Source organism: Leuciscus leuciscus (assembly GCF_965113295.1).
Source record: "Leuciscus leuciscus genome assembly, chromosome: 17".
Classification (NCBI taxonomy): domain Eukaryota; kingdom Metazoa; phylum Chordata; class Actinopteri; order Cypriniformes; family Leuciscidae; genus Leuciscus; species Leuciscus leuciscus.
In genome coordinates, this window is record NC_138741.1 from 1,380,001 (window position 1) to 1,505,000 (window position 125,000).

General features: G+C 38.8%; 7 protein-coding genes across 8 annotated transcripts in view; 3 read left to right on the forward strand and 4 right to left on the reverse strand.

The window, feature by feature from the left end:
- Window positions 1-8,018: 8,018 nt before the first annotated feature.
- acp7 (acid phosphatase 7, tartrate resistant (putative)) lies at window positions 8,019-22,734 on the reverse strand. Its single transcript, XM_082142462.1, has 14 exons — window positions 22,589-22,734; window positions 21,884-21,991; window positions 21,426-21,626; window positions 19,698-19,880; window positions 19,572-19,597; window positions 17,247-17,344; window positions 16,676-16,738; window positions 16,378-16,492; window positions 12,914-13,027; window positions 12,201-12,267; window positions 11,608-11,675; window positions 10,964-11,035; window positions 9,857-9,994; window positions 8,019-8,981 (listed from the first exon to the last, which is right to left on the reverse strand). The coding sequence occupies exons 2-14, from the start codon at window positions 21,981-21,983 to the stop codon at window positions 8,916-8,918; spliced, it is 1,311 nt and encodes a 436-aa protein (XP_081998588.1). The 5' UTR covers window positions 21,984-21,991; window positions 22,589-22,734; the 3' UTR covers window positions 8,019-8,915.
- Window positions 13,034-16,141, forward strand: LOC309478957 (uncharacterized protein; the record flags this gene model as incomplete). The annotated part of the gene is made up of 9 exons (XM_082142803.1): window positions 13,034-13,753; window positions 14,353-14,407; window positions 14,450-14,690; window positions 14,753-14,895; window positions 14,970-15,109; window positions 15,141-15,171; window positions 15,204-15,653; window positions 15,728-15,916; window positions 16,078-16,141. The coding sequence occupies exons 1-9, from the start codon at window positions 13,717-13,719 to the stop codon at window positions 16,139-16,141; spliced, it is 1,350 nt and encodes a 449-aa protein (XP_081998929.1). The 5' UTR covers window positions 13,034-13,716.
- A 670-nt stretch (window positions 22,735-23,404) lies between the features above and the next one.
- On the reverse strand, window positions 23,405-30,312 carry emc7a (ER membrane protein complex subunit 7a). Of its 2 annotated transcripts, XM_082142672.1 has the most exons (5): window positions 29,863-30,312; window positions 29,666-29,802; window positions 27,203-27,322; window positions 24,094-24,313; window positions 23,405-23,951 (listed from the first exon to the last, which is right to left on the reverse strand). In XM_082142672.1, exons 1-5 carry the CDS (start codon window positions 29,992-29,994, stop codon window positions 23,724-23,726), a joined length of 837 nt encoding a protein of 278 aa, XP_081998798.1. In that variant the 5' UTR covers window positions 29,995-30,312; the 3' UTR covers window positions 23,405-23,723. The 2 variants fall into 2 exon arrangements, with proteins under 2 accessions (XP_081998798.1, XP_081998797.1); XM_082142671.1 differs by having other exon boundaries at window positions 29,666-30,309.
- A 5,376-nt stretch (window positions 30,313-35,688) lies between these two features.
- LOC309478595 (uncharacterized protein) lies at window positions 35,689-42,185 on the forward strand. Its single transcript, XM_082142204.1, has 6 exons — window positions 35,689-35,819; window positions 35,920-35,990; window positions 36,078-36,615; window positions 38,089-38,235; window positions 38,320-38,373; window positions 40,747-42,185. The coding sequence occupies exons 3-6, from the start codon at window positions 36,180-36,182 to the stop codon at window positions 40,998-41,000; spliced, it is 891 nt and encodes a 296-aa protein (XP_081998330.1). The 5' UTR covers window positions 35,689-35,819; window positions 35,920-35,990; window positions 36,078-36,179; the 3' UTR covers window positions 41,001-42,185.
- A 1,457-nt stretch (window positions 42,186-43,642) lies between these two features.
- On the forward strand, window positions 43,643-46,533 carry LOC309479058 (fibrinogen-like protein 1-like protein). The gene is made up of 2 exons (XM_082142902.1): window positions 43,643-43,855; window positions 45,243-46,533. The coding sequence occupies exons 1-2, from the start codon at window positions 43,675-43,677 to the stop codon at window positions 45,935-45,937; spliced, it is 876 nt and encodes a 291-aa protein (XP_081999028.1). The 5' UTR covers window positions 43,643-43,674; the 3' UTR covers window positions 45,938-46,533.
- Window positions 46,534-52,875: 6,342 nt separating this feature from the next.
- Window positions 52,876-73,921, reverse strand: chrm5a (cholinergic receptor, muscarinic 5a). Its single transcript, XM_082142670.1, has 3 exons — window positions 73,688-73,921; window positions 54,670-55,608; window positions 52,876-53,431 (listed from the first exon to the last, which is right to left on the reverse strand). Exons 2-3 carry the CDS (start codon window positions 55,579-55,581, stop codon window positions 52,928-52,930), a joined length of 1,416 nt encoding a protein of 471 aa, XP_081998796.1. The 5' UTR covers window positions 55,582-55,608; window positions 73,688-73,921; the 3' UTR covers window positions 52,876-52,927.
- Window positions 73,922-119,361: 45,440 nt separating this feature from the next.
- LOC309478893 (ryanodine receptor 3) overlaps window positions 119,362-125,000 on the reverse strand; it is a 191,636-nt gene continuing 185,997 nt past the window's right edge. Inside the window, 3 exon segments of the mRNA XM_082142677.1 lie at window positions 119,362-120,013; window positions 124,024-124,075; window positions 124,675-124,775. Of these exon segments, the coding sequence (XP_081998803.1) occupies window positions 119,918-120,013; window positions 124,024-124,075; window positions 124,675-124,775 (249 nt within the window). The 3' untranslated portion in view covers window positions 119,362-119,917.

The window sequence follows — 125,000 nt, forward strand, 5'->3', positions numbered from 1 at the left end:
TTCCTCGGCTGGATCGTGTCGAGACTTTGAAGCTGCACTGAAACTCACATCTGGACCTTCGACCCGTTGGACTCCATTGAAGACACTATATGGAGGAACATCCTGGAGTGTTTTCCTCAAAAACCTTCATTTCTTTTCCACTGAAGAAAGAAACACATGATCATCTTGGATGACGAGGAGGAGAGTGAACTATCAGGAGATTTTAATTCTGAAGTGAACGACTCCTTTAACTGTCAGTGTCAATAAGTAAGTGTACATTTGTAATCTCATATGAGTGTCTCCGCTTGAGTTTCAGAAGAGATCTGCAATCACATCAAACTCTAACAATGAACCGAATGATCTGAGCTGCTCCACATTCAAGGATAGATCTGGACATATCCACTCATTCTGAAGTCTGAAATCACAGCGCATTCATCTAATGTGTGGTTAAAGACTCACAGTCATGAGAACAGAATGTAAACACAGAGTGAATCCACCGACCGCAGACTCGCTGTAACACTAACCCATGTGATTAAACACAGAGCTACTGGAGTGCCTCAGGGCTCAGTGCTGGGACCGCTTCTCTTCTCCATCTACATGCCTTCACTAGGACTTGTCATTCAGAGACATGGCTTACACACAACTCTACCTCTCACTCCTGCTCGCATCTCAGCCTGACACGCATTTCTTGCTGGATGAAGAAGCATCATCTTCAACTCAACCCTGTGAGGACAGAACTAACACACTCACTCTCACTCTCTCTCTCTCTCACTCTCTCTCACTCTCTCTCTCTCTCTCCCTCTCACACACACAGGTATAAACTCCTGCCAAACGTTTAAAAGTCTCCAGGTGAATTCCATCTGAATGACAGAAGAATTCAATCTCATAATGGAATAAATGTTCACAGACTCCAGTGATTGTGCAACACTCTTCAGTCTCGGCTCTTTCACACACACATCGCAAAAAAAGAACTTGTTTCTTGAAAGAAATAAACACATAACTACATATATAACAAATAAATATATAATTTAATATTTAAATAAAATAAACTTATTTTCTTTATCTAATTTGCCAAGTTTGTTTAAGTTTAACCTAATATTCTAAAACAAGTCAAACTAAAAAGTGTACAAATATAGACACAATTTTAAAAATGTCAAAAACACAAAACTAAATTACTAAAACATGACCAGAAATTTAAATAACAGAAAATGTAAGCAATTCAAAATATGAACTATAATAGTGTGTGAAATAACCGTGAAGCTGCAGAATCCAGAACACGAGCTTCACATGTACATAACGCTGCATCATTTACAAGAGTCAGAATTAAATATGTTAATGTTTTACTGCATTTTTTATAGAATTAATTGTAATGATTACTTTAAATTGAAAGTCATTATATATATATAAACACTGGAAAGTCTCAGTGTTTCCAAAAATGTGGTTCATTATTTATCAATGAGTTTCTGAGTTCAGCATCATTTCTGCAGCAATTCAACATTATAGAACATGTACAAATTATAACACACACACACACACACACACACACTCACACACTCTCTCTCTCTCTCTCTCACACACACAAACTAACGCTCACACACACACAGAAACACTCACAGACACAAACTCTCTCTCTCTCGCGCTCTCTCTCTCTCTCTCTCACACACACACACACACACACACAGCTACAAACACTCACACACACACACAAACACACAAACTCTCTCTCTCTCACACACACACACACACACACAATAATGCTTTTACTGGTCTTTATATTCCAGATCTGTTTGTGATATTTTCCACTCAGCGCTACTGGGGTAAACTAGTCTAGAAGTGTTTACTAATAAATCAATTACATAATCATGATATTGATGTCATGTCTGCATAATTCTCTGCATGTGTGTGTTTTTCACAGCTAATTAAAGCCATGTATTATTTGGGTTATGTCTTGCTGTGCGATCATCATCACCACCACCACCATCATCATCATCATCATCATCATCATCATCATATTCATCTTCATCTTCATCATCATAAGCGGTTAGTACAGACTCAGCCAACAAAAATATGTTCTAAGGCCGTTCCACCATGTGGGATTGCGGGACAAACCTCAGCCTGATCCGGGAACAGCGAACAGGATTCTTGTCATTCCGAGTTGGTGAGACTCCAACAAGTTCAGAGTTGAGATTCCCCATGTGATCGATCGCTCTTGATTGTGTTGGTTCTCCTCCATCACTGAGTCAGGAGGCCGGAAGTGTGTGTGTGTGTGTGTGTGTGTGTGTGTGTGTGTGTGTGACCATATAAGGACACTTCCGGAAACTTCCGAGTCCTCAATCCTGCTATTCACTTCATGCACTGCAGATAATGAGACGAAATCCACTGTGATCAGCTCAGAGGCGTCAGACATTAGAGAAGCCTTTATAGACACACAGTGAACATTTCTAAAATTATCATTAGTTTTTTTTTAATGAGACTAAATTAAACAAACTACCTTGAAACCAATCAGATCAACGTGTGATCGTCAAACAGAGGATCTCTGAGCTGAGTGAGTGAGGGGAGGCGGGGCTCATTTGCATATTGATAGAGCCGCGCATACTAAATGAGGCGAGGGTGTCGAGTTACAGTCAAGATATTTTAAGACACAAAGACATTTTTTCAAGGAAAAAACGTTTAAATATATAATTTTGGTGATCAAAGATGAGTTTTAAGTGATAAAATTAATGATTACAGGGAGACTTTAATACATTATTTTTCTTTTATGCCAGTCTATGAAATGAATGAATAGCCTTAATAGAGACACCGTAAATATTTGTTTAAATTCTCTCTTGTTAATATTACTATGAAACTAAATTAATTTTAGTGCATGAGTCACGCTGGAGAAATAAACACTGTTCGCATCCACTTCCCCCTGAGGTCGTGATATTGAGGAAAGGCCACATAAAACATGCATGAACACATCTGGAGGAGCGTCGATAAGCAAACGCTTGTGCAACAGCACATCTGTCACCATGGAAACCGCACAACAACACATCTGTCACCATGGAAACCGCACAACATCAGCACAACAAGCGCGAGCTCGTCTCCTCAGATCTCATCGTTTCATGTGTTTTCTATCTCTATCTGAGCGACAGTGGCTGTTGCGCTGCTTCTCAGTGTTTTACTCTTACTCCAAATATCTAGTAAAATGCCAAATGATATTATGTCTTGTTTTCTGGGAATATAAATCAAATTAGTTTTTGCTTAAAACAAGCACAATAATCTGCCAATGGGGTCAGAAAAATAATGTTGTTTCTGTTTGAATTAAGATCATTTAGCTTTTTTAAAGCAAAAACTAATTTGATTTAAATATTCCCAGAAAACAGGACATAATATCCTATGGTATTTTACTCATCTAGTAAATGCATCTTGATTTGAGAATTTTTAGATATTTGGATTGGATGGAAACAAGACAAAAGTGCAGTGTGTGTGTGTGTGTGTGTGTGTGTGTGTGGCAGGTTCACTGATCCAGAGACAGAAACACTGGGAGTGAATCATGTGACTCACGACATCATCAGCAGCTGCTTCTTCTCAATCTCCCAGAATTCCTGCATTCTGACGCCACAGTTTCCGACTCTTCCTTTATTGGGCTCGACAGCGAGAGGAAGAGCTTTGAGTCGCCGCTCGAACACAGTGCATTATTCACACCATGATTTCTACACACACATGCATGCAATCACACAAACTAACACTGGAAATCTGCCGCTCAGGCCATTCGTTCAAGCTTACGCACAAATACATTTCTGTCCCCTGTGGTGAAGATCCAGCGTTTAATGTTGTTTATGTGTGTATGTGGTGTTATTAATACGCTTTAAGACAAACCATGTGTAAATTCATAAGTCGACAGCATTGCTGAGTATTTCCTCCTTAAAACTGCAGTGAACCAAAGACAGTCTCAAACACACGCTTTGAAATCGCTGGTGTTTCTGACGTCACAAACTACCTTGTAACCAATCAGATCAACGTGTGATCGGGGCTCATTTGAATATTCATATAACCACGCATACTAAATGAGGCAAGGGTGTCGAGTTACATTCAAGATATTTTAAGGCATGAAGACGTTTTTTTTCAAGGAAAAAACATTTAAATATGTTATTTTGGTGATTAAAGAGTTTTAAGAGATATAGTTATTGACTACAGGGAGACTTTAAGACATTATATTTCTTTGATGCCAGTCTATGGCATGAATGAATTCCACTGTAAAAAAAAAAAAAAAATCTTTCTACTCCAATTATTCATATACAAACACACATACAGTATATATATATACACATAAATTTGGACTAGTTGTTAATTATAACTTTTAATACAGTAATGTAGCGACTGACAGTGTTTCCTGAGACATTGTTTCCTTGAGAAACACTGATCTGTGTCCAAATGAATCGATATTGAGTCGAAATTGATTGAAAAGCTTGTGAATCAGAATGAAAATGATTGGTGTCCCTCCTCAAAGAGAAAGAAGAGCCTGAGACAGAAGATGAAGATGAGGAGGAGTGTGTGTGTGTGTGTGTGTGTGTGTGTTGAACAGAGCCGGATCTGACGGGTGTTCGGCTCTGATCTCTCTCGGCCTCAGAGGAAGTGCTGTATCTCAGAACCGTGTTGTTTCTGTGTGGAGAACGTCAGATGTTCTGGAGAGAGTTCGTTTCATCCCAATCTGTGTGTGACTCACAGGAACCCAGCTGATAAACGCCAGACCAACCTCTGCACACACTCACACACATCAGATGAAACTGACAGCTTTTGTTACTTTAAATAAAACAAACATTAATTGAAATCAAATTAAATATAAAAAAAATGAAAACTTGTTTCATTTCAGTGTTTCTTTTTTTTTGTTCAGTTTAACTCGAAGTATAGCTACTAATAACTGAATAATAAGAAATGATTTAATGAAAAAAAATTTGACAGACAAAAAAATATATTAATAATAAAATAATGAGGACAAAACATAAAACTAAAACTTTAACTAAAATGAAAATTCAAATGTAAAATAATATTAATAAAAACTGTAATAGTATATCAAAGAAAATATGTAAAAACATTTAAAAATAATAATAAAATCAACAAAATTGCTAAAGATTGAACTAAGACTGAAAAAAAACAAACAAAAAAAAAACTATAATGGTATATCAATGCTAATACAACACTGTAGTCCGTCCACATCTGAAACCATCAGACTCACAATATCATTACTGTAATCAATCAATCAATAAATAAATGTCAGTCAATCAATCAAATCAAATCAAATCAATCAACTTATTTCCAGTCTAAGGCTGGGGAGAAGTTCCTCAGCACAGGGTTCTCTGAGTGCATCATTCTCCTCTGCTCGTCTCAGGACTCAGTTTCAGCTGAGGGTAATTAACCTGAGTGAGAGAGAGAGAGTGAGCGAGAGACACACACACACACACACACACACACGTTTCCCACAACAGATGATATTAGAACACCCTGGGGCGTAACAAAGAGTTTCAGTCTCGTTCTCCAGCACTAATATCTAAACATTCTTAAATCAAGACACATTTACTGGAGAAGAAGCAGAATGACTGAAGATATTAAGTCTTGCTATATGAAAAAATTATCAAAATGAAATGAGTTTTGTGTGTGTGTGTGTGTGTGTGTGTGTGTGTGTGTGTGTGTGTGTGTGTGTGTGTGTGTGTGTGTGTGTGTGTGTGTGTGTGTGTGTGTCAGGAACGGCTCAGATGTGAAAACACAGGAGGAGGAGGAACTGGAACATCTAGAGAAGAAAACTTCTGTTTCGTCTAATGAAGGAGAAAAACAACCATCAGAAGTGTGTGTCTGTCCCTCGGGAATGTTGTGAAACACACACACACACACACGCACACACACTTCACGTCTCGCTATAATCGTTTCATTGAGGACACACACTTTATCTGCTGCTCCTCGTCCAGAACATTAAGAAATATTTCACCAACCATCAACATTTGGTCAATATTTACTCTCTCTGTTAGTTTAGACGTTCCTGCTGTTCAAGTTCACTGTCAGGAGCACCTCTGGTATCATCACACATAATCATCATGAGTTAGGTATCATTCAAAATCGTAAAGTCCCCCTGTGGTGTAAATCCAGCTTTTAATGTAGTTTATGTGTCTATGTGGTGTTTTTAATCTGCTTTAAGACAAAGCATGTGTAAGTTCATAAGTCGACAGCATTGCTGAGTATTTCCTCCTTAAAACTGCAGTGAACCAAAGACAGTCTCAAACACACACTTTGAAATCGCTGGTGTTTCTGACGTCACAAACTACCTTGTAACCAATCAGATCAACGTGTGATCGTCAACCAGTGGATCTCTGAGCTGAGTGAGTGAGTGGAGGCGGGGCTCATTTGCATATTCATAGAACAACGCATACTAAATGAGGCAAGGGTGTCGAGTTACAGTCAAGATAATTTAAGGCATGAAGAATTGTTTTTCAAGGAAAAAATAGTTAGATGTCATTTTTGGTGATCAGAGATGAGTTTTAAAGGGTTAAATTTATTAACTACAAAACTCAAAATTCATCCTGTCAAATGTTTTGACATTTTGTTTTCATGGTTTAAATCCCTTTAATGGCTCAGTTTTTGTGATATCAACTTGGTTAGGCGTACAGCTTTGTAAAATATTTTGTAAATAAAAATGTTTAGTTAAGAACATTTGCTTTACCGTGAACTTAAACATCTATAACATTTTACAGCCTAATTTTTTAAGCTGATTTCATCCGTATGTTTATTTTTTAATATGACTCTTCAGTGAATTGCTAGACTTTTAGAAGTTAGACACTTAGTGCACTTAAACTCCGCCCCTTTCCCACTGCAATCAGACCCGCCTCCATGTATGAGTGCCACGCCCACATCTCACCGTCCAATCAACAATAATATAGAGCCAAGCCCCGGCCCACATTACTGAGTTTGCTGGACTGTTGCTGTAGACTCCAGTAAACACAGATGCTGCACACATCAGCCCTAGAAGAACGAGATTATAGTTTTTAAACTGAATTACCCTCATCCTTCGAAAATATTTGTGAAATATTTGTAAAAATTGAATGAATGAATGAGGCATTTTGATTGAGTGTTCATCAGGGGGTCCAAGACCGCAGGACTGTTGTCGCACTTGAACCACTTGTTTTGTGATTGAAATTTAAAAAAGTAACAAATCCTTCCCTCTCGGGTCCATTTGAACCACTTAGGAATGAATGGAATGTGAGGAATGCTTCAGTACACATAGAAAAAACGAAAAATGCTAAAACCTTACCAAAAAATTATTTTGTAATGTCTACATGTGTTTCTGAATGCACACTGAAGCGAACTGGCTTTAGGACCCAGAGGAACAGCTCATTTACTCCATATAGAGATATAAGGCCATCTAGAGTCATGAAATATCATCTTATATTATTATTTTTCCACAAGACGTCGGTAAAGACACACAATGTAAGATATTTAGAGCTGAATTAAAAGAGTTATGCATGAAATTGTGAGTTATTTTGAATATAAGTTGAAGGAATGTGAAGAATGTGCTTATTATTTATTGATCAAATCTAGTAATTTAAAGGTAAATAAAATTAAAAATTAAAAAAATCAAAAAAAAAATTGCATTTAAAAATAGAAAAAATATTATCAAAATGAAATAAGCTACAAAAAAATAAAATAATGTAAAAGTATTTAAAAGTATAATTTTAGGGCTTCGCGAGGGAAGGATTTGTTCCAGAACGCGAGGGAAGGATGAAGGTTAAAATAGACTTTTATACTTTATACACGTGGCAGCTCAAGCTTACCGTTTTCCAGACACTTCAGAAATAACACGAACTCTCTGCCATGTGGAACAGAGTAATGGGAAATTAACTCTATAATGTGAGTCAGTCCTGAGCGAAAACTCGCTTTCTCCTGCCGATCCGCTCGACCACAAATATGTCCATCATCACTAATCTTCATCCTGAAGAACTGAAACCAGAACCTGATGCGTTCCTCACACACACACACACACTCTCTCACACACACTCACACACACACACCAGTTGCTGACACAAGATGAATTTATTAAAGCTGATCGTGAAGTTCAAAGTGTAATCACTCGATTCCAAACCACAGTGAGTCACAAACATTCGCTCACATCATTCAGTTTAAATGAGATGACTATTAATAATAAAAACACTAATGCAATAGTATTAGTATTTCTCAATCATATTCTACAATTGCACTGCGTTGCAGTTTTTCTACAGTATGTAAACATGCACTAGATTCAGTGCAACTGTAGGAGCTAACATGAGATATTACATTAGTATCTTCTTATCATTAATCTCATGCAAAACACAGAGTAATTAAAACGCGGCACTCAAGTAAAAAAGATATGAATAAAAAAATATGCATCTGAAAATCGTGTTCTGTGTGAACGTCCCCTTAAAAGCAGCATAACGTCTGCATTAAGATCTCATGGTTATAGAAAATGAAGTAATTACACACAGTTTATCTCCTTACTAAAGTATAATCATTTACAAGCTAGATCAAGGAGGACATTTAAATGATCATCAGTCCATCCGGTTCCAGACTCTTCACCACATGTGGACGAGCGTGATCAATCACGCGTGATCTGTGTGTCCTCCTGTGAAGAGAACGAGTTTCCCTGGAGATTCAGGGATTATCCTGTGGGATTCATCGGTCTGAAGAGTCGTCTCCTCTTCAAACTCCAAACATGTGTGTGTGTTCCTGCCAGAGCTTTAGGAGGAGATCCACGTCTGAGCTTCTGTTCCTCCAGTGTGTGATTACAGCTAAAGTGCTTCTGATTGGGTTTCAGTGTTTCCTGAGAGAGTGTGTGTGTGTATGTGTATGTGTGTGTGTATGCGAGTGTGTGTGTGTGTGTGTGTGTGTGTGTGTGTGTGTGTGTAAAAGTGTGTGTTTGATGTGGATCAGGATCTTCAGAGCCAGGCGTCCGGTCCATGTTTCTCCTTCACCAGCGTGATCTGATCGATCACTTTACCGTACTGTAGACAGAGACAGAGAGAGTGAGTGTGTGTGTGTGTGTGTGTGTGAGTGTGAGTGTGAGTGTGTGTGTGTGTGTGTGTGTGTGTGTGAGTGTGAGTGTGTGTGTGTGTGTGTGTGTGTGTGTGTGTGTGTGTGTGAGTGTGTTTGATTTATATTACATTGTGGGAACCAAATGTCCCCACAAGGATAGTAAAACCTGAGATCACCTCCATTGTGGGGACCAGCCAGCGGTCCCCATGAGGGGAATGGGTAAATAAACATACTAAATTATATTTTTTTGAAAATGTAAAAATGCAGAAAGTGTTCTGTGATGGGCAGGTTTAGGGGTAGGGTTAGTGTAAGGGGACAGAATATACAGTTTGTACTGTATAAAAACCATTAAGTCTATGGAGAGTCCCCACAAAGATAGTGAACCAGACATGTGTGTGTGTGTGTGTGTACTGCAGACAGAGACAGTGTGTGTGTGTGTGTGTGTGTGTGTGTGTGTGTGTGTGTGTGTGTGTGTGTGTGTGTGTGTGTGTGTGTGTGAGTGTGTGTGTGTGTTTAATGCAGACAGAGACACACTGTAGATCTCACACATATGGACATTAAAGTCACCATGAAATCAAAATGTGTGTGTTCTGACTGATTTGTGTGCACATCATTATTGTGTTAATAATCTTGAATCAGAATAACATCTCTTCTCTGATGATGTGGGCGGGGCTATAACCTGTCACTCACAGGAGATCAGTCGATAGCAAACCACAACCATCCAATCATCCAATCAATTCCGCACAGACACAATCAAGCCCCGCCCACATCTGTTCTCTCAGATATACGACACAATAGAGGAGAAGAGAGCAGCAAGGCTTTCCGCGAGTGGAGTGTGTGTCACCTGGTCGTCGGACACCTGCTCCAGGTACAGGTGTGTGTTGTTGATCAGATGCATGCGTGTGTATCCGTAATCAGAGCTTCTGAACGCGCTCCAGTCTCGAGGCTTCGGGATGAAGCCGTCGTGCTTTTCTCGACATCCCTGACCAGACAAAATCAGTGTCAATATCCCACAATGCAATGCACTCAACATGACCTTCCATTTGCAGTGATGAATGAGCTGGAAGTGATTATATTAATACAAAATGTAATTTAAGGCACGACACTACAGGCAAACACTGGTGCAAAAGCAGTTTGGCTTTACATAACTAGACTAGCAGAAAGCAAGTGTTTATTGCACATGATCCATCAGTGTCTGTAGATGTCAGTCTCTTTAAAACGGTGAGTTTGAGTCATGTGATAAAGTAATAAATGCAGGGTTTGTACAGATACTGAGAAATGATCATGCTTTCCAAGCACTTCAATCAGAGATCTCACTTATTAAACAATGTCTTTATTATCTTTCAAATTTAGAAAAAATTTGATAAAAAAAAAAAAAAAAAAAAAAAATGGTACAAATAAAGTGCAGCACAAGCAATAACTGTGGAACTTTAACCAGTGAAAGGATATTATGATAAAGATGTCGCTTTCCTTATTCAAACTGATTTATTTCCATGAATATATGATTGACTTGAATGAAAGCTGTATCATATACTTGGAGATTTATGAGTAATATCACGTTGGTAGTCGTGTGAAATGGCTCTATATCAGATGAGCTGCAGTGTTCATTTTGCATGAAAATTTTTTTTTTATCGATAAAATTAAACTCTAATTTCACATTCATTGTCTTTCAATAATTCAAGCACTTTTCAGAAATATGACATTTCAAAAAGTCAAATTCAACACTTCAAGCCTGAGCGAACCCTGTAAATGTTTATTGTTTATATAATGTATAGTTTAGGTCATGTGATAAAGTAACTAATAAATGTTTACTGTTGCACATCATGAGCTGCGATCTCTGATAGACAGCACACAGTGTTTACTGTAGTTTACTGTAGAACACCGTCAGCTAGATCTCCATCATGAAGGCATGAGTGTAAGTGATGTTGTGTTTCACACTGATGATACTCACGGCTGATCCGGTGATTATATGCACGGGTGCTTTAGGATTCACATACGGCTCTTCAGAGCTCCCGTTAAACACCTGTGAGACACAGAGACACGTCATCTTCATTTTCATAATCATCTCCACACATAATGTCCTCATAATCTCCACTGCAGCATCAGTGAAAGTCTGAAACGCTTCCATCGAAGATTCAGTCTCTCTAAGCTCCGCCTCTCTGAGAGCTGCTCTGCTCTGATTGGTCAGAAAGCAAACGCTCATTATCATATCTGAATCTCAGCTCTTGATCACAGTGATACGAACAGTAACGATGGCGTGGGTTTCACAAACCAAACTCTTCCAGTCTCAGATACACTACAGTGTTTGAGGGCGGGGCCAAGAGACGCTGTTCAGCCAATCAAGACCAGAGGCAGGCATTATGCAAATGAGTTACAAACCTACAGCAGGAAGTGAGACTGAACTACTGACGACTCGTTTCAGTTCAGAATCACTTCTTTCTTTTAGGAGACAACATCTCCATTTATCTTTGAAACTTTGCAGAGCTTTTACACTCACGAACAGCTTTATTACATAATACCCCATAAATCATATCCCACAAAGCATTAATAGAGGCACTTTAACTGATCAGTGTAGTGATGTCAGCACATGATTACCTTGTATCCGTACACAGGCCAGAGTCTCTCATACGTGTGTTCATGAGCCCAGAGCTCCAGATCCACTCCTGCACACACACACACACACACACACACACACACACACACACACACACACACACACACACACACACACACCTCATCATTAAAGATTCATTATACAGATCCACATGTGCAGGCATCCTGAAGGCAAGAAACTACAGGTGAATATGAGTGAAAACTATATCTAATAGAGAGCATTATACTTCCCCAGTTTTCAGAAATGCTGTTTAAATATGTAAATGATGCATTATCTAATTAAATATGCACTCATTTGCATACATTTTCAGAAATATGAACATTGGATAAAAAACAAAATACATTTTCACCATGTTTTTAGGAGTAAAATGTTACGATATATGAACAAACCCTTCAGGATACAGATGTGAATAAAAGTGTAAAGTGTGTGAAGCTGCTAAAGTGGAGATTTCTGACTCAAACTCTGCAAATGCTAATATATAAATATTAAAATAAACACTTGTTTTCTTTACGCTAGTCTAAAAGAAGACGAATGTTATGGAAGTAAAATTGACCAATATCTCTAAAGCTCGTACCGTACTGATAGAATAAATCCTCCAGTCCAGGAGCAACAGGTTTGGTGTCGTTGCGTCCGAGGCGGACCTGAGATGGAGATAGATCATGAACAAACACACAAACACACCATTAATCTGAGGCGGATCCATCTTTACACCAAACGTCTCATGCACAATGAACACAGAAACACTGTCTGACTAGATTCCTTCAGGTTTATATTACAGACAGATAAATAACTCTACTGAGGAAGAACTAGTTTAGGAGCTTCATCACATTAAATCATGAGTTATTTCCAGATCCTTCAGCAAACCTTTTTAAAAATGTTTGTTTGTTACTATGCAAACATTTCTGAAATGTGATTGTTTACATCTGTGTAATGTTACTGTTTATGGTCTACAAAAAATATTTATGAATCTTTATAAACTCTAGATCATCTGAATCCTCAAGCATCATTATTACACTGAAAATTATTTAAGCAGGATTTACTTTAAAACTTCTAGTAAATTTCATAAATAATTACAAAGAAATGGCAAGTAACACCCTGAGCCTACGTTCTTTTCACAACCTGTTGTAGGAGACTCCCAAACTAAACTAGGAGCCTTTAAAATAGCATAATCGGGGCACTTTAATAGACTCGAGAGGAGAGCGTATGTGAGGTTAAACACGTGGACTGATGAGAATGAACTGAAGACATTAGAGCGCTGTTGAATGTCAGATCAGGTCAGACACATACGTAGCTCTGGAAGCGTGTGCAGTCGTCCCCATCATCATCAGAACAATACATGGGTCTGTGTCCCATCGTGATGATCCACGGTCTCTGTGCTCGATTCTCTGGACGGGACGCCTCCTGAACCCACCACAAACACACAACACATGTGGTAAAACAGAGCACAACGACAGCGAGACACACAAACACACAACACTATACAAACACACAACACATGTGGTAAAACAGAGCACAACGACAGCGAGACACACACAAACACACAACACATGTGGTAAAACAGAGCACAACGACAGCGAGACACACACAAACACACAACACATGTGGTAAAACAGAGCACAACGACAGCGAGACACACACAAACACACAACACTATACAAACACACAACACTATTATAACACAAGTGGTTAAAGGTGGGGAAAGTCGTTTTTGAAATATGCTGTTGGCCAATGCTGATGTTTGAAATCAACCCAAACAAACACACCCCTTCTTCATTGCTCCGCCTCCAAAACTCACAATCCAATCCTAACCGCCGAGTCGGTCTCGAACCCTGATTCCCCTGCAAGCGGGTCGAGTGCGCTAACACTGACGCTAAACACCGCATTCACTAGCAGTCGTTACGCACGCAATCCAAGAGAGGGTGTTTGTTTATCGTAGCAGAAGCGCAAAAGAATAATGCTTCACGAAAAATACAGCGCAGATGATGAACGAATGACAAGGAAACACAAAAAATGTACGTAGAGTACACAATAGTAATTACAAACATTAGTTGGTTGTAAGTTGCCAACAGCACATCAGCTCCAGACACACAATGACACTCAAACCCAGTGTTACCCAGTGTTCCTCACGTGTTACCCAGTGTTCCTCACGTGTTACCCAGTGCTACCCACGTGTTCCCCAGTGTACCTCAGTGTTACTCACGTGTTCCCCAGTGTTTCTCAGTGTTACCCAGTGTTCCTCAGTGTTACTCCCCCAACCCAGTGTTCCTCAGTGTTACTCCCCCAACCCAGTGTTCCTCAGTATTACCCCCCAGTGTTACCCAGTGCTACTCAGTGTACCTCAGTGTTACTCACGTGTTCCCCAGTGTTTCTCAGTGTTACCCAGTGTTCCTCCCCCAACCCAGTGTTCCTCAGTGTTCCTCCCCCAACCCAGTGTTCCTCAGTATTACCCCCCAGTGTTACCCAGTGCTACTCAGTGTTACCCAGTGTTCCTCACGTGTTCCCCAGTGTTCCTCAGTATTATCCCCCAGTGTTACCCAATGTTACTCAGTGTTACTCCCCCCCCCCCAGTGTTTCTCAGTGTTACCCAGTACTACTCAGTGTTACCCACTGTTACTCCGTATTACCCCCCCCCAGTGCTACTCAGTGTTACTCAGTATTACCCAGTGTTACTCACGTGTCCCTCAGTGTTCCTCAGTGTTACTCAGTGTTACTCACGTGTTCCTCAGTGTTACTCATTGTTACCCAGTGTTCCTCAGTGTTACTCATTGTTACCCAGTGTTCCTCAGTGTTACTCACGTGTTCCTCACGTGTTACCCAGTGTTACTCACGTGTTACCCAGTGTTCCTCAGTGTTACTCACGTGTTCCCCAGTGTACCTCAGTGTTCCTCACGTGTTACCCAGTGTTACTCACGTGTTACCCAGTGCTACCCAGTGTTCCTCAGTGTTACTCACGTGTTCCCCAGTGTACCTCAGTGTTACTCACGTGTTCCCCAGTGTTTCTCAGTGTTACCCAGTGTTCCTCAGTGTTACCCAATGTTCCCCAGTGTTACCCAGTGTTCCTCACGTGTTACCCGGTGTTACCCAGTGTTCCTCGGTGTTCCTCACGTGTTACCCAGTGCTACTCAGTGTTACCCAATGTTCCCCAGTGTTACCCAGTGCTCCTCAGTGTTACCTAATGTTTCTCAGTGTTACCCAATGTTTCTCAGTATTACCCCCCAGTGTTACCCAGTGCTACTCAGTGTTACCCAATGTTCCCCAGTGTTCCTCACGTGTTACCCAGTGCTCCTCAGTGTTACCTAATGTTTCTCAGTGTTACCCAATGTTTCTCAGTATTACCCCCCAGTGTTACCCAGTGCTACTCAGTGTTCATCAGTGTTACCCAGTGTTCATCAGTGTTGCTCAGTGTTACTCAGTGTTCATCAGTGTTCATCAGTGTTGCTCAGTGTTACCCAGTGCTACTCAGTGTTCATCAGTGTTACTCACGTGTTCCTCAGTGTTACTCATTGTTACCCAGTGTTCCTCAGTGTTACTCACGTGTTCCTCACGTGTTACCCAGTGTTACTCACGTGTTACCCAGTGTTCCTCAGTGTTACTCACGTGTTCCCCAGTGTACCTCAGTGTTCCTCACGTGTTACCCAGTGTTACTCACGTGTTACCCAGTGTTACCCAGTGTTACTCAGTGTTCCTCAGTGTTACTCACGTGTTCCCCAGTGTACCTCAGTGTTACTCACGTGTTCCCCAGTGTTACTCAGTGTTACCCAGTGTTTCTCAGTGTTACCCAGTGTTCCTCAGTGTTACCCAATGTTCCCCAGTGTTACCCAGTGTTCCTCACGTGTTACCCGGTGTTACCCAGTGTTCCTCGGTGTTCCTCACGTGTTACCCAGTGCTACTCAGTGTTACCCAATGTTCCCCAGTGCTCCTCAGTGTTACCTAATGTTTCTCAGTGTTACCCAATGTTTCTCAGTATTACCCCCCAGTGTTACCCAGTGCTACTCAGTGTTACCCAATGTTCCCCAGTGTTCCTCACGTGTTACCCAGTGCTCCTCAGTGTTACCTAATGTTTCTCAGTGTTACCCAATGTTTCTCAGTATTACCCCCCAGTGTTACCCAGTGCTACTCAGTGTTCATCAGTGTTACCCAGTGTTCATCAGTGTTGCTCAGTGTTACTCAGTGTTACCCAGTGTTACTCAGTGTTCATCAGTGTTCATCAGTGTTGCTCAGTGTTACCCAGTGCTACTCAGTGTTCATCAGTGTTACTCACGTGTGGACTAGAATCAAAGCAACATCCGCGTGTGTTTTCAGGCGTTCCCGCTTCGCTCTCTCCAGCGCTGGAAAGCGTTTCTAATATTAACACGGGTCCTAAAGCTCTTGCCCAGACATAACCCTTTATTTTCCAGTAATTTCTTCTGAGCTTTTCTCTTTTGTATTGTGTCTCATCTGTATTTCTGCAGTCTTTCTTCAGTTCATATCTCCCTCTTGCTCGTTCTCTCTCCTGCACCGTCATACGCCCCCTGATGCTGATCGGCTACACGTTTGTTGTAACGTGTAACTTCCAAACAGCATATTTCAAAAACTACTGATCCCACCTTTAAACAGAACACAACTTTTCAGGTTTAATTTGTTCAAGTTAGTTAACCACATGCATTGCTCATTTTTAGTTAATACATTGACTAATGGGACCTTATTGTAAAGATTATGACAATAATCATCCACAAAACAATCCATCTCAGCAGCATCTGCTGTGTTTGTACCTCGAGATCCTTCCGTAGCCAGTCGTACTGTCTGAAGAGCAGATCAAGGCCGTATTCCAGATAGAAATACACTTCCGTGGAAAAGGAGATGATGTGAGCAGGACCGACGTTCCAGCTACACACACACACACACACACACACACACACACACACACACACACACACACACACACACACACACTTATAAACATGCTTCATTGTTCAGAAAATGATTAACAAACTAGCAGAGCTGGACTCTCTCTGTGTTTAAAGCAAAACTTCAGGAGTTTTTCCAGCTTTCTCTCATGATAAATCGTACCTGTACCACAGATTCTCCGTGTGTCCCGGCATACTGAAACGCTTCCGGTAGTGGGAGAAATTACTGGAAGAAGAATAAACACAGACGGACTGAAAACCAAAGCGACTCACTCATCATGTGAAACAAACACCAGTGAGAAACACACCAACACTCTCAAGTTTCAACCGGCTCATAAACATGAGATACGGGTGTGTGTTTAAACACGGACAAATTCAGGGTCAGTGAACGGAGAGGGTGGGGTCAAACGTTAAGGGGTCAGGGGTCATTTTCTTGTTATGTACATTCTGCAATAAACATAACTCCACAGGCCTGTGCTTCCCTCCAGTGGTCAGAGGTCAAACTGCACACAAGACTTCACTAAACACATGCGTCTGGTGAATCATTTACACTCCCGGTCAAATGTTTGGAATAATGAAGATTTTTTGCACTGTTAGGACACTTTCACTCTAGAAATCTGGCTAATTTCTGCCCTCAATATGAGTTTGTAACCTGGTTAAAGTCCCGTAATGCCTCCTGAAAGACACTGAGGTTGAGATCAGGTTTAAGATAAGAACAGGTTAAACACACTCACAATGCGGACTCGTGGTTTCCTGGACAGGTCATGTACGGTGTGTAAGCAGCGATGGACTGGATCTGCTTCATGAACTCATCACCGATCCTACCGTTGTCCTGAGAACACACACACACACACACACACACACAATACTGTCAACAGAGCTGGAATTGTACTTAACCTGTAAGCTTCCTTATCTTACAGGTAAGAGACCTTATTCAGAGCAGCGCCACGACAGGTATGAAAGCGAGGCTGTGAGGAACAGACTTATTGTGTTTTCAATGGCATCCGCTGTAAAAAACTGAATAATGCTTCTAGATCACTTAAAATGTTCATATTTATATATAATAATAATTAATTAAATATAATTTGTATTTAATACATTTTTCATATTTGTATAATTTCAATTTACAGCTCGTGTTGTCTGGAGTTTTTTGCCTCCTGAAAGATATTTTTGTAGTGTTTCGTCAGCAGAACAATCCAAAAACACATGAAATAACAGAACAACCCTCTGAAGAGATGTACGTCTATCCCTCACAGCCTCGCTTTCATTCCCGTTAGAAATCAGAGATGGAGCTGCTGGGAATAAGGTTTACAGTAATAATATTAGTCTTACACTTGGTCAACAATCAAAAGGGTGAACCGTGAAAGATGATAAAACAGACACTTTTTAACCGACAGAATTGAAACCTTTTAACCGATAAAAAATTGACACTTTTCAACCGATAAAATGTACACTTTTCAACCGATAAAATTGACACTTTTTAACCGATAAAATTGACACTTTTCAACCGATAAAATTGCCACTTTTCAACTGATAAAATTGACACTTTTTAACCGATAAAAATTGACACTTTTCAACCGATAAAAATTGACACTTTTCAACCGATAAAAATTGACACTTTTCAACCGATAAAATTGCCACTTTTCAACCGATAAAAATTGACACTTTTCAACCGATAAAATTGACACTTTTTAACCGATAAAAATTGCTACTTTTCAACCGATAAAAATTGACACTTTTCAACCGATAAAATTGACACTTTTCAACTGATAAAATTGACACTTTTCAACCGATAAAAATTGCTACTTTTCAACCGATAAAAATTGACACTTTTCAACTGATAAAATTGACACTTTTCAACCGATAAAAATTGACACTTTTCAACCGATAAAAATTGACACTTTTCAACCGATAAAATTGCCACTTTTCAACCGATAAAAATTGACACTTTTCAACCGATAAAATTGACACTTTTTAACCAATAAAAATTGACACTTTTCAACCGATAAAAATTGACACTTTTCAACCGATAAAATTGACACTTTTTAACCGATAAAATTGACACTTTTTAACCGATAAAATTGACACTTTTTAACCGATAAAATGGACACTTTTCAACCGATAAAAATTTACACTTTTTAACCGATAAAATTGACACTTTTCAACTGATAAAATGACACTTTTTAACCGATAAATTTGACACTTTTTAACCGATAAAATTGACACTTTTCAAACGATAAAATAGACATGTTTTAACAGATAAAATTGACACTTTTTAACATAAAATAAATACATCGAATGCAACATGTTGGATACCAAATGCATCGATGTCAATGTAATGTAAATGAAACTGATCCATCATTGAGTTGATCTGGAAGCCTTGGTCATGACAGAATCAAATCAGATCCATCTATTTTCCAGACAGCCAGCGTGACACTTCCATAACCATAACTGAACACCTTCAACAAGCAGAAGCGCTTGTTTTTCTGGTTCATCTCAGATTACGATGTTATGAGAAACATTAGACAGTCGTTTCAAAATGATGCTGATCATCATTAACACAGTTTTAAAGGGATCGTTGACTCAGAAATGATCATTGTCATCATTTACTCGTCCTCGTGTTGTTCAAACCTGTATGACTTTCTTTCTTTTGTGCAGCATAAAAGAAGATATTTTGAGAAATGCCTCAGTATTTTTTGTCCATGCAATAAAATGTCAATGGGGTCCAATTTTCCCTTGATAAAAAAAGATATGTCTATTTTAATGACATGAATGCGAGTAAAAGATGAAAGAACGATAGTGTTCAGCTGAACTGTGCCTTTAATCGTCAGTGTCAAAGAGAGAAAGTAAATGATCATGGACACTAAACTATGACCTTTTGGTAAAAACATTTTTTATATATAAAACGGCTTTAAAATGTACATACGGAAAGAATTCAGACTTTATTTATGCGGTTAGCTTGTTGATGATCATCGTGACACTTGATGCATGTGAACAGACGTCATGTTAACAGCCCTTGATGTGTGTGTGTGTGTGTGTGTGTGTGTGTGTGTTCTTACCTCATCCATGTCATACGCAAAGTCCCCTGAGAAAACAATCACATGCTGTAATGCACTTTCACCACATGCCAAAAAATCTGTGAAAAAGCTAGCATCCACAGTCTGACAGTAAAGCGCTGGTCTCACCGATGTGCAGAATGACGTCGTACATCCCCATCTGTGTGTCCTTCTGCAGTCGACTCAGAGACTGAGGGTTTTCATTACCCATGTCTCCGAACACAGCGAATCTGGGGCTGAAACTCACGCTTTCATTCAGAGCGGTGAAGGAGAATACATCACTCCAGCCAGAGTCACTGCCACAGTGATACACTGAAACACACACACACACACACACACACACACACACACACACACACACACACACACACACACACACACACACTCAGAGCGGTGAAGGAGAATACATCACTCCAGCCAGAGTCACTGCCACAGTGATACACTGAAACACACACACACACACACACACACACACACACACACACACACACACACACACACAGAGCGGTGAAGGAGAATACATCACTCCAGCCAGAGTCACTGCCACAGTGATACACTGAAACACACACACACACACACACACACACACACACACACACACACACACACACACACACACACACACACACACACACACAGCGGTGAAGGAGAATACATCACTCCAGCCAGAGTCACTGCCACAGTGATACACTGAAACACACACACACACACACACACACACACACACACACACACACACACACACACACACACACACACACACACACACACACGGTCCCTCGTGCGAAGATGATCATGTTTTAGGGGTCCATGGAAATGTTTAGAGAAAAACAGTGCAAAAATATAATATGAAAAATGAAAAAAAAATTGATTAAAAAATGATAAAAACTTGATTGATATATTAATAAATAATGCACCGCTATAACGAGTAGAAAAAGTGTTATAATTAACTTAATAAAACTGTTTTCCATAACTTTTAGAAATATTTATAATTTATTCCAATTTATTATTATAAATTATAATTTATACATTTTATTCTGTAAGTCTTTGTACATAAAATTAAATAGAAAAACAGTGCAACATTTGAAAAAATACTAATAAAAATATAACTTATTCAAAATTTTTATTAAATTCAATTAAAATTTGATAAATAAATGTTTTATTAAAATGAGTAAATAAATGAAAATAAATAATGTATCTACCAATACACTGCCATAAGGAGTGGAAAAAGTGTAATAATTAACTTAATAGAATTCGTTTTCATAATTGTTAGACATTTATAATAAAACATTTTACAATATAAAAGTCTTTTTACAAGAAATTAAATAGATGGCTTTTAAATATTAGGATGGAAATGTTTAAAGAAAATCTGCAAAATATTTTTTAAATAATAATATTAATATAATATAAAAATAAATGAAAATGAGATTAAAAATGTATAAATAAAAATGTTATTAAAACAAGAAAATAAATGAGAATAAATAAATAAATAAATAATGTATCTAACAGTACACTGCTTTAATGAGAAGAAAAAGTGTAATAATTAACTTAATAGAATTTTTTTGCAAATAATATTTAGACATATTTATAACATGAGGGTGTCCTTCGTCGTGGGAAGATCATCATATATTAGAGCTCCGTGGAAATGTTTAGAGAAAAACAGTGTAAAAATAAAACATTTAATTAAAATGTTTTTAAAAAATTAGATTACAACAACTAAATAAATTCAATTAAAATTAAATAATTTTGAATAAAATAAATAAATAATGCATCAAACAATGCAGTGCTATAATGAGTATAATTATTAGTTGATATGATTCAGACACATGTATAATATTAACTGTCAGGTGTGTTTACCGTACGCGGTGCCGGGCCTCAGGTCTCTCAGTGTGACCCGGTGGATGAACACACTTCTGCGCTCTAGTCCTTCATTGATGAAGACGCTGGAGTTTCCCTTCGCTGAGTGACTGAAGAGTTTCCCCCCCCACACCCCGAACTCCACAACACTCTCCGTCTCATTGGCTGTGGACCATGTGACCAGCATAGAGCCCGAGACACCTGCGTACACACACATCATCATCGGGTCACATGACACTCACACCTGCATTACTGTAATGCGGAGGAATTATCCTCTTTGACTGACAGCTGTCAATCACTGCCCTAAAGGTAAAAGCATAATGCTAATATACTTTTAATATATTTAAAGATAGTACAATTTTTTGTTAGCATATTTGCAATGTACTATTGGAAAAGGGACTATATATCAAATACAGTAAGGTACAGTTTTCCTTCACTAGGGCCGGGTGAGCGCTCACCTGGATATGAGATGTGCACCTGCTCAGGTTGAGTTCCTACGGGCGGCACGGCAGCGACGGAGCCACAGAAACACAGAAGAAGAAGACGTGACATCATCATGAGCTGACCTGAGGGTCACATGATCAGACATCAGATTGTGCAAGAGTTCACTGTACAAAAACACTGGAAATACACAGATCAAATGTGCAAGAGATGACAGAAATAATGATTTTTTTTCAAAGCTATTTAAATGTTAGGACAAAACATTCTTAAAATAATGTTTATGGAAAGTTCTTATAACAACACTAACATGTGATATACATTCTCGTAATGTTGAAAAGAAACATATTTTTCTCAGCTAGATCAAAACTTCCTTCATTTCTGAATAACTTTGCAAGTTATAAATTGCTCTGAATGTTTTAATGCAGAGATTAATTGATGGAGGACAGTATAAATCCACCACTGACAAAACTGAGTTAATTCAGCAGGACATCATTTATCAAACATTTAACAAACTGTATATTACAGATAAACTTCAACAACCAATAAATACGATATGAATAAAACCTTCATTAACAAACACTAAAATAATTTTAAAAAATACACATCTAATCAACCACTAAGATACCATATAAATAAACCTTTAATTAATAAACACTCTCAGCTAAATTAATAAGCATTTTTTAAGGGCAAAAACATGTAAAGTTAAGCTAACAAACACGAACCTGCTGATTTAATGTTGATTGGTGTGTTTGTTTCCTCAAACTGCTTCAGCTCAGCTGATGGTCACATGATCAGTGTTTTTTCCGTCAGATCACGTGACGCTCCGTTCCCACGTGTGTGCGGCGACGTGCGCGCTCACGTCGTCGTGTCGTTTTTATAAAAGGACTTGAGAAATAACCAACACTGATTAAATTGTCTGAAGAACAACAACAAAAAGCTTTAAAAAAGAGACATCTGTTTGTACGTCTCAAAACGTGTCGATACTTTCAGTTTATATTGCTTTGAGTGTGCGTTATATTGCATTGCATTGATTATATTATATTGCATTGATTACCTTCTCTTTTTCTTTCTCGTTTTTTCCTTCTTATACTGTCTATGGTTATTTCTCGTTTTTCAGCGCGTGTAACAGCGACACCTGGCGGCGGATATCAGCATTACAGCGAGCGAGGAGAACTAGATAAAACTTATTAACTAAAGAAATGTTTTTTTATTTGTATCAATTAGATTATTTTTTTAAATATTATAAAAAAATATGTATTTCTGATATTTCTTGGTTTTCCAATTCCATGCATATATATATATATATATATACACACTCCCTCACTCACACACACACACACACACACACACACACGCACTCACACACACACACACACACACACACACACACGCACTCATACACACACACTCACACACGCACACACTCACACACACACACACACACACGCACTCACACACACACACACACACACACACTAGGGACCATCATAAAACTACACAACATAATTTGTGAAGAAAGGAAACAAAGAAACAAGAAATACTTGTATTTATTTATTTAAAGTTTTATGCATTTTTCTTTAAACATGTACAGTATAATACTTTATAATAATAACTACTGCAAATAAATTGAACACTTTACAATAAGGCCTCATTTGTTAACATGAGTTAATGGAACTAACATGAACAAACAATCAGCAACATCTTTACACACTATATCACCTTTGTTAATGTTAGTTAATAAACAGATGATTTGACTGACAGAAATATAGTGTTCTGAAATACTGAAGTCGTCGCTTCACCAAACGCCGCAGAGAAACAGAGAATCCTGTAGAGTTTGTTAATGAGTAATTAACCCTTTTATTCACTGTATGTCACGGCCGTATTCATCTTTGATCTCCGCCTCGGAGCCCCGCCCCTTACATTCGAAGCCCCACCCCTTGCACCTTGAGCCCCGCCCACATGGGCCCTGGCTACACCCCCTGCTCTCCCGTGGCTTTTAGGCGGAGAGAAGAACCTGGTCACGATCTCCGAGACGTCAGGAAGATCCTGGTTTGAGTTCAGCATGTTCATGGACTGCTCCATCTCCTTCAGAAGAAGAAGAACATCAGTAATGATCAAACATGTATAAATGCCTCATTCTTCATTAGATCGTTCATACTGTTAAAGCGCTGTATCAATGAAGGAGACTTGACTTGACTTGCTTTATAAATAAAGTGTGATTGATTACCCGCTTCATCTCTGGATCACTGGAGTTCATGACTTTAGGAAGGAGAACAACGATGAGGAGAGGAAGAACCATCATCAGAACCATCGGGTTCATGAGGAAATCGGACCAGATCCAGGTTTCCCGCGGGATGAAGTACGAATGCCGGCCGACGCACCTCATCTGGAGAGGGTACGGGAGCCGGATCACCTCTGCTGTCCTGATGTAGTCGACCACACGAGCCCTGTGAGCCGGAACACATTACATCATCTGAGTCCATGTTATGAGTATTAAAATACTCATCAGATTACAGTTACTTTTTTATTGATTACATTATTACACACTAGTCATGCAGTAAATTATTGCTCTTTTATGATGGATAGATGCACTTTTATGATGGATAGATGCACTTTTATGATGGATAGATGCACTTTTATGATGGATAGATGCACTTTTATGATGGATAGATGCACTTTTATGATGGATAGATGCACTTTTATGATGGATAGATGCACTTTTATGATGGATAGATGTACTTTTATGATGGATAGATGCACTTTTATGATGGATAGATGCACTTTTATGATGGATAGATGCACTTTTATGATGGATAGATGCACTTTTATGATGGATAGATGCACTTTTATGATGGATAGATGCACTTTTATGATGGATAGATGCACTTTTATGATGGATAGATGTACTTTTATGATGGATAGACGCACTTTTATGATTGATAGACGCACTTTTATGATTGACGGATGCACTTTTATGATGGATAGATGTACTTTTATGATGGATAGACGCACTTTTATGATTGATAGACGCACTTTTATGATTGATAGACGCACTTTTATGATGGACAGATGCACTTTTATGATGGATAGATGTACTTTTATGATGGATAGATGCACTTTTATGATGGATAGATGCACTTTTATGATGGATGGATGCACTTTTATGATGGATAGATGCACTTTTATGATGGATGGATGCACTTTTATGATGGATAGATGCACTTTTATGATGGATGGATGCACTTTTATGATGGATAGATGCACTTTTATGATGGATGGATTCACTTTTATGATGGATAGATGTACTTTTATGATGGATAGATGCACTTTTATGATGGATAGATGCACTTTTATGATGGATGGATGCACTTTTATGATGGATAGATGCACTTTTATGATGGATAGATGCACTTTTATGATGGATGGATGCACTTTTATGATGGATGGATGCACTTTTATGATGGACGGACGGATGCACTTTTATGATGGATAGATGCACTTTTATGATGGATAGATGTACTTTTATGATGGATAGATGTACTTTCATGATGGACGGATGCACTTTTATGATGGATGGATGCACTTTTATGATGGATAGATGCACTTTTATGATGGATAGATGCACTTTTATGATGGATGGATGCACTTTTATGATGGATGGATGCACTTTTATGATGGACGGATGGATGCACTTTTATGATGGATAGATGCACTTTTATGATGGATGGATGCACTTTTATGATGGATAGATGCACTTTTATGATGGACGGACGATGCACTTTTATGATGGATGGATGCACTTTTATGATGGATAGATGCACTTTTATGATGGATAGATGCACTTTTATGATGGATAGATGCACTTTTATGATGGACGGACGGATGCACTTTTATGATGGATAGATGCACTTTTATGATGGATGGATGCACTTTTATGATGGATAGATACACTTTTATGATGGACGGACGGATGCACTTTTATGATGGATAGATGTACTTTCATGATGGACGGATGCACTTTTATGATGGATAGATGCACTTTTATGATTGACGGATGCACTTTTATGATGGATAGATGTACTTTTATGATGGACGGACGGATGCACTTTTATGATGGATAGATGTACTTTCATGATGGACGGATGCACTTTTATGATGGACGGATGCACTTTTATGATGGATGGATGCACTTTTATGATGGATAGATGCACTTTTATGATGGACGGACGGATGCACTTTATGATGGATGGATGCACTTTTATGATGGATGGATGCACTTTTATGATGAATGGATGCACTTTTATGATGGATAGATGCACTTTTATGATGGATAGATGCACTTTTATGATGGATAGATGCACTTTATGATGGATGGATGCACTTTTATGATGGACGGATGCACTTTTATGATGGACGGATGCACTTTTATGATGGACGGATGCACTTTTATGATGGACGGATGCACTTTTATGATGGATGGATGCACTTTTATGATGGATAGATGCACTTTTATGATGGATAGATGCACTTTATGATGGATGGATGCACTTTTATGATGGACGGATGCACTTTTATGATGATAGATGCACTTTTATGATGGACAGATGCACTTTTATGATGGATGGATGCACTTTTATGATGGACGGATGCACTTTTATGATGGATGGATGCACTTTTATGATGGACGGATGCACTTTTATCATGGATAGATGCACTTTTATGATGGACAGATGCACTTTTATGATGGACAGATGCACTTTTATGATGGATGGATGCACTTTTATGATGGACGGATGCACTTTTATCATGGATAGATGCACTTTTATGATGGACAGATGCACTTTTATGATGGATGGATGCACTTTTATGATGGATGGATGCACTTTTATCATGGATAGATGCACTTTTATGATGGATAGATGCACCTTTATGATGGACAGATGCACTTTTATGATGGATAGATGCACTTTTATGATGGATAGATGCACTTTTATCATGGATGGATGCACTTTTATGATGGATAGATGCACTTTTATGATGGATAGATGCACTTTTATGATGGATGGATGCACTTTTATGATGGATAGATGCACTTTTATGATGGATAGATGCACTTTTATGAGCTTCAAATTGTTGGTTGCAATTCTCTGCCATTATAAGCTTGGAAGAGCCAGGATATTTTTGAATATAACTCAGATTGTATTCGTCTGAAAGAAGAAAGTCATAAACACCTAGGATGGCTTGAGGGAGAGTAAATCATGGGCTAATTTTCATTTTAAAGTGAACTACTCCTTTAATAACAAAGAATGGAATGTATCGTCTTTCTCTTTACACACCTCATCTTCCCAGTAGCCGTGATGTCGACTCGGACAGGCTGGAATCTGTAGGTTGGAGAGGAGATTTCCAGAACATACGATCCTGACGGAACATCACTGACTGAGAAACCTCCATCTTCTCTGCAGAAATGAGCAGGACACAAATACAACGTTGTGCCGATGTTCCCATTCAATTCTAAAACCGTTATTTATGAATGTTCTTTAACATCGCACAATTCTGACTTTATTTCTCAGACTTGCGAGATATAAAGTCGAAATTATGACTTTTTTCTTTTATATCTCCCAATTGCGTGTTATAAAGTCAGAATTTCGAGATATAAACGCAATTCTGAGGGGGAAAAAATCTGAATTTTGAGTTTATTTCTCGCAATTCTGACTTTATAATAGAAAAAAAGTCAGAATTGTGAGATAAAAAGTCACAATTACCTTATTATTTTTCATTCTGTGGCGGAAACAAGCTTCCATCCAATACTGACATTATAACTGTCGTCTTTTAAAATGTTTTATTATGTGGTGGAAACTTGAGTTATGTAATCAGATTACTTTTTTAAGTAACTAGTGAAGTAGCGCATTACTTTTTCAATTTACAACAAAATATCTAAGTTACTTTTTCAAATAAGTAACGCTAGTTACTTTTTCACATTTGACTGACAGCTCTCCTGTCCCCATGTTTAGAGAAATAAAGTGAGGAGGTGTTGTGTGTGTGTGTGGGTGTGTGTGTGTGTGTGTGTGTGTGCTGTGTAAACATGATGGATATTTTAGATCTAGACTAAATGTGAACATGCATTAACTCGTCTCACTTGCATGAAAACATTCAGTGTTCTTCAAAATGATTAAAAACAGTAAAATGCAATCTCAGAATTTTACACAAGACTTTTATAATTAACTATATTAAATTACACAAATATACTTTATGTATTTAATCTCGCTTTATCAACCAATGTCTTTGCTGCTGACCTTTAATGATCTAATTCAACCATACGAATAAGCAGATATGACTTTAGATCAGATTTAGAAATAAGAGTGTTGAACAACTTCTCTAGTCTTCAATTGTTCTTTAATCCAGAACAGCAGCTGAAATGTTTGTTCGAGCAGCGCCCTCTACTGTACACTACTGTACTCTACATCTACTGTACTCTACTGTACTCTACCTCTACTGTACACTACTGTACTCTACTGTACTCCACTGTAATCTACTGCACTCTACCTCTACTGTACTCTACCTCTACTGTACTCTACTGTACTCTACCTCTACTGTACTCCACTGTACTCTACCTCTACTGTACACTTCTGTACTCTACTGTACTCCACTGTAATCTACTGCACTCTACCTCTACTGTACTCTACCTCTACTGTACTCTACCTCTACTGTACTCCACTGTACTCTACCTCTACTGTACACTTCTGTACTCCACTGTACTCCACTGTAATCTACCTCTACTGTACACTTCTGTACTCTACTGTACTCCACTGTAATCTACTGCACTCTACCTCTACTGTACTCTACCTCTACTGTACTCTACCTCTACTCTACCTCTACTGTACTCTACCTCTACTCTACTGTACTCCACTGTACTCTACCTCTACTGTACTCCACTGTACTCCACTGTACTCTACCTCTACTGTACTCCACTGTACTCTACCTCTACTGTACTCTACTGTAATCTACCTCTACTGTACACTACTGTACTCTACCTCTACTCTACCTCTACTGTACTCCACTGTACTCTACCTCTACTGTACTCCACTGTACTCCACTGTAATCTACCTCTACTGTACACTACTGTACTCTACTGTACTCCACTGTAATCTACTGCACTCTACCTCTACTCTACCTCTACTGTACTCTACCTCTACTGTACTCCACTGTAATCTACCTCTACTGTACACTACTGTACTCTACTGTACTCCACTGTAATCTACTGCACTCTACCTCTACTGTACTCTACCTCTACTGTACTCTACTGTACTCTACCTCTACTCTACCTCTACTGTACTCTACTGTACTCTACCTCTACTCTACCTCTACTGTACTCCACTGTAATCTACCTCTACTGTACACTTCTGTACTCCACTGTACTCTACCTCTACTGTACTCTACCTCTACTGTACAGAAGTAAACCTGCATTTCCTTCAGTCTGAGGATTATTCATTTCACTTTTGGTGTGAAAGGGCCTTAACATTTGCCAAAAATATAACTTTTTTTTTGTTATTAAAAAACAAACAAGCCCAGCCCAGCAGAAAATTTGAGAAAAAGGTAACGCAAAAGTAATGTAACATTAGTTTTAAAAGTAACTTTCCCCAACAATGGTCTCAGGTGTGGGTGTGTGTGTGTGTGTGTGTGTGTGTGTGTGTGTGTGTGTGTGTGTGTGTGTGTGTGTGTGTGTGTGTGTGTGTGTGTGTGTGTGTGTGTGTGTGTGTGTGTGTGTGTGTGTGTGTGTGTGTGTTCATGTCGTCACGCACTTGATGAATCCCACGTGTGTGTCTCCGTCCAGCAGAACCCGAGCATTAGAGATCCAGTCCTGAGTTCTGACTCCCGGAACCAGAGCTCGACCCGACACCTGAACCCTCACATCTTCTCCAGGACTCCTGAACTTCTCCTGATCTTCTCCAGGACTCCTGAACTTCTCCTGATCTTCTCCAGGACTCCTGAACTTCACCTGATCTTCCTCAGGTGTCCTCAACTCTTCATCCTCCTGTAGTTTAATGTGTTCATGTCCGAGACTCGCGTGCAACCCGAACAGCAGGAGCGCAACGCCCGCGCACGCACGAGATCCCACGCGCGTCTCCATCGGATCGACGCGCGTTTTCCGCTTTTCGTCAGCTGTTGTGTCCTGTCGGGTTCAGATAAAGCAGCACGTGACGGTCTACATTACTGTCTGCTGTCAGCCAGAGTCTGAGGCGCTGCGTGATGATGTCACCGACTTTATCCAACAACTATTTTATTTATATCTCACAGATTATATTAGTAGTTCAACAGAAAATGTGTTTCGAAAGTGTTGCGTCTCATTTCATAAGCTGTAACTTACCCAACACCGTGTGTGTGTGTGTGTGTGTGAGAGAGAGTGTGTTTGTGTTTGTCAAAGAGCCCAGTGTGACATTTATGGACAGAGACTGAATCTATATTTAGCAGATGTGTGTGTGTGTGTGTGTGTGTGTGTGTGTGTGTGTGTGTGTGTGTGTGTGTGTGTGTGTGTTGGGATATGTGGTTTACACGGACAACACGCCGGACATTTCACCTGGGCTCCCCGGACCTAAGGGTAATACGGGGACTATGCCAAGGTCCTCATAAATCAAAGAGTGTAACTGCATTTGTTAGTGTCTGAACAACATAAATTCTCTTTTTCTTTGAAAGTCCTTATTTACCACTTGACCTGATTTTGAGTGTATCCCAGTGTATAGAACAGCGACCCCACAGCTGGGTTTTATATTGCAGTTTCATACACATTTCTGATACACACGGTGCATTTTGGCGGGCCGTCTTGTGATTGGCTGGTTTGCGCACGTGGGCGGTAACAAACAGAAGTCGACGGGAAGCTCCGCCCACAGCACATGGCCCAGCTGTCGCTAATTAAATACCTAATGGACCACACCTCGGAAGTGTCAGCTCGACGTCGTTGGGTTTACTGGATTAAATACATACAGGTAATAATTATATTTATACATATAGTTGCATTTTTGCATGAAGTGTTTCCTATTTGCAAGAAATTGTAACTTGTAACTTACAATTACTGTAAAATGCTATATATTTACCACAATATTAGCTGAGCTAGCTTGAGTGGCTATCAACATGTCCTGCTCATTACGCCTCGGGCTAAAGAGGTGGAGGACAGCAGGTAGAGATGAGGACAGAAGTAACATTGCGAGCAGGTCAAATTTGGTAGTTTTGTTTTTAAAATGAAAGCTAGCTAGGTTAAGTTGAGCTGTGGCTACCGCATGGCTTAATGAGCAGGGCGAAGCTAGTTAAAGCCTTAACTTTTACTACAGACATTGTGTTTGTTTTATAGAATTAAATATTTTCTTAGTAGCCCAACATTATTTTGTTTAAATATGAAGTTGCAGTGACACAGGAAGGCTGTGATATCATTAATATGAGTACTTTCAGGCCATTAAATAAATGTAATGTGTTTATGATGTTCTGTTAGTGTACTAAACCTGTAAGATAAATTAATTGGTACCATAGTAACCAACCACAATGATCAATATACAAAACATGCTGTGTGTAGAGTGTTATTTAAAAAAAAAAAAGTTACAAACAGTGTTTTTATATTCTTGACTTTATTTAACTAACTTTGTGAAATTGTTAGTTCTCATATAAGAAATGCTTTAACCATAGAACATTTCACATACCAAAACACTGTACATTTTCCATCAAGCTTCAGGTGGAACATGATTTTTATAGCTTTTGTTAGCACCACCTAACCAGCACACCATAGATGATACTGACCATTACAGAATGTAAGAACAAAAACAATGAAGTCATCAAATGCTGTGTTCATCAGAGTGTAGTTTTCATAATCCACGGTCTACAATATATATATATATATATTTTTTTTTTTTATACAGGGCCTTGATGATGAAATGTCTCCAAAGATGTGTTGTACCACAAATCCCCCATCCACAACTGATGATACTGAAGAGGTATGTCCTCACAAAAGATAGATTTTTATTAATGTCTTGCACTTGATTGTTAATATCAGAAAAGTTGTCAGTGAGTTTTAAAGCAAGGTTTTCCTCTGTCTTTCTGTCAACACTAGAATGGTTTCTTTTTTTATTCAGATGTCAAATGTCCTCTCTAGTGTCACGCTCCCAGGACTTTCTCTTTATTGTCCTTTGTCTCTGTTTGATCTTCTACAGCTGACCACTGAGAGCAAGTGCACCCATACAGCCGTCAGCCACCCGAATCAGACTAGTCCAGAGCTCGGCCCACTCACCACGGTTGGAGAGGTAAATTAAATTTGATGTACAACTTATTTGTGGCAAAATGTTAAATATGCCAACCTATTTCAATATATGTGTGTGTGTGTGTGTGTGTAGTCACCTGAGTAGAACATGCTTTATGTGGACAGTCGCCTGAGTAGAACATGCTTTATGTGGACAATGGAATGGAAGGACAGTCAGTATAATATCTGAGTGTATGTGTGTGTGTGTGTGTGTGTAGTCACCTGAGTAGAACATGCTTTATGTGGACAGGCGCCTGAGTAGAACATGCTTTATGTGGACAATGGAATGGAAGGACAGTCAGTATAATATCTGAGTGTATGTGTGTGTGTGTGTAGTCGCCTGAGTAGAACATGCTTTATGTGGACAATGGAATGGAAGGACATTGTCTAAACATGCTTTTTCAAGCTTCAGTCAGTATAATATCTGAGTGTATGTGTATCAAACACTGAACCCCACCCAAACATGACTTGGGAGGTCCATACAGTTTAGAGGGTCCCGTCCCCAGAGGCATCACTTTGGTTTTTAAGAACACTTGGACTGCCTGCATTGGATCTGTATGTTGGTTTAATGTGAATGCTAAGTTGTTTGGTTACATGTAATGGAAAGGCACCCATTCAACAGCACTGACGAAAATTCATGACAAGATGTCATTTAAAAGAATCATAGCAAATCTAAGAACTATAAAAGGACTAACACCTCACTCCATGTAAAAGCTTAGTCAATTATTCTAGAAGTGCAATCATTCTACGAAGTTGGCTGACAATAGATAAACAACAAAGTAATCAAATGCTGTATTCATCAGTGTAGTTTTCATAGTCTACAGACTGTAGTCATGTGGCCTGTTCAGTGACTAAAGAACCGTTTCAGAGACTACATGTTTTCCACAAAACACTCACTGAAATACAGCCATGATATCTTTTCACTGAATGCTACACAGGGAACATCTTGTCTTCAAGATATTTATTATAATTGATCTTTTTTTGTTGTTTATTCTTTTTTACAGGGCCTTGATGATGAAATGTCTCCAAAGATGTGTTGTACCACAAATCCCCCATCCACAACTGATGATACTGAAGAGGTATGTCCTCACAAAAGATAGATTTTTATTAATGTCTTGCACTTGATTGTTAATATCAAAGAAGTTGTCAGTGAGTTTTAAAGCAAGGTTTTCCTGTGTCTTTCTGTCAACACTAGAATGGTTTATTTTTTTTTATTCAGATGTCAAATGTCCTCTCTAGTGTCACGTTCCCAGGACTTTCTCTTTATTGTCCTTTGTCTCTGTTTGATCTTCTACAGCTGACCACTGAGAGCAAGTGCATCCATACAGCCGTCAGCCACCCGAATCAGACTAGTCCAGAGCTCAGCCCACTCACCAAGGTTGGAGAGGTAAATTAAATCTCATGTACAACTTATTTGTGGCAAAATGTTAAATCTGCCAACCTATTTCAATATATATGTGTATGTGTGTGTGTGTGTGTGTGTAGTCACCTGAGTAGAACATGCTTTATGTGGACAATGGAATGGAAGGACATTGTCTAAACATGCTTTTTCAAGCTTCAGTCAGTATAATATCTGAGTGTGTGTATCTAACACTGAACCCCACCCAAACATGACTTGGGAGGTCCATACAGTTTAGAGGGTCCCGCCCCTAGAGGCATCACTTTGGTTTTTAAGACTGCCTGCATTGGATCTGTATGTTGGTTTAATGTGAATGCTAAGTTGTTTGGTTACATGTAATGGATAGGCACCCTATTAGTTATACTGGGCTACATGAAGTCAGCTCCAGGCACTGAGGCTAACCACAAATTCTCCATCTACAATTTAAAAATATGAAGAAGGTATATCTTCATATAGGATATGCTTTAAATAAGCTGCATTCAAACATTCAAAGGAAAAAACTAAAACTCAGATAATATCTACAAGGGCTAATTTCTGTACAAACCTTCAATTTCAATCTCATCCAGTGACTTCCCCTGCATGCTGGAAAGGTTTCCTTTCTCCATTGACAAAAGGAGTTTGGAAGTCTTAGCCAGTTGTGTTGTGGGAACTGGTAATCTGTAGAAGTCGCGGTGAACACAAATGTGTTCATCAGTGTAGTTTTCATAGTCCACGGTCTACAATATTTTTTGTTTGTTTTTTCCTTTTTACAGGGCCTTGATGATGAAATGTCTCCAAAGATGTGTTGTACCACAAATCCCCCTTCCACAACTGATGATACTGAAGAGGTATGTCCTCACAAAAGATAGATTTTTATTAATATCTTGCACTTGATTGTTAATATCAGAAAAGTTGTCAGTGAGTTTTAAAGCAAGGTTTTCCTCTGTCTTTCTGTCAACACTAGAATGGTTTCTTTTTTTATTCAGATGTCAAATGTCCTCTCTAGTGTCACGCTCCCAGGACTTTCTCTTTATTGTCCTTTGTCTCTGTTTGATCTTCTACAGCTGACCACTGAGAGCAAGTGCACCCATACAGCCGTCAGCCACCCGAATCAGACTAGTCCAGAGCTCGGCCCACTCACCAAGGTTGGAGAGGTAAATTAAATTTGATGTACAACTTATTTGTGGCAAAATGTTAAATCTGTCAACCTATTTCAATATATGTGTGTGTGTGTGTGTGTAGTCACCTGAGTAGAACATGCTTTATGTGGACAGTCGCCTGAGTAGAACATGCTTTATGTGGACAATGGAATGGAAGGACAGTCAGTATAATATCTGAGTGTATGTGTGTGTGTGTGTGTGTGTAGTCACCTGAGTAGAACATGCTTTATGTGGACAGTCGCCTGAGTAGAACATGCTTTATGTGGACAATGGAATGGAAGGACAGTCAGTATAATATCTGAGTGTGTGTGTGTAGTCACCTGAGTAGAACATGCTTTATGTGGACAGTCGCCTGAGTAGAACATGCTTTATGTGGACAATGGAATGGAAGGACAGTCAGTATAATATCTGAGTGTATGTGTGTGTGTGTGTGTAGTCACCTGAGTAGAACATGCTTTATGTGGACAATGGAATGGAAGGACAGTCAGTATAATATCTGAGTGTATGTGTATCTAACACTGAACCCCACCCAAATATGACTTGGGAGGTCCATACAGTTTAGAGGGTCCCGTCCCCAGAGGCGTCACTTTGGTTTTTAAGAACACTTGGACTGCCTGCATTGGATCTGTATGTTGGTTAAATGTGAATTCTAAGATGTTTGGTTACATGTAATGGATAGGCACCCTATTAGTTATACTGGGCTACAAGAAGTCAGCTCCTGGCACTGAGGCTAACTACATATTCCCCATCTACAATTTAAAAATATGAAGAAGGTATATCTTCATATAGGATATGCTTTAAATAAGCTGCATATAAATAAGATACGCTATAAATAACAAAATGCAATAAAAGGGTAATCATATGTATGAGGTAAATTAAATGTCACATTGGTATTGGATTTAAAATGATTGGATATCGACATGTAAATATGAAATATCTTTCTGTCCAAACTATGTGGCGTAAATATAAAATATCTTTGTCCAAACTATGTGGCATAAATAAATACTACAATTAAATTTTTCGCCAACAGTGTCAAAAACACCGCCTTGTGTGCGCAACAGTATCCTCCTTGGACAAGTGTGTTCGTTGTGTGGGACCCGTATCTTCCTTCAAGTGGCTTGGCTATCGATGCACAGGTTAGATATTTAGTGAATTAGTATAGAGTGTAATGTGTTGTGCTCTAACCACTTAAATAGACCTGCAGTGTTAACATTATTTTACTCAAATGTGTTCCAGTTTGTTCAGGGGTCTGGCATAAATCCTGCCTCAAGCAAATTAAAAGAGATGACTTTAACAGCACAGCACAGGTGAGTATCTACTAAGTGAGTGTTGAACTTGAACTGGCTATAAGATTCAATCACCATGTCAAATAATTTGCTTTCTCACCAATTCAGGCGCAGCAGTCTCCTAAGGCTTCTGAGGATGAACTGCTGTCAGATCAGGACAAAATTCCACATCCAGAATTGGACCAAATATCATCTGATGATGCTGAGGACATGTCTGACAAGGAATACATACCTGATTCAGAGTCAGAATATGCTTTGTCACTACTTGCCAGTAGAAGAACTGAATGTGGCATTTGTGCCATAAATGTCTTCCTGTTTGCAAGACCAACGTCAATGAGCCACTACAGAGGACATGATTGTTTGCATGTTCATGCAAGCCAGTGTGGAGCAAAGCACCCTGAGTACCTTAGGTCAACGCAACTCAGGAAACATGTTGCCACACTCTCACAAGTCCTTAATTTAAAACACAATGAACTTGATCAGGTTGCAGATTTCCTGGGTCACGACATCCGTGTTCACCGCGACTTCTACAGATTACCAGTTCCCACAACACAACTGGCTAAGATTTCCAAACTCCTTTTGTCAATGGAGAAAGGAAACCTTTCCAGCATGCAGGGGAAGTCACTGGATGAGATTGAAATTGAAGGTTTGTACAGAAATTAGCCCTTGTAGATATTATCTGAGTTTTTGTTTTTTCCTTTGAATGTTAATTTATAATCATCTAGACTTGGCGTAGTCAGCATCCCTTTCCAAGAAAAAAAAAATCACCTTTCATGTCCAAGTATGAGTCGAGGACTACTATTCAGAAATATAAACTTAAGTCTACAGTATGGCTGGACAGTAATTCAAAATTATGTTTGTGTAGGTGCAGTCGAATTACTTTAAATATGAACCTAATATCAGATTGTGTAATCATTTATCTTATGTGCTCATGGACCACATTAAACATAAACGCAGGTATAATAGCTCAAAACTACTCAAGTAAAAATAGTTACTTTGCAAAAAGTGGCAAGTACAAAACCAAGTACTATCTTTTCCTTATTTGATGTGGCTATTTCAACCACAGATTTTTATGTCCAGCTATTTATGAGAGTTTTACCAGAGCTGTAAACTATTTGAGTAAATGTAATTAGTAACAGTACAACTACAAAGTAGCCAAAAAGTTATGCAATTACAAATTACATTTTGCATGGCACCTAACTTTTTCTGCAGCAGTTTGTTTTTGCTATAAAGAAGTGATATTTCCATCTAAGTGGCATTGACTGAACTATATCTTGTGCGTTTTGCCCTTACTCACCCAAACTTGTCAACAAGTCTACTTTACATGAATGCGAGTGCATTAGTAGGTGCTAAATCGCAGACATTTGATTTAGATGAAGTCAGGACTGCAGCCAGTGATGAGTCCAAAACCAGCACATCCAGTGCAAGTAGACTTTGACTATTTAATTTGACTTAACATAATTTTTTTTTATCCACCATATTGACAAGGCCTTTTTGAAGGATATTGGTTTACGTGTGGCCTTTTTGTGCACTTGAGCTTAACTGAGACTTGAGAGTTTGTAGACGTTTAAATAGATAGTTCACCCAAAAATGAAAATTGTCATAATTTACTCACCCTCAGGTTGTTCCAAACTTGTCTTTGTTCTGCTGTACTAGTCAATGGCTGGCAAGATCTGCTTGGTTAAAAATATATAAAATATCTATCTATGTGTACAGCAGAACAAAGAAATACAGGTTTGGAACAACTTGAGGTTGACTACATGAAGACAGAATTTTCATTTTTGGGTGAACAATCCCTTTAAGAGGCTGTTGTGTCGACCCTGATTTATTAGACTATTGAGGTGTTCAGTTTTATTTAGATTTTAGAAAATAAACATGACTTCTCATTTTACAAATCAATTGTTTCTTATTTTCACCTGCCTGTCTCAGGTGTCAAGGACTAGTGCATCTTTGAGCCTAGATTTAGTAGAAGTAAAATACTAAAGTATTGTTAATCACTTTTACTCGTATTGGTAACTTGTAATAGAGTAATTTATGCTGCAAGGTATCTGTCTTTTTACTCAAGTATGGTTTTCAAGTACTCTTTACACCTCTGAGTTTTACTAATGCCATTTTCCAGATGAGATTGCGTTAAGTGATGCTGAAGACAGTGGGAGCGAATCTGATGACAGCAACACAGATCTCACCGCATCAGAGCTTGGAACTGTGGAGCCTATGGTTTCTGACTCTACAACCACAGAGCAAGACCATGACATGGGAGACTTTGGTATGTTAACTCAATTCATAGTCACTGCTGATAAAATGTATATTTTCCTGTGACAAAAGTAACTTGTTAAATTGTTTTCAACAGGATCAGTGTCATTTGTGTCGTCCACAGTAAGTGAGAGTGTACCTCCCTCTGAAGGTAAGATTCAGATTCAAGACGTTTATTGTCTATGCACAGAAGAAACACAGTGGTTTATACCCTACAATGAGATTCTTATTTTGCCCAACTCCCTTAAAGGGATACTTCACCATTTTTTCATATTAAACTGTTATTCCCTTAACTAAGATGAGTTGATGCATACCTCTCTCATCTCAGTGCGTGCACTCAATCGCTCTGGCGCGCGGCGACAGTTTGATAGCACTTAGCTTAGCCCAGATCATTCATTAGGGACCAAACAGAAATGAAGCTAGAAGCGACCAAACACCTCCACGTTTTCCCTATTTAAATACAGTTACACGACCAAGTATGGTGACACAAAATAAAACGTGGCGCTTTTCTAAGCGGGTAAAAAGGATAACTGTAGTGTATGGCGGAATAGCACTGGGAGCACTTCGACTAGGTGTAAAAAGCAGAGCCGGACAGTAACGGAGTACATTTACTTGAGTACAGTACTTAAGTACAATTTTGAGGGATCTGTACTTTACTCGAGTATCATTTTTGGGGAGTACTCATGACTTTACTCAAGTACATTTGAGAGGCAAATATTGTACTCTTTACTCCACTACATTTCTATCCATAACCGTGAGTACCCGTTACTTCTAAAAAAGAAAAAGAAAAATCTCGGAAACCCTCAATTTGTTGTTTCCCTCTCAAACGTGATTGGATTGTGCAGGCGCCACTGATTGGGACAGCCTATCAGCAATCACCTTCAGCTTTCCGCCAAAGGTCAACTCCATGGTCAGATTTAGATAAGAGACGAAACCATGGATGAAACAATGGATGAAGACGCAGCAGGTCCGTCCCGGGAATGTGCCAACCCGTGGCCCCACCTCGCCAGACTATTTCAATTTTCTGAACAAGTTAATGATAGTTTTCGCTTCAAGTGTTTGCTGTGTTTACCAATGTAAGCACTGTGGCAGTAGTAATGCAATATTTAGAAAATGTACTCTTGTACTCTTGATACTCAAGTACTTTTAAAAACAAGTACTTCAGTACTTTTACTTAAGTAGACATCTGACTGTAGTACTTTTACTTGTACTTGAGTAAAATTTAGCAAGGTGTATCTGTACTTTTACTCAAGTAATGAAGCTGTGTACTCTGTCTGCCTCTGGTAAAAAGTCACGTTGGTTCTAATGACAGAAGTGAGAGGGAGAGGATTTTTCAAGCGTGACTTTTTACTGCGCCAAGTCGAAGTGCTCTTGAGTCCCAAGTGCTATTCCGCCATACATTATAGTTATCCTTTTTACCCGCTTAGAAAAGTGCCATGTTTTATTTTGTCACCATACTTGGTCATGTAACTACTTGTGTAACTGTATTTAAATAGGGAAAACGTGGAGGTGTTTGGTCGCTTCTAGCTTCATTTCTGTTTGGTCCCTAATGAATGAACTGGGCTAAGCTAAGTGCTATAAGTGTCGCCGCGCGCCAGAGCGATTAAGTGCACGTACTGAGACGAGAGAGGTATGCATCAACTCGTCTTAGTTAAGGGAATAACATAGTTTAATATGAAAAAACGGTGAAGTATCCCTTTAACATTATTATGCACGTCTTTGTGATGTATTCAACTATCAAAATGCAAGAGTAATCTTAAAGAAAGAGATATAAATGAATAGCCCTAAATTTAACTCTACTGCATTTGTACAAAACATCTTGTCTGCAAGGGAGCATATACACTTACTTTATTATCAGGAAATGTATACTGAATTTGAGGTAAAAGTAAAGTTACCTCCTCCTCTTCACATGTTCTCTTGATTGCCCATGAGTATGTTCTATTAATTCTCTTTTTAGCAAGTTGGTTAAAAGACTAAAAATGAATTGGTCTTGATGACTGAGTCACAACATGCCACAAAATCTGGAAGATTAAGAGGTTAAAAGTAGTATTAAGCTGATTGTTACGTACAGTTTCAATATCAAGACTAAACTTTCAGACCAAGTTCCAACACTATTTAGTTAACCTTATGAAATCAGATTTAAACTGAGAATCAGACCTTAAACCCCATAGTCTTGGTTTCAATTAAAATACGGTGTGTTAAAGTACAATGCCAAAATTACTTAAGACACGTTACTAATTATAGTATTACTTACTGCAATTAATTCAAATAGCAAAAGGTTTGGCCACATAAATAGATGAACAGCAGACATTCTAATAATACTCCATATTGTCCGCACTCTAATGTGGGCTAGTAAAGTTGGTGAAATCACATCGAGTGAGACACCAACTGATACCCAAAGTGAATTAAGAAAAGTAAACTGCAATTTCTTGTCAACTGTGGCATTAACTGACCTCATGTTTTGATGGCTTAAACTGGACAACACATTTAGTGATCTATTCATTTTTGTTTGCCTATCTTCCAGGGAAGTATGCTGATGAGGAACATGGATCCAGAAGAGTGGCAAAGAAAGTGTGGTCTAAGGCTGAGGTCGCTGCAGTAATGCGACACTTCAAAGGTCATATAAGCAGGGGAAAACTGGCCACCAAAACTGAATGCAGTCACTGCAAACTGGTGGAAGACCCCGTGTTGGCACAAAGAACAGTGCAAAATATAAGGGACTTTGTTCGAAATAGAGGAATAGCTGCAAAGAGGCAGTCAGAAAAAGAAAAGATTTAAATACACTAACAATTGTGGTGGTGTTTCTATGTTTGTGTTAAAGGAACACGCCGACCTTTTGGGACTTTAGCTTATTCGCCGTATCCCCCAGAGTTAGACAAGTCCACACACACCCTTCTCATCTCTGTGCATGCCGTAACTCTGTCTGACGCACCCACCGCTAGCCTAGCTTAGCACAAACACTGGAGGTAAACGGCTCCAGCTAGCATACTGCTCCCAATAAGTGACAGAATAACGCCAACATTCTCCTATTTACATTTTGTGATGTGTATAGTCACAGTGTGTATGAATAACAAGGTCACATGATACACAGCCATCTTCTAACCGTATACATACTGGGAACTATATTCTCATAGAATTAACTATATAGAAGACGAAGCACTGCTGGCTGGAGTGATTAGCACAACCCTCTGAGCGAACTCTCTGCTCCTCACCACGGGCTTCTCAGGTCCTGCGAGCAAATCCTTCCGCAGTAGCAGTGCTTCGCCTTCTGAGAATATAGTTCCCAGTATGTATACGGTTAGAAGATGGCTGTGTCTCATGTGACCTTGTTATTTGTACACGCTGTGACTATACACATCACAACATGTAAATAGGAGAATGTTGGCGTTATTGTGTCACTTATTGGGAGCAGTATGCTAGCTGTAGCCGTTTACCTCCAGTCTTTGTGCTAAGCTAGGCTAGCGGTGGGAGCGTCAGACAGAGTTACGGCACGCACGGAGATGAGAAGGGGGTGTGTGGACTCATCTAACTCTGGGGGATACGACGAATAAGCTAAAGTCCCAAAAGTCCAAAGTTCCTTTAATGTTTTAAATAGAGGCCGTCACAAAAGCAAACTGTAAAACAGCTTTTATTTTATTTTATATATTTTTTTATTTTTTGTTATGAGCAACCATGGGTCTTTTGAAGTTGGGTAAGAATGACTTATTTTACCTTTTTTGCTCCATTCTCATTGTCATGGCACTGGTGTTGTGTGACAATCTATTGTTTAGCTCTTACAGGCTGTTATCTGGCTGTTAGTCAGTGTCACCAACTAACAATGGTGATGTTAGAGTTGTGCAATAAAATAATAATTCAAGTCCCATTAATGCTTGGTGGTGTCAGGTTAATGTGTATTTATGTTAATGTGTATTTATGTTAATGAGCAAGTGACGTCATTGTCCCTTTAAAGTCCCAATAATGTTTGTTTTGGTCCTTATAAGTCACATATTCTTCAAAAAGAGAACTGTCTCTATAAACCACAATAGTTTTAGGGTGGTGTGTATCACGCTCTGAAGGGTGTATCTGAAGTCTAAAGTGTCCTGAATTTTTTCCAAATTTTTTTGAGTGTTTTAATCTAACTCTCATAGCTCTAGGACCTCAGGAAAGGGTAGTCCATCTAAACCACCACCGGGCCTGTTTGGAGAAAAAGTCTGGCTAATCCACATAAACCAGTGTGTGTGTGTGTGTGTGTGTGTGTGTGTGTGTGTGTGTGTGTGTGTGTGTGTGTGTGTGTGTTATTCTCCTAGTAGAGCAAACAAACACACACACACACACACACACACACACACACACACACACACACACACACACACACACACACACACACACACACACACACACACACACACACACACACACTCTCACTCTCTCTCTCTCTCTCTCTCTCTCTCTCTCTCTCTCTCTCTCTCTCTCTCTCTCTCTCTCTCTCTCACACACACACACACACACACACACACACACACACACACACACACACACACACACAGGCCGGAAGTGACCTGACACAGAGCACTAAACACAAAGTTCATCAAAACACTGATCTCATGCGGTCTGTGTGATGAGTGATGATCCACTGCTGTAAATCTGCAAATCTCCAGAAAATAAAACCGAATTTCAACAACTATCACACTGTTTAATATTGTCACAATATTTTCCGCAATTTATTTTTCAAATATCTCATTATTGTTGCTGTAATACAGTACTGACAAATATTTTTTTTTTGGTCCAAAATCAGCATAAATTAACCATGATGTATAAAATACTTTTTTTTTTTAAAAAGTCACATTCCAGTAATGCAATTTGAGGTGAAACACAATCTGGTCATATTCATGAAAACAGGATTTTCTTTTTTTTTTTCTTTTTTTTTTTTGTCAGTATATTTTTTGTATACTACTGTAGTAGTTATTAATATTTTCAAATCACTTTTATTTTAATATTTTCAGTTTTCAATTTTAGTTTAAGATTTATGTGCTTTTTCATAATTTTTTTATATTATATTATATTATATAATATATATATTTAATAATAGAAATGTTAATTTCTAAATAACAGTATAGAAAAAGAGCAGTATTTATTAATATTATCAATTCACTTTTATGTATATTTATGTATATTTTTAGTTTAAGATTTATGGGCTTTTTTAAATTCTTTTTTACAAATATTTATATTTTATTTATATATTTTACTTTATTATTTGTAATTTTAGAGATGTTAGTACTTCAACATAAACGTGTTCATTTGACCTGTTTCCTGGTGTTTGTCAGCTCCACATGTGAGTGCCGGAGGTCTGGGTTCGGCTGGTAATCGGGTCATTGCAACACAGAGTCAAAGGCTGAACTGAATCAGATAAAGTGAAACTGGCGTACAGTGAAGAGTCCAGATAAAGCCTTCAGTGCTGAAGTCCAGAGCTGATATGAGCGGCTCGTTCTCTCGGGATTCTCCCAGTCGCACGGATCGAGGAGCGAGGATGAGGATGCTGTGGGTTTGTCTGGTTCTGGTTCTGCTGGTCTGTGATCCGTCTGAAGCGTCTCCTGAGAACATGCATATGCTGGAGCCCGAAGAGCACAAACTCATCCTGAACCTCGGACACAAAGGTCAGATCACAGTTAACACTCAAATATCTCTTTAGTCCTGCATCTTTATGAAGTCACAGTCATTATATAAGAAGATCAAGTAAATCAAACACAAAAACGTGTTTATTGAGGCACTCATTTGTCAGATATATAGAAATACTAGTTTGTTTGAGTGAATTTAGGGCAGTTTTCGTAACTTTACTCCACTAACACAGTGTGAGCCATTAGAGCAGAGGTCAAAGTTCAAGTAGGACTCAGGGTGTGTTCATATAATTACATCAGGTTAGAGATAATGGCTTCTGATTAATGAAATGATGAAAGATTATCAAGTCAAGCATGAGTTTTCTTAGAAATTGTAACTTATTACAGTTTCTTTTAATTATTACAACATGTCTTTATCTTAAACATATTTATTAGTAGGCCTAATAACATTTCTTTTTTATGTCTTTTAAATGTTAAGTACTTCAACTTCAACGTATTTATAAATATGTTTAATAAGAAGAAATGTTGTAATAAATATAAGAAAATGTGTTTAAGTAAAAATTTCTAAAACAACAATAAAAAAAAATATATATCATCTTTAATTTATTTTTATATTCTTTTAAATATTTTATTATGTTTTATTTTAGACGTAGGGCTTCAACTTAAACATTTATTACAGCTTCTTATATTTATTACAACATTTCTTCTTATTTATTTTTTAATTTCCATTTGGATTTAATGTATTTAAAAACATTTTAATTTTAATTTAATTTTTTAGAAGAGTTAGTACTTCAACTTAAACGTATTTATTTCAGTTATTTGCCAAGGCAACATGTTTATTTTTCTCTCTCTTTTTTAATATTTCATTTTAGCTTTCATTATTTTTATATATATAAATATATAAATATATAAATATATATATATATATATTATTATTATTATTATTATTTTATTATTAAATTTTGTTTACTTTATAAATGTTAGTACTTCAACTTAAACATTTATTTCAGTAAGGTGCCAAGGCAAGATTTTGATTTAATAGTTAGATTTTATTCCAGTTTTATTTCCAAAAACGATTTGTAATGCTTCCAGCTTTAGTAAACAATAAGAACAGCGTCACTGATGAACCGCTGACAGTCAGAGCGGAGGATGAATAAAGAGTCTGATGGTGTCGCTTGTTCTCTCAGAGATTAAATAATTATACACAGTAAACACAGTACACATACATATATATTATGTAAACACAAACTTTTATTTTGGATGCGATTAATTGCGATTAATCGTTGCCCAGCACTACTTTATGTAAATATTACAGTTTATACTTTTATTTTGTATGCGATTAATCGTTGCCCAGCACAAATTTTTGTATTTTAGTATGATATATATATAGCTATATAAAGCTTTAATTTATTTATTGTTCTCTCAGAGATTCCACGGGACTGTTATGAGCTGTGGCAGAGCGCAGGCGGGCAGGTTCGGGACGGGCTGTACCTGATCCGGCCCGGAGACTCGCCGATCGCGGTGTTCTGTGCCATGAGCGAGGGCGGGTGGACGGTGGTCCAGCACATCACGGTCAACAGCAGCGTGGACTTCGACAGAACCTGGGCCGAGTACAAGCAAGGCTTCGGGTCGCTCACCGGGAACCACTGGCTGGGCAACGAGCACCTGCACCGGCTCACCGGCGGACCCGTGCGCTACAAGCTCGCTGTCAAGCTCGTGGACCAGGACGCGATGACCAAGACCGGCGAGTACGACCCGGTTCTGGTGGAGGACGAGGACGCCCAGTACCGTCTGCGTTTGGGTCCGTTTCAGGGTACGGCGGCGGACGCGCTCACGCTCGACACCGAGAACTATCTTCACGATAACCAGCGCTTCACCACCCGAGACCGGGACAACGACAACTACTTCCAGAACTGCGCTAAGCTGGAGTTCCAGGGCGTCGCGGGCGGAGGGTGGTGGTACGACGCGTGCGCCGGCGCAAACCTCAACCGCAGGAACGTCATCTACTGGCAGAAGGACTGTAATAAAGAGCACCTGTGCAAATACGCCTGGATGATGGTGAGACCTTCAGATCAGGTCAAGGTCGTTCGCACCGGAGACTGTGCCAGAGACGAGCTCTGAGCATCTAAACATCCTTCAAACAACATGAATCGGGTACACTTTATCTTAAGGTGTCATTGTTACAATGTAATTATACATTTAAGAACTGAGTAATAATAATTTAACAACATGTACTTACTATAGGGTTAGGGTAGGATTAGGGTTTGGTTGAGGGTTAGTTGCATGTAATTATGCATAATTTACTGTTATTACTATGGTAAGTACATGTAACATGTAACAAGGACATTGTAAAATAAAGTGGTACCGATGAATTTACTGGAGATGTATTTAATGAACTTTAATTAAAGTCCCCCTGTGGTGTAAATCCAGCTTTTAATGTTGTTTATATGTCTATGTGGTGTTTTTAATGTGCTTTAAACGTGACATATTATGCCCCTTTTCACAAGATGTAATATAAATCTATGGTGTCCCCAGAATGTGTTCAGATCAAAATCCCCCACAGATCATTTATTATATCTTGTCAAATTTTTCCTTTTAACAAGATGTATTTACTGTAAAACCGGAACTCTGTTCTGTTAATTTCCTATTATCACTGTAAAGCTGCTTTGAAACAATCAGTATTGTTTAAAGAACTATATAAATAAAGGTGACTTGACGCTTTGAAATCGCTGGTGTTTCTGACGTCACAAACTACCTTGTAACCAATCAGATCAACGTGTGATCGTCAACCAGTGGATCTCTGAGCTGAGTGAGTGAGTGGAGGCGGGGCTCATTTACTGATCAAAGATGATTTTTTGTTTTGTTTTAAGGGATTAAATTATTGACTACAGGGAGACTTTAAAAAAAAAATTTGCTTGCAAATATGAAAAGAATCAGAAGGAAAAACAAGATTATTTTTCTGACCTCAATGGCAAACATCTTTTTTCTTGTTTTAATCATAAACTTCACAAAATTCTGTTATATTTCTCAGTTAAATTCTGAAAAAAAAATTCTTCTTGTCCTTTTGCTTCTAAAGGAGAGATAACTGTGTTGGAAAACAAGACAAACAAAAACCCTGATCCAGATGTGAATTATTAACCCATTCAACACATAATGATCAATTATCTATTTCTTTTTTATAAACATAAAATTAAATAAACATTTAAACGTCAGATTTATTTGTACTGAAGTGCAAAAAGTCTCATAAAACTGATCACACACACGATTACAGGGAATTAACAGACCGAAGACGCTCTGCAGATTATAGTGTTTCTGTCTGGTTTTCCAGCACAAATATATAAACATTCTTAAATCAAGATTTATTTACTGGAGAAGCAAAATGACTGAAGATATTAAGTCTTGTTTCTGAAAAATGTATCAAAATGAAGTGTTTGTGCTTAAAACAAGAACAAATATCTGTCAGAAAACAGATGGAGTCAGAAAAATACATTTAATTCAAAGGGAAAACAAGATTATTTCTTGTTTTAAACACAAACTCACTTCATTTTCATCAACTTCTCTTCTGATCTTCAGTCATTTTGCTCCTCCAGTAAATTAATCTTGATTTAAGAATGTTTAGATATTAGAGCTGGAAAACGAGACCGAAACACTGATGCTTTTTTGCAGTGCGGTTTCAATCCTCCAAGCAATAAAGCCGATGAAAATAGAAAGTTCTGACATGTTTGTTCACCTTCATTGAGTTGTTTACGGCACGTTTAAAAACCAGCTTCATCAACACGACAGCGGGAAACATCCAGATCCGTTGGGATGAAATCACACCAGGAGAAATGAAGCTGTTTCTGAGTTTCCTTCTGTCACTCTAATAATGGTACAGTAAGGCATGTAAAGAGGGTACAATCGACATCAAGCCTGTGAAATGTACAACATTAGCCCTTATTAAGACTGTGACAGAAACAAAACATGAATGAAATCATCACTGAGCAAAAGCATGATGGTGTGTTTGTTCTGCACTCGTGAAACTCAATCTCTTTCATCATATTCTTACAACTGGATCTCCATCATCCCTCATATTTGTGGATCAATGTTGTGAAGGCATCACAACATCCGAAGATTACACACATCTGCTTTACAGATGAACTCAAGAGTTAGGACAGAGTTAAAGGAAAAGTTCACACATATGAAAATATTAAAGGGGGAATTCGACTGGAAAGATGGGCTTTTAATGAAACTTGTCTGTAAAAAAACGAGTTGCATTTTCCCAAAAACTTAATGCACTTTTGATTTTGGGAGCATAGAATTGCAGACTTTATTAATTAATTAATCCTTTCTGCTGAGAAATATACTGAGAGATCAGGTTCAGGTGAGATAATTTACATCACATCGTTCATTTACAGACACTATAACGACACAAAGCTGGTTGAAAATCTGCGAACTTTCCCTTTAACTCAATTATTCCCTTTGCAAACATGGTGCAGATTTACAGGAGACTCACATGGGCCAGTTTTATGGTACATTTAGGACTTTGGGGGGGGGGGGGGGGGGGGGGGTGCAGTTCATATTTGGGGTAAACTAAACTACCGGTCAAAAGTTTTGCTAATCTTTCTGAAAGAGTCTCTTCTGCTCATCAAAGCTGCGTTTGTTTGATAAAAAAATACAGTAAAAACAGTGAAATATTATTAGAATGTAAAACAATGTAAAATGATTTCTGAAGGATCATGTGACACTGAAGACTGAAGCTTAAATTCACAGGAATAAATTACACTTTACTATATATTCACACAGAAAACAGCTGTTCCCTTTCAGTCGGTCGTGGCCTACGTTACGTCAGAACGTCTGACGAATGGGGTCTCGCCTGGGAGCCCAATCACCTTCGAGATGTAAAAAAACGAGCCAATGGTGTCCAAGTTCCTTGGTCTGCTGGATGCCCCACTGTGTGGGAATATGAGAAGCAGCTCGTGCATTCTCGCATTCATGCTTTCGCTTCGTAGCCGAGTGTTATTGTGCTCTACGATCACTTTCGTTTTGAAAATCTTCGAGTCAAGTCTCTTCAGTGTTGGTGTGACGGTGTGTTCAGCGGAGATCGCTAAAGAGCTTTTGATCTCCTCTGTGCGCTTCAGCACTGCTACTGAAAAGAGCTTATTTCTCTAAAAGAGCTGCACGGGTGCGTCTTATTAAAGATTCACTTCGCCCGTGTGTTTCTGTGTGCGGTCGTTCCTGCCTCCGACTGACAGTCACGAGGGCTGTCTCACGTGTCTGGGCTTTCAGCGTTCCTGGATGAGTCATGTACCCACTGCGGGAGGATGACCATTGGTCAGTTCTTTTGACTCATGCTAGCAAACAGGACTTCCAACATGTTACTCAAACTAGCAGTGAATAGCTACATGCTAATAACGACTAACTAAGTGTTAAAACATGTTAATAACATGGTAAACCATGATAAACTATAGTAAATCATGTTATAATCATAGTAAATCATACTAGAACATGGTAAATCATGGAAAAATCACGCTAGAAACATGGTAAATCAAGGTAAATCATGCTAGCAATGTGGTAAATCATGCTAGCAATGTGGTAAATCATGCTAGCAATGTGGTAAATCATGCTAGCAATGTGGTCAATCAAGGGGCAGCAGTGGCTCAGTGGTTCATGTAGGTTGTCTACAAACCGAAAGGTTGTTCCACCTGACAAAGTGTCGAGGTGTCTATGAGCAAGACACCTAACCCCAGCTGCTCCCGACGAGCTGGATGGCGCCTTGCATGGCTGACACCGCCGTCGGTGTGTGAATGGGTGAATGTGAGGCTATGTAAAGCGCTTTGGTGGCCATAGGTCTGTGAAAGCGCTATATAAATGCAGTCCATTTACCATTTTACCATAGCAAATCATACTAGAATGTTTTAAATCGTGGTAAACCATCGAAGCTGCGACCCTCAGACGAGGAAGCGTCCCCTCTGCCATACACCAATCTAGTTCCTCTTCCCGTGAGGCTGATGTCAGGGTGCTGGTGTGGGCTTCCCCGACGAGCCAACCTCCTCGGGCCACACGCCCCTCTGTGGCGTCGCAAACAGTGGTGCTCCCAGATGAGATTGCTGGTTCCTCTCTGCAGCGACCCAGCGTTTCATTCAGGGCACCGGCGGATGATCAGATGTCGATCACCACATCACAAGATGGGCTTGAGTCCTCTGGTAAATTGCCTCCCTCTGGGACTAGTGTTGTCAAAAGTACCGACTTGAAATTGTAATAATGTGCCGCTTTGAGTGCTGTTGAGCGGAATCGTAAACACCTCTGATTGGCCATTTTGTTCACTTTTCATCGGATATGTCTGTGATTGGCTACAATGATCAATGCACGGGAGCGTTTGAGAGCACATGGAAGTGTTTGAAAGTTTTTTTTTTAAACTTTGTACCGAGGTCGGTACTTTTGACAACACTATCTGGGACGACAGCTTTGCCCGAATCTGATCCAGAGCTGACGGCCATGCTTGCCCGGGCAGCCGAGAGCATCGGCCTTGAGTGGAACCCTCCACTGTGCCCCGAGTGCTCAAGGCTGGATGATTGGATCTTGGGTTTTTGGGTCTCAGTTCCATTCTGAGAATGGAACAGTCACTTCTGACTGACCGTAACCGTTCTGGGCCTATCTCCGCCTTCACTGCCCTCGACGGCGGGGCGGCCAAGGGCTATGCTGGGATTACCCCAGTGGATTTCTCTGTTGCGATGCAAGTGTGTCCTCAGAGTGCCTCCACCTGGCATGGCGACCCCAAGCACCCGTCCAAGGCCTGTAAGTTCTCTTCCACTCTCATAACTAAGGCTTACAGAGCTGCGGGCCATGGCCATTCTGCAGGTCCACCAGAACAAGGCGCTCAAACAGATGCATGAGGGCAGTGCTGACCCAGGACTAATGCAGGAGGTGCGCACTGCACGATCCCAGGTGATGTCCACCTTGGTGGTCCAGGAACACCACCTATGCCGTAACCTGGCAGATATAAGGGAGTCTGAGCGAACCCGCTTCCTCAACTCCTCTATCTCCCAGGCTGGCCTCTTCGGCAGTGCGGTCGAGGACTTTGCCCAGTAGTCTGAGGTGTTCAAACATATTCTGCCCCGGTGGGAAACCCTGAGACGGGCAACCCGGAATTAGAGTGTGTAGTTCCTCAGGAGATGGTAGCAGGACCACTCCTTCACCCGGAGGAGGGCCAGAGGAGAATCTTTTGTCTGGCCTCACGGCTGGCGGTACCCAATTTGTCAAAGAAAGAACTAACACAAACTCTACCTCCGGGTCCCAAGAGGGCAGAGATGACATTGGGTGACCCAATGCCTCGCCTCGCCACTCTCGTTCCCCTCTTCCCGTCTTCACCCAAGCTCTTCGGTTGTGCTGGCCTCACGACAGGGAGCTGTGGCTTGTGCCAGGCACTGGAAGACCGCCATTTTGGCGTTTTGGATAGGACCCCATTTGTCAGACGTCCTGACGTAACATAGAACGTGATTGACTAAAAAGACGTTACGTCCCCTAGCCACAACCGCTTTACCGCTGAACAGCCGGGACACACCTCTCGGCTCCTCATATGAGTGCTCCTTATATACCCACACAGCAGGGCGGAGCTCGCGATGCAAATTTCCGCAGACCAAGGTACTTTGCATACCATTGGCTCGTTTTTTGCAACTCGAAGGTGATTGGGCTCTTGGGCGAGACCCTATTCGTCAGACATTTTGACGTAAAGTCTCCATTCCCTCCTTCAGGGAACAAGGGTTACATATGTAACCGAGATGTTTTACATTGGAATAATTTCACAATTTTTATACCAATAACAATAATTCTTTATATTTGAAAGCCGATAACCAATATATTGGTGAATAAATCTAAATTTTTATGTTTGTAACCATGATTACAAAAACAAAAGTCCCACCATAATGTTCTCATTATAATTTGATATAGCCTATATGACAGACTTGTGCTGCACATGTTGCACTTTAACTGGATTTTCCTTTTTGAAGTGATTCCAATCATATTTCAAGCAATTCAAAAGCATCATGTTGAACAGTGCGCATCTGAAGTGTCTCAGCTGAAGGAAATAATACATTATTTATCAGCTTTAATATATCAGCCAAATTTTCTTATCAGGCCAATAATGCTAACATTGAAAATGAACATATATCAGCTGATACCGATATGGTCGCCAATATATCATGTTCCCTAATCATTTTTACTGTATTTTTCAACAAATAAATGCAGCCTTGGTGAGCAGAAGAGACTCTTTCAGAAACATTTCAAATCAAAACTTTTCAGTTGACGGTAAAACTGGTTTCTGTCTTGTGATAGTAATGTAAAGTCAGTTGTCTGATGAATCTGGGGCGTCTCAGGTGAGTCTGCTGAAGGTCTCAGGCGAGTCTGCCGAAGGTCTCAGGCGATTCTCAGGCGAGTCTCGGGCGAGTCTCAGACAAGTCTCAGACGACTCTCAGGTGAGTCTCAGGCGAGTCTGCTGAAGGTCTCAGGCGAGTCTCAGGCGACTCTCAGGCGAGTCTGCCGAAGGTCTCGGGTTATTCTCAGGAGGGTCTCAGGCGGGTCTCAGGCGAGTCTCAGGCGGGTCTGCTAAAGGTCTCAGGCGAGTCTCAGACGACTCTCAGTCTGCTGAAGGTCTCAGATGAGTCTGCCGAAAGTCTCAGGTGAGTCCAAGGAGAGTCTGCTGAAGGTCTCAGGCGACTCTTAGGCGAGTCTCAGGCGAGTCTCAGACGACTCTCAGGCGAGTCTGCCGAAGGTCTCAGGAGAGTCTCAGGCGGGTCTCAGGCGACTCTCAGGCGAGTCTGCCGAAGGTCTCAGGAGAGTCTCAGGCGGGTCTCAGCCGGCTCTCAGGCGAGTCTGCCGAAGGTATCAGGCGAGTCTCAGGCGGGTTTCAGTCGGCTCTCAGGCGACTCTCAGGCGAGTCTACTGAAGGTATCAGGCGAGTCTCAGGCGGGTTTCAGTCGGCTCTGAGTCGGCTCTCAGGCGAATCTCAGGCGAGTCTGCCGAAAGTATCAGGCGGATCTCAGGCGGATCTCAGGCGGGTCTCAGGCGGGTCTCAGGCGACTCTCAGGCGAGTCTGCCGAAGGTATCAGGTGTATCTCAGGTGGTCCTCAGCGGGTCTCAGGCGAGTCTGCCGCCTGCCGTCGGGTTCTGCCCGCACCAGTACAGCTTCTCCTCCTCACGCTTCTTCCTCCACTGGCACAGAAGCAACATGCGGAAGGTCTTTTGGAAGGTTTTGTTGCAGAGCGCGTAACACATGGGGTTGACGGTGCTGTTGACGTAACACAGCCAGTATCCCAGATGCCAGAGCGAGAGCGGGATGCAGTCGGAGCAGAAGGTGGACACCAGCACCATGATGTTATACGGCGTCCAGGTGAGGATGAAGGCCAGCAAGATGGCACTCAGAGTCTGCGCCGCCTTCTTCTCTTTGATCAGCACCATCCTCTTCCTCTTGGTGATCTGGCTTTTTAGTGTGCAGTCGATGGGTTTGGAGGAAGACGAGGAGGACGGTGCGTTCACGGATTCGGCGGATGAGAAAGACGAGGGTTTTGCATCTCCGTTGGTGTTCTTTAGTGGAACGGTTGGTTTGAACTTGTACGAGACGCACTTCTTGCTCCGCGTACCCTAGTGAAAAAAAAGTGTGTATTTGAGAAATATATTCCCTTTTTCAATAGTACATTGCAAATATACTAACAAAAATTATTACTATCTTTAAATATATTAAAAGTATATTAGCATCATGCTTTACCTATTTTCACAATGCAACTTTTAACACACTTTAAAATAATTGTTCTTTAGTATATTTTGTATTTATGTGTGTATTTATTTGCACTTTATTAAAAATAAATTTTAGGTATATTTTTAACTGTATGCTGAAAATGTTATAGAATACAATAGTATATTGTACAAAGTATAGCTAAGTATTATTTGTTTATTAATGTGCATTTGTAATTGAAGACAAAGTGTGCAATTTGTAGTATTTGGATTAAGCCAAAGGTATTATTGAGCATATACTTTTTACTCAAATATAATACACTTATGATATATTGCTTGTATGTTTCGAAGACACTCACAATGTACTTGTAACGCAAATAAAGTACACTTTAATATCACTAATCAAGCATGTAATTAGTCCCGACAAAGGCATATACTTAAAGTATACTTGAAGTTGTTCCAATTTAGCACACAAAAGTATACTAACTACACTTAAAAGTTATGCTTTACTACAATTTAATTACAACTAAAATATACATAGTACAAAATTAATTGATCCAAAATAGCACACTTCAAGTTAAAGGTGCAGTGTGTAAGTTTTAGCACATCTAGTGGTGATGTTGTGAACTGCACCCAACAGAAGTTACGGTGGCCGACAGGAAGTGATGTCGTCGTCAGACAGCAGAGAGTAGCCAGTTCAGCAATGAGGTTTCCTTACAAAGATGAATTAAGAAATTAGGTTTACTTAATTATTCAGCAAAACGATATGTTATTGTGAATATTATTGTTACGTGTTCATCATTGTGTCAGTGTTTTATTCGCTGACTTTAGCTGAAGCTTCTTTACACGAAGAACAACATAGTGACAAAATGCGTTTGTCCGCTCAGGGCCACCGTAGACACATATGGATGTAAGCGGACCCGCGGTGTGTGTAGAGAGAAACGCCTCATTCTAAGCTAATAAACACATAACGCTTCATTATGTAAGCTCTTTATACACCACTGAACACATAGTTATGTATATGATATTGCATTTCTGTCATCAGATCCTCCTAAATATCACACACTGCACCTTTAACTAATCATTAACACACTTGAAGTGTACTGAATTAGTCTAGCTGCAAGTATACTTAGCATATATTTCTTCACCAGGGTAGGACTTGTTCTGAAGTAGTTCTGCTCGTCGGCTTTGCGTTTGGACGCCTGGAAGACGGCGGGAGACGTCGATCGCTCCTCGTCCTCGGAGGAAGCGTAGCTGTTGAACTCGGCCGGTTTAGGAGTCGAGTTCTGTATGCTTTCGCTCCTGTGCTTGCAGCCGAAACACGAGCGAACGGTTTGAGTCTCGCCACTGGAGTTCGGCGAAGAGTTTACGCCTTGAAGCTCGGCGAGATCTTTAGTGCGTCTCTCGGTCTCCTTATATATGCGACAGTAAAGGATAGTCATGACGGATACAGGGAAATAAAAAGCGGCTATCGCCGTCCCGAAAGTAATCACAGGCTCGGAGAAGAACTGGATCTGACACTGTCGTTCAGAAACCGTCCGTTTTCCCACAAAATACTGCCAGCAGAGGATCGGTGGCGCCCAGAGAACGAAAGACACGAGCCAAGCTAATCCGATCATGATGGCCGCTCGCTTCGGCGTGCGTTTGGCTCGATACGTCAGCGGTCTGGTTATAGAGAAGTAGCGATCGAAGCTAATAACCAGTAGGTTCATCACAGAGGCGTTACTAGCCACATAATCCAACGCTAGCCATAAATCACAGGCTAGGCTTCCGAGAGCCCAGTAGCCCATGAGGATATATGAGGTGTACAGGTTCATGGAGAACACGCCGATGATGAGGTCCGCGAAGGCTAGGCTAAGCAGGTAATAGTTGTTGACCGTCTTCAACTGGCTGTTCACCTTGAAGGACAGCATCACCAGAACGTTCCCGATGATGGTCACGAGGCTCACCACGGCGGACACGCTAGCGATCGTCACCACTTCCCATAGACTGTGTGTGGACGGGACATCTGAGGCGTTAGCGCTGATGTTCATGATGATCGCAGCGGCGCGGTTCTCCATTCACACGTGGTTCGGCACGTCCATCTCCTGCACAAACACAAACAAACAGTGACTTCAGATGAGAAACTCGCTCTTTTATTAGCTCTGGACCCAGACAGCAACATAGTGTCGGCCCACATCCGGCCCACATCCGACCCACATCCGGTACGCGTTGAATCCACATGTTCCAGATGTGGGCCGGATCTGAGCCGACACTATGTTGCTGTCTGGGGATGTTTAATACAAGGCTATTATCGTTAATTAAAACTACTGAAAACATTTTTGTTAAGTGAAATACAGCTGAAATAAAATAAAATATCAGATAAAACAACTTAATCTAAACAAAAATTACAAAAATTTGTAGTAATTTTGTCGTACTAAAATGTCTAACTGGACATAAATAAAAACTGAAACTGAAATAAAAATAAAATAAACCCAAATAGTCCTTTTGTTCATTGAAATGCAGCTGAAATAAAATATAAATATTGGATGAAAAACAAAGTAAATTTGGAATGTTGCATGGCAATACATTTAAATATGTTCAAGTTGAAGCACTAAAATATCAACAAATAAAAATAAAAAAACAAATAAAAATAAAAAATAAATAAATGGAATGTACATTTAGTCCAGGGTTATTATCATTATCAAAACAATACATTTTTGTTAAGTGAGATACAGCTACAATAAAATATAAATATTATATATAAAAACGAAATAAAATGAAATAAAAAATAGTGCATTAAAATGTAAAAAAAAATTAAATAAAAAAAAGGAAATAAAAAAAAACTGAAACAAAAAAAAAATAAAAAAAATAAACCTAAATAGTGTGTGCATTTAATCCATGGTTATTATCATCAACTAATGCTAAAAACTTAAAATAATTGTGTTAATTGAACTAAAGCTGATACAAAACAAAACAAAATATTAGATAAAAAACTTAAAGTTAACATTAATTAGAAATGTTGCACTAAAATGTCTAACTGGAAATAAATTAAAAACTAAAACTGAAAATGGAATAAAAATAAAATAAACCTAAATAGTCTGTGCCTTTAATCCAGGGTTATTATCCTTAACCAAAACTATAAAAACATTTCTGTTAATGGAAATAAAGCTGAAATAAAATAAAATACTAGATGAAAAAAACTGTAAAGCACTAAAATGTCAAACTGTAAATAAATAAAAATACAAATAAATAAATAAATAAAAGTCAAAATCCCATAAAAATACAAAGAATTAAGTTGAAAGTAAAATGAAAACTGAATTTATAAAAATAAATGCTAATTCAAAATATGAATAAAACTATAATAGTATATAAATAATACTAAAATAACTCCTATCATGTAATTTTTAGATAATTGTCAGGAACGATATATGAGTATGATATCAAGAGATTGTGTTTGTTAGAAACCTTCATGTCCATCAAAGTCACTGAATTCTCTAAAGTGCTCGAATCAACCGAAATGTTTTTAAAGAAGTTTATTACAGTTTTTTAAGATTCATTAATTTAGTTCATTATAGAATATCATCATGATCATCCAATATAATAGATGATCCGTATAAAAGATTAAACGTCGAGCTAATATACTTACTGCCATTTAGAGTCATTATATCATTCCATTGAAATCCCATTTGAAACAAGCATACCTAATGTCTGATGGTTCATTGATCATCACTGATGGTGTGTGTGTGTGTGTGTGTGTGTGTGTGTGTGTGTGTGAAGCGCCTCTAGAGGGTAGAAGTGAGATGTACAGAACACAGAGATCTGAAGCCTGAAGTGACTGAAGACACATCTCGATTTAAGAATGTTTAGATATTTGTGCTGGAAAACAAGACAGAAACACTGAGAAGAACATCATTTCTGCAGTAAATACAGCATCTAGCAGCCGTAACCAAACCATCATAACCAGCAAACCTCCATCTGAACCACTGCAGGAAATCAGGGGGTTTTATGGCACCACATTATATTTACGCATTAGTTATAATCCATTTATTCACGTTTTGAGCATAGACCTCAAAATTAAATTCCAACTTAAACTGTGGTAAATCTTGAACGCTTTAGAGTGACAGACTGAAGTTTGATCTCTTTTAAAACACGACACTTGCTGAAGTGAAAAAAAGTTTTTAAAAAGTGAACTTAAAAAAAGTTACAGAATTTGACGTGTATTGTTATGAAAAATGCACAAAAATACTATTTGAAAATTTTATATGAAATCTATATTTTCAAAAACAAGTTTTTCTCTAAAACTGCAAGAAAATCAAAGCCATAAATCTAAACATGTGAAAGTGCAACAAGTGAACAAAATGTGAGGCTGATATCTCAGTAAATGGTCTTTCAGTGAGAGTGTGTTCGGCTGCAGTACCAAACGCTTCCACTAGAGGAACTTCGTCTCACATTAATTTACAATGCGTCATTTTTGACCGCGAGGAGCTCAAGTGGGACTATTGTTTACAGGACCATTAAACCTGTTCAGATCATGTCCATGATTTTGTTTGTGTGTGTGTTCACATAGCAAGTGCAAAACCTTTAACAAGTTTCGTACCATTCCGATGAAGAATGAAAAAATGTACGTTACATTTTTCGGTCAAAAATGACTGAAGAGCAATAAAGTGACTCAGAAATCCTCAGTCAAACATCATCTGTACTGTACATGTACAGCAGGAACACATGCTCAGATGAAGCGCGCACACGTGAACAGGCACACGGATGATGTTTCAGTGGCTTTTTGTTTCCAGGGAAACAGCGGAGTGATTTCTTTTGAATGATAAAGCCAACATCATCCGAGGCCGAGGGAGACGCTGAAGACAAACCAAACAAACACTTGAGGACCTTCTGGATGAGTTTAACGTGACGCACACTGATCCTCAAACACATGAGACATGGAAAAATCCAAATCCACAGGAATAATCATCATTTGCTTTGAACTGATGTGATACACTAATACAAAACACTGTTACAATGTAGCTGGTGATGCACTAAAGCTCTTCCTCAGTGTTTCTGTCTCGTTTTCCAGTACAAACATCTAAAAAAATTTTTAATCAAGGTACATTTACCGGAGAAGGAAGATCTCAGCTATCAATGTACATTTAGCTAACTTTAAATTATAAAAACGTTATTTCTGAATGTGTTCTGAACGTCCAAAACATTTAGTTTTTTAATGTTTTAAAAACGTTTTTTTCTTGGGTATGCGGACGCTAGGGGGAACATTACATTGTATCATTCTTCAAACATTATGAGAACGTTACTTTTGAATGTTCTCTGAACGTTCTGAAACAAGTTGTTACATTTAAAAAAGTGTCCAACTAAAACGTTTCAGAAAAAAACCCACTTTCAATGAACGATGTATAAACTATGTTTTTGTGCTAACATTATTAAAGAGATAACTTTGAATGAGCGTTCTATTAATGTTACTGGAAGAACGTTTGATCATAACTTTGAGAGAATCTTGACAGAACGTTCCCTGTTAGATGATGACATAAGATATTAAGATATAAAAATTCTGAGTTTAAAGGGGCTTTATGCAAGAAATCTCCTGTATTAATCACTTTTTTACTGTCATTGTGTGAACAGCTTGTAACGAGACTGATGTTTGTGTGAAGAACTCGTTCTGGTTTTACAGTAATAAATCAAAAGCATGTGACGTTACGCTCCCGAGAGCCTCTTCCATTCAATCGCACATGAAACTAATGCTTATTCAATGTTCAGGATTATGCAGAAAGAGCCGTTCTGCACTGTAACGTCAGTCATGCAAAGAAAAGAGATTAATTCAAGCTATAGTCTCACATAGTCAGATCTATATAGTCTCTAATATACTTTATAATCAGACTATGTCGACATGATGGCGTTGAATCTCAAACATCCACATCTCTACGATCAGATGCTTTCTCAACTGATGCGTTCTCATTTCTGTTGTGTGTTTATTGTGTTATTGAGAGGAAAGTGCAGCACATAAAACATGTTCATCAAATCTCGGACCGATATTCAGAGTATACTTGGAGATGTTTGACAGCAAGTGTTTTCAACAGGATAATGGCTCAGCGCTCTCACGGCCGATGACTCTCGACTCTGTCATTATGTTATTGACATCATCCTCACTGGAAATAAGCACTGAATCACTGTATTACTCAGTCCTGAAAAAGCAAACTGATAAAAAAGAAGAATGATGCTAGTCAATGCCATTGATTTTATACAGCCTCTAAAAATCAGCAAAACGCCAGCAGATCCAAAACCACACGATGAAGGAAAGATCCTGCAGCCTGATTTGTTTTTTAGTTTTTTTTCTTGGAGCCGCTTTGAATCTAAGTGATAAAAGCAGAGAGATCTGGTATGCGGATATTGTTCTGTTTCTCTGGTGTGAAGGCGTAATGTGGTGGGCAGATTTCTGAGGAAGCAGATGAATAAGTGATGACTGTATATTGACGGATGATCTGATCTTACTGTCGCTCACAAACACTGACATTCTCTTCATCCCTGATGAGCTGAAAAGTACAAGTTTGATATTGAGCATTAAACTCACAGGTGGATTAGACAAAAGCTTTAACTAATAGATATTGAGTACATTCAGAACATTTAAATTTTTTACATTTTCAGAAATGTTCAGTTTAAATATTCAAGTGAGTCATTGTTTAATTAAATATGAACTGATGCATTTTCAGATTGATTCTTATAAATCAATAATCATATCAGGTGATTCACCCAAGATAAATCATTATGCAGCTCAGAGATTGTCTTTAAATAAACTAGATCACAAATTGCAATGTCCAGTTTAAAACTATTTAAGAACAGTGTCAGAACTGAAAACGTCCTCCCAAAACCAACTAACTAAACTTAGTACTCCTTGTTAACAAGAACTAACTATGTACGAAAGAAAAAAAAAAGAAATGGTGACTTTTCACGGAATAAAAAAGGTAATTGCAACTTTTAATCTTCCAATTAGGACTTTTTTCCAACTAAATTGCAAGTTTAAATAAATTGCGAGTTTATAATATAGATATAATCTCACAATTTTGTTTTCTGAATTTATATAAATTTATATTATTTGCGAGTTTATATCTGGCATTTCGGACTTTTTTTCCTCTGAATTTTGATACAAACTTGCAAACTGCAGGAAAAAGAATCAGAATTGAGATTAAAATAAACGTGCAATGACTTTTATTTTGTGTTGGAGACAAGCTTCCACGTAAACACTGCTGTGAACCATGACCACTGACTGTGATGAAAGTGCAGCGTTTGAGTCGGATCTGCTAATGACCTCTGAGACTCTCCGTCCTCACAGTGTTTTCCCGTCTCACGTCACATTCCAGCGAGCCTCAGCTGTGTGTGTGTGTGTGAGAGAGAGTGTGTGTGTGTGTGTGTGGTGATCTGACCCGTGTCTAATGTCCCTGCAGTTCTGCTGCGACTGACAAACTTCCTCCAGTGGCGAGTGTGTGTTGGAGTCTCAGGTGAAGCTGCAGACGCATCAAACTGCAGAAAATCCTGCAACCCATTTATCATTCAGTTCATTTATGTGCAACACACTGAAATACTGCAGTATTTTCTGTTGTTTTCTCGTTGTGACGGGAGGAGCGAACGACAGACGGTGTGGCATCAGGCATTATTTAACCCAAAATAAAACATTTAAATGCCCAAAAGGGAATGAAGTGTCGAAGGGGGAAAAGTGTCCAAATTAACAGGGGATCTGGTGTCCTCGTTGTGCCGGGGAATCGTGAAGTGTTCAGTCAGGATGGGTCCAGGTCCGGAGACTTCATTTATACAGCGCTTTAACAATAAAGATGTTTCACAGCAGCTTTACAGTGATAATAGGAGATTACAATAACAGAGATTGTTTGGCTTTACAGCAGATCTAGAATAAAGTTATTGTCCAGATAAAGTTGGCTTTGATTGATTCACTTCCATTGCAAAGATCATTAGTTATTAACTATTAATTCGCCTACACGACGGCGTTTTAACCGAAAACAGAAAACTTTTAATGTGTTCCTGACGCTCATTTGCACGACAACAATGTTTGGTGACTCGAGAACGCAAACTTTGAAACAGGTTCCAAGGTGCACGTTTTTAAACGTTATCATCTTTGTGTAAACTTAAAAAACGTTCATCTGTGAAAACGGTGACGGCGTGCACATGCATATCACGTATTTAGTCTATAGACATGCTCAGTCCATATGGCAGTGTGGGAATCTCTCCATGCTCCCCTTCCTGCGCCCTCGAGGAAAAGAGACCGGTCTGTTGAGGCTCCATTAGATTCAGATGTGCCAGTCCTGGGTGTTACCGCTCCTCCTCTCTCTCACACACACACTCCTGTCGGGTACCTGGTGAAGGGTGGTGCTTTAAAGTTCACCCATCAATGAGTAACATAAGGTTCATTCTCGTGTTACTCAGCACGTTTGAGTTTCTCAAGAACCAATGAGGTTCATTCCCGTGTTACGCAGCACGTTTGAGCTTCAGCAAGAGCCAATGAGGTTCATTCTCGTGTTACGCAGCACGTTTGAGTTTCTCAAGAACCAATGAGGTTCATTCTCGTGTTATGCAGCACGTTTGAGCTTCAGCTAGAACCAATGAGGTTCATTCCCGTGTTACGCAGCACGTTTGAGCTTCAGCAAGAGCCAATGAGGTTCATTCTCGTATTAGGCAGCACGTTTGAGCTTCTCAAGAACCAATGAGGTTCATTCTCGTATTACGCAGCACGTTTGAGCTTCTCAAGAACCAATGAGGTTCATTCTCGTGTTACGCAGCACGTTTGAGCTTCAGCTAGAACCAATGAGGTTCATTCCCGTGTTACGCAGCACGTTTGAGCTTCAGCAAGAGCCAATGAGGTTCATTCTCGTATTACGCAGCACGTTTGAGCTTCTCAAGAACCAATGAGGTTCATTCTCGTGTTACGCAGCACGTTTGAGCTTCTCAAGAACCAATGAGGTTCATTCTCGTGTTACGCAGCACGTTTGAGCTTCAGCAAGAACCAATGAGGTTCATTCTCGTGTTACGCAGCACGCTTGAGCTTCTCAAGAACCAATGAGGTTCATTCTCGTGTTACGCAGCACGTTTGAGTTTCTCAAGAACCAATGAGGTTCATTCTCGTGTTACGCAGCACGTTTGAGCTTCAGCTAGAACCAATGAGGTTCATTCCCGTGTTACGCAGCACGTTTGAGCTTCAGCAAGAGCCAATGAGGTTCATTCTCGTGTTACGCAGCACGTTTGAGCTTCAGCAAGAACCAATGAGGTTCATTCTCGTGTTACGCAGCACGCTTGAGCTTCAGCAAGAACCAATGAGGTTCATTCTCGTGTTACGCAGCACGCTTGAGCTTCAGCAAGAACCAATGAGGTTCATTCTCGTGTTACGCAGCACGTTTGAGTTTCTCAAGAACCAATGAGGTTCATTCTCGTGTTACGCAGCACGTTTGAGCTTCAGCTAGAACCAATGAGGTTCATTCCCGTGTTACGCAGCACGTTTGAGCTTCAGCAAGAGCCAATGAGGTTCATTCTCGTGTTACGCAGCACGTTTGAGCTTCAGCAAGAACCAATGAGGTTCATTCTCGTGTTACACAGCACGCTTGAGCTTCAGCAAGAACCAATGAGGTTCATTCTCGTGTTACGCAGCACGCTTGAGCTTCAGCAAGAACCAATGAGGTTCATTCTCGTGTTACGCAGCACGTTTGAGCTTCTGCAAGAACCAATGAGGTTCATTCTCGTGTTACGCAGCACGTTTGAGTTTCTCAAGAACCAATGAGGTTCATTCCCGTGTTACGCAGCACGTTTGAGCTTCAGCAAGAACCAATGAGGTTCATTCTCGTGTTACGCAGCACGTTTGAGCTTCAGCAAGAACCAATGAGGTTCATTCTCGTGTTAGGCAGCACGCTTGAGCTTCTCAAGAACCAATGAGGTTCATTCTCGTGTTACGCAGCACGTTTGAGCTTCAGCAAGAACCAATGAGGTTCATTCTCGTGTTACGCAGCACGTTTGAGCTTCAGCAAGAACCAATGAGGTTCATTCTCGTGTTACGCAGCACGTTTGAGTTTCTCAAAAACCAATGAGGTTCATTCCCGTGTTACGCAGCACGTTCGAGCTTCAGCAAGAACCAATGAGATTCATTCTCGTGTTACGCGGCACGTTTGAGCTTGTCAAGATCCAATGAGGTTCATTCTCGTGTTACGCAGCACGTTTAAGCTTCAGCAAGAACCAATGAGATTCATTCTCGTGTTACGCGGCACGTTTGAGCTTGTCAAGATCCAATGAGGTTCATTCTCATGTTACGCAGCACGTTTGAGATTCAGCAAGAACCAGTGAGGTTCATTATCGTGTTATGCAGCACGTTTGAGCTTCAGCAAGAACCAATGAGATTCATTCTCATGTTACGAAGCACGTTTGAGCTTGTCAAGATCCAATGAGGTTCATTCTCGTGTTACGCAGCGCGTTTGAGCTTCAGCAAGAACCAGTGAGGTTCATTCTGGTGTTACACAGTACGTTTGAGCGTCAGCAAGAACCAGTGAGGTTCATTCTTGTGTTACGCAGCACGTTTGAGCTTCAGCGAGAACCAATGAGGTTCATTCTCGTGTTACGCAGCAGTACGTTTGAGCGTCAGCAAGAACCAATGAGGTTCATTCTCGTGTTACGCAGCACGTTTGAGCTTCAGCAAGAACCAATGAGGTTCATTCTCGTGTTACGCAGCACGTTTGAGCGTCAGCAAGAACCAATGAGGTTCATTGTCATGTTACGCAGTACGTTTGAGCGTCAGCAAGAACCAATGAGGTTCATTCTCGTGTTACGCAGTACGTTTGAGCGTCAGCAAGAACCAATGAGGTTCATTCTCGTGTTACGCAGTACGTTTGAGCTTCAGCAAGAACCAGTGAGGTTCATTCTCGTGTTACGCAGCACGTTTGAGCTTCAGCAAGAACCAATGAGGTTCATTCTCGTGTTACGCAGTACGTTTGAGCGTCAGCAAGAACCAATGAGGTTCATTGTCATGTTACGCAGTACGTTTGAGCGTCAGCAAGAACCAATGAGGTTCATTCTCATGTTACGCAGTACGTTTGAGCGTCAGCAAGAACCAATGAGGTTCATTCTCGTGTTACGCAGTACGTTTGAGCTTCAGCAAGAACCAGTGAGGTTCATTCTGGTGTTACGCAGTACGTTTGAGCTTCAGCAAGAACCAGTGAGCTTCATTCTGGTGTTACGCAGTACGTTTGAGCTTCAGCAAGAACCAGTGAGGTTCATTCTCGTGTTACGCAGTACGTTTGAGCTTCAGCAAGAACCAGTGAGGTTCATTCTTGTGTTACGCAGTACGTTTGAGCTTCAGCAAGAACCAGTGAGGTTCATTCTCGTGTTACGCAGTACGTTTGAGCTTCAGCAAGAACCAGTGAGGTTCATTCTTGTGTTACGCAGTACGTTTGAGCGTCAGCAAGAACCAATGAGGTTAATTCTCGTGTTACGCAGCACGTTTGAGCTTCTGCAAGAACCAATGAGATTCATTATCGTGTTATGCAGCACGTTTGAGCTTGTCAAGATCCAATGAGGTTCATTCTCGTGTTACGCAGCACGTTTGAGCTTCAGCAAGAACCAGTGAGGTTCATTATCGTGTTATGCAGCACGTTTGAGCTTCAGCAAGAACCAATGAGATTCATTCTCATGTTACGAAGCACATTTGAGCTTGTCAAGATCCACTGAGGTTCATTCTCGTGTTACGCAGCACATTTGAGCTTCAGCAAGAACCAGTGAGGTTCATTAACGTGTTATGCAGCACGTTTGAGCTTCAGCAAGAACCAATGAGATTCATTCTCGTGTTACGCAGCACATTTGAGCTTCAGCAAGAACCAATGAGGTTCATTCTCGTGTTACGCAGTACGTTTGAGCTTCAGCAAGAACCAGTGAGGTTCATTCTCGTGTTACGCAGCACGTTTGAGCGTCAGCAAGAACCAATGAGGTTCATTCTCGTGTTACGCAGCACATTTGAGCTTCAGCAAGAACCAGTGAGGTTCATTCTCGTGTTACGCAGCACGTTTGAGCGTCAGCAAGAACCAATGAGGTTCATTCTCATGTTACGCAGTACGTTTGAGCGTCAGCAAGATCCAATGAGGTTCATTCTCGTGTTACGCAGCACATTTGAGCTTCAGCAAGAACCAGTGAGGTTCATTCTCGTGTTACGCAGCACGTTTGAGCGTCAGCAAGAACCAATGAGGTTCATTCTCATGTTACGCAGTACGTTTGAGCGTCAGCAAGAACCAATGAGGTTCATTCTCGTGTTACGCAGTACGTTTGAGCTTCAGCAAGAACCAGTGAGGTTCATTCTCGTGTTACGCAGTACGTTTGAGCTTCAGCAAGAACCAATGAGGTTCATTCTCGTGTTACGCAGCACGTTTGAGCTTCGGCAAGAACCAATGAGGTTCATTCTCGTGTTACGCAGCGCGTTTGAGCTTCAGCAAGAACCAGTGAGGTTCATTCTGGTGTTACACAGTACGTTTGAGCGTCAGCAAGAACCAGTGAGGTTCATTCTTGTGTTACGCAGCACGTTTGAGCTTCAGCGAGAACCAATGAGGTTCATTCTCGTGTTACGCAGCAGTACGTTTGAGCGTCAGCAAGAACCAATGAGGTTCATTCTCGTGTTACGCAGCACGTTTGAGCTTCAGCAAGAACCAATGAGGTTCATTCTCGTGTTACGCAGCACGTTTGAGCGTCAGCAAGAACCAATGAGGTTCATTGTCATGTTACGCAGTACGTTTGAGCGTCAGCAAGAACCAATGAGGTTCATTCTCGTGTTACGCAGTACGTTTGAGCGTCAGCAAGAACCAATGAGGTTCATTCTCGTGTTACGCAGTACGTTTGAGCTTCAGCAAGAACCAGTGAGGTTCATTCTGGTGTTACGCAGTACGTTTGAGCTTCAGCAAGAACCAGTGAGGTTCATTCTCGTGTTACGCAGTACGTTTGAGCTTCAGCAAGAACCAGTGAGGTTCATTCTTGTGTTACGCAGTACGTTTGAGCGTCAGCAAGAACCAATGAGATTCATTATCGTGTTATGCAGCACGTTTGAGCTTCAGCAAGAACCAATGAGATTCATTGTCGTGTTACGCAGCACGTTTGAGCTTGTCAAGATCCAATGAGGTTCATTCTCGTGTTACGCAGCACGTTTGAGCTTCAGCAAGAACCAGTGAGGTTCATTATCGTGTTATGCAGCACGTTTGAGCTTCAGCAAGAACCAATGAGATTCATTCTCATGTTACGAAGCACGTTTGAGCTTGTCAAGATGCAATGAGGTTCATTCTCGTGTTACGCAGCACATTTGAGCTTCAGCAAGAACCAGTGAGGTTCATTAACGTGTTATGCAGCACGTTTGAGCTTCAGCAAGAACCAATGAGATTCATTCTCGTGTTACGCAGCACATTTGAGCTTCAGCAAGAACCAGTGAGGTTCATTCTCGTGTTACGCAGTACGTTTGAGCTTCAGCAAGAACCAATGAGGTTCATTCTCGTGTTACGCAGTACGTTTGAGCTTCAGCAAGAACCAATGAGGTTCATTCTCGTGTTACGCAGCACGTTTGAGCTTCGGCAAGAACCAATGAGGTTCATTCTCGTGTTACGCAGCGCGTTTGAGCTTCAGCAAGAACCAGTGAGGTTCATTCTGGTGTTACACAGTACGTTTGAGCGTCAGCAAGAACCAGTGAGGTTCATTCTTGTGTTACGCAGCACGTTTGAGCTTCAGCGAGAACCAATGAGGTTCATTCTCGTGTTACGCAGCACGTTTGAGCTTCGGCAAGAACCAATGAGGTTCATTCTCGTGTTACGCAGCGCGTTTGAGCTTCGGCAAGAACCAATGAGGTTCATTCTCGTGTTACGCAGCGCGTTTGAGCTTCAGCAAGAACCAGTGAGGTTCATTCTGGTGTTACACAGTACGTTTGAGCGTCAGCAAGAACCAGTGAGGTTCATTCTTGTGTTACGCAGCACGTTTGAGCGTCAGCAAGAACCAATGAGGTTCATTGTCATGTTACGCAGTACGTTTGAGCGTCAGCAAGAACCAATGAGGTTCATTCTCGTGTTACGCAGTACGTTTGAGCTTCAGCAAGAACCAGTGAGGTTCATTCTGGTGTTACGCAGTACGTTTGAGCTTCAGCAAGAACCAGTGAGGTTCATTCTCGTGTTACGCAGTACGTTTGAGCTTCAGCAAGAACCAGTGAGGTTCATTCTCGTGTTACGCAGTACGTTTGAGCGTCAGCAAGAACCAATGAGGTTCATTCTCGTGTTACGCAGTACGTTTGAGCTTCAGCAAGAACCAGTGAGGTTCATTCTGGTGTTACGCAGTACGTTTGAGCTTCAGCAAGAACCAGTGAGGTTCATTCTCGTGTTACGCAGTACGTTTGAGCTTCAGCAAGAACCAGTGAGGTTCATTCTCGTGTTACGCAGTACGTTTGAGCGTCAGCAAGAACCAATGAGGTTAATTCTCGTGTTACGCAGCACGTTTGAGCTTCGGCAAGAACCAATGAGGTTCATTCTCGTGTTACGCAGTACGTTTGAGCGTCAGCAAGAACCAGTGAGGTTCATTCTTGTGTTACGCAGCACGTTTGAGCTTCAGCGAGAACCAATGAGGTTCATTCTCGTGTTACGCAGTACGTTTGAGCGTCAGCAAGAACCAATGAGGTTCGTTCTCGTGTTACGCAGCACGTTTGAGCTTCAGCAAGAACCAATGAGGTTCATTCTCGTGTTATGCAGCACGTTTGAGCTAGTGCAAGAACCAGTGAGGTTCATTCTGGTGTTACGCAGTACGTTTGAGCGTCAGCAAGAACCAATGAGGTTCATTCTCGTGTTACGCAGTACGTTTGAGCGTAAGCAAGAACCAATGAGGTTCATTCTCGTGTTACGCAGCACGTTTGAGCTTCAGCAAGAACCAATGAGATTCATTCTCGTGTTACGCAGCACATTTGAGCTTGTGCAAGAACCAGAGAGGTTCATTCTGGTGTTACGCAGCACGTTTGAGCATCTCAAGAACCAATGAGGTTCATTCTCGTGTTACGCAGCACGTTTGAGCTTCAGCAAGAACCAATGAGGTTCATTCTGGTGTTACGCAGTACGTTTGAGCGTCAGCAAGAACCAATGAGGTTCATTCTCGTGTTACGCAGTACGTTTGAGCGTCAGCAAGAACCAATGAGGTTCATTCTCGTGTTACGCAGTACGTTTGAGCTTCAGCAAGAACCAGTGAGGTTCATTCTGGTGTTACGCAGTACGTTTGAGCTTCAGCAAGAACCAATGAGGTTAATTCTCGTGTTACGCAGCACGTTTGAGCTTCGGCAAGAACCAATGAGGTTCATTCTCGTGTTACGCAGTACGTTTGAGCGTCAGCAAGAACCAGTGAGGTTCATTCTTGTGTTACGCAGCACGTTTGAGCTTCAGCGAGAACCAATGAGGTTCATTCTCGTGTTACGCAGTACGTTTGAGCGTCAGCAAGAACCAATGAGGTTCGTTCTCGTGTTACGCAGCACGTTTGAGCTTCAGCAAGAACCAATGAGGTTCATTCTCGTGTTATGCAGCACGTTTGAGCTAGTGCAAGAACCAGTGAGGTTCATTCTGGTGTTACGCAGTACGTTTGAGCGTCAGCAAGAACCAATGAGGTTCATTCTCGTGTTACGCAGTACGTTTGAGCGTCAGCAAGAACCAATGAGGTTCATTCTCGTGTTACGCAGCACGTTTGAGCTTCAGCAAGAACCAATGAGATTCATTCTCGTGTTACGCAGCACATTTGAGCTTGTGCAAGAACCAGAGAGGTTCATTCTGGTGTTACGCAGCACGTTTGAGCTTCTCAAGAAACAATGAGGTTCATTCTCGTGTTACGCAGCACGTTTGAGCATCTCAAGAACCAATGAGGTTCATTCTCGTGTTACGCAGCACGTTTGAGCTTCAGCAAGAACCAGTGAGGTTCATTCTGGTGTTACGCAGCACGTTTGAGCGTCAGCAAGAACAAATGAGGTTCATTCTCGTGTTACGCAGCACGTTTGAGCTTCAGCAAGAATCAGTGAGGTTCATTCTGGTGTTACGCAGTACGTTTGAGCGGCAGCAAGAACCAATGAGGTTCATTCTGGTGTTACGCAGTACGTTTGAGCTTTTGCAAGAACCAGTGAGGTTCATTCTCGTGTTACGCAGTACGTTTGAGCGTCAGCAAGAACCAATGTGGTTCATTCTCGTGTTACGCAGCACGTTTGATCTTCAGCAAGAACCAATGAGGTTCATTCTGGTGTTACGCAGCACGTTTGAGCGTCAGCAAGAACCAGTGAGGTTCATTCTCGTGTTACGCAGCACGTTTGAGCTTCTCAAGAACCAATGAAGTTCATTCTCGTGTTACGCAGTACGTTTGAGCTTCAGCAAAGAACCAATGAGGTTCATTCTCGTGTTACGCAGCACGTTTGAGCTTCAGCAAGAACCAATGAGGTTCATTCTCGTGTTACGCAGCACGTTTGAGCTTCAGCAAGAACCAATGATGTTCATTCTCGTGTTACGCAGCACGTTTGAGCGTCAGCAAGAACCAGTGAGGTTCATTCTCGTGTTACGCAGCACGTTTGAGCTTCTCAAGAACCAGTGAGGTTCATTCTTGTGTTACGCAGTACGTTTGAGCTTCAGCAAGAACCAGTGAGGTTCATTCTGGTGTTACGCAGTACGTTTGAGCGTCAGCAAGAACCAATGAGGTTCATTCTCGTGTTACGCAGCACGTTTGAGCATCAGCAAGAACCAGTGAGGTTCATTCTGGTGTTACGCAGTACGTTTGAGTATCAGCAAGAACCAATGAGGTTCATTCTCGTGTTACGCAGCACGTTTGAGCTTCAGCAAGAACCAGTGAGGTTCATTCTGGTGTTACGCAGTACGTTTGAGCGTCAGCAAGAACCAATGAGGTTCATTCTCGTGTTACGCAGTACGTTTGAGCGTCAGCAAGAACCAATGAGGTTCATTCTCGTGTTACGCAGTACGTTTGAGCTTCAGCAAGAACCAGTGAGGTTCATTCTGGTGTTACGCAGTACGTTTGAGCTTCAGCAAGAACCAGTGAGGTTCATTCTCGTGTTACGCAGTACGTTTGAGCTTCAGCAAGAACCAGTGAGGTTCATTCTCGTGTTACGCAGTACGTTTGAGCTTCAGCAAGAACCAGTGAGGTTCATTCTCGTGTTACGCAGTGCGTTTGAGCGTCAGCAAGAACCAATGAGGTTAATTCTCGTGTTACGCAGCACGTTTGAGCTTCGGCAAGAACCAATGAGGTTCATTCTCGTGTTACGCAGCACGTTTGAGCTTCAGCAAGAACCAGTGAGGTTCATTCTTGTGTTACGCAGCACGTTTGAGCTTCAGCGAGAACCAATGAGGTTCATTCTCGTGTTACGCAGTACATTTGAGCGTCAGCAAGAACCAGTGAGGTTCATTCTTGTGTTACGCAGCACGTTTGAGCTTCAGCGAGAACCAATGAGGTTCATTCTCGTGTTACGCAGTACATTTGAGCGTCAGCAAGAACCAATGAGGTTCATTCTCGTGTTAAGCAGCACGTTTGAGCTTCAGCAAGAACCAATGAGGTTCATTCTCGTGTTACGCAGCACGTTTGAGCGTCAGCAAGAACCAATGAGGTTCATTCTCGTGTTACGCAGTACGTTTGAGCGTCAGCAAGAACCAATGAGGTTCATTCTCGTGTTATGCAGCACGTTTGAGCGTCAGCAAGAACCAATGAGGTTCATTCTCGTGTTACGCAGTACGTTTGAGCGTCAGCAAGAACCAATGAGGTTCATTCTGGTGTTACGCAGTACGTTTGAGCATCAGCAAGAACCAATGAGGTTCAATCTCGTGTTACGCAGCATGTTTGAGCGTCAGCAAGAACCAATGAGGTTCATTCTGGTGTTACGCAGTACGTTTGAGCTTCAGCAAGAACCAGTGAGGTTCATTCTGGTGTTACGCAGTACGTTTGAGCGTCAGCGAGAACCAATGAGGTTCATTCTCGTGTTACGCAACACGTTTGAGCTTCAGCAAGAACCAGTGAGGTTCATTCTCGTGTTACGCAGCACGTTTGAGCGTCAGCAAGAACCAATGAGGTTCATTCTCATGTTACGCAGCATGTTTGAGCGTCAGCATGAACCAATGAGGTTCATTCTCGTGTTACGCAGCACGTTTGAGCTTCAGCAAGAACCACTGAGGTTCATTCTCGTGTTACGCAGTACGTTTGAGCTTCAGCAAGAACCAATGAGGTTCATTCTCGTGTTACGCAGTACGTTTGAGTGTCAGCGAGAACCAATGAGGTTCATTCTGCTGTTACGCAGCACGTTTGAGCGTCAGCAAGAACCAATGAGGTTCATTCTCGTGTTACGCAGCACGTTTGAGCGTCAGTGAGAACCAATGAGGTTCATTCTGGTGTTACGCAGCACGTTTGAGCGTCAGCAAGGACCAATGAGGTTCATTCTCGTGTTACGCAGCACGTTTGAGCATCAGTGAGAACCAATGAGGTTCATTCTGGTGTTACGCAGCACGTTTGAGCGTCAGCAAGGACCAATGAGGTTCATTCTGGTGTTATGCAGTACGTTTGAGTGTCAGCAAGAACCACTGAGGTTCATTCTCGTGTTACGCAGTATGTTTGAGCGTCAGCGAGAACCAATGGGGTTCATTCTCGTGTTACGCAGCACGTTTGCGTAGAACCTCATTAATCGAATTAATGAACTTTTTGAAGCGTCAAAGTGATAGTTGCGTAGCTGTCAATGAAGGGACAGAAATCTCTCAGATTTCATCAAAAAGATCTTAAATTGTGTTCTGAAGATGAACGAAAGTCTTACGGGTTTGGAACGACATAAGGGTGAGTAATTAATGACAGAATTTTCTTTTTTGGGTGAGCAATCCCTTTAATGTATGGGGTGGCGCTGATAATAAGGGTGAGGCAGCCAAACATTCCTGCAAAATGACATATAAAGTCTTGTTGTCGGAGGAATTTATCAAAATGAAGTGAGTTTCTGCTTTAAATTAAGTTTATTTTTCTGACACCATTGGCAGATACTTGTTCTTGTTTTAAGCAAAAACTCACTTCATTTTGATCAATTTCTCTTCTTTTCTCAAGTCACGTTGCTTCTCCAGTAAATGTATCTTGATTTAAGAATGTTTCGATATTTGTGCTGGAAAACAAGACCGGAATACTGAGGAATAACATCCTTTTTTTTTTTTTGTGCATTAGTCAATATGTCTGATTTGACTGTGTTTTGCAGCGTCTCGGGTCAGAATGCTTGCATTTCCCCAGCGTTTTGGCTCATTTTAGTTCTCTGCAGGACTCGTTAAAATCATGGCTGACCGCCTCTAATCTGTGTCGTGTTCATGTGTGATTAGGTCTGATGAGAGACGGATAGAAACAGTGACCTCTATCAGATGTCAGCACTGCTTCTGCTCTACACGATGAATGTTAAAGCATTTGTAGTGTGAATGAAATTCAGGATCACAATCCTGTTCAACAGACCCAGACTGACGCCTGCTTCACTTATGCTTTATGGTGATTCTGTGTGAACAAACACACTTATGAAGTCACTGAAGTTCTCAAAACGCCATCCAATGCTTCGGTCTCTCTTTTATAAAATATCTGAAATCGTACTCTTTGGCATTTTAGTACATTAGTACATGGATGTTTTTATGTTTTGTCTTGTTGTTCTTTTGCTTTTTATCGCAATGTACAGCACTTTGGAACTACTGTGGTAGCCTGTAAGGTTCTATGTACATAAATAAATAAACGAACGAACAAACGAAATATCTAAAATCACACAGTTACAACAGGACTCGATGTATAATGAATATCTGAATGGTTCAGCTGCGTTTACAGTGAACAGGGAACGTTCTGGCAAGATTCTCTCAACGTTATAAAAAAAATTCTTCTAGTAACTTTAATAGAATTCTTTCCATGTTTTCTGGTTTTTAATAATGTTCTTAAAACATTATCACAAAAACATTGTGTATACATTTTAGTCCAGATAACTTTGAACAAATGTTCTATAAACGTTACTGGTAGAAATTTGAGAGAACCTTGCCAGAACGTTCCAATAACGCTTGCAATAATGATGGAGTCCAGATTAGCGTTTCTGCACAGATATTCACTAGAGGGAAAAGTGTGACAACTAGCCCCAGTACGTTCCACATGATTGACAGAGACTGAAGCTGTACTTACAGAAACCACACGTCCCAGCAGCGGCTTCATGAAGACACAGGGACTGAAGTCCTGCGGTAAACATGGTAAACGACTCCAGTTTTACTCCTCCAGCGCTTATAAATCCACTGTGAGCGAAATGTTCCATCTAAACATGCAGTGAATCCTGCACACATGTCACAAACACAGTGAGACCGAGTTACTCCAGCGCTTCACATGCACACAGAAGTGATGAAGAGAGAGAATGAAGATGAAGAATCCTGAGAGCAGCAGCAGAAGTGATGAGAGAGAGACAGAGAGAGAGAGAGAGAGAGAGCTGTGACTCCTCACTGACCGACACACACGCAGCTGACGCTCACACTGAGAGAGAGAGAGAGAGAGAGAGAGAGAGACGGAGAGAGAGAGAGCGAGAGAGAGAGAGAGAGAGAGAGAGAGAGAGAGAGAGAGAGAGAGAGAGAGAGAGAGAGAGTAACCACAGATGACTGAACGCTGATAAAGTCACGTGAAGACTGGAGAAAGTCAAGAAGCAAGAAAAGAGAAGCTGTGAGAGAAACAGGAGCAGCGAGAGGGCGAGCGGTCGCTCATAACTAGCTGGTTAATTGCCCTATGGCAAGCCGTCTTAGCTTAAAATGTTCCCAGCGTTACTTATCATAGTTGCATTTTTACTAGAAAGAAGTACAATTAGAGAGCTCTACAATTGAAATTTTACTAGAAAAAAACATAACGGGTATGTATAATTGCAGAGCTCTCTAATTGGGATTCTTACTAGTAAAATTTAATTTGGAGAGCTCACTAATTGGGATTCTTACTAGAAAAAATTTATTTGGAGAGCTCTCTAATTGGGATTCTTACTAGAAAAATTTTATTTGGACAGCTCTCTAATTGGGATTCTTACTAGTAAAATTTAATTTGGAGAGCTCACTAATTGGGATTCTTACTAGAAACATTTTATTTGGAGAGCTCTCTAATTGGGATTCTTACTAGAACATTTTTATTTGGACAGCTCTCTAATTGGGATTCTTCCTAGTAAAATTTCCTTTGGACAGCTCTCTAATTGGGATTCTTCCTAGTAAAATTTCCTTTGGACAGCTCTCTAATTGGGATTCTTCCTAGTAAAATTTCCTCTGGAGAGCTCTCTAATTGGGATTCTTCCTAGTAAATTTCATTTGGAGAGCTCTCTGATTGGGATTCTTCCTAGTAAAATTTCATTTGGAGAGTAAAATTTCATTTGGAGAGTAAAATTTCATTTGGAGAGTAAAATTTCATTTGGAGAGCTCTCTAATTGGGATTCTTCCTAGTAAAATTTCCTTTGGAGAGCTCTCTAATTGGGATTCTTACTAGTAAATTTCATTTGGAGAGCTCTCTAATTGGGATTCTTCCTAGTAAAATTTCATTTGGAGAGTAAAATTTCATTTGGAGAGCTCTCTAATTGGGATTCTTCCTAGTAAAATTTCCTTTGGAGAGCTCTCTAATTGGGATTCTTAATAGTAAAATTTCATTTGGAAACCTCTCTAATTGGGATTCTTCCTAGTAAAATTTCCTTTGGAGAGCTCTCTAATTGGATTCTTACTAGTAAAATTTCATTTGGAGAGCTCTCAAATTGGGATTCTTCCTAGTAAAATTTCATTTGGAAACCTCTCTAATTGGATTCTTACTAGTAAAATTTCATTTGGAGAGCTCTCTAATTGGGATTCTTCCTAGTAAAATTTCATTTGGAAACCTCTCTAATTGGGATTCTTCCTAGTAAAATTTCCTTTGGAGAGCTCTCTAATTGGGATTCTTACTAGTAAATTTCATTTGGAGAGCTCTCTAATTGGGATTCTTCCTAGTAAAATTTCATTTGGAGAGTAAAATTTCATTTGGAGAGCTCTCTAATTGGGATTCTTACTAGTAAAATTTCATTTGGAGAGCTCTCTAATTGGGATTCTTCCTAGTAAAATTTCATTTGGAGAGTAAAATTTCATTTGGAGAGCTCTCTAATTGGATTCTTCCTAGTAAAATTTCATTTGGAGAGTAAAATTTCATTTGGAGAGTAAATTTTCATTTGGAGAGCTCTCTAATTGGGATTCTTACTAGTAAAATTTCATTCCGAGAGTAAAATTTCATTTGGAGAGTAAATTTTCATTTGGAGAGCTCTCTAATTGGGATTCTTCCTAGTAAAATTTCATTTGGAGAGTAAAATTTCATTTGGAGAGCTCTCTAATTGGGATTCTTACTAGTAAAATTTAATTTGGACAGCTCTCTAATTGGGATTCTTCCTAGTAAAATTTCATTTGGAGAGTAAAATTTCATTTGGAGAGTAAAATTTCATTTGGAGAGTAAAATTTCATTTGGAGAGTAAAATTTCATTTGGAGAGCTCTCTAATTGGATTCTTCCTAGTAACATTTCATTTGGAGAGCTCTCTAATTGGATTCTTACTAGTAAAATTTCATTTGGAGAGTAAAATTTCATTTGGAGAGCTCTCTAATTGGATTCTTACTAGTAAAATTTCATTTGGAGAGTAAAATTTCATTTGGAGAGTAAATTTTCATTTGGAGAGTAAATTTTCATTTGGAGAGTAAATTTTCATTTGGAGAGCTCTTTAATTGGGATTCTTCTTAGTAAAATTTAATTTGGAGAGTAAAATTTCATTTGGACAGCTCTCTAATTGGGATTCTTCCTAGTAAAATTTCATTTGGAGGGTAAAATTTCATTTGGAGAGTAAAATTTCATTTGGAGAGCTCTCTACTTGGGATTCTTACTAGTAAAATTTCATTTGGAGAGCTCTCTACTTGGGATTCTTACTAGTAAAATTTCATTTGGAGAGCTCTCTACTTGGGATTCTTACTAGTAAAATTTCATTTGGAGAGCTTTCCAATTGGATTCTTACTAGTAAAATTTCATTTGGAGAGCTCTCTAATTGGGATTCTTACTAGTAAAATTTCCTTTGGACAGCTCTCTAATTGGGATTCTTCCTAGTAAAATTTCCTTTGGACAGCTCTCTAATTGGGATTCTTCCTAGTAAAATTTCCTTTGGAGAGTAAAATTTCATTTGGAGAGCTCTCTAATTGGGATTCTTACTAGTAAAATTTAATTTGGACAGCTCTCTAATTGGGATTCTTCCTAGTAAAATTTCATTTGGAGAGTAAAATTTCATTTGGAGAGTAAAATTTCATTTGGAGAGCTCTCTAATTGTATTCTTCCTAGTAAAATTTCATTTGGAGAGCTCTCTAATTGGATTCTTACTAGTCAAATTTCATTTGGAGAGTAAAATTTCATTTGGAGAGTAAATTTTCATTTGGAGAGCTCTCAAATTGGTATTCTTCCTAGTAAAATGTAATTTGGAGAGTAACATTTTATTTGGACAGCTCTCTAATTGGGATTCTTCCTAGTAAAATTTCATTTGGAGAGTAAAATTTCATTTGGAGAGCTCTCTAATTGGATTCTTCCTAGTAAAATTTTATTTGGAGAGCTCTCTAATTGGATTCTTACTAGTCAAATTTAATTTGGAGAGTAAAATTTCATTTGGAGAGTAAATTTTCATTTGGAGAGCTCTCTAATTGGGATTCTTCCTAGTAAAATGTAATTTGGAGAGTAAAATTTTATTTGGACAGCTCTCTAATTGGGATTCTTCCTAGTAAAATTTCATTTGGAGAGTAAAATTTCATTTGGAGAGTAAAATTTCATTTGGAGAGCTCTCTACTTGGGATTCTTACTAGTAAAATTTCATTTGGAGAGCTTTCTAATTGGATTCTTACTAGTAAAATTTTATTTGGAAACCTCTCTAATTGGGATTCTTACTAGTAAAATTTCATTTGGAGAGCTTTCTAATTGGATTCTTACTAGTAAAATTTCCTTTGGAGAGCTCTCTAATTTTAATTCTTACTAGTAAAAATGCAATTACGACAAGTAACACTGGTAACACTTTAAGGTAAATCGGCTTGCCATACTGTGTTGAGCTTGAGCTTTTGTCCTGAGCTGCAGACGTGTGCTGAGATAAAGACCGCTTGTGTTTGAGCTTCATCACTGCCGTGTCATCGGCTCATTCTCTTCCTCACGCTGTGTGTGTGCAGATAAGAGACAAACAGATTCACTCATAAACACACAACGCAACAATACAAGAACTAATACAAGGAATGATTCACTTCTGTGCTCATTTACTCCCTCATGGCAGGAGAGATTCAGCATCTGTTACCACTCACACTAACTCTCAGATTCAGCTTTATATCTATGATGGGCATAGAAAACTAAAAATATACAAAAAAATATGTAATGTTTTTTTCATGCTTTTTCCTTATTTTATTGTTATTATTATTATTTTGTTCTATACTGTACAATTTTTTTTTTCTACTTTTGTACAATTTAATGTGAGTTGTTGTTGGCATTAGTAAAGGCATTATACTTTAAGTTACAATTCAGATTTTTTTTATTCTATTCAATATTATGCAAACATTATTTTGTTGAGTTCTGTTGACATAATAATATTGATTATTGCATCAACTTAATATTGTGTGTAATTTAAACTGTTCACTGATTTTTTATTAATTTTAATGAAATTATCTTGATATCTTTGAAAATTGGGCCATGGATTTCTAGTTCCCAGCATGCTTTGCACAGGACTGGATCAGGAGAATAAATTTGAATATGAAATTAAGTGTTCATATTTTATTTGTGTTTTAGTGAAGGGAAAGACCTTCTGGGGACTCCTGAGACTTATATTACATCTTGTAAAAAGGGCCATAATAGGTCTATAATATTTCTAATATTAAAAGGGACCTATTATAACCCTTTTTACAAGATGTAATATCAGGAGTCCCCAGAATGTGTCTGTGAAGTTTCAGCTCCAAATCCCCCACAGAACAATTATCATACCATGTTGCAAATGCATATTTTTGAGTGGAGGGAAAAACATTGATAAGCTATTCATAAGATCAATTGGTTCAACGGCCACAACTCAGTAGTTGGAACAACTTAATTTTTTATAATTAAGACAAATTTTGCTACAAATTAAGCTCATTTAACTCACTATAGTTTGTTGGTTGAACACAATTTCACTACCAGTTGCCATACTTTTTATTTATTAATTTTTTTTAGCCAAAACATTTGTTTATGGGCAATTATTTCAGTTGATCATTTTTACATTGGTATTATTTGACTCATTTTGTAGATTAACTCATGAGACATTAGAACCACTAAACTTCGTCATTATAATTTTCACACTCATTTCCGTACTTGAATAGTAATTAGAGATCTCATTGCACACAACTGGCACTGGCAAGTCCTGACAAGATCGTTAATACTCACACACACACACACACACGCACACACACACACGCACACACACACACACACACACACACACACACACACACACACACACACACACACACACACACACACACACACACACACACACACACACACACACTCAATCCTGCAGCCAAATTATTCCTATATTCATGAGTGACAACAGAACCAAACTCTCAGCATTTTCTCCATGTCTTTCTGGGTAATGTTTTCACATCATGTCTCAGTCAGTTGCTGATGCTGCTGGATGTCCGGTTTCAGATGATCCAGTGTTTGACTGAAGCGTCAGATGATCCTGTGCTGAAGTGTGTTTGACTGAAGCGTCAGCAGAGCGGCTGAAATGCGTCCCATCTGCCCTTCTAACAGACGGCCAGCGGATTGAGTTCCTGATCGCTGAGATAACGCATGCCCTGGATTTCCAGGTGTCACAATACCACTAAAAAACCAAGACCAAGAACCAAAAACCAAGGATCAAATATCATGAGTAGTTGTAAGACGCTGGACTGAGTGTCTGGACGTCTGAATGAGCTTCAACCTCAGCAGGACACACACTAATGATTAAATATTCATCACACTGCTTGAATAAACCTCAGCGTGTTTGAAACAAAAATGTTCTAAGAACGTTTTTATCATAAATGATGACAGAATGTTAATGTTGCAGTGAACGATTCCTTTAAAAGGATAGTTCACCCAAAAATGAGTTATATAAAAAAATGTCCTGGCTCTTCTCAGCTTTATAATGGCAATGAATGGAGGACGAGATTTTGAAGACCCAAAAAATAGCGTCCATCCATCATAAAAGTAATCCATACGACTCTTGGGGTTAATAAAGGCGTTCTGAAGCCATGCGTTTGTGTAAGAAAAATATCCATTTTAAAACTTTATAATGGAAAAATAACTAGCTTCCGGCCAATTGAACATACGGATTCGACTTAAGTCTAAGCGCAACTTATGCGAGTAATGTGACGAACTGCTGATATTTACGCTACGCATGACGCACATCGCACACACACACACACACACACACACACACACACACACACACTACGCTACTTCTGACGTCATGAGTTGCATAAGTTCATAAGTAGAGACTGAGTATGTTCGTTTGGCCGGAAGATTGTTATTTTACTTAGTAACGTGTTGAATATGGATATTTTTCTTACACAAACCTATGGCTTCACTTTAGAAGGACTTTATTAACCCCCCAGAGCAGTATGGAGCACTTTTATGATGGACAGATGCACTTTTATGATGGATAGATGCACTTTTATGATGGATAGATGCACTTGTATGATGGATAGATGCACTTCTTTGATGGAAAGATGCACTTTTATGATGGATAGATGCACTTTTATGATGGATAGATGCACTTCTTTGATGGAAAGATGCACTTTTATGATGATAGATGCACTTTTATGATGATAGATGCACTTTTATGATGGACAGATGCACTTTTATGATGGATAGATGCACTTTTATGATGATAGATGCACTTTTATCATGTATAGATGCACTTTTATGATGGACAGATGCACTTTTATGATGGATAGATGCACTTTTATGATGGACAGATGCACTTTTCTGATGGATAGATGCACTTCTTTGATGGAAAGATGCACTTTTATGATGGATAGATGCACTTTTATGATGGATAGATGCACTTTTATGATGGACAGATGCACTTTTATGATGATAGATGCACTTTTATGATGGACAGATGCACTTTTATGATGATAGATGCACTTTTATGATGGATAGATGCACTTTTATGATGGATAGATGCACTTTTATGATGGACAGATGCACTTTTATGATGATAGATGCACTTTTATGATGGACAGATGCACTTTTATGATGGACAGATGCACTTTTATGATGGACAGATGCACTTTTATGATGGACAGATGCACTTTTATGATGGACAGATGCACTTTTATGATGATCGATGCACTTTTATGATGATAGATGCATTTTTATGATGATAGATGCATTTTTATGATGATATATGCACTTTTATGATGACAGATGCACTTTTATGATGATCGATGCACTTTTATGATGATAGATGCATTTTTATGATGGACAGATGTACTTTTATGATGGATAGATGTACTTTTATGATGGATAGATGCACTTTTATGATGATAGATGCACTTTTATGATGGATAGATGCACTTTTATGATGATAGATGCACTTTTATGATGGACAGATGCACTTTTATGATGGATAGATGCACTTTTATGATGATAGATGCACTTTTATGATGGACAGATGCACTTTTATGATGATAGATGCACTTTTATGATGGACAGATGCACTTTTATGATGGACAGATGCACTTTTATGATGGATAGATGCACTTTTATGATGGATAGATGCACTTCTTTGATGGAAAGATGCACTTTTATGATGATAGATGCACTTTTATGATGGACAGATGCACTTTTATGATGATCGATGCACTTTTATGATGATAGATGCATTTTTATGATGATATATGCATTTTTATGATGATAGATGCACTTTTATGATGGACAGATGTACTTTTATGATGATAGATGCACTTTTATGATGGACAGATGTACTTTTATGATGATAGATGCACTTTTATGATGATAGATGCACTTTTATGATGATAGAGATGCACTTTTATGATGGACAGATGCACTTTTATAATGATAAATGCATTTTTATGATGATATATGCACTTTTATGATGGATAGATGCACTTTTATGATGATAGATGCACTTTTATGATGATAGAGATGCACTTTTATGATGGACAGATGCACTTTTCTGATGGATAGATGCACTTCTTTGATGGAAAGATGCACTTTTATGATGGATAGATGCACTTTTATGATGGATAGATGCACTTTTATGATGGACAGATGCACTTTTATGATGATAGATGCACTTTTATGATGGACAGATGCACTTTTATGATGATAGATGCACTTTTATGATGGATAGATGCACTTTTATGATGGACAGATGCACTTTTATGATGATAGATGCACTTTTATGATGGACAGATGCACTTTTATGATGGACAGATGCACTTTTATGATGGATAGATGCACTTTTATGATGATAGATGCACTTTTATGATGGACAGATGCACTTTTATGATGATAGATGCACTTTTATGATGGACAGATGCACTTTTATGATGATCGATGCACTTTTATGATGATAGATGCATTTTTATGATGATAGATGCATTTTTATGATGATAGATGCACTTTTATGATGATAGATGCACTTTTGTGATGGACAGATGCACTTTTATGATGATAGATGCATTTTTATGATGATATATGCACTTTTATGATGGACAGATGTACTTTTATGATAGATAGATAGATGCACTTTTATGATGATAGATGCACTTTTATGATGGATAGATGCACTTTTATGATGGATAGATGCACTTTTATGATGGACAGATGCACTTTTATGATGGATAGATGCACTTTTATGATGGATAGATGCACTTTTATGATGGACAGATGCACTTTTATGATGATAGATGCACTTTTATGATGGACAGATGCACTTTTATGATGGACAGATGCACTTTTATGATGGATAGATGCACTTTTATGATGGATAGATGCACTTTTATGATGGATAGATGCACTTTTATGATGATAGATGCACTTTTATGATGGATAGATGCACTTTTATGATGGACAGATGCACTTTTATGATGGACAGATGCACTTTTATGATGGACAGATGCACTTTTATGATGATAGATGCACTTTTATGATGGACAGATGCACTTTTATGATGGACAGATGCACTTTTATGATGATCGATGCACTTTTATGATGATAGATGCATTTTTATGATGATAGATGCATTTTTATGATGATATATGCACTTTTATGATGATAGATGCACTTTTGTGATGGACAGATGCACTTTTATGATGATAGATGCATTTTTATGATGATATATGCACTTTTATGATGATAGATGCACTTTTATGATGATAGATGCACTTTTATGATGGACAGATGCACTTTTATGATGATAGATGCACTTTTATGATGATAGATGCACTTTTATGATGGACAGATGCACTTTTATGATGATAGATGCACTTTTATGATAGATAGATGCACTTTTATGATGATAGATGCACTTTTATGATGGACAGATGCACTTTTATGATGATAGATGCACTTTTATGATGGACAGATGCACTTTTATGATGGACAGATGCACTTTTATGATGGATAGATGCACTTTTATGATGGATAGATGCACTTCTTTGATGGAAAGATGCACTTTTATGATGGATAGATGCACTTTTATGATGATAGATGCACTTTTATGATGGATAGATGCACTTTTATGATGATAGATGCACTTTTATGATGGACAGATGCACTTTTATGATGGATAGATGCACTTTTATGATGGATAGATGCACTTTTATGATGGACAGATGCACTTTTATGATGATAGATGCACTTTTATGATGATAGATGCACTTTTATGATGGATAGATGCACTTTTATGATGGACAGATGCACTTTTATGATGATAGATGCACTTTTATGATGGACAGATGCACTTTTATGATGGACAGATGCACTTTTATGATGGATAGATGCACTTTTATGATGATAGATGCACTTTTATGATGGATAGATGCACTTTTATGATGGACAGATGCACTTTTATGATGATAGATGCACTTTTATGATGGACAGATGCACTTTTATGATGGACAGATGCACTTTTATGATGGATAGATGCACTTTTATGATGATAGATGCACTTTTATGATGGACAGATGCACTTTTATGATGATAGATGCACTTTTATGATGGACAGATGCACTTTTATGATGATCGATGCACTTTTATGATGATAGATGCATTTTTATGATGATAGATGCATTTTTATGATGATATATGCATTTTTATGATGATAGATGCACTTTTGTGATGGACAGATGCACTTTTATGATGATAGATGCATTTTTATGATGATAGATGCACTTTTATGATGGACAGATGTACTTTTATGATGGATAGATGCACTTTTATGATGATATATGCACTTTTATGATGGACAGATGTACTTTTATGATAGATAGATGCACTTTTATGATGATAGATGCACTTTTATGATGGATAGATGCACTTTTATGATGATAGATGCACTTTTATGATGGACAGATGCACTTTTATGATGGACAGATGCACTTTTATGATGGATAGATGCACTTTTATGATGGACAGATGCACTTTTCTGATGGATAGATGCACTTCTTTGATGGAAAGATGCACTTTTATGATGGATAGATGCACTTTTATGATGATAGATGCACTTTTATGATGGATAGATGCACTTTTATGATGATAGATGCACTTTTATGATGGACAGATGCACTTTATGATGGATAGATGCACTTTTATGATGATAGATGCACTTTTATGATGATAGATGCATTTTTATGATGATATATGCACTTTTATGATGGACAGATGTACTTTTATGATGGATAGATGCACTTTTATGATGGACAGATGCACTTTTATGATGATCGATGCACTTTTATGATGATAGATGCATTTTTATGATGATATATGCACTTTTATGATGGACAGATGTACTTTTATGATGGATAGATGCACTTTTATGATGATAGATGCACTTCTATGATGGACAGATGCACTTTTATGATGGACAGATGTACTTTTATGATGGATAGATGCACTTCTTTGATGGATAGATGCACTTTTATGATGGATAGATGCACTTTTATGATGGATAGATGCACTTCTTTGATGGATAGATGCACTTCTTTGAGGGAAAGATGCACTTTTATGGACTTCAAAACATCGATTTCGAAACAGCCATTCACTGCCATTATAAAGCTTGGAAGAGCCAGGACATTTTTTAATATAACTCCGATTGTATTCGTATGAAAGAAGAATGTCAAATACACCTAGGATGAATTGAGGGTAAGTAAATCATGGGCTAATTTTATTTTTGTGTGAACTATCCCTGTAATAAAGCACATTTTCATGGTAATCTTTGGTTTATATGAGGCACCTGAGCGCAGCTTTACTGCTCACGTCTCCTGTCAGTGTGTGATTTAATATGAGTGAATCATCAGGGGGTTTTAAGTGTCAGATCAGGTCGAATGAGCCGTCTAGTGTCTGCGGCGTGATTCTGTCCGTATCTTGTATCTAGACGTTCGGTTCTCGACCTCATTCTGTCTCTGATTCCTCTCAATCCATGGCCTTCGGCTTATAGTTTAATCTGCTTTGGTTCTGAACACACGGACACACAGATGCTCTGGAAACAAGCACTGTCCGTCATTCTGATGAAGTCATTAGACTGACAGCTTCGACGCTTTATTAGGGTTCAATGTGCTGTGAATGATATCTGAAAATAAGCCAACACATCACACAGGTCAGCGTTTATCAGATCAAACCGAATCAAAGCAAAGCGTGTTATTGATCAGTCATATCACCTCAGGATGGAGATGATAAAAGCATAATAATACAGCAGGAACATGATCAATCTCCTGCTCATCATCATCTGTTTCTCTCTCTCTCTCTCTCTCTGACCTTTTTCTCTTTCCCCCCGTAACACAGTCTTTTTTCGGATTATCGATCACTTTTGCTCAGCCACTGTTTTTGTCTTTGTGGAGGCTGAATCAGAGCTTTGAGTCTCATATCCTCATAATTCATTTTTTATAAGCCAGGTTATAGCAGTGAACTTACATTTTTACTTTTATATTTAATCATTTTGCAGATGCTTTTGTCCAGACCGACTTACAAATGAAGAGAACAAAAGAAGCAGTTCAACCAACAAAAGAGCAGCAATATGTGAGTGATGTGAGACGAGTCTCAGTCAGTCTCACAGTACACAGGTTTTTAAATGAATAGAATAGAACAGAACAGAATAGAGAACAGAACAGAACAGAATAGAATAGAATAGAATAGAACAGAACAGAACAGAACAGAATAGAGAACAGAACAGAACAGAATAGAATATAACAGAACAGAATAGAGACCAGAATAGAATAGAACAGAATAGAGAACAGAACAGAACAGAATAGAATATAACAGAACAGAATAGAGACCAGAATAGAATAGAACAGAACAGAATAGAACAGAATATAGAACAGAATAGAACAGAACAGAATAGAGACCAGAATAGAATAGAACAGAACAGAATAGAACAGAATAGAGAACAGAACAGAATAGAACAGAACAGAATAGAATAGAGAACAGAATAGAATAGAATAGAACAGAACAGAATAGAGACCAGAACAGAATAGAATAGAATAGAATAGAACAGAATAGAACAGAATAGAATAGAGAACAGAACAGAATAGAATAGAACAGAACAGAATAGAGACCAGAATAGAATAGAACAGAACAGAACAGAATATAACAGAATAGAGACCAGAACAGAATAGAACAGAACAGAACAGAATATAGAACAGAACAGAACGGAATAGAACAGAACAGAACAGAATAGAACAGAATAGAATAGAACAGAATAGAACAGAATAGAGAACAGAACAGAATAGAACAGAACAGAACAGAATAGCAAACAGAACAGAATAGAACAGAATAGAGAACAGAACAGAACAGAACAGAATAGAACAGAATAGAATAGAATAGAACAGAACAGAACAGAATCGAGACCAGAACAGAATAGAACAGAACAGAATAGAGAACAGAACAGAATAGATTAGAATAGAACAGAATAGAATAGAACAGAACAGAACAGAATAGAACATAGAACAGAATAGAATAGAGAACAGAACAGAACAGAACAGAAAAAGAATAGAACAGAACAGAATAGAGAACAGAGCAGAATAGAATAGAACACAACAGAACAGAATAGAGACCAGAATAGAACAGAACAGAACAGAATAGAACAGAATAGAGAACAGAATAGAACAGAACAGAATAGAACAGAATAGAACATAATAGAATAGAGAACAGAACAGAATAGAACAGAACAGAATAGAGACCAGAATATAATAGAACAGAACAGAACAGAACAGAAGAGAACAGAACAGAATAGAGAACAGAACAGAATAGAACAGAACAGAATAGAACAGAATAGAATAGAGAACAGAACAGAACAGAACAGAACAGAATAGAGACCAGAATAGAATAGAACAGAATAGAACAGAATAGAATAGAGAACAGAATAGAACAGAACAGAACAGAATAAAGACCAGAACAGAATAGAACAGAACAGAACAGAATAGAACAGAATAGAGAACAGAACAGAATAGAACAGAAAAGAACAGAATAGAACAGAATAGAATAGAATAGAGAACAGAACAGAATAGAACAGAACAGAGAACAGAATAGAGAACAGAACAGAATAGAATAGAATAGAATAGAACAGAACAGAATAGAATAGAGAACAGAACAGAATAGAATAGAACAGAACAGAGACCAGAATAGAATAGAACAGAATAGAACAGAATAGAATAGAGAACAGAACAGAATAGAATAGAACAGAACAGAACAGAATAGAGACCAGAACAGAATAGAACAGAATAGAGAACAGAACCGAATAGAACAGAATAGAGAACAGAACAGAATAGAACAGAACAGAACAGAATAGAACAGAATAGAATAGAACAGAATAGAACAGAATAGAGAACAGAACAGAATAGAATATAGAACAGAATAGAACAGAACAGAATAGAACAGAATAGAATATAGAACAGAATAGAACAGTATAGAACAGAACAGAATAGAATAGAATAGAATAGAATAGAACAGAACAGAACAGAATAGAGACCAGAACAGAATGGAACAGAACAGAACAGAATAGAGAACAGAACAGAATGGAACAGAACAGAACAGAATAGAGAACAGAACAGAATAGAATAGAATAGAACAGAACAGAATAGAATAGAACAGAATATAGAATAGCATAGAACAGAATAGAACAGAATAGAATAGAGAACAGAACAGAACAGAACAGAACAGAACAAAACGGAACAGAACAGAACAGAATAGAATAGAATAGAATAGAACAGAATAGAACAGAATATAGAACAGAATAGAATAGAACAGAATAGAATAGAACAGAACAGAATAGAGAACAGAATAGAATAGAACAGAATAGAATATAGAACAGAATAGAACAGAACAGAATAGAACAGAATAGAGAACAGAATAGAATAGAAGAGAATAGAATAGAACAGAATAGAACAGAATAGAGAACAGAACAGAATAGAACAGAATAGAATAGAACAGAATAGAATATAGAACAGAATAGAACAGAATAGAACAGAACAGAATAGAACAGAATAGAGAACAGAACAGAATAGAACAGAATAGAGAACAGAACAGAATAGAACAGAATAGAGAACAGAACAGAATAGAACAGAACAGAGAACAGAATAGAACAGAATAGAGAACAGAACAGAACAGAGAACAGAATAGAACAGAATAGAGAACAGAACAGAACAGAACAGAATAGAACAGAATAGAGAACAGAACATAATAGAACAGAACAGAACAGAATAGAACAGAATAGAATAGAGAACAGAACAGAATAGAATAGAACAGAACAGAATAGAGACCAGAATAGAATAGAACAGAATAGAATAGAGAACAGAACAGAACAGAACAAAACAGAATAGAACAGAACAGAATAGAGACCAGAATAGAATAGAACAGAACAGAATAGAAAAGAATAGAACAGAATAGAGAACAGAATAGAATAGAACAGAACAGAACAGAATAGAACAGAATAGAGAACAGAACAGAATTGAACAGAACAGAATAGAATAGAGAACAGAACAGAACAGAATAGAATAGAACAGAACAGAACAGAACAGAATAGAGACCAGAATAGAATAGAACAGAATAGAACAGAGAACAGAACAGAATAGAATAGAACAGAACAGAGCAGAATAGAGACCAGAATAGAACAGAACAGAACAGAATAGAACAGAATAGAGACCAGAACCGAATAGAACAGAACAGAATATAGAACAGAACAGAACAGAATAGAACAGAAAAGAATAGAACAGAATATAATAGAACAGAATAGAACAGAATAGAGAACAGAACAGAATAGAACAGAACAGAACAGAACAGAATAGAATAGAGAAGAACAGAATAGAGAACAGAACAGAATAGAACAGAATAGAACAGAAAAGAATATAGAACAGAATAGAACAGAACAGAATAGAACAGAATAGAGAACAGAACAGAACAGAATAGAACAGAACAGAATAGAATAGAACAGAATAGAAAAGAACAGAATAGAACAGAACAGAACAGAATAGAATAGAATAGAATAGAATAGAATAGAATAGAATAGAATAGAATAGAATAGAATAGAATAGAATAGAATAGAATAGAACAGAACAGAACAGAATAGAATAGAACAGAATAGAAAGTGTTAGTATTATTGGGTCAAGTGCAGGTTTATGAGGAGAGGAGTGATGTGTGTCTCTTCGGCAAAACACACTCTTGCTGCAGCTTCTGGATCAGTTGCAGAGGTTTGACTGATGCTGGAAGGAGAGAGCATTACAGTCTGGAGAGAACACGAGCTTGGGCCAGGAGTTCTGTAGCTCCGATAGGAAGGGCCTGATCTTCCTAATTTTGTATAAAGCAAATCTGCAGGACTTGTGAAGTTCAACTGATCATCAATCATAACTCAGAGGTTCCTGGCTGTCCTGGATGGAGTTATAGATGATGAACCTACAGCTGAATGGAGAAGTTGTGATGAAGTGTTGGGTTGGTCGAAACCACGAGCAGTTCTGTCTTCACAAGGTTGAGTTAAAGTTTATGGTATTTCATCCAGCAAGAAAAGTCTGAGGCTGGACTGAGAGATAGAGTTGTGTGTCATTAGCAAAGCAGTGATTGAAAATAAAAAAAATAAAACATGTTTCTGAATGACAGATCCTAGTGATGACATGTAGATGGAGAAGAGAAGCGGTCCCAGCACTGAGCCCTGAGGCACTACTACTACAAGTTTGTCTGGTCCAGTGAGAAAAGTTGTACTTGTATTAATCCGTTTCTAGTGTCCGACTGCAGAACCTGTTTTTAAAAACAGATGCCAGTCCTCCAGCCCAGCCGGAAAGATGATGTAGGAGCCATTAATGGGTTCTTGTAATTTTCTTTCACACCACTAGAGGGCACATACTGTATTTATGTTGTCAAATCGACACAGAAGGGTGCGCGGAGAAGGTCAAACTAACTTTTTGACCGTGATGAACTTGAATAGATTTTTTTTGATAAGGTGCATTTAATGGACAATTCTTTTCGTAGAGTAGCGTAGAGATATGTTGAGCGACATTTTGACTTAATGGCAAAAAATAAACAGACGGCATGCCATAGACAACGGTGCCATCTTGGATCATTACCCTAGTTTGGTGACAAATTTAAGCCTGAACACGAAACCTAACCAAGCTCAACCAAATGTACAGATGCACAATTCAACCTCAGAAGAGAGATTGATCTTAAAATAAAGTCTTGGTCCTCTGTCGTATTGATCTGAACTCGAGATGGTTGGTTTGTGTCGTCTGAAAGAGAGACGAGTCTGCAGTGAATCGATCAATGAACGTGAACGGCTGGGTTTCATGTATTATGTGTGCCCGTCCGTACAACATCACACTGCAAAAAAAATGATGTTCTTCCTCAGTGTTTCTGTCTCGTGTTCCAGCACAAATATCTAAACATTCTTAAATCATGATGCATTTACTGGAGAAGCAAAATCTAAACATTCTTAAATCATGATGCATTTACTGGAGAAGCATAATATTAAGATATTAATACTTGTTTTCTGAGAAATTGGTCGAAATGAAACCTTACAAACAAACCTTATCGCAACCCACAAATACTAGTGAAGTGACCTGAAGATAACCCAGTCAACGCTATCGCAGAAAGCGCAGAGCCTGCGAATAATTAATAGTGCTGTGGAGCCGCCGAAACCCTCCAGAGACTCAGTGTCTAAAATAAGCCCAGCGTCTGATCTCACATCAGCTATTGTCTGATCTAGAGCTGCGGAAGATGAACTCATCTGGGAAAACCTCTGCCCACTGAAGCTAACCTTGATCCAGCCTGGAGAGAAACGACACGTGTGATGAAGAGAAGCACACGGACACGAGGAGAGCGAGAGATGAAGCGGCCTGAGGCGTCCATGACTGTGTCCTCAAGACGTCTCACTACACTAGATCAGCATCATCTTACACTAGTTAAACACTGGTAAACAGATCCAGGCATTCATGCAGCAATGATATATTTAATTAATGTAAGAATCATTTGTTAACAAACAAGTATTCATTACTTCAATGAGCTCATACATTTTTTTTTTTTTTTTAAATGAATACATTTTTAGCTAACTGTGATTTGTATATGTACATTTCTGAAATGCATAACTTAGATAGTTTCCTCTGATAACAGAACACTGTAAACTGTAATATGGACTCATGCACTTTCTGTAAAGCTGCTTTGAAATGAATTGTGAAAAGCGCTATACAAATAAACATGAATTGAATTGAATTCAGAACAGGTTAAATCATCCAGAATATCACATTCAATACGTCAACATCCAGTTACAGAAATTGTGTTCATGACTTGACCTGAACAAACCGTTTGACCCACTTCTACTATAAACTCGTGACACGTACTTCCACATCACTGAATAATGATATTTGCAGACTGGAAAGTACAGTCTGAATGGTTAATGTGATGCTAGCCTTATTTTTGACCTCATAAAATAAACATGTGTGCGTTCACTGGAACTGCATTCGTGCTCTTTATGAGGCTTTGAATCACTAATGTTGCACTTTCGGTTTTTAGCTTTTAAAGTGATTTTCCTCCTCAGTATTTTTGTCTTGTTTTCAAGTACGAATATCATAAATTAAGATAAAATTACTACAGATGAAATTATTATGAATACTGGCTTCCGGCAACGGCCATACATGTGTTCACAAGAGTGACTTCTGACCCCGCATATGACATGCGTTCACAAGAGTGACCTCTGACCCCACGTATGACATGCGTTCACAAGAGTGACCTCTGACCCCGCATATGACATGCGTTCACAAGAGTGACCTCTGACCCCACGTATGACATGCGTTCACAAGAGTGACCTCTGACCCCGCGTATGACATGCGTTCACAAGAGTGACCTCTGACCCCGCGTATGACATGCGTTCACAAGAGTGACCTCTGACCCCGCGTATGACATGCGTTCACAAGAGTGACCTCTGATCCCGCATATGACATGCGTTCACAAGAGTGACCTCTGACCCCGCGTATGACAAGAGTGACCTCTGACCCCATGTATGACATGCGTTCACAAGAGTGACCTCTGACCCCGCGTATGACATGCGTTCACAAGAGTGACCTCTGACCCCGCATATGACAAGAGTGACCTCTGACCCCACGTATGACATGCGTTCACAAGAGTGACCTCTGACCCCGCGTATGACATGCGTTCACAAGAGTGACCTCTGACCCCGCGTATGACATGCGTTCACAAGAGTGACATCTGACCCCGCGTATGACATGTGTTCACAAGAGTGACCTCTGACCCCACGTATGACATGTGTTCACAAGAGTGACCTCTGACCCCACGTATGACATGTGTTCACAAGAGTGACCTCTGACCCCACGTATGACAGGCGTTCACAAGAGTGACCTCTGACCCCGCGTATGACATGCGTTCACAAGAGTGACATCTGACCCCGCGTATGACATGTGTTCACAAGAGTGACCTCTGACCCCACGTATGACGGAGCTCCTCTTCTCTTATATCAAAATCCTCCAACATCTTTTTTTGGTAACGCTTTACAATAAGGTTAATTAATTCGCATTAGTTAACTACCTTAGTTAACATGAACTAATAATGAACAATACTTCTTCAGCATTTATTAATCTTAGTTAAAATTAATTTCAACATTTATTAACACGTTATTAAAATCAAAGGTTGTATTTGTGAACATTAGGTGAATTAACATGAACAAACAATGAACAGCTGTATTTTTATAACATTAACAAAGATGAATAAATACTGTAACAAATGTATTTCTCATTGTTAGTTCATGTTAGTAACTACATTAATCTTAACTAATGAACCTTATTGTAAAGTGTTAAAATTTTTCTTTTTAAAAAATGGTAACAGGGGTCAGAGGTCAACATTCTGTCGGACGCGTGATTATAAAGTTATAAATATGGATATTTTTGTTACACAAACTCATGTTTTCGCTGTAGAAGGCCTTCATTACCCCGGATGGATTACTTTTATGATGGATGGATGCTCTTTTTGGAGCTTCAAAAACTCGGACACTAAAGCCATTATAAAGCTGGGAAGAGCCAGGGTATTATAATCCTAGTTATTAATATAACCCTGACTGTGTGAAGGAAGTCATACACACCTAGGATGGCTTGAGGGAGAGTAAATCATGGGATAATGTTCATTTTTGTGTGAACTATCCTTTAAGCTGGTGAATGTGTGTAGATGTGTTGAACTCCTCGTGTCTCTCAGACGATCAGATCTTCAGTGTTTCTGGTTTCTGGAAGGAGTCGAGTGACAGCAGGAGAACGAGCTGATAAAGGAAGAGCTCGGAGAGGAAATCTTTCTGTGCCCTTTCCAGGTCATGCATTATTAACACGGAGCATGTTGAACAAATATAAATCTAATGGAGTCATTGACTTCATGCGCTGCTAAATGTCAAGACATTCACACATTCACACGGCTGATGTACATCCGCACTAAAGGACACTAACCGCTGTGTGTGTGTGTGTGTGTGTGTGTGTTTAAATGTGAGAATGTCTAATTATCAGGATGGTGTGTGTGTTTTAAACAGCTCGCAGTGCTCGGGGAATGAACACGATCTGAAGAATAAAATATAAAAATATATATATTTGTATCAATAACAACAATAATTATTGTAATATATTATTAATAGTACTAGTAGTAGTAATATTATTTACTATTACTATAATAATATATATTATAATTAGCTTGAAATAAAATTATTTAGATATTTTTATAGTTATTAGTATTAAAATAAAATAATATATAGTATTAATATATTAATTATATTTTCGTTATTTTACAATAACAATTATACAAATTATTACATTAATATTATATATTATAGTTTTATTATTAAAATACAATAATAAAAATGAATGTTATAATTATTAAAATAAAAATATATTATTATTATTATATACATTTATTATAATTGTGTATTATTACATTATAATAATAATAATTATATATATATATTATGATAAAAACTTAATAGGCTACTAAGTATTTTTATCATAACACAATAGTAATAAAAATTATAATTAAAATAAAAAGTATATATTATTATATAAATGTATAATAATTGTTTATTATACTACAATAATAATAATAATAATTTTTATTATTATATTATTTTTTTTTGACATTTAATAAATATTTGAAGAAAAAGCACAAGCTGTCTGGACCTTAATCTGAAAATTATGTGCATGTAAATGTGAGTCCATACTAATACAGAATATCAGATGATGAATGGATGCTTTCTCACAGCCGCAGTGATTGTGTTTCTGGAGGGTTATCCATATGCTCCTGTTGCTCCTGTTGCTCCGGCAAATCCCGAGGGCCTGCCGATCCCAGCGGGATGATTCCAGTGGCATTCAGAGACGCTGGCGTTTATTTTAAGATCTCAGAGACGATGGAGACATTTAACACACGACACGCTGGGTGGCTTTAGCCTGAAAACATGCGTGACATATTACTGCGCGCGAGGTAAATGCTAAACAGGCCTTTACACGTCCATGAGTCACGGCTCGGTAATGGAGTGAATATTGTGCCATAGCAACACTTGTTTAAAGCTGCAATATGTACGATTTGTGTAATAAGATATCCAAAAATCACTTGCACTGTGTGATATATTTCCTGCAGTTGTGTACTTGCAATATCCCAAAAGTTCCCAAAGATTTTTAATTTCAGAGAAATTCCCATTTTAAATAATGACTCGTCCATGTTCACTTGTCGCCTGTCAATGACGTAATATCCGCGTTATCCCTGGTTTCCGCTCGTACTGACGTCGTAACCATGGCAACAGATGTGGACAACTGCGTTACGTCTAGCGGCGCGCTCACGCTGTTGTTGTTTCGTTCAGACATTATGGACCATGGCAAGCAGACTTTGGTTTGGGACAAAAGGAGAACTAAAACGAGGATCAATATCGGCGTGGTGTTTTCGAGATGCCGAGAGCTAGCGTCCGCGACTAATGCCGCGTTCCAGGCAGCCTGTAACCCGTGTTTTTCCAACTCGTAACTGGGAGTACATCGATCTAGTACGAGTTCACGGGTGGGAAGTTACGGTTTTTACTGCCGTTCCAATGCACTTTCACGGGTATTAGGTTGGAAAAACATGGGTTACAGGTTGCCTGGAACGCAGCATAACTTCGACTCGACAGAGACGCGCAAATGTAGAGGTGAGCAAATGTACATAGAACTAATCAATGTTATATATCTCAACATGATGAAATGTTAGAATATGATCAGTGTGTTATTCTAATGTTGATCTCGCTCACTGCTAGTCTCATACAGACAAACTAACACATATAACTTTAACACACTCAAATGCAGTTTAGTGTGATAGTGCTACCTCACAAATTTCATTCGTCTAATAAACTGACCTGTGAGTATTATTCTGCACTTTTGGGTAAGTTAGTTCAGGAGAATGAAATGTCCTCATTCCTTTATATCCGCGGGACTCGCGTGTGGCGCTGAGATCTGTCTCTCATTAGCGATCACACCCTGCTTCATACCACAGTCATGTTAAAAACATCAATGTATTCACTCATCCATAAACTTATTATTAGATCCATCAGCATGACGAAAAGTTCCATAACTCTGCTTATGCGTCATCAACCTACGCCTTTGTTATTGTAAGAGGTTAGCGACCCCTAGCGGCGGAAAAAATGACATATTGTAGCTTTAACAGATGCAAACTACCACTTCACTGTCATGAAGGTTTCAGCTTAGCCTGGCTAACGTCAGACCTCTTTCTCATTGAGACGTGGTCTGGGAACCACATGTTCATTTTCTCGTATTTGAGGCGTGGTTTACGAATGCCCAGAGCCGTTTATTGGACGCTACGAATGTCTATCAAATGCGCCTGTACGTAGCTCATAGCCAATCGTTTCAATCATACCAGATGACGTATGTAGAGCGGCAGAAATACGACGAGGAAGAAGACGAAATAAACTTGCGTTCTAAACTACTTTGAACACTATCTAAGGCTGCATCGAAAGGTAACTTTGCGTCTGATGCCATGTTGGATCCATAGATATAAACAAACTGCTTCGGTGTGTCGCATAGACGTCGTCATCGTCTTGCTGCTCCCTCCCCGTTCTGTGATTGGATCCCTTTTTGAGGGGAAAATCTGGTCCATGGTGTCCAGGCTGCCTAGCAGCGTGAATAAAATCGCGCTGCGCTCAAGGCAGCATGGGGAAACCCAGGCTAGTTTCAGCTCTCAATCCTTCCAAAAACAAAAGCTCATGTGAAGCTGTTAGCGAAAACTATGAGGAAAAATGACCTTGTTCAACTATATTAATGTTCACTCCAGCACATGATATCATTCTGTTTATTATAATCCTTCTGCATCTTGATCCTAGAGAATAGTCCAATGGCACTGTACAACGAGCACACAAAAGCAGCCAGAAAAATGAAGCGTAGATGGAAGAAAACAAAACTAGAGGTTTAACGCATTTCATGGAAAGATAGCACTACTGCGTACAGAAAGGCCTTAAAAACGGCTAGATCTGCTTCTTTCTGTCTCTTTTAGAAGAAAACAATCACAACCCTAGGTATGAGTCGACTGCTGGCGGTAGATCCTTTTCCTATTAAGCACCTAAACTTTGGAATAGTCTTCCTAACATTGTTCGAGAACAGACACACTGTGTGTTTAATGGTGGTGGTGATGTAGTTCGCTTATAGCCTACGTTTCAACAGGTGTGTTCAATTGTGAAGGTTATCATGATGAACAAAAGAATACATTTTTGCAATGTGTTTTTGTTGAAGGAACCAGGGTGATGCGATTATACAAAAATACGGAAATTGGGAAAGAGTTGATGTGTTCAGAGGGCGGGGTTTGTTGTGAGGGGGCGGGGTTTATCCATGAGGGGGTGTGGTTAATGTGAGTCTGGTGTAACTCCCCACACTGGCTGAAACTGCTTGTTCTGGTTGATTTGAAAACGGCAGAACTCTAAGCTCTGATTAACACACTTACTCTGTGCAACTGCTTCTACAGAACAGATGTGTGTTTCAGCCTCAACAAACACATCTGATTATGAGCTACAGAAGAACTGAACCTGAATCCCAAACGCTCCTCTGACGTGTCACACGTCCAGCACTGAACACCATCTGCTACACACACACACACACACACACTGTTACTTAGCTAATTAAATGGGGACATTCCATAGACATAATGATTTTTCTACTGTACAAACTGTATATTTTATCCTCTTACACTAAGCCTACCCCTAAACCTTCCCGTTACACACACACACACACACACACACACACACACACACACACACACACACACACACACACACACACACAACGATTACTTAGCTAATTAAATGGGGACATTCCATAGACCTAATGGTTTTTCTACTGTACAAACTGTATATTTTATCCTCTTACATTAACCCAACCCCTAAACCTGCCCCTTACACACACACACACATAGAGCTACAGGAAATGTCAGAAGCACATGTCCTGTCACTCTGAGTTTATCGTGTGTGTGTGTGTGTGTGTGTGTGTGTGTGTGTGTGTGTGTGTGCCAGCGGTGTCGCTCAGCTTTGGTGTGTCTGGGGGACGATCATAATAAAACACCAGCAAGACCTTCAGCTCTTCTTCACAACATTCCTCCTCTTCCTCAGTGCTGGATTCACTGATCACTGATGAAGATCATCATCACACAGAGACTGCAGATCAACATGAACTCAGAGGAAGAGGAGAACAGAGGAAGATGAAGAACAGAGGAAAAACAGAGGAAGAGGAAGAACCGAGGAAGAGGAAGAACAGAGGAAGAACAGAGGAAGATGAAGAACAGAGGAAAAACAGAGGAAGAGGAAGAACCGAGGAAGAGGAAGAACAGAGGAAGATGAAGAAAAGAGGAAGAACAGAGGAAGACGAAGAACAGAGGAAGAGGAAGAAAAGAGGAAGATGAAGAACAGAGGAAGAACAGAGGAAGATGAAGAACAGAGGAAGAACAGAGGAAGAGGAAGAACAGAGGAAGAACAGAGGAAGATGAAGAACAGAGGAAGAGGAAGAACAGAGGAAGATGAAGAAAAGAGGAAGATGAAGAACAGAGGAAGAACATAGGAAAAGGAAGAACAGAGGAAGAACAGAGGAAGAGGAAGAACAGAGGAAGAACAGAGGAAGATGAAGAACAGAGGAAGATGAAGAAAAGAGGAAGATGAAGAACAGAGGAAGAGGAAGAACAGAGGATGATGAAGAACAGAGGAAGAACAGAGGAAGAACAAGAACAGAGGAAGAACAGAGGAAGAGGAAGAAAAGAGGAAGAGGAAGAACAGAGGAAGAAGGAGAACAGAGGATGATGAAGAACAGAGGAAGAAGGAGAACAGAGGATGATGAAGAACAGAGGAAGATAATAATAATAAGTTTAATTTATATAGCGCCTTTCCCAAGCTCAAGGACGCTTCACAATGACAGTAAATAACAAGCAGTTTACAAATAAACGGACAATGGACATTTGCCCAGTCCAAGTAATGGGCGATTGCAGTTGCAAATCGCATTACATTTGCAATACAAACATAAAACAGAGGCAACAAACATTAATCACAGACAGCATGGTGGGCAGTTGGAGTAAAGATGCAATAGATTATTGGTACCTAGGTTAACATTGTGACTGTGTCATGTCAAATTAACATTTTCATGACTGATAATACTGATTAAACAAATGGGTTTTGAGTTTATGCTTAAATTCATGCAACGTGGTTGTTGTCCTGAGAGCCAACGGAAGAGAGTTCCATAGCTTAGGGGCAATAACAGAGAAAGACCTGCCACCCATAGACGACAGACGAAATCTCCGCTCACAGAGGAGTTCACAGCCAGAAGATCGGAGAGCTCGAGGGGGAATATAAGGAGAAAGTAAGTCAGAGAGATAGGCTGGAGCAAGACCATTGACCACCAAGATGAAGAACAGAGGATGATGAAGAACAGGGGAAGAGGAAGAACAGAGGAAGAGGAAGAACAGAGGAAGAGGAAGAACAAGAACAGAGGAAGAACAGAGGAAGAGGAAGAACAGAGGAAGAACATTGGAAGAGGAAGAACAGAGGATGATGAAGAACAAGAACAGAGGAAGAACAGAGGAAGAGGAAGAACAGAGGAAGAGGAAGAACAGAGGAAGAACATTGGAAGAGGAAGAACAGAGGAAGAACAAGAACAGAGGAAGAACAGAGGAAGAGGAAGAACAGAGGAAGAGTAAGAACAAGAACAGAGGAAGAACAGAGGAAGAGGAAGAACAGAGGAAGAGGAAGAACAGAGGAAGAACATTGGAAGAGGAAGAACAGAGGATGATGAAGAACAGAGGAAGAGGAAGAACAGAGGATGATGAAGAACAGGGGAAGAGGAAGAACAGAGGAAGAACAGAGGAAGAGGAAGAACAGAAGTGAACGTCTGAAAGCATCGCACATGATTCATTTTTCACCCACTGGTTTTTATGCAAATTTTGGGATATGCATAAAAACTCTGGAAGGAAATGCCAACATGCACATAAATTATAAAGATGCCCATAAACGAATGCACTCAGTTGAGACGGATCATTTCTTTATCCGATAATAAGATCTGCACATAAACTGCGGTGGAAACACTTTTACTGAATAAATCCCTCAAACCTCATCATGTGACTTCGGCTCAGAGGCTGTGATTGGATAACTGATGACTGCTGTGATTGGTGCATTTAGAGAGATCAACCATGGAATAATTCATCCAAATATTTACTCACTCAGATGTTGTTCAAAGCCGTTCGACTTTCTTCAGTGGAACATAAAAGAAGATATTCAGCAGATGTTCATGCACTGGAAATAAATGAGGATGCAAAGCTTCCAAAAAAAAAAAGAAGAGGATATAATACTCAAATATAGCAGCAATTACCGGGGCCAAGCAGAATAAGACGACAAGACATGCCAACATGGCTGAAGGTGTCAGACCAACTGCAACAATGAGCAATTAAAGACATTTAAAGAGGATTTTAGGCAAAATGGCTGAAAAATCATAGAAACAGTAATTCAAAATATGATTTAATTGATTATCACTTTCGACCAATAGGTGGCGCAGTTACAAAACTGATGTGATGTGGTCAGAGTGAAGTGACAATAGCCCCTTTCACACAGAGATTCCGGAAAATACACGGATAAAGTGACCCGGGATTTGACCCGGGTTTGTTTGATTTTGGTCATTCACACTGCCAGTGATTTTCCGGAATCAGAGAGTGCGTTCACACACAACCCGTAAAAATGCCGTAAAGACACGTGACATCGATGTGACTTGTAATCTCAGCAGCGTCTTAAATTTGCTTATGAGCTGCGATCTCTCTCTCTCTCTCGAGAAACCACGCCTGTGCATTTGTTTCTCTGATTCGATCATAAACTTGCGCATTACATACCGTTTCACAGCTGGAGAACGAGCCCGGCTTCAGCGTCATCACTACGACACGGCATTATTACGGCTTTTGTTCACACAGCGCGCGTTTCCGGGACTGAACACGGCAATGTTACTAGGTCCCGACCCGGCATCGATCCCGGCTTAAATCCCGGGTCGAGTTTGCGTTCACACAGAAGGCGCTCTGGCAATTTGCTGGGTTCAAAGCGCTGTGTGAAAGGGGCTAATGACACATACAAAGTTTGGTGTCAATATGTCAAGGCATTGCAGAGATAAAGCCTGAATAGTGCTATTAGCATCATGCCTCAACTTTGCTGCTGCGCTATACGAAAACGGTTTCGTCTATCGACACGAAATCCATAACTTTTAGTCGGCTCAGTCTGGAGATGATATGATTCGATTTTCGTGAACATCGGAGCATCGGCCTAGGAGGAGTTCGAAAAAGTAGGTTTTTCAGATAATTCAAAATGGTGGACAAATTTCCATGACGGAAAATGACGTCATAGAGTGCTGTCGAATCGGCTTGAGCTCAGGAATCAGAGGAACATGGAATTTTGTTTCTAGCCCTTGTGGTTCAAAAGTTATTAGCATAAACATGAGTGAAACTTTGGACAGTTGGTGGCGCTAGAGGGATTGAGTTGGAGACTCCAAATTTGCTATGGTGACTTTTCAGACTGTCCTCTATCAGTGTGCCACATTTCATAACTTTCCCGCAAGCGGTTCTATGGGCTGCCATAGACTCCCAGTCGGAAGAAGAAGAATAAGAACGGGAACAGATACAATAGGTGCCTCCGTACCTTCGGTGCTTGGCCCCTAATAATCACAATAAAATACTCTAACAGTTGTGCAAGTGACTTCTGAGGTCATCTGATGCTTTTAGGTGTAAATAAAGTACTTAAGTACTCAAATCACAATCAAAAATCGAAGCATGGAATGCTTCAAAGCATGAAGTCATAAACAGGAAAATTAAGTCAATTCAATTATGAAACCAAATTCAGATTCAGCTCAACAGAAAACAGCAGTCATTATTCAGATCAGTTCTCGTGTGACGTGTGTCAGCATCATCAGGGTGTGTGAATGAGTATTATTACACGTATTAGTGATATCTGACTTAGCCTTCTTAAACTCTTTTTCTTTTTTTTTTTTTTTCTTTTTTTTTTTAAAGTTATAACAACAACATTTCAGTCTTTCCAGTTCACATTCGTTATAATAGTAACAATACAATAAATTAAAGGTAAAAAAACAAAAAACCACAAAAAAACAAAAAACAAAAAAACAAACAAAAAAAAAAACACATCAAATTACCAATAAAGAAAAACAAATTTTGTGACAGATTTGTATCTCATGACAAAAATAGTTCTAGTGACATATTATCCATTAAACATTTCTGAATGAATGTTCATTACTGATATGCATTTCTTGTTTGTAATTAATTTAAGAGACTTAAAATAAAAATCCACCTCTATCAAAAACAACTTAAACGATGGTGAAGAATTCTGGAATTTACATTTATGGATATGAAACTTGCCTAACAAAATATAAAGGTTTACTATAGTACATAGTTTCTTTTCTTTGAAATCAAAATATGTAATAATGTTCTTCCCCTCAATGTTGATTTTGTGTTTTGTTTTACATAATATATAATTCTCAAGTTCTTTCCAAAATGCATTACTGTATGAACAACCATAAAACAAATGGGTTACATTTTCAAGTTCATTTTTACAAAAAGTACATTTGTTATCAATATCAAGAAATCTTGAAATGTACATCTTAGATGGGTATATGTTATGTAGTATTTTTAGATGTAATTCTCTAATTTTATTTGTGACACAAAATTTAAAAGGAACAAGCCATGCTTTCTGCCAATTAATATCCATAAAAATAGCATTCCAGAAAAATTTCCCCCTAGGTATTATTTTTTTGGCATTGTAGAAACATTCTCTGATATGTTTATTAGTACATTTTTTGCTTAGAATGTCAATACCGTTTATGTAAAGAATGTTAGGAGTAGTGTGTTGTACATTTTGCTCTACATAGCTTTTCATTAATTCTAATATTCCACTGGGAATAGAGTTAATTACTGAGCTAAATTCTTTCAATTTTACCGGGAAAGTTTTCTGTGTAAGAAAGTCTTCATAGCTAAGAAGTTGACCATTAGGGCTAAATAAGTCTTTTAAAAAAATGATATTTTTATCTATCCAGTTTTGTAAATACAATGATTTGTTCCTTTTAGTAATACACTCATTGTTCCAAATGATGGATTTATGTGGTGAAAAGTTATGTGAATAACACAGCTTCCAGGCCAACAGAGCTTGGTGATGAAATTCCGACATCTTAACTGGTAATTTAGAAATACTGTAATTACAAGACAGTAAGAACTTGAGACCTCCAACCTTCTTGAATATATTATGAGGAATAAAATTCCATAATGAATCTGGAGCTTTTAAGGATTCCTTTAACCATTTAACTTTAAATGTATAATTTAAATCCACAAAATCTAATAGATCAAAACCACCTTTAGCTTTAGGACCAGAAAGCAAAGCTTTTTTCAAATGATGGTGCTTGTTCTTCCATACAAATTTGACAAACATATCATTGATTTCTTTACATGTAGAATCACAAACATTAAGAGAGAGTGCTGGATACACAAATCTAGAAACTCCTTCAGCTTTAGTCAAAAGGACCCTACCTCAGATTGATAAGTCTCTTTGAAGCCATAGGTTCAATATAGTTTTAGATTTTTTCATTTTAGGGGTGAAGTTAAGTCGTTGGCGCTCTATAACATTCTTACAAACAAAAACACCAAGATATCTAATACAATTTTTAACAGGCATATTATATATGGTTTTAACATTTGTTTCAAACAGACATAAAATTTCGCATTTAGATTTATTCAATTTTAGTCCAGAAGCAGCTGAGAATTCGTCTATTAATGCTACAGCATTTTCAATCTGATGTTTGTCCTTTAAGAATAATGCTGTATCATCAGCTAGTTGGGTCAATTTAATTTCCTTACCAAAAATAGACAAACCTTTAATTATTGGGTTATTTAAAATATGTAATGAGAGCAATTCGACAACAATCAAAAATAAAAAGGGAGAAATCGGACAGCCTTGACGGACAGATCTCAGCACTGGAAATCTTTTGGTAGTGTTTGGATATAGTATGACACAACTGTCAATATTTTTATAAAACATTTCTATTGTTGAAATAAAATTTTGACCAAAACCAAAGGTTTGAAGTGTTTTAAATAAAAAATGATGTTCCACCGTATCAAAAGCCTTGTAAAAATCAAGAAAAACTATAAGGGAGTCATTATCAATGTTTTCAGAGTAGTCTAATAAGTCAAGAACAAGCCTTATGTTGGAACTAATATGACGGTTGGCCATAAATCCAGTTTGAGTTTCGGCGATAATTTCTCCAAGATCTTTTTTTAACCTTTTAGCATATACCAATGAAATAATTTTGTAATCTATATTTAAAAGCGTAATAGGTCTCCAATTTTCTATCATAAGGTGATCTTTTTAGCCTTCTTAAACTCTTCCTGGTCTCATAATTCATCAGTGACGTCATTCACAAATGAACATCATGTGACCTGCAGTGCAGAGCTGGAGAAACATCAGAAATACCCACAAACCTTCTCGTTCACAGCAGTGATGATGCATCAGATACTGATCTTTACATGCTACCTGTGAAACACCACGGCACACATGTACTGCTGCTGCCATGAAAGAGAAGTAGAGCTGGTCTTCTCTCCTCTATTGTGTCGTTTATCAGAGAGAAACGCTTCAGGAACAAGAACACATGTGGGCGGGGCTTGATTGGATGGTTGTGGTTTGCTATTGGTGGATGTCATGTGAGTGACAGGTTGCTCCGTCCTCGTCATCAAAGAAGACTCACACACTCTCTCTCACACATGCGCTCACACTCACACACACGCACACGCTCAGACACACCAGCAGAATAATCCAGCTCATATGCTGATATTGAACGTTGATCATCATCATCATCATCATCATCGTGAGTCGTGGCTGCAGAAACAGGATCAGCACATATTCTGCTCTTCCACAATTAAACCTGAATTAAAGCTTTAAATGTCTGTAATCCTGATGAACTGATTCTCTGATTCGATGCTGATCAAACGAGTTCCCGAGTTTCCCTTCAGGCTGTGTGTGACATTAAACCTTCATTAACACACAGCAGACTGATGCACAAACACACAACTATCATCATTCATCACGCAACACAAACACACAACTATCATCATTCATCACGCTACACAAACACACAACAATCATCATTCATCACGCAACACAAACACACAACAATCATCATTCATCACGCAACACAAACACACAACAATCATCATTCATCACGCAACACAAACACACAACAATCATCATTCATCACGCAACACAAACACACAACAATCATCATTCATCACGCTACACAAACACACAACAATCATCATTCATCACGCTACACAAACACACAACAATCATCATTCATCACGCTACACAAACACACAACAATCATCATTCATCACGCAACACAAACACACAACAATCATCATTCATCACGCAACACAAACACACAACAATCATCATTCATCACGCTACACAAACACACAACAATCATCATTCATCACGCTACACAAACACACAACAATCATCATTCATCACGCTACACAAACACACAACAATCATCATTCATCACGCAACACAAACACACAACAATCATCATTCATCACGCTACACAAACACACAACAATCATCATTCATCACGCTACACAAACACACAACAATCATCATTCATCACGCAACACAAACACACAACAATCATCATTCATCACGCAACACAAACACACAACAATCATCATTCATCACGCAACACAAACACACAACAATCATCATTCATCACGCAACACAAACACACAACAATCATCATTCATCACGCTACACAAACACACAACAATCATCATTCATCACGCAACACAAACACACAACAATCATCATTCATCACGCAACACAAACACACAACAATCATCATTCATCACGCAACACACAACAATCATCATTCATCACGCTACACAAACACACAACAATCATCATTCATCACGCAACACACAACAATCATCATTCATCACGCAACACAAACACACAACAATCATCATTCATCACGCAACACAAACACACAACTATCATCATTCATCACGCAACACAAACACACAACAATCATCATTCATCACGCAACACAAACACACAACAATCATCATTCATCACGCAACACAAACACACAACTATCATCATTCATCACGCAACACAAACACACAACTATCATCATTCATCACGCAACACAAACACACAACTATCATCATTCATCCCGCAACACAAACACACAACAATCATCATTCATCACGCTACACAAACACACAACTATCATCATTCATCACACAACACAAACACACAACTATCATCATTCATCCCGCAACACAAACACACAACAATCATCATTCATCACGCTACACAAACACACAACAATCATCATTCATCACGCGACACAAACACACAACTATCATCATTCATCACGCAACACAAACACACAACTATCATCATTCATCACGCAACACAAACACACAACAATCATCATTCATCACGCAACACAAACACACAACTATCATCATTCATCACGCAACACAAACACACAACTATCATCATTCATCACGCTACACAAACTCACAACAATCATCATTCATCACGCAACACAAACACACAACAATCATCATTCATCAAGCAAACACAAACACACAACAATCATCATTCATCACGCAACACAAACACACAACAATCATCATTCATCACGCAACACAAACACACAACAATCATCATTCATCACGCTACACAAACTCACAACAATCATCATTCATCACGCAACACAAACACACAACAATCATCATTCATCAAGCAAACACAAACACACAACAATCATCATTCATCACGCAACACAAACACACAACTATCATCATTCATCACGCAACACAAACACACAACTATCATCATTCATCACGCAACACAAACACACAACTATCATCATTCATCACGCAACACAAACACACAACAATCATCATTTATCACGCAACACAAACACACAACAATCATCATTCATCACGCTACACAAACACACAACAATCATCATTCATCACGCTACACAAACACACAACAATCATCATTCATCACGCTACACAAACACACAACCATCATCATTCATCACGCTACACAAACACACAACCATCATCATTCATCACGCAACACAAACACACAACAATCATCATTCATCACGCAACACAAACACACAACTATCATCATTCATCACGCAACACAAACACACAACTATCATCATTCATCACGCAACACAAACACACAACTATCATCATTCATCACGCAACACAAACACACAACAATCATCATTCATCACGCAACACAAACACACAACAATCATCATTCATCACGCAACACAAACACACAACTATCATCATTCATCACGCAACACAAACACACAACTATCATCATTCATCACGCAACACAAACACACAACAATCATCATTCATCACGCAACACAAACACACAACAATCATCATTCATCACGCAACACAAACACACAACTATCATCATTCATCACGCAACACAAACACACAACTATCATCATTCATCACGCAACACAAACACACAACTATCATCATTCATCCCGCAACACAAACACACAACAATCATCATTCATCACACAACACAAACACACAACTATCATCATTCATCCCGCAACACAAACACACAACAATCATCATTCATCACGCTACACAAACACACAACAATCATCATTCATCACGCGACACAAACACACAACTATCATCATTCATCACGCAACACAAACACACAACTATCATCATTCATCACGCAACACAAACACACAACAATCATCATTCATCACGCAACACAAACACACAACTATCATCATTCATCACGCAACACAAACACACAACTATCATCATTCATCACGCTACACAAACTCACAACAATCATCATTCATCACGCAACACAAACACACAACAATCATCATTCATCAAGCAAACACAAACACACAACAATCATCATTCATCACGCAACACAAACACACAACAATCATCATTCATCACGCAACACAAACACACAACAATCATCATTCATCACGCAACACAAACACACAACTATCATCATTCATCACGCAACACAAACACACAACTATCATCATTCATCACGCAACACAAACACACAACTATCATCATTCATCACGCAACACAAACACACAACAATCATCATTCATCACGCAACACAAACACACAACAATCATCATTCATCACGCTACACAAACACACAACAATCATCATTCATCACGCTACACAAACACACAACAATCATCATTCATCACGCTACACAAACACACAACAATCATCATTCATCACGCTACACAAACACACAACCATCATCATTCATCACGCAACACAAACACACAACAATCATCATTCATCACGCAACACAAACACACAACTATCATCATTCATCACGCAACACAAACACACAACTATCATCATTCATCACGCAACACAAACACACAACTATCATCATTCATCACGCAACACAAACACACAACAATCATCATTCATCACGCAACACAAACACACAACAATCATCATTCATCACGCAACACAAACACACAACAATCATCATTCATCACGCAACACAAACACACAACAATCATCATTCATCACGCTACACAAACACAAAACAATCATCATTCATCACGCGACACAAACACACAACAATCATCATTCATCACGCTACACAAACACACAACAATCATCATTCATCACGCAACACACAACAATCATCATTCATCACGCAACACAAACACACAACAATCATCATTCATCACGCAACACAAACACACAACAATCATCATTCATCACGCTACACAAACACAAAACAATCATCATTCATCACGCTACACAAACACAAAACAATCATCATTCATCACGCAACACACAACAATCATCATTCATCACGCAACACAAACACACAACTATCATCATTCATCACGCAACACAAACACACAACTATCATCATTCATCACGCTACACAAACACACAACAATCATCATTCATCACGCTACACAAACACACAACAATCATCATTCATCACGCAACACACAACAATCATCATTCATCACGCAACACAAACACACAACAATCATCATTCATCACGCTACACAAACACACAACAATCATCATTCATCACGCAACACACAACAATCATCATTCATCACGCTACACAAACACACAACTATCATCATTCATCACGCTACACAAACACACAACTATCATCATTCATCACGCTACACAAACACACAACTATCATCATTCATCACGCTACACAAACACACAACAATCATCATTCATCACGCTACACAAACACACAACTATCATCATTCATCACGCTACACAAACACACAACAATCATCATTCATCACGCTACACAAACACACAACTATCATCATTCATCACGCTACACAAACACACAACTATCATCATTCATCACGCTACACAAACACACAACAATCATCATTCATCACGCTACACAAACACACAACTATCATCATTCATCACGCAACACAAACACACAACAATCATCATTCATCACGCAACACAAACACACAACTATCATCATTCATCACGCTACACAAACACACAACAATCATCATTCATCACGCTACACAAACACACAACTATCATCATTCATCACGCTACACAAACACACAACTATCATCATTCATCACGCTACACAAACACACAACAATCATCATTCATCACGCTACACAAACACACAACTATCATCATTCATCACGCTACACAAACACACAACAATCATCATTCATCACGCTACACAAACACACAACTATCATCATTCATCACGCTACACAAACACACAACTATCATCATTCATCACGCTACACAAACACACAACTATCATCATTCATCACGCTACACAAACACACAACAATCATCATTCATCACGCAACACAAACACACAACAATCATCATTCATCACGCAACACAAACACACAACAATCATCATTCATCACGCTACACAAACACACAACTATCATCATTCATCACGCTACACAAACACACAACTATCATCATTCATCACGCTACACAAACACACAACTATCATCATTCATCACGCTACACAAACACACAACAATCATCATTCATCACGCAACACAAACACACAACTATCATCATTCATCACGCTACACAAACACACAACTATCATCATTCATCACGCTACACAAACACACAACTATCATCATTCATCACGCTACACAAACACACAACAATCATCATTCATCACGCTACACAAACACACAACTATCATCATTCATCACGCAACACAAACACACAACAATCATCATTCATCACGCTACACAAACACACAACTATCATCATTCATCACGCTACACAAACACACAACAATCATCATTCATCACGCTACACAAACATACAACAATCATCATTCATCACGCAACACACAACAATCATCATTCATCACGCAACACAAACACACAACAATCATCATTCATCACGCAACACAAACACACAACAATCATCATTCATCACGCAACACAAACACACAACAATCATCATTCATCACGCAACACAAACACACAACTATCATCATTCATCACGCAACACAAACACACAACAATCATCATTCATCACGCTACACAAACTCACAACAATCATCATTCATCACGCTACACAAACACAAAACAATCATCATTCATCACGCAACACACAACAATCATCATTCATCACGCAACACAAACACACAACTATCATCATTCATCACGCAACACAAACACACAACTATCATCATTCATCACGCTACACAAACACACAACAATCATCATTCATCACGCTACACAAACACACAACAATCATCATTCATCACGCAACACACAACAATCATCATTCATCACGCAACACAAACACACAACAATCATCATTCATCACGCTACACAAACACAAAACAATCATCATTCATCACGCTACACAAACACAAAACAATCATCATTCATCACGCAACACACAACAATCATCATTCATCACGCAAGACAAACACACAACTATCATCATTCATCACGCAACACAAACACACAACTATCATCATTCATCACGCTACACAAACACACAACAATCATCATTCATCACGCTACACAAACACACAACAATCATCATTCATCACGCAACACACAACAATCATCATTCATCACGCAACACAAACACACAACAATCATCATTCATCACGCTACACAAACACACAACAATCATCATTCATCACGCAACACACAACAATCATCATTCATCACGCTACACAAACACACAACTATCATCATTCATCACGCAACACAAACACACAACAATCATCATTCATCACGCTACACAAACACACAACAATCATCATTCATCACGCTACACAAACACACAACAATCATCATTCATCACGCAACACACAACAATCATCATTCATCACGCAACACAAACACACAACTATCATCATTCATCACGCAACACAAACACACAACAATCATCATTCATCACGCTACACAAACACACAACAATCATCATTCATCACGCAACACACAACAATCATCATTCATCACGCAACACAAACACACAACTATCATCATTCATCACGCAACACAAACACACAACAATCATCATTCATCACGCTACACAAACACACAACTATCATCATTCATCACGCAACACAAACACACAACAATCATCATTCATCACGCTACACAAACACACAACTATCATCATTCATCACACAACACAAACACACAACTATCATCATTCATCACGCTACACAAACACACAACTATCATCATTCATCACGCAACACAAACACAAAACAATCATCATTCATCACGCTACACAAACACACAACTATCATCATTCATCACGCAACACAAACACACAACAATCATCATTCATCACGCTACACAAACACACAACTATCATCATTCATCACGCAACACAAACACACAACAATCATCATTCATCACGCAACACAAACACACAACAATCATCATTCATCACGCTACACAAACACAAAACACTCATCATTCATCACGCTACACAAACACACAACAATCATCATTCATCACGCAACACACAACAATCATCATTCATCACGCTACACAAACACACAACTATCATCATTCATCACGCAACACAAACACACGACAATCATCATTCATCACGCAACACAAACACACAACAATCATCATTCATCACGCTACACAAACACAAAACACTCATCATTCATCACGCTACACAAACACACAACAATCATCATTCATCACGCTACACAAACACACAACAATCATCATTCATCACGCAACACAAACACACAACTATCATCATTCATCACGCAACACAAACACACAACAATCATCATTCATCACGCAACACAAACACACAACTATCATCATTCATCACGCAACACAAACACACAACTATCATCATTCATCACGCAACACAAACACACAACAATCATCATTCATCACGCTACACAAACACACAACAATCATCATTCATCACGCGACACAAACACACAACAATCATCATTCATCACGCTACACAAACACACAACAATCATCATTCATCACGCAACACAAACACACATCAATCATCATTCATCACGCAACACAAACACACAACAATCATCATTCATCACGCTACACAAACACACAACAATCATCATTCATCACGCAACACAAACACAAAACAATCATCATTCATCACGCTACACAAACACAAAACAATCATCATTCATCACGCAACACAAACACACAACTATCATCATTCATCACGCTACACAAACACACAACAATCATCATTCATCACGCAACACAAACACACAACTATCATCATTCATCACGCTACACAAACACACAACTATCATCATTCATCACGCTACACAAACACACAACAATCATCATTCATCACGCTACACAAACACACAACAATCATCATTCATCACGCTACACAAACACACAACAATCATCATTCATCACGCTACACAAACACACAACAATCATCATTCATCACGCAACACAAACACACAACTATCATCATTCATCACGCAACACAAACACACAACTATCATCATTCATCACGCTACACAAACACACAACTATCATCATTCATCACGCAACACACAACTATCATCATTCATCACGCAACACAAACACACAACAATCATCATTCATCACGCAACACAAACACACAACAATCATCATTCATCACGCTACACAAACACACAACAATCATCATTCATCACGCAACACAAACACAACTATCATCATTCATCACGCAACACACAACTATCATCATTCATCACGCAACACAAACACACAACTATCATCATTCATCACGCAACACAAACACACAACTATCATCATTCATCACGCTACACAAACACACAACAATCATCATTCATCACGCAACACAAACACACAACAATCATCATTCATCACGCAACACAAACACACAACTATCATCATTCATCACGCAACACACAACTATCATCATTCATCACGCTACACAAACACACAACAATCATCATTCATCACGCAACACAAACACACAACAATCATCATTCATCACGCAACACAAACACACAACAATCATCATTCATCACGCTACACAAACACACAACAATCATCATTCATCACGCTACACAAACACACAACAATCATCATTCATCACGCAACACAAACACACAACAATCATCATTCATCACGCAACACAAACACACAACAATCATCATTCATCAACGCAAACACACAACACAACAGTTTTTGAATCTTCCTCTCGCTCCTCAGTAAATATTGCTAATTATCCGTAAAACAAGCACATTTACAGAACCTGAGAACAAACCAGACATTTAGACTCGTTTTAGAATATAATTGCATTTCATGTAGTGTGAGTCAGTGTTATTGTTAAAGGTGAACTAAGTAACTTTTTTTACCTTAACTGAACAGCTTCGGAGTCATTGGAATGGTTATATTACTTATTTCGGGTTGAATGGTGGTCGTTTCGCACCCCCCTGGTGCCCGTGAGCGGAAAATACGCACTTGCAACTTTGAGCCGGCGGGCCGCCGCGTCAGGAAGTCTCGCGTTATAAAAGGTCTCGCGATGTAAACAATTGCTTTACGGCCAAAAGAAATCTGCTAAAATGCTGTCATTATTGCGCTCCCTCACGCTGTCCGAACCCGAATGAAGAAGACGTTTTAAAGAATGTCCCATCTGCTTTGATGTCGTTGATCTATAGCCTCTGGTGTCTGAGAATCACCAACGAGTTTTTACAACAGTGTTGTCAAATATCTATTCCGAAGCTGTGGTGGGAGCTCTAGAGAGAAACCTGCCAGCAAAAAGCGAGAATACAGTGAAGAAATCCCGAAGCTACTGAGTGCTGCTTTAAAGCAACACTAAGGAACTCTTCCTCTTCGGTTCCCCTACAGGTTGGAAGCGGAATTGTCCATTACCGCACTCCTGTTTATCCAGCTCTGGGTTTGGAAATAACAATGTCCACAGACACGGTAGAGAATGTTGCATGATTTTATGAAAGTGTATTGCGACATCAGAAACGGCTATTTGTTATATAGGCTCCACCTATTGGCTATTGTAACGCTTGACGTAAAGCAAGTCAAATCTGTAGTTTTCTTATGTCTCATTCGAACTACAGAAACGCGACCCGATCTGACAAACTAGCATAGTGTGGTTATAGCCGATATAGGGCCGCAGAGCGACTGCAGAAGAGCCGTTCTCCCTGTCACGACCTGATGAACCACTGATACCATTTTGGAAACATTATTTTAAGGCAAAAAAAGTTCTTTAGTGTTGCTTTAACTAAAACTAAAACTAGTAAAAATCATCTTCAGCAATTGTAATAAAGCTTAAAATAAAATACAAATATTAGATGAAAAATAAAAAGAGAAAAATCACAAATTGTAACTGAAATAAGTTTAGGTTGAAATATTATAATAATCAGTGCTGGGTGTAACAACGATTAATCACATCCAAAATAAACGTTTATGTTTACATAATATATGGGTGTGCTGTGTATAATTATTTTGTATATATATATAAATACACACACATGCATGTATATACTGTATATATATATATATATATATTTAAATATAATTTATACTATATATAAATAACACATTTTTCTTAAATATATACAGGACATTCGAACACATTTTAGAATTTCTATCTGGAATGTAATTGCATTTCATACAGTGTGAGTCAGTGTTGTTATTGTTAACTAAAACTAAAACCATTAAAAATCGTGTTTAAAATATAAAAATTTGATAAAAAATAAAAAGGATATTTTTTTTTTTAAATGGTAACTGAAATAAGTTTAGGTTGAGGCATTATAAAAATACATCAATATTAGATCAATTAGATAATTCATAAATTAATAAAAATAAAAAAAAAGAGCAAAAGTCAAGCAAATGCTGAGCTAAAGTTAATGTATTTAATGTCGTCTGGGTCGTATTTTCTCTGTTCATGTTTTTGATATGATGATGATGATGAGGTCACCTGTGATGATGATGATGATGAGGTCACCTGTGATGATGAGGTCACCTGTGATGATGATGATGATGAGGTCACCTGTGATGATGATGAGGAGGTCACCTGTGATGATGATGATGAGGAGGTCACCTGTGATGATGAGGTCACCTGTGATGATGATGATGATGAGGTCACCTGTGATGATGATGAGGTCACCTGTGATGATGATGATGAGGTCACCTGTGATGATGATGATGATGAGGTCACCTGTGATGATGATGAGGAGGTCACCTGTGATGATGATGAGGAGGTCACCTGTGATGATGATGATGATGAGGTCACCTGTGATGATGATGAGGTCACCTGTGATGATGATGAGGAGGTCACCTGTGATGATGATGAGGTCACCTGTGATGATGATGATGATGATGATGATGAGGTCACCTGTGATGATGATGAGGAGGTCACCTGTGATGATGATGAGGAGGTCACCTGTGATGATGATGATGAGGTCACCTGTGATGATGATGAGGAGGTCACCTGTGATGATGATGATGAGGTCACCTGTGATGATGATGAGGTCACCTGTGATGATGATGATGAGGTCACCTGTGATGATGATGATGATGAGGTCACCTGTGATGATGATGAGGAGGTCACCTGTGATGATGATGAGGAGGTCACCTGTGATGATGATGATGATGAGGTCACCTGTGATGATGATGAGGTCACCTGTGATGATGATGAGGAGGTCACCTGTGATGATGATGAGGTCACCTGTGATGATGATGATGATGATGATGAGGTCACCTGTGATGATGATGAGGAGGTCACCTGTGATGATGATGATGATGAGGTCACCTGTGATGATGATGAGGTCACCTGTGATGATGATGAGGAGGTCACCTGTGATGATGATGAGGTCACCTGTGATGATGATGATGATGATGATGAGGTCACCTGTGATGATGTCACAGCCACAGACGGGGACCAAAAACAACATAAAAGCAGCAGATTTAGTATTCTCCATCAGCTGTCGTTCTGATCTCCTCTGAAACGGATCTGCTCCATTAATGTAGTGTGTGTGACCTTGCATCATGACACATAAGTGAGAGAGGCGCTGTTGTTGACGAGGGCCGTCGGGCCCCGAGCGTCAGGAGCCTAATTACGGCTCGGATCCGGTGACATTCAGCGCCTGTGATCAGAAAACACTCCGTTTGGCCTCGCGTGACGGGAGACCTTTAACAAACATCGAGAGACGTCTGTGTCTGAGAGGCTTCGGCTTCACGTCTGTCGCTCCGAGCTCCAGCTCTTCCATACGTTTAATTATAGAACACACAAACACTGCAACAGTTGAGCAAACACAGTCCCTAAACTACTCTATCTATGTGCATTACTGACCTGTGCTAAACTACTCTATCTATGCATTATACAAGCAATCTACAGCTCAACAGGTGATGAGCAGATATATGCATTCAAAATGTAAAAATTAAATGTTTTAGAGAACCACAAAACTATTATATATAATATACAAATGGAAAATTTAAATAATTTCAAAATAAAAACAAAACCAACACTAAAAATGACTTAAATTATAAAAATAAAAACAAAATAAATTATTTTTAAACAATTTTTAAATAAATAAAAATCATTAAATAAAAAAATGCAAAATTAAAAACAAAGTAGATACTTAAAAAAATGAATTAAATCATAGAAATGAAAAATTAATAATTTTAAAAGAAAAACTGGAAAAAAATATTTAAATAAATAATATAAAACACAAACAAATTTAAACAAATATTATAATACTTAGTATTTACTTAAATAAATTTGACAAATTTAAACAAATATATATATATATATATATATATATATATAAATTAATTAGAAAATTTAAATAATCAAAATAAAATACCACTTCATAAAATGAAATAAATCATAAATTTAAACTTAAAATAAAAAATTGTAAAATGAAAAAGAAAATACAACACAAAAATAATTAAATCATAAAAATAAAATAAAAAAGGTAAAAACAAAACAAACACTTAAAAAATAAATCCTAAAAATGTAAATCGAAAATAAAAACCATAAAAATAAAACCCTTACTAAAAATATATTAAATCATAAAAACGACAATAATTAACTTTAAAATAAAATTACTTTAAAACAATTTAAAATCACAAAAAAATTCTAATTACAGTTTTTTACGATTGCTATGACAGATTTTTCAATACATTTAACAATTTTCCAAAACTCTTAACACAGTTAGCACTACATCTGTCTGTGTAAGCTATACTATTAACACATTTCTTGTTGCTTTAACACAAAATGCATACAATTAACACAAATTTAAAATGCTTGAACTTCTTTTACACACAAGCTCAAACAAGACCAAAACAATGGATTTTTACTGCCAAATTTACCAATGCTTTAACACTGTATGTCAGAACAGATAACACCATGTTCTAAACCTAACCTTACAGGCTAAAGTCAAGGTAAACAGCTGTTTATATTGTGAATTGAAACACAAATATATCCCCTGTATTTTATTCTATTCTTACTGAGAAACAGCTGATTGAATTATGGAAATAGAAGATGACTCTTTTTAAAAAAAAAAATATTTTTTAATTCTTCTGGTGCTTTTTCTGTTCGTATATTTTGTATTTTCACATTATTCCATTGCTAGTGAGAAACAGCTGATTGAAGTTATGCAAATATGGGACAATGTGGCATTCCACCATTCCCGTCACAGCCAGGTTTGACGCCCATCAGAGGATGATGTCCATTTTCCTTGCCCCTTACTTCCCTTTCCTCAACCCCATTGAGGAGTTTTCTCAGCCTGGAGATGAAAGGTTTTTGACCATAGTCCACAGGACCAAATGTCCCTCCTGTATGCAAAAGATGCTGCATACCAAGACATCACAGCTGAACACTGCCAGGATAAGGCATGCCAAAAGATTCTTCCCAAGATGCCTTGCCAGGGAAGATATCAGGTGTGATGTGGATGAGAACGTGGACAAATGCAGAAGACCGGGCAGATTAGAAGATGGCTTTTTCTGTTTGTATATTTTGTATTTTCACATACAGTAATACTGTAAATGGCAGCTATATGCATATTTTTGTTATCTTGCAGAAATGTCCTGTTGCAAATAAAGCTGTTACTGCAGCAATTCTGTCTCTGTCTTCTTTTTTTCATAAACCATACATTCTATAAAGCTACTCTAAGAAGGGTCATTTATTTTGTTGTATTGAATTTCTGCTGCTGCTGCAAAAAAAACAACAACAACAAAATGCATGCATTTACATTACAAACAAAACAAAAATGTAGAGAGACTTAAAAAAAAAAAAAAAAAAACTGCAGTGCAAAACACAATCTATGATCGGTACAATACAGTATACTGTCTGTTGTATAAGGGCAGAACTGACACATAAAATAATGCAGTTTCTGTAATTTCAGCTGATGATAGTGTTTTTTTTGTCATTGTGTTATGATTGACTAAATGTTCCTGTTGGAAGAGAACATGTGTTAGTGCTTTGAATAATTATTTGATTTTGAAACATGTTTGCAGTGTTTTGTTAGACATAGTGTATTGTGTTAGTGTATTATTGTATTTTGAAAATTAGTTTTGGAGTTTAGTTTACAATGTGTGATTTTGAGCATGAAATTAACCGTTTTGCCAATTGTGTGTTTTAGGTGTGTTGGTGCGTTAAGAGTTTAGGAAACTTGTTAAATGTATTGAAAAAACTGTCATAGCAATTGTAAAAAACTGTAAAATACATAATACAAATACAAAGATATTTAAACAAAAATATATGATTAAAATAAATGTGAAAATGAAGACAATCAAAATAAAACATTTGTTTTCCCGCATGTCACGTGACCATTAACAGACATCAGAGAACCGTGAACATGTGACATCATTTATACAAATATTACCTGTGCTAATGAACCCATGTCATCATCGCTTTATTAATCTGGCAAATGCAGGATAGCGCTGGTCACGTGATCTCAACAAGACGTGCTTCAACACAACAGCTTTATTGCATCAATATCTTTATTTGTCCTTCAAAAGAAATGCACAATTCAGCAAAGCTACGACATACAAACAGCCAAACAAGAGCATTTCCATCTGAAATCAGGAGACGGGAACATGACAAACCTCCACACGTCGAACCAACCAATCAGGAGGAAACGCAGATCTTGCATAGCTCAGATGTAATGGAGGTAAGGCACTTCACGAAGGTTTTTATTAGGCATCTCATCGCCACGCGCTCTCGTCTCGGCAAGCAGGAGAAGGGAATCTGAGAACGAACGTCCAACGCGCTTTTGGCATCATGCTCTCCAAACGCTGAAGTGGGATTCTTGTGCATATACGGGTAGAGACGTTGACCGGAAACCCCAGTTTCTCAAAAAAGACGTTGTGCAATGGTTTTTGGGGTCGAAGAAGGCAACGTGTTGAGCTTTTTTTGACCGAAAAGAAGTTAAAGAAACGTTTGAACCCAAAGCAAACGTCCAGACCGACGGAGGGAAAGAGTCTCCACTGAATTGGCACTGTTTCTCGAGGTAACGCAGGTACTGTTGTGTTGTGGAACGGGGTTTAGCCCAACTGGTCCTCGTACTGCTTCCGAAAGCAGTCGCCAGCGGGGAAGAAATCCCAGCATCTCTCCTGATACATCTTCCACACGTACGACTCCTGCGGAGACACCGGAAACATCTCAAACACGTCTGACAGTATTATCAGCACTGCAAAATATGCTTTTCTGTCTTGTTTCCAGTCCTAAAAAATCTTAAATCAAGATGCATTTACTAGATGAGTCAAATCCCATTAGACATTATGTCTTGTTTTCTGGGGGAAAAGTCAAAATGAAGTGAGTTTTTGCTTAAAACGAGCAAAATGATCTGCCAATGGGGTGAGAAAAATAATCTAGTTTTCCATTTGAATTAAGATTACGGTATTTTTCTGACCCCATTAGTAGATCATTTTGCTTGTTCACTTCATTTAGATTTTTCCCCCAGATAAAAAGACATAGGGCCCTATCTCGCACCCAGCGCAATTGACTTTGTACACTGACGCATGTATCATTCCTATTTTGCACCCGCGCACAGCGGACTTTTCCCTCCACAGACACACATCGGTAAATTAGGGAATGAACTTGCGCTCCCGGGGGCGGTTCAGTGAAAAGAGGAGGCGTGTTCCGGCGCAAACGTTCCCTGGTGCTATTTTGCAGTTTCAGAAAACAATTCCGCCACTGACCAGGAGAAACCTCGTCTAAAGTCAGTGGAGTGTTGCGCATGTTATTCATATGCTATTTTAAGGGCGCATGCTTGGCCATAATGTAGCGTGTGCACAACACACACACACACTTTGCTTCTCTCATCTACACAGATGCAGCAGTTCCCATTTTGCAAATCATACATTATTACAAGGAACAATATTACCACACGAGGGAAATTATTGTTGTGTCCATGAAGATGTGAAAAAATAGGCATAAATCTAGCTTACACATTTACCCAAATTATTATACGCCTGTTTAACTGAAGCTAATCTGGGTGTGTTTCTCCATCCCCAATGTCACTTCTCTGTGTTTTACGGCCAGTGTTGTGCCTGAACGCGTTCATTGAACGATAGTTCATGAACTCGTTCATATTTTGGGCGAACGTGAACTGAACGTAGCCTACTCTATTACTGCCTGATGAACGTTACTGTGAACTCGTTCATTCTGGTGGCTGTGAACGGCACGCTCTCTCAGTTTAACTTCGTTCAAAAGGGTGCAAGATTTCTATAGAAATGTATTTGTCCCGTTCGGAACCTCCGTTGTCCCGTTTATTGACGCTGATCTAACCACTGATGTATTACTGAATCTGATACAACAGCAACACGGCACTTGATCACGACACCGGTCATCATCCAATCACAGTCCACACTCACGCGCACCAGACCACCATACGAATAACAAACTCTAAATTGAGAATTAATTATTATTTTGGGACAAATCATTGTTTGATTTGCGCACAGAATCCTCCGCTGTCTGGTCGCTTCGATCCGGACTCGCGCTAACGGCAAATCTCTTTCACTGTCCGACTGGGTTTTGATTTCGGCAAATCAGTTTTAACGAATTCAAACAACGTGATTATTGTGAGTCCAACATACATCCAGCCACGCAAGAAAGAATGAAATCTTCCTGAGGGAATAATATACTGATGTGATTTGCTGCCCAAGAAACATTTCTGATTATTATTAATGTAAAAAAAAAAAAAAAAAAAAAATCTGGATTCTTTGATGAATAAAAAGTTAAAAGTAAATTTATCCGAAATAAAAAAAACGTAACATTATAAATGTACTTGCTGAATAAAAGTAGGCTATTCATTTCTTTAATTTCTTTAAAGGGGTGGTTGATTATGATTTCACTTTTTTAACTTTAGTTAGTGTGTAATGTTGCTGTTTGAGCATAAACAACATCTGCAAAGTTACAATGCTCAAAGTTCAAAGCAAAGGGAGATATTTGCTTTTAAAGAAATAGCTTTTTAAGGACTACAACAAACGACTGGTAGGGACTACATGAGCTTCCTCCCGGGTTAGTGACATCACTAACCCTAAAATTTACATAAACCCCGCCCCCGGGAATGTGATTTATAGACTATCATGACAGAATACGCTAATCAATGACTAGAAGATAACTACACATCAGCTACATAAATTCATCAACTAACCATTCAGAAATGTCCTGTTGTATTCTACATGTTGTCACTTCTTCTTGAGTCTCTCCATCATTGTCTGAATCCGGTTTGAACATTAAAGGCTAAAAGTTTTAAAAAATGTTCAGTGCATGTCTGTGTGAGGTAAAATGACACTAGCTGTTGAAGCTCCGCCCCCTGTGCTGGAGCAGCAGCTCATTTGCATTTAAAGGAACAGACACAAAACGGTGCGTTTTTGCTCACACTCAAAAAGTGACAACTTTAACATGCTATATAAAAATATCTGTGGGGTATTTTGAGCTAAAACTTCACATACACACTCTGGGGACATCAAAGACTTATTTTACATCTTATGAAAAGGGCATTATACCACCCCTTTAAAAGTAGTGTATAATTACAAAAGCTTTCTATTTCAGATAAATGCTATTATTTTGAACTATGGTTTGTGTGTAATATGACTTTAATCAAAACAAATGTGTTGTCTGAAAACCTTTTAAACACATACGAACCTGAAATGACATATAGGCCTACTGTGTTATGTTGGCCTAGCCCTAGCCTATAGCCTACAAATATTTTGAGTGTCCCTCATTTTCCTGTAAAGAACCATGCACGATTGTCCCGCATTTGTTTAGTTGGCAACCCTACCCTCAATGCTATGTAAACCCTGGTTGGATAAGGATTTTAAAATTGGATATGAAGATGAAATCTGACGCATAGTTTCAGTGTTAAAACTGATAACATAATTTCTGTCTGTGGTTTTATATGGACTGTGGCAATAATTTAGAAAAATAATAGCTCGCAGCAACTTATGGAAAAAAGAACTGAACTAGTTCATTTTTTGGAACTGTGAACTTTAGTTCAAAATTTTGAAGTTTGAACTATGAACTGAACTAGTTCATTTTAAAATTTGTGAACTGAACTTTGAACTAGTTCATGTAGAAAGTGAACTTTCCCAACACTGTTTACGGCCCTGACGAGAACATCGGTCTCCTCGGCGTGTGAACCGCTCCTGGCGTGCGTCTGGCAAATCCGCCGTTATAATAGCAATCCGCCATGGAACAAGCGCGCCTGCTCTTAAAGGGAATGTGAGATGACGCTCTGATTGGTTTATTTCACGTTACGCCCAAAGCACACCTGTGAATAATGAAGCTACTTCAGACCAACACATTTTAGATTTGCGTCGGGCGCAAGAGTCATTTATCCCGCCGGTATAATAGCAACAGCGCCCAAGACCCGCCCACAAAGTTACTTGCATTTCGCGCTTGATACTTGCGTTTCAGATCGTTAAAATAGGGCCCAAGATATCTAATGGCATTTCACTACTTTAGTAAATGCATCTTGATTTAAGAATTTTTAGTTATTTGGACTGGAAACAAGACAAAAATACTGAGTCAGAAAAGCATTTTTTTGCAGTGTATAACCTTTATTTTACCAGGACAGAAAGCACACTGAGATTAAAAATCTCTTTTGCAAGAGCGTCCTGGTCGAGATTATTAGCACACACTGACTTGCGTTTAACTATTAACATTCATATATAACGTTCATCTCACTGCTAACGTTAGCATTGCTTCAGTAAAACGCTTCAAGTCATTTTTATTTAGGATCGCATTTAAAAAAACCTGGATTGCTTATAAAGTTAGGAAAATATGCGTCACGTTACGTTTGTCTGTTTAATATGGAAGAGGATTAGGGCCAAGCTATAATATAAAAATAAAACCATCTCGATATTAAAGTCATTATAATATGAGATTAAACTCGATTAAACAAAAGTCGAAATACAATATTGAGAATAAACTCATTAAATTGCGAGAATAAAGTTGTTGTGTTTCGAGAAAAAACTTGTTACATTTTGAGAAAAACTCTAAATAAAATGTTTTATTTGATGTAGTTTATGTTAAAACTGTGTAGTTGTAATTTTTATATGCAATTCAAAAATAGAAATCTTAAATTTAGGCCTAATTTTTTTTAACTTCTTTTTCCTCCTCATGATGTGAGAGCAGAACGTACCTGACCGGTGTGCTCCGTTTCATCCTTGTTGATCAGGTACATCAAGAAAAACCTGCAAGATCAACAGATTCAATCAATCAATCAATCAATCACATTTATTTATATAGCACATTTAAAAACAACACACGTTGGCCAAAGTGCTTTCCATACAGCCCACTACATATAGTCTAAGATTATAAAACAAAGTATAAAACAATATCTTACAAATTAATTACAGTCAAATGCAAGAGAGAAGAGATGAGTCTTTAAATGAGATTTAAATACATCCAGGGTGGCACAAGATCTAACTTGTTGGATTCAAACTTAATCTATTAAAACTGTTAAAAAAAAAAAGAAATAAAGCACAATATACTGTAAATATTAGATGAAAAAATGAAATTAAATAAGTTGAAGTACTAAAATTACTAAAACTGAAATAAAAATAAATTAAATATAGTAAATTAAAAAATACAAAGACAATAATATTACTAAAACTTTAACTAAAATTAAAACTGAAAATGTAAAAATAATTGTTTAAAATTATTTATAAAACTATAGCCGTATAAAGATAATGCTACAATAAAGCAAGCATCCCTCTCTCCTCATGCTGTTCAGTTTGTGGGGTTTGAAGTGATGGCGTGTGAACTCGAGAGGATAAACGCTCACACTCACAGGTAGTTGGCGAGGTTGTGCTCTTGTAACGTGTGAGTCTCAAAGCCGTGCGGCGTCGTGTCGAAATACTCATTACCGATTCCACAGATGAAACATTTAGTCTGAGGAGAAGAAACATCATCAGAACCACATTCATCTGAACAGACGGAGAGATAGATAGATAGATAGATAGATAGATAGATAGATAGATAGATAGATAGATAGATAGATAGACAGACAGACAGATAGATATAGATAGACAGACAGACAGACAGACAGACAGATATAGATAGACAGACAGACAGACAGATATAGATAGACAGACAGACAGACAGACAGATATAGAT

Coding starts and splice junctions, on each gene's coding strand:
- acp7 (XM_082142462.1), bottom strand. CDS start 21,983: ATGATGATGTCACGTCTTCTTCTTCTGTGTTTCTGTGGCTCCGTCGCT. Junction 16,493..16,675: donor ACGGAGAATCTGTGGTACAG/GTACGATTTATC, acceptor GTGTGTGTGTAG/CTGGAACGTCGGTCCTGCTC. Junction 11,036..11,607: donor GGCCTGTGTACGGATACAAG/GTAATCATGTGC, acceptor TGTGTCTCACAG/GTGTTTAACGGGAGCTCTGA.
- emc7a (XM_082142671.1), bottom strand. CDS start 29,994: ATGGAGACGCGCGTGGGATCTCGTGCGTGCGCGGGCGTTGCGCTCCTG. Junction 24,314..27,202: donor ACGGCTACTGGGAAGATGAG/GTGTGTAAAGAG, acceptor TCCGGCTCACAG/GGCTCGTGTGGTCGACTACA. Junction 23,952..24,093: donor GTGATCCAGAGATGAAGCGG/GTAATCAATCAC, acceptor CTTCTTCTGAAG/GAGATGGAGCAGTCCATGAA.
- LOC309478595 (XM_082142204.1), top strand. CDS start 36,180: ATGTCTGACAAGGAATACATACCTGATTCAGAGTCAGAATATGCTTTG. Junction 36,616..38,088: donor GGATGAGATTGAAATTGAAG/GTTTGTACAGAA, acceptor GCCATTTTCCAG/ATGAGATTGCGTTAAGTGAT. Junction 38,374..40,746: donor GAGTGTACCTCCCTCTGAAG/GTAAGATTCAGA, acceptor CCTATCTTCCAG/GGAAGTATGCTGATGAGGAA.
- LOC309479058 (XM_082142902.1), top strand. CDS start 43,675: ATGAGCGGCTCGTTCTCTCGGGATTCTCCCAGTCGCACGGATCGAGGA. Junction 43,856..45,242: donor CCTGAACCTCGGACACAAAG/GTCAGATCACAG, acceptor TTGTTCTCTCAG/AGATTCCACGGGACTGTTAT.
- chrm5a (XM_082142670.1), bottom strand. CDS start 55,581: ATGGAGAACCGCGCCGCTGCGATCATCATGAACATCAGCGCTAACGCC. Junction 53,432..54,669: donor TCAGAACAAGTCCTACCCTG/GTGAAGAAATAT, acceptor TTTTTTCACTAG/GGTACGCGGAGCAAGAAGTG.